This window comes from Cervus canadensis, chromosome 19 (assembly GCF_019320065.1).
Source record: "Cervus canadensis isolate Bull #8, Minnesota chromosome 19, ASM1932006v1, whole genome shotgun sequence".
NCBI classification, from domain to species: domain Eukaryota; kingdom Metazoa; phylum Chordata; class Mammalia; order Artiodactyla; family Cervidae; genus Cervus; species Cervus canadensis.
Genome location: NC_057404.1, coordinates 39,094,297 through 39,237,146, shown reverse-complemented (window position 1 = coordinate 39,237,146; position 142,850 = coordinate 39,094,297). Strand labels below are relative to the sequence as shown.

The window sequence follows — 142,850 nt, the reverse complement described above, 5'->3', positions numbered from 1 at the left end:
TGATCGCTAGCTGAGGTCATCAGGCGCCCAGAAAAGCAGACCATTGTCTTCGAAAGGGGGTAGGACAAAATATAAAAGATAAAAAGTGAGACAAAAGAGCTAAGGACGGAGACCCGTCCCGGGAAGGGAGTCTTAGGCGGCCTTGCTTGGGCTAGGGTCCGGCCTGAGTGCCCTGAGGACAATCGGGGGGAGCTTCTGTGAGGTGCCAACTTGAACTGTGGGAGACCAAAAGAGAGAAAATTAACCGGCCGGAACACACTGCCGGCCGTTCGCAGAATAAAGGGACGGAGAAAGTCCCAAGAAGAGGTCGCAGGCTGCGGACCCGCCCAGCCCCGCCGGAGGCAGGAGGCAAGGGGGAGGGGAAGGTCGCGGCGAGACACAGGCGCAGGCACCCGACCGGCGAGGGTGGGGACTGGGGCTGGGGACGCAGAGGGCGGAAGGCGCGCGCACCCGACTGGCGTCAGCGGAAACTGAGACTGGGTCCGCGGAAGGGAGTGAGTGTGCCACACCTGGGGATAGTGCACCCATCAAGCCCCTCGCTGCCTGGACCGCTCTGACGGGGAAGGCACAGAAAGCAGGCGCAGCTTTTCCTTCCGCGCTTTTGTGTAACACCCGAGGGCTGGAACCTGGCGCAGCGCGGGGCGCGCTCCATATAGAACAGCCGGGAGCCTGAGCAGCGCAGACGGAGAAAGCAGCGTCAGCCCCTCCCGGCCGCGCCAGTCCGCCCCCGCAGGGCCAGCCCCTCCTCGCAGCGTCAGCCCCGCCCCGCAGCGTCAGCCCCGCCCCGCAGCGTCAGCCCCGCCCCGCAGCGTCAGCCCCGCCCCGCAGCGCAACGGAACTAGCTAACTGAATAAGAGCCCACCTCCGCCCGCCTGTGTCAGGGCGGAAATGAGGCTCTGAAGAGACCGGCAAACAGAAGCCAAATAAACAAAGGGAACCGCTTCAGAAGGGACTGGTGCAACAGATTAAAATCCCTGTAGAAAACACCGACTTCACCGGAAGGGCCCTGTAGATATCGAGAAGTGTAAGCTGGAACGAGGAGCTATCTGAAACTGAGCCGAACCCACACTGACCGCAGCAGCTCCAGAGAAACTCCTAGATATATTTTCACTTTTTTTTTCCTAAGTAAGGAAAAAAAAAAAAAATTTTTTTTTCTTTTTATATTTTTTCTTTTTTATTTTTTCTCTTTTTTATTTTTTCTCTTTTATTTTCCTTTAAAATTCCCTATTACTCCCCCATTACTCCTTAACTTTCACTTACATAGATTTTTACGATTTTTTTAATTAGGGGGAAAAAAAATTTTTTTTTTTTTTTTTTTTTTTTTTTTTTTTTTTTTTTTTTTTTTTTTTTTTTTTTTTTTTTTGTTTTTTTGTTTTTGTTTTTTTTTCTTTTTCTTTTTTTTTTTCTTTTTTCTTCTTTTTTTTCCTTTCCGTTTTCTCTTTTATTTTCGATTTTTCTTTTTCTCTTATTTCTTTTAAAGCCTCTAGTACTCCCTACTACTCTTCATTTTCATTTCAGCTTACACTATAAACCTTACCAAAAAAAAAAAAAAAAGAAGCCCTATTCTTTAACCGAATGGATATCTCTCCCTAAGTCTTGACTCTCTGTTTTTCTACCTCAGCAACACCTCTATTCTCCCCTTCCCCTTCTCTTCCCCATCCAATTCTGTGAATCCTTGTAGGTGTCTGAGATACGAGAACACTCTGGGAACAGACAGCTGCGTAGATCTGACTCTCTCCTCTTGAGTCCCCCTTTTTCTCCTCCTACTCATCTCTATCTCCCTCCTCCCTTTTCTCCTGTTCATGTAACTCTGTGAACCTCTCTGGGTGTCCCTAACGGGGTAGAATCTTTTCGCCATTAACCTAGAAGTTTAATTATCAGAGCTGTATAGTTGGAGAAGTCCTGAGACTACAGGAAGAATAAAACTGAAATCCAGAGGCAGGAAACTTAAGCCCAAAACCTGAGAACACCAGAAAACTCCTGACTACATGGAACTTTAAGCAATAAGTGACCATCCAAAAGCTCCATACCTACACTGAAACCAACCACCACCCAAGAGCCAGTAAAAGTTTTAGAGCAAGACATACCACGCAAAATTCCTCCAGCAACACAGAACATAGCCCGAATGTCAACATACGGCTGCCCAAAGGTCACACCTAACACATGAGACCATTCTCAAACTCATTACTGGACACTTCCATTGCCTCTCCAAAAGAAGAGAAATCAAGTTCACGCACCAGTACACTGACGCAAGCTTCCCTAACCGGGAAACCTTGACAAGCCTAATCATCTAACCCACCCACTGGGTAAATCCTCCACAATAAAAAGGAACCACAGACCTCCAAATACAGAAAGCCCACTCCAGACACCAGCCAATCTAAACAAATGAAAAGGCAAAGAAATACCCCAGAAAGAACATGAAAAATGCCCCACCAGTCAACAAAGAGGAGGAATAGGGAATCTACCTGAAAAAGAAATTAGAATAATGATAATAAAAATGATCCAAAATCTTGAAAACAAAATGGAGTTACAGATAAATAGCCTGGAAACAAAGATTGAAAAGATTCAAGAACTGTTTAATAAAGACCTAGAAGAAATAAAAAAGAGTCAATTAAAAATGAATAATGCAATAAATGAGATCAAAAAACTCTGGAGGGAACCAACAGTAGAATAACAGAGACAGAAGATAGGATAAGTGAGGTAGAAGATAAAATGGTGGAAATATATGAAGCAGAGAGGAAAAAAGAAAAAAGGATCAAAAGAAATGAGGACAACCTCAGGGACCTCTGGGACAATGTGAAACGCCCCAACATTCGAATCATAGGAGTTCCAGAAGAAGAAGACAAAAGGAAAGGCCATGAGAAAATACTCGAGGAGATAATAGCTGAAAACTTCTCTAAATTGGGAAGGAAATAGCCACTCAGTCCAAGAAACCCAGAGAGTCCCAAACAGGATAAACCCAGGCGAAACACCCCAGACACATATTAATCAAAATAAACAAAGATCAACACAAAGAACAAATATTAAAAGCAGCAAGGGAAAAAACAACAAATTAACACACAAAGGGAACTCCCATAAGATAACAGCTGGACCTATCAATAGAAACCTCCAGCCAGAAGGAATGGCAGACGTTCCTGGAAAGTAATGAAAGAGAATAACTACACCTAGATTACTGTAACTCCAGCAAGGATCTCATTCAGATATGAGGGAGAATTTAAAAGCTTTACAGATAAGCAAAAGCTGAGAGAATTCAGCACCACCAAACCAGCTCTTCAACAAATGCTAAAGGATCTTCTCTAGATAGGAAATGCAGAAAGGTTGTATAAACGTGAACCCAAAACAACAAAGTAAATGGCAACGGGACTACACCTATCAATAATTACCTTAAATGTAAATGGGTTGAATGCCCCAACCAAAAGACAAAGATTGGCTGAATGGATACAAAAACAAGACCCCTATATATGCTGTCTACAAGAGACCCACCTCAAAACAAGAGACACATACAGACTAAAAGTGAAGGGCTGGAAAAAAATATTTTATGCAAACGGAGACCAAAAGAAAGCAGGAGTCGCAATACTCATATCAGATAAAATAGACTTTCAAATAAAGGATGTGAAAAGAGACAAAGAAGGACACTACATAATGATCAAAGGATCAATCCAAGAAGAAGATATAACAATTATAAATATATATGCACCCAACATAGGAGCACCGCAATATGTACGGCAAACACTAACGAGTATGAAAGAGGAAATTAATAGTAACACAATAATAGTGGGAGACTTTAATACCACACTCACAACTATGGATAGATCAACTAAACAGAAAATTAACAAGGAAACACAAACTTTAAATGACACAATAGACCAGCTAGACCTAATTGATATCTATAGGACATTTCACCCCAAAACAAGCAACTTCACCTTTTTCTCAAGTGCACACGGAACCTTCTCCAGAATAGATCACATCCTGGGCCATAAATCTAGTCTTGGAAAATTCAAAAAAATTGAAATCATTCCAGTCATCTTTTCTGACCACAGTGCAGTAAGATTAGATCTCAATTACAGGAAAAAAATTGTTAAAAATTCAAACACATGGAGGCTAAATAACACGCTTCTGAATAACCAACAAATCATAGAAGAAATCAAAAAAGAAATCAAAATATGTATAGAAATGAATGAAAATGGAAACACAACAACCCAAAACCTATGGGACACTGTAAAAGCAGTGGTAAGGGGAAGATTCATAGCATTACAGGCCTACATCAAGAAACAAGAAAAAAGCCCAAATAAATAACCTAACTCTACACCTAAAGCAATTAGAGAGGAAGAAATGAAGAACCCAGGTTAGCAGAAGGAAAGAAATCTAAAAATTAAGGCAGAAATAAATGCAATAGAAACTAAAGAGACTTAGCAAAATCAACCAAAGCTAAAAGCTGGTTTTTTGAAAAAATAAACAAAATTGACAAACCATTAGCAAGACTCATTAAGAAGCAAAGGGAGAAGAACCAAATCAACAAAATTAGAAATGAAAATGGAGAGATCACAACAGACAACACTGAAATACAAAGGATCATAAGAGACTACTACCAGCAGCTCTATGCCAATAAAATGGACAACTTGGATGAATGGACAAACTCTTAGAAAAGTATAACTTTCCAAAACTGAACCAGGAAGAAATAGAAGATCCTAACAGACCCATCACAAGCAAGGAAATCGAAACTGTAATCAAAAATCTTCCAGCAAACAAAAGCCCAGGACCAGATGGCTTCACAGCTGAATTCTACCAAAAATTTAGAGAAGAGCTAACACCTATCTTACTCAAACTCTTCCAGAAAATTGCAGAAGAAGGTAAACTTCCAAACTCATTCTATGAGGCCACCATCACCCTAATTCCAAAACCCGACAAAGATGCCACAAAAAAAAGAAAACTACAGGCCAATATCACTGATGAACATAGATGCAAAAATCCTTAACAAAATTCTAGCAAACAGAATCCAACAACATATTTAAAAAAATCATACACCATGACCAAGTGGGCTTTATCCCAGGAATGCAAGGATTCTTTAATATCCACAAATCAATCAATGTAATACACCACATTAACAAATTGAAAGATAAAAACCATATGATTGTCTCAATAGATGCAGAGAAAGCCTTTGACAAAATTCACACTCATTTAGATAAAACTCTCCAAAAACAGGAATTAGAAGGAACATACCTCAACATAAATAAAAGGCTTATATGACAAACCCAAGCAAGCATCACCCTCAATGGTGAAAATATGAAGCTTTTCCCCTGAAATCAGAAAACCAGGACAAGGTGCCCCTCTCACCACTACTGTTCAACATAGTGTTGGAAGTTTTGGCCACGCATTCAGAGCCAGAGAAAAAGAGTAAAAGGAATCCAGATAGGAAAAGAAGAAGTGAAACTCTCACTGTTTGCAGATGACATGATCCTCTACATAGAAAACCCTAAAGACTCTACCAGAAAATTACTAGAGCTAATCAACAAATATAGTAAAGTTTCAGGATATAAAATTAACACACAGAAATCCCTTGCATTCCTATACACTAACAATGAGAAAACAGAAAGGGAAATTAAGGAAACAATACCATTCACCATTGCAACAAAAAGAATAAAATACTTAGGAGTATATCTACCTAAAGAAACAAAAGACCTATACATAGAAAACTATAAAACACTGATGAAAGAAATCAAAGAGGACACAAACAAATGGAGAAACATACCGTGTTCATGGATTGGAAGAATCAATATTGTCAAAATGGCTATTCTACCCAAAGCAATCTATAGATTCAATGCAATCCCTATCAAGCTACCAACGGTATTTTTCACAGAACTAGAACAAATAATTTCACAATTTGTATGGAAATACAAAAACCTCGAATAGCCAAAGCAATCTTGAGAAAGAAGAATGGAACTGGAGGAATCAACCTGCCTGACTTCAGGCTCTACTACAAAGCCACAGTCATCAAGAAGTATGGTACTGCACATTAGAAGAAATATAGATTCAATGGAACAGAATAGAAAGCCCAGAGATAAATCCACGAACGCTATTGGAACACCTTAATCTTTGGACAAGGGAGGCAAGAATATACAATGGAAAAAGGACAACCTCTTTAACAAGTGTGCTGGGAAAACTGGTCAACCACTTGTAAAAGAATGAAACTAGAACACTTTCTAACACCATACACAAAAATAAACTCAAAATGGATTAAAGATCTAAATGTAAGACCAGAAACTAAAAAACTCCTAGAGGAGAACATAGGCAAAACACTCTCCGACATAAATCACAGCAAGATCCTCTATGACCCACCTCCCAGAATATTGGAAATAAAAGCAAAACTAAACAAATGGGACCTAATGAAACTTAAAAAGCTTTTGCACAGCAAAGGAAACTATACGCAAGATGAAAAGACAGCCTTCAGAATGGGAGAAAATAAAGCAAATTAAGTAGTGGAATAACAGACAAAGGATTAATCTCAAAATATACAAGCACTCCTGCAGCTCAATTCCAGGAAAAAATAAAATGACCCAATCAAAAAAATGGGCAAGAACTAAACAGACATTTCTCCAAAGAAGACATACAGATGGCTAACAAACACATGAAAAGATGCTCAACATCACTCATTTATCAGAGAAATGCAAATCAAAACCACAACGAGGTACCATTACACTCCAGTCAGGATGGCTGCTATCCAAAAGTCTACAAGCAATAAATGCTGGAGAGGGTGTGGAGAAAAGGGAACACTCTTACACTGTTGGTGGGAATGCAAACTAGTACAGCCACTATGGAGAACAGTGTGGAGATTCCTTAAAAAACTGGAAATAGAACTGCCATATGACCCAGCAATCCCACTTCTGGGCATACACACTGAGGAAACCAGATCTGAAAGAGACACGTGCACCCCAATGTTCATCGCAGCACTGTTTATAATAGCCAGGACATGGAAGCAACCTAGATGCCCATCAGCAGACGAATGGATAAGGAACCTGTGGTACATATACACCATGGAATATTACTCAGCCATTAAAAAGAATTCATTTGAATCAGTTCTAATGAGATGGATGAAACTGGAGCCCCTTATACAGAGTGAAGTAAGCCAGAAAGATAAAGAACATTACAGCATACTAACACATATATATGGAATTTAGAAAGAAGGTAACGATAACCCTATATGCAAAACAGAAAAAGAGACACAGAAATACAGAACAGACTTTTGAACTTTGTGGGAGAATGTGAGGGTGGGATATTTCAAAAGAACAGCATGTATACTATCTATGGTGAAACAGATCACCAGCCCAGGTGGGATGCATGAGACAAGTGCTCGGGCCTGGTGCACTGGGAAGACCCAGAGGAATCGGGTGGAGAGGGAGGTGGGAGGGGGGATCGGGATGGGGAATACAGTAATCCATGGCTGATTCATATCAATGTATGACAAAACCCACTGGAAAAAAAAAAAAAAAAAAAAAAAAAAAAAAAAACACTATAGTCCACCTAGAGGGATGGGATGGGGGAGGGGGAAGCTTCAGAGGCTTGGGATATATGTAGACATGTCTGATATATGTTGTACAGCCGAACTTAACATTGTAAAGCAATTATACTCCAATAAAAAAAATACTTTAAAGTAAAAAAAAAAAAAAAAAGAATCCGACCCCTCTCTTTTTAACTCAGGGGTTCTGTTGACCGTGCCTTAAGAATGCCAACTTGGCCTGCACTTGACAAGAACATTTCCCTTACATATTAAGTCTGTTTGATGGAGTGGAATCTGTAGGGCACATGAGGGCACCAGTTCAAGCTCAACAGCAGGCGCGGCTTTCAGACTTGGCCTCCACTCATCGCACCCAAGTCAGCGGGGCTTCCACCTGCCATGAGGTTCTTTACCAATTATCTGCTCAGAAGCAGCCCCTCCTCTGGAGTGTGGGTGAGGGGGCAGAGGTAAGCGAACACACAGTTCTCCCTTTTGGGGATGAGACAGGAGGAAGGCAGAGAATACAAGTGAATTGTACACAAAACTGAACATAGCCTCCTTACACTGATAGATTTTATGTGATACTAAAGCCAAATTAAACTTATAAATTCTATTTTAAACACTAAAAAGAAATATGTCCAAATTTATCACATTCACTTAATGTGACAATTAAAAGTGTTTTGCTGAATCTGCCATATCACACCTATCAGTACACTGAATTTGTGATATATATAATTCTGTCCTAGCTGAGGATTTAGTTTTGTCAGCACTATTCAGTATTCAAACTACAGTTTTGCAGACCTACTATTATTATTATTTGTAGAAGCACCACTTTGCAGTATGCAGGATCTTAGCATCCCTGACCAGGGATCAAACCCCTGCCCCTGCATTGGACCACCAGGTTAGTCCTGCAAAACAATTATTTCTGCAAGAATGCCCACTGGGCCTTCACTTGACTTCATTTACATATTAAGTCTAATTCTGTTTTTTCTCACCACCTTGTGATGATAAAAGTGATACTCTTTGGTGCCAACAAAATTATGAACATAAATACAAAAGGAGGCAAAGAAATTGAGTTAGACTTCAATTAGAAGATGATTTAAGGGATCTCAAATACTATTTTTTATACTAGCATCAAAATGAAAACATTTTTCAGTTTCTTATAGATAACAATGACTTTGCAGGGAAATACAGCTCTAAAATATTGCTGGGTGACTACCTTCCCTAATACTCACATAACCCTCTTTCAGTCTCCTCCATTATCACTTCCTCAGTGGTGAAAGTAACCAAGCCTTATCCAGTTGCAATAGCCAGCTCTTAGAGAGGTTTATCCTATAATATTCCTCCCAAAGTTCTAAAGCTCCAGGTGGTCTCTCCTTCCTCTCTCTTAGCTCAGAGTATTTATGGACTATAACAATTAGCAATTCACCATTGAAACTTCTGTTTATTATATTATCCTGTTGTGCAGTTGCTCAGTCGTGTAGGACTCTTAGCAACCCCATGGACCCAGGCCCGCCGAGGCCAAGTTGCAGCACGCCAGGCTTCCCTGTCCTTCACCATCTCACAGAGCTTTGCTCACTCATGTGCATTGAGTCAGTGATGCCATCCAACCATCTCAACCTCTGTCCTCCCCTTCACCTCTTGCCATCAATCTTTCCCAGCATCAGGGTCTTTTCTACTTCTTTTTATATTATCTACTTTTACAATTTAATAAGTTAATGCCTGGCTTATACTAGATTTGATCTCTGCTACCCCTTCCTGGAGTAGGAAATGACAACCCACTTCAGTATTGTTGCCTGGAGAATCCCATGGACAGAGTCTGGTGGGCTACAGTCCGTAGGTCACAGAGTCGGAAAGGACTGAGCAACTGAGTGTGTACACACGCACCCCTTCCAAACAGCAGTAACCAACATCTTGTTCTCAAATTTATTTGCATTCTTACAGTATCTACAGCCATGAAACCCATGCTGACTAATAGGAAAGTTTGTCCTTTTTGATCATTTTGTGCTCTTTATAAGGCACCCACACAGTCCTCCTCGGGTTCTTGTGTGATATTGTTCTTTAATTCCTCTTGACTCTGCCAATAAGAATTAGTCACTTACAACGTGTCAGTTTGGATCCTCTGAGAAGCAGATGCCGAATGAAACAAGAAAAGGTGCAAGGGATTTATTAGAGGAAATGTCTGCAATGAGAAAAAAGCAAGAGAAGGCAGAGAGACTTCATACCCTGATATATGTCTGATATTTGCATAGAGAAAGAGGTATTGGGCAGGAAGAGCCTCGGATAGAAGGGAAGTCTCAGCTAGCCAATTGGGTGTCCCCACACTGAATCTGAGCTGGCTCTGTGATCGGTGATTCATGGACAGCAACCCGAGGGAAGTGTGGCCTCACATCTAGCCACAGTGGATCCAAAGGTATAACAGCTGGACTATCAGTTCACTGTGTTCCCTGCTGCAGATCTCTTAAAGGGACATTGGAATGGTGCACTTCCACGGCCACCATATAGAGCTTAATGTAAATATGACAGTATGAATATAATTCAAAGTGTTTCTGCTTCCAAGAATGTTCGCATATAAACTCCTGCACACATCTGCATTTTGAGCTTAATGCAAATTATAAAATAAACATTGTATTTCAGGAATCACTGAACATGTAAGAAATTTGGACAGAGGAAATTAGAGGCTTTGATCAATTCCTAAGACTCTAAAGTCTTCCAAGGAAGAAAGAAAGCATTCTGCATATGCTTCCTTTCCCAGTCTTAAAGCATCTCTGGACTATGCCCAAGGCATCTGCTGTTTTCAAACTCCTTTTTACACAATAGGATCAAGTAAACCTCTTACCTAAACAGCACCTCTCCTGCAGAGGATGGGGTTTCGGAAGAGATTAGTTAACTTTCCTTTTTTTCATAACAATTAAATTTTATAGAATAAGGTCCATGCTTTAACTCCAATTTGCTGCATCTATCAGGTACAAGTGAAATATGTTCCCAATTGAGGTGATATTAAACAACAACTTCAGAAAACTCAGTCAAATCAACTCAGCCTCAAGTAAAAGCCAAATTTCTCTGGCACATTTATGTACATATGTGGTATGTATGTATGTATTTGTGCTAGAAATTTAAATAATAAGAATTTTTGAATGAATGCTTGACAGGAAATATATTAAAAGCACACATTTTGTTTGTTTTCTTTGGCTTGTTTGTTTTCTGAGAATATCCCAAGGGGAGAATGGGGACAGTGTGTTAACTATTTATGGCTGTGATAACAGAGTACCATAGACTGAATGGCTTAAACAATAAGCATTTATTTCTCACAATTCTAGAGGCTGGAAGCCTGAGACCAGGACAGAGCTCTTGGTGAGGACCTTCTTCCTGGCTTATTGACACAGCCACATTCTTGCTGTGTCTTCTTATGGAAAAAGAGAGGGAACAAGCTCTCTGGTCTCTTTTCCTAAGCACACTAATCCCATAAGAGGGCCCCACCTTCATCTATACCTAATTAGGTCCCTAAGATCCCTGTCTCCAAAAACCATCACAGTGGCAATTAGGGTTTCAACATATATGTTAGGAGGGACACGACATTCAGTCCACAGCAGGCAGGAACCACACAAGGGGCATGGAAACGTCTTAATGTTCTAGATCTCTTGGTGTGCAAGTGTGCTCACTCACTAAGTCGTGTCCGACTTTTTTGCGACCCCATGGGCTGTAGCCTGCCAGGCTCCTCTGTCCATGGGATTTCTCAGGCGAGAATACTGGAGGAGGTTGCCATTTCCTCTTCCAGGGCATCTTCTTGATGCAGGGATTGAACCTGAGACTCCTGTGTCTCCTGCATTGGCGGGGGAATTCTTTACTACTGCCCCACCTGGGAAGCCCCCAGATCTCTTGGAGATGAAGGCAATCCAAGGCCAAACATGAAGCAAATGCTTTGCTCTCAATCCCCAAATTGTCACAGTTATTGAGGCTGCTCTATTTTCTTTACCAACGGGAGGCAGGAATGTAAGTAAATGAGTGAGGAAGGCCTAAAGAATTATATCTGACTATAAATTGAGAGGAGTAGAGACTGACAAATTAGAGACAAATCTGGCTCCCTTAAATAGGACAACAGTGATCTGAGCCCAACCTTGTAAGGATTTCGTTTTGCCACATCTTCTGTTGTTTAGTAGTAATGGACATTTTTTTCTATGAAGTCTCTTATTTATGATTAAATGTTGGTTCAAAACACTATTAAAAAAAAAAAGACACTCTTTAGACCAAACAAATGTGGCTGCAACCAGTTTTATTTCACAGGCCACTAAATTTCAGCCTCTCTCTTACTGTGATGCCTTTCCCAGAAATGCTTATATTATAATGCTTGTAAACCTTTAAAGGAAAAAATTCTGGCAAGTTAGACTTGTAGACTAAAAGAAAAGGAGGAGATTGAACACTGTACCTTCCCCGAGCCCCCTAAATCTCAGGTGTACACAACTTCCCTTCTAACAAGGTCTAAGACTAATCTTGTTGGAAAACACAGTCTAACCAAATACATTGATTTTCTACAAGAATCACATCCATCTTCCATAATAGGTTTATTTCATCAGTAGTGAAAAAGCATACAGTCTTTATTTTGGTGAGTACTCTAATTTTATTTATAAAACAAAACCCTTAGCTTAAAGGAGTTTTTTTTTCCAGCTGATGTATTATATAAATGACAAGCCTCCCAGGTTTGCCCTAGACCTCACATTTGCCTGGACATGGACTATATGTGCTATTAGTCACCATCCCTAATTTAAAAGGTATCTAGTATAAACAGAAAAGTAATTATCAGTTCAAGGCCTGATTCTATAGCTTAAATGCTTGAACGGCTCCCCAAAATACCACTGGGAACCACAGGCCCAGAAGTGCTAGAGCATCTCATCTTTTTTGTTGAAAAGTTAAAATAGGGCATCTTATCACCATGGTTACAGAGTTCTGTGAGTAGTCTTGGTCTCTTACCAACCAAAAAGATCAGCTAAGTGACCAACAGGGAACCTGAACTGCAGCTGTGCTGACATGCTGATCACAGCAGAGGAACTCAGGCAACTTGTGGCATCTGGGAGCTGATATATGCCTTCAAAATAATAGGTTCACACAAGGAAAAAAATTTGAATGTTTCCCAATATTCATAATTGTACAAATAGTGTGAACTTGGGCTTTTTTTTTAAAAAATAGGGGCTTGTATTAATATTTGCATTAATATTCATTTCATATGTATAAGATCAACAAAATTAAATTGAACTGATAGGAGCAACATGCATTGTATTCCCTAAAATATATAAGTGTACATGAGTGTGTCCATGAATAACTAACTTGTATTGGGTATTTTCTATGTGATAGAAATTGGAATGGATGTTGTGAGTGATATACAAAAAAAGCAGGCAACCTACCCTCCTTCAACTAGCCCAGAAGCTAATTAGAGATTTGTAAATGGAAACACTATTACCCAGCATAATAAGTGCTATGTAAATGTTGTCTATGAATTGTTATGGGACCCAAGAGTAAAGAATAAGTGTTTGGGGAACTCCAATGAAGCTTCCTAGTGGAAAGGGCATTTGGACTGATTCTTTACAAGCTGGACGATACAGCCCTGTGCAGAGGCCCAGCTGGGCAAGAGCGCCACCTGTAGGCAGTGAGGGTAAGAAGGTCTTTGTGGCTGGAGCTCCGGGGGTGGGTGCAAGCTCCAGGGGCTGAAGCTGAGGCAGGGGAGATTATTTGGAGACAAAATAAGCATTCATCCTGGATTTAATATTGTAGGCAGTAGGGAGCCAGTGGGACTTTAATCAGAAAGCAAGATGATCAGATTTGATCTGAAATGTATCCTCAACTGTCATATGGAGAAAGAACTAGCATAGTTAGAGGCCCACTACAAATGTATAACGAGCATACTATTCTAATGCGCCAGTCTCTTTGTTGCTCAAAGAACTTTTATTCAATACGTATTCATAAGAAAAATTCTGAAAATATACATATCAGCTTTACAGTAAAATATATTCGTATCTCCAAGGATTTGGTGGATAGAAAAAGCATCTTATGTAACTTTGTATAGTCTCTGATAAGAGAATTGTTTTAATGAAACTCTTTCTCAGAATTCTGAGATGGAAAGATTTGTTTGTTTGATTCTCATGCATTTTGCATTTCAGAACCTTGAAAATTATGCCCCTGCATAGAGCTAAAAGAGGCTGGAGGTTATTTTAAAGGGAAGTTCCAAAAGGAAAAAAGCAAAAAACACAGCGCTTCCTTGGAATAAATTAACTCTGATATCTTTAATGTATTTTTAGGAAGAAACATGCAAAAAAGAGAAATAATGCTACAGAATGCAAAGAGGAGAAATAAAGAGAAACAACAAAAAGAAATCCAAAGAGAGTTTGAAACTGTGTTTTGCAGCAATCCCTGGGTAACAGTAAATATTTCCTACCTTCCTCCTGCACCACCACTGATGAGTCATGAAACCTAGACAATACTGAATCACAACTACATTCACCACAAATCATCAATAGACATAACTCCAGCAGCTTCTGTCAGCCCTGGAAGCCTGAGTCAAAAAGAATCGTCAAGAGTTACAGGAACATGACTTCACTCATAGCCCCGTAATATTTTCTTGCTGATTCCACAAAAGAAGATTGCTGAATCTAACTTGGCAAAAAAGATAGATTATGACAGTATCTCTGATGCTGCTGCTGCTGCTGCTAAGTCACTTCAGTTGTGTCCAACTCTGTGCGACCCCATAGGCGGCAGCCCACCAGGCTCCCCCGTCCCTGGGATTCTCCAGGCAAGAACACTGGAGTGGGTTGCCATTTCCTTCTCTAATGCATGAAAGTGAAAAGTGAAAGTGAAGTCACTCAGTCGTGTCCGACTCTTAGCAACCCCATGGACTGCAGCCTACCAGGCTACTCCATCCGTGGGATTTTCCAGGCAAGAGTACTGGAGTGGGGTGCCATTGCCTTCTCCATAATATGGGACTTGATTAATTTATATGTATTTTCTTGTTTAGTGGTCACAATAACCCCATAGATGAGTACTAGTGTAGTCTCCATTTTACAGAGAAGAAAATTGGGGCTTAGGGAAGCTAAGCTAATTTCCCAAAATCAGCTCACCAGTAAAGACTGGCCACCTCCAATCAAGCAAACTCCTTGCCTTCCTCAAGCCTAGGAATACAACCACTAAGTATATCTGAAACAAATTGTTCTTGTAAGTCCTAAAGAAAATAAACCAAGCAGTGAAGATCAGTCCATTTCAAACTTCAATGTGCATATAAAGCACCCAAGGATCTTAAAATACAGATTCAGATTCAGTAGATCTGAGGTGGGGCTTGAAATTCTGCATTTCTCCCTAGTTCCCAGGAAACATTAATGCTGCTGGCTCAAACCACAGTGTGGCTGCAAAGCTCTAGGGAACAACTACCAATAGAGTCGAGGGGTTCTATCTTACAAAATCCTTCTAAGGAAGGGGATGACCTAAAACAAAGTATTTCAGTAAAAGTTTCTTTCTTTTTTTAGTAATTTTTAAAATTTTGCTTTTGAAATTTATTAGAGATGATTTTTTTTTTCATCTTATGGTTGTGTGGCCTGTGGGATCTTAGGAATTAAAGCTATGCCCCCTGCCTTCACAGTGCAGAGCCTTAACCACTGGACCGCCAGAGAAGTCCCAAAGCATCGCTTTTTAAAAACATATCTATACAAGGTATGTAATACTGGAGTGATTTATCCTAACCCGAGAATTTAAAGTATATAGAGAAAAATAGCTATTCTATTAATAATACACATATCTTATGCTCATAGTAATCTACCTTTAGTTGCAACAAAATTATAACTGATCATTTCAACTAGAGACAGGTACTGATGACAAGATGTCAATGGTGCGGGGGAGGGGGGTGGTAAATGCTAATCACACACATAACTCTGAGTGAGTGGAAGGAAGTAAAAAAGGCCAAAGCAGAGGGAGATTAAGGGGGGAGGAAAATGGCCTCCTACTTTAATGGCTAGAACACAGATTTTTCTAAAATAAAGGCTGCATAACAGCATCTGAAATAAAGAACTTCTCTTTTCAATTAACAAAGGATGGGAAAGAGCTTCTGAGGCTGCTGCTTCAGAGCCCACAATTTTTTAACAAAAGTGCATATTTTCAATCACCGTTTTGCTTTTGACTTAGAATCGGTTGCCAAGGAAACATCTATATCAAAGTACATTCAAGGTAAATCTTTCCTCCTCTGGCTTTTGAAGTGAGTCGTTCAGCAAGGTAGCAAGGAATTTACACAGATTAGTTAATCCAACCGTTAGTTGGGTTTAATGCCAATCTCTGTGTCCTTGATAAGTCAGATGGACCTCCTTCAGCCTCAGTTTTTTCCTCCCAGAAAGTAATTCTCTCCAGTTTAATTCTGGGGCACGGTAGAGTTTGTTATCTCATTATGTATGGTCAGGAATCTCTAGCTTCAAAGAACTGAACCAATGGGAAGAGAGGAATGAAATGTTTAAAAAAATCTCATCCCAGGGGAAGGGTAGTCAGGGAGTTTGGGATGGACATGACACCCTGCTATATTTATAATGGATAACCAACAAGGGTCTACTGTATAGCACGGGGGACTCTGCTCAATGTTCTGTGGCAGCCTAGGGGAAGGGGAGTTTGGGGGAGAATGGATACATGTATATGTGTGGCTGACACCCTTCGCCGTTCACCTGAAACTATCACAACTTTGTTAGTTGGTTATACTCTCAGTTCAGTTCAGTCGCTCAGTCGGGTCTGACTCTTTGCGACCGCATGAACCGCAGCATGCCAGGCCTCCCTGTCCATCACCAACTCCTGGAGTTTACCCAAACTCATGTCCATTGAGTCGGTAATGCCATCTAACCATCTCATCCTCTGTTGTCCCCTTCTCCTCCTGCCCCCAATCCCTCCCAACATCAGAGTCTTTTCAAATGAGTCAGCTCTTCACATCAGGTGGCCAAAATACTGGAGTTTCAGCTTCAGCATCAGTCCTTCCAATGAACACCCAGGATTGATTTCCCTTAGGATGGACTGGTTGGATCTCCTTGCAGTCCAAGGGACTCTCATATAAAATAAAAAGCCTTTTCAAAAAATTCCATCACTATAAATACAGTCATCCCTCCAGTATCCACTGGGGTTGGTTCCAGGACTCCCATCCCCACAGACACTGCAGTCCACAGATGCTCGTCCCTTATATCATTTCAGTTAAATTGCTCAGTCGTGTCCGACTCTGGCAACCCCATGGACTGCAGCATGCCAAGCTTCCCTGCCAATCAGGTTTCCTTGTCAAGGGAGAATCCATGGATACAGAAGCAATGACAGAGTGCTGACTTATATTTAGATTCCTCAGTTTAGAACTCACAGACAAGGAAAGTAACAAACAGAGGTGTGTTTATCAAGGTCCTTTTGGGCCATTTGGCAGACGATCACAAAGGAAGTCAGATTCAAGTAGTGTGCCTCAGAAGCCTGTACAATCTGAGGGCTCCCTTTAGAAAAAGAATCGCAAACTTGTGAATCCAGAACTGAATACAGATGTATCAGGGAATAAAAATTAAAAAAAAAAAAAGAAATCACAACAAATAAACTAAAAACTGACACATACTGTGAGCATCCAGAAAGAAATAACAATGGTGTTAACGTCCTGACATACTCCTATGAGCCTTTTTCCCTATGTTTTAGACTTCATGCCTTTTGAATACTTTTTCATAGGAAAATTGTTTTATCATTTCTATAGAGAGAATAGAAGGACTTTGGTATCTCTGTAAGCATGGTTTGCAAATTTTATTTTATTGATAATTTAGGAAAACTTTCAGTTTCACAGCTCATTATTGGTAACTTCATATGAATTTTGGGGATTATGATCAACATTGGAAAGGCTTTTACCAAATTTATATAACATGAGCCCTAAGGTTTAAAGGAATTTTCTACTAGTTGCATCTAGTTTATATGGCTGCATATCAAGCTATGTCCTCCTCCACCACCCACGTATTTCTGAGACTGGATCCTGTACAAATATTCAACAGCTTGACCACACCTCTCGTTTTGCACCTGCACAAATCCCAGCGAGCAGTTGGAAGTTTTCCGGAAGTCATTGCAACCCCAAGACAGTTAGCAGTAAGTCAGCTACACGTGGGATTATGAGATATATCCCCAAACCCAAACTAAGTAAGGAAGGAATTGTTAGTCACTCAGTTGCATCCGGCTCTTTGTGACCCCATCTATTGTAGTCCACCAGGCTTCTCTGTCCATGGAATTCTCCAGGCAAGAATGCTGGAGTGGGTAGCCACTGCTTCTCAAGGGGATCTTCCCGACCCAGGATCGAACCGGAGTCACCTGCATTGCAGACAGATTCTTTACCATCTGAGCCAACAGGGAAGCACTAACCCAAACTAAACATATTTTCAACTCAAGTTCCCACAACTGAAATCCAGAAATGCCTGCAGTCCTCCAATGCTGGGTTATGCCAGGGCAAATGTGATAGAGAAGAAGTCAAAATGAGAAGCGAAAGTGATCTGAGTCAACTGGAGTTAAAATATCTTATTCTGAGTACATTTGTGAGAAGTTCCTGCAAGTGAGGACCTGAGGCTTCGTTTCATTTGCTTCACTCTGACAGAAAACGACTACTCTCTCATTTTCTCATACCAGACAACATTTATACCCATCTTCAATTCAGTTGCTTACTTTATGCAAAGCATTGTGCTTTATAAACATTAGCTCATTTAATCCTCACAGTGACTCTATGGGGTAGTTGACATTGCACAGCTGAGGCAACTTTGAAAGGTAAATCCACATATTCAAGACTGCAAAACTCATGCAATTGTTTCCAAAGCTGGTGCACACACGTTTGGTCTCCTGCCTCCTTGACAGAACAGCATGAATTTAGAGTGGAAAAAGAACAAGAGGAGGACTTAGCATGTTTACTTTGGCACAAAAAGAACATGCATAAATTTCAAAGTTATATTAAGAATTTAAAATGCATCAATAGTTTTTGCAGTAAGTTGGATCCTAGGTGAAAAAGTTTATTCAGATATTAGTACTGCCTTTGGGTTACCTGGGTGAGCAATTCACCAACAGTTTAATTCAGTTTTTTAAGATATGCCAAATACTACTTTTTAATAAACTTTAAAATACATTGTTTCCATTTCTAAATCCAGATTCAACGGACATAAACAAGTTCTCTCTCTGTTCCTCTTCCCCTCTCTCTCTTTATTTCTTACATTTCTCCCTTGACTCTCCAACTCCAGGAAGGAAAGGTAGAAGTACTGCTTTGGCTTCAGGGGATTCCTAATCCTTCTCACTCTCTGGTTTTGCATGAGGGATTTAGCTTCAACCCTGGAGGATTGGCAGGTCATGCTCTATTTAATACTCTAGTATAAAGGTCAAAAGTGAAGGGGTTTTAAAGTGAGTACATACATAGTCTTTCTAATTGTAGTTATGCCTTTTCAATTAGTTTATTACTTTATTTCACCAACAATGAACTATTAAAAGACATTATCTTCACCCTAATGCAAACAAAATCAGTATTAGCTGGAGATGCTTATAGAAGTCACCTGAAAGAATTTCTTAAAAAATAAATTTAATACCAGTTAGTGGTTATTTCTACAGTATATCCTCACAATGGCCGGTTTTGGTTGTCACTATAAGAAATACCTATATGTCTTTGAAATACGACTTTAAAATGAAATACACTGAAGTGGGTATCAGGGCTTTCCAGGTGGCTCAGTGGTAAAGAATCTGCCTACCAGTGCAGGAGACACAGGAGATGAGACTTGGATCCCTGGGTTAGGAAGATCCCATTGGAAAGGAAATGGCAACCCATCCCAGTATTTTTGCCTGAAAAATCCCATGGACAGAGGAGCCTGGAGGGCCACAGTCCATGGAGTAACAAAGAGTTGGATGCGATTTATCAACTGAGCATGCAGAAAGTGGGTATCATTGTGAAGGTAAAAAAAAAAATTGCACATTTACAAGATGGTTGAAATTATTGTCCTAGTATTATGCAAATGAAATTCATGGCTCAGGATAAAATTTTCAGAGTTATTAATATACCTGAAACAACATAGATTGAAGTGAAAACTGCGTCCTCTGGAAAAATGTAAAGAAAAGTTGAAGTGTTTCTAGGAATGACAGAAATACTTAACAGAGGTTCAAGTGAAGAACTTAGTTTATGAATTTTGGATTTTCTACATTGAAGAGTTTTCAAGTGCTTGTAAGATAAAGAAAAGCAGGGAAAAAGAAAATCTTTGACCATTTTTATCTTCATCCTTTAAATGCTTATATGTTCTAGTCTGGACAAAGAGACTGCCTGAGATTCAGTCATCTTGAACGTGCACATAGTGTAAACTTGACACTTGAACTTAAAGGTAAAACAAGTATCTTATACACAGCTTAATTATGTTATTGAATTCTATTTTAACACTTTTGTCATTCTTACATCATGTTTCTGAATTTAAATTCCCAGGAGAGAATCATGCTATAATCTAAATGCAATAAATGCAGCTAGCTATTGAAGATTAAAAATACTACTTTAAAAGATATGAATATGTGGCTTGTGCTCAAATAATACAGTTAGAAAACGTGACTGAGTCTTTGGCTAAGGTAAGTTCTCATTGTGTGCTAGTAATATAGTCATGTACCTGCTCTTAGAGCATCTTTGAATTTCTTAAGAATGAGATGTTAATAATTTAAGGGAGAAATGTTAGTCAAACTAGTTAAGAAATTCAAACCTATTTTACCAGTAATGCTATGACTCTGTACATATTAATTCTCTACACCTGTTTCTATATCTATAAAATGGGAATGATAATACTACCCATCTCATAAGGCTTTTATCCAAGTCAATACTAACATACTTGAAAACAGTTAGGAAAAACCATACACACGTCAGGAGCTCAATAACTGTGAATTCTTCTACTTTAGCCTTTTCCCTCCTAGTGACAATATTCACAGCTTTCTTATTTTTCCCCATAAAGGCCTTTTTGTAATACAAAAAGTGAATACAATAAAATACCATAGAAGCCTAATCGAGCAGAAAATTGAAATGTAGAGATGAAAACAAGTTTATTTTAAGCAGAACACCACATGTCATAGATTAGGCTAATGAAGAGTTTAGCTCCTTCACCGTGGATGTGTGGGTGCCAACTCACACATCCAAGAAGCCAAGTCTCTAGTGTGACAGGTTTCTTCCGTCCCTCCCACCACTGTGTACAATGCTCACTGACTTGAAACTTAACTGAGTGAGCAGTCATGCAAGCAAAAGAAAATACCTCTCCATCCAGACGAGGTCAAACTCCGACCCCAGGAAAACATATAGGCAACACCTTGCTTTAAAGCAGGAATACCCAGCCTTGAGATCTAATGTCTGGTGATCTAGGTGGAGCTGATGAAATAATGAAAGAAATAAAGCACACAATCAATGTAATGCGCTTGAATCTTCCCGAAACCATCCCCCGCCCATCCCCTGGTCTATGGAAAAAATTGTCTTCCATGAAACCAATTTCTGGTGCCAAAAAGGTTGGGTACTGTTGCTTTAAAGGACTTGGAACAGCAAATTGAAGATGCAGCAGCATATAAAACTAAGTAAAAGCCACTTCCACTGACAGTTCCACAAAACACTGCAAGGCCACAGTTGATGAGTGAGACACAGATCCTGCTTCAGAAAAAGCATGCGTGACATGTGTTAATGTTTATAAAAAACTCCCCACTCTTTTAGTTTGCAAGGGCTTGCTTTTAGTCCAAATAATATTCTCCAGAATTTCTTGGGCCTCTTGGATCCCCTGTCTTGCAGCAACATGAAGGAGCATCTCTATGTCCCTAGGAGAGAGAGTTACTTAGTAGAATCACAAAGAGTGAATTCAAAGAACCTGCATGTCCAAGTGTTTAGGCTAAGGGCCAGGTTAACACCTGTTTAGACTCATTCTAAGGTACTGAGTGAAACACTTGCTATTTCATCTGGGTTTCATCATGAGTGTCTTCATAATAAAATCAAAAACTACCCAAAGAAACAGTCTTACAACATCAGAGTCCAGCTGGATACTTTTGCCCTATTTAGAAAAATTTTTCCAGCCAAGACTCTTAGGTAATGTCTGAGACACCCCTTTCTTGCAAGCAAATTCTATATTTTGGTTTAGAGTAGTAACTGGAGAGGGGCTCCATTCAACCTGCTCATCAGTCAGTTGTAAAACTGCCCACCAGCAGTTGTGAAAGAGAACGCAGACTGCCCCGTATGATTTGGCTGCCTCCCATTGGTCATTTCAAGATTTCATCACCACGTAATGCGTGAAACCACTATCCCTGAGTGTTACACCAAGTCCCTAGACTCACCCCATCCTTCAGGCTCTCACTGAGACTCCCTCTTTCTGAACCTCATCTACTCATCAGCCTGAGCTGGATTAAGGTCTACAGTTGGGGGGTGGGGATTACACACAGAACATGGTAATGGAATACATGTCAGTTGCATTTCTTAAAACAAGCTGAAAATTGGACAGTTTATTTGGGGGGAGGCCTATGAAGATGTTCCTGACTCAGAATCTCTGCATGAAAATATCACAGATTATGAACTACTCAAAAACTTTAAGAAAAACTTCTCCAGAGAAGATAGTAGCATTTCTCTTGAGACTGTGAGTAATCAAAAGGGGATTCATCCCATAGACACAAACAGAATTTGTGTCCCAAAAGAGATTTCTACCTTATACTCTTCTATGTTCTATTCTGTTTATGAGAAAATGCTATACAGCTGTAAAGATGGGACTCCTAGGAACCTTAAAAATTCACAGGAGACTCTTAGGATCATGAAATAACCTGGCCTTTCATTTTGGACTCATCAGGTACCTTACAAATTTATTCCATGGGCTCTATGAATGTATATGAATCTTATATTCTTTTACTTTGTGACTTTTATCATAACTCATAGCACTGTAAGTAGATAAAAAGGCAAGAGTGGGAAGTGCACTATATATAAAACGCTTTCATCTGTCAATTGCAGGCAATGTATGGGGGCACGTTTAGAAGGAATGACATCTCAGCTGGAAGGGAAAAGACTGCTAATTTTCATTACCCTACTGCCATGGAGCCAGTCATGTTTTTCAGTTTTCCGACTGCAAGGTTAAAGGAACCATGAGGATGGTCCTGCTGGGAGGCTCGTCTGAAAAAGAGAGGAAAAGAAAACGGAAGTGGAAATCGGGTTGGAGAGGAATATGCAATAAAAAACAAGGAAACAATGCTGTGAAAATGGATTCCCTTAATACAACCAAAGGCACTGCTAATACAAATATGTAAGCATTACTGGAAATCATGGGGTTTCCCAGGTGGCACTAGTGGTAAAGAACCTGCCTCCCAATGCAGGTGACAGAAGAGAGGTAGGTTTGATCCCTGGGTCAGGAAGATTGCCTGGAGGAAGACATGGCAACTCACTCCAATAGTATTGCCTGGAGAATCCTATAGACAAAGGAGCCTGGAGGGCTACAGTCCATAGGGCCGCAGAGTTGGGCATGACTGAGGGACACACTGAAAAATCATTACTTCTGTCTTTACATTGGGACAAATGTTAATAAGCCTCTTTCACGAAAAAAAACAACAACAACAACAACTCTTATTTGAAACAAAGCACTTAAAAAACTGATGTTGTAAGAATATTTCAATCATTTATTTGTTCCAAACTCATTCATCAGCTTCTCCAAACATTAAAATCATTACAATCTTCTCTCCAAAATATATAGGAAATCAAAATATAGGAAGGAACCATCTGGGAATATTAGGAATTCAGTAGCATGTAACCTGATTCTCAAGCACTATTTTAGTTGCTGAAATATGTAATATGCCAACACTTTCCATCAGAAATTTCTACAAAGATGAAAATGTTTGGCGTCTGTGCTTTCCACTATAGTAACCATTAGCTGTGTGTGAGTATTGAATACTTGAAGTGTAGATAGTGCAACTGAGAAACCGAATTTTTTTAGTTTATTTAAGTTTAAATGACCACATGTGGTTAATGGCCATCATATTGGACAGTACAATTTATATAATTATTGCCTTGCTACTTTGCAGTTCTTTTCATTTATTTATGATTAGGGGGAAAAGTCCAAAATACAAGGAAATGTACAAAAGTTTTCTATCTCTAATGCATAAACATTTTGAAAAGTAAGCAGGAAAATAACAACATCCAGTGGGAAAGTGAGAAGACTGCATGAACAGACTTTTCACAGGAAAAAAAGTATTAAAATTACAACATGCTATGTGTGCTTAGTCACTCAGTCGTGTCCAACTCTTTGTGACCCCATGGACTGTAGCTCACCAGGCTTCTCCCTCCATAGAATTCTCCAGGCAAGAATACTGGAGTGGGTTGACATTCCCTTCTCCAGGGGATCTTTCCAATCCAGAGATTGAACCTAGGTCTTCTGCATTGTGAGTGGATTCTTTACCATCTGAGCCACCAGACATTTAGATAAGAAAGCTTCACAATTGACCAAAAGAAAAATTTAACAAGGCACTTATTTAATAAATAAATTTAATGACTCACGAACCATAAAAGATATTTTTAAAATATGCTGGGAGAAATCTTGCCTTTGTAATGCTTTTCCCATCCCATTCCTGATAGTGGACTCCATCACTGAAAAATGGAAATGTTTTTGAAATTGGCTTTTAACTGTATGTCCCATGTAAGGAAGATCTGGTTTATAAAATATTATTTAGGGCAACACTTCTAAAATTTTAATCCACAAGCTAGCCACCCCAGAATCTTGTTATAATGAAGATTATGAATCTTCATTCATTATAACAAATGAACCTTATTATAATGTTTCAGTAGGGCTGGCTTAAGGCCTCAATGGCTGCATTTCTAACAAGTACCTGCCTGGTGATACCAGTGCTGCTCGTGTGTGGCCTAGGTCTCAGTAGTAAGGGTCCCAGCTAAGCAGAGTTAAACACCAACCATGCTGAGCTATTCCAGACCCATGTCATTCCCTTCCTGATTCTCAAAGGTACTTCTGTTGGCAGGTGAATTTGATCAGAATATCCACTTTAAACTTCGTGTTGAAATGTGTTACTGAAATGGCTTCCTCTGCTGGTTCCTTTTTACTTTATAAATCAGTGTGGACTTCTAGAGCAGTGGTTTGACCTCCCTACACATTACAGCTACCCAGGATGCTTTTCAGCACAACTCAGTCAATCTGGAGTTGGGCATTAGTATGTTTCAAAAGCTCCCCAGGGGATGCTAATACGTAGCCAGACTCGTCACCCACTATTCTAGCAAGAAGACAAAAGGCATCTGAGAAGGATGATCTCATCAATACGAGGGCAATGGCAAAGCCATGGCCATGCTCCCTGCTCACTCGGATAACCGAACACTTCTCTGCATCATAGGAGACTCTGATCATCAGCATTACCCTATAGAAATAAAATGCATCCATGGTAATTTTAAATGTCCTGATAGCCACATCAAAAGTTTTAAAAGGAATAAGTAAAATTAAATAATATACTTTATTTAATCCTATATACCCAACATATTATCATTCGATGTATAATCCATACAAAGAATTGTTAGTGAGATATTTTATATTCCTTTCTTCACATGAAATCTTGGAAACCCCGTGTGTACCTTACATGTACAGCACATCTCCGTTCACACTAACCACACTTCAAGGGCTCAGTGGCCTATGTGGCTAGTCACTGTCATATTGGACAATATCACTTTAAAGAATACTATGGCAAAATTCCACTTTCAGGGGTTCCTACTTTTGAATACATTGAGACTTCATGAACCCTAAGCCAGTTCTCTATATCAAGCGACTTTGGCCTTAGTCTTAACTTGTCCTTGTTTTCTACCACAGTCTCCTTGTAGAATGGAGTTTCTAACATCTCAGAGCCTATTTATTCCCGTTGTCTAACCTTTAGAGTGTCAGGTAAAGCATTCAAGTCTTTGTTTCCAAAGTTATTATTACTTTCTCAAACTGCAAATAGAATATATATTTTTCTGTGAGGACTCATCACACCAGTGCCATACAATCAGAATTATAAAAGCTACCCATGGAAAAATTTGTATATTGAGTGGAATTTAGGCCCAAAATAGAATAAAAAATAGATAAATGTATTTCTACTTTTGAATTCAAATGAATGTGTCTCTAATTGTCAAGAGTTCAAAACTTTAGTAAACAAGGTAATGCTAATACAGTGCTGTTAATCACATTATTGATGTTCTGGATCTTGATCTAGAATGGTATATATTCTCCAGTTTAGCTCTTTTAAAGCTAATCTGTTGTTTGCTTACATTGTGTAGACTGTTTTTAAATGCATCAGACACATCACTTCTGTCACTACTCCTACCTCACCGCTGAGTGGAAAAAGAAGTTACCAACACTTTAAAAAAGTGTACCTTATTTTTGTTCTAGGGAAGAAGCACCAAAATCATAAGGTTTTCTATCTCAGCACTTCCTGAAATGACAGCTCTAGAGTTTTGCTTTTGGTAGGGGTTGTTTTTCTTACCTAAACCAGTGCATTGCCATCTCTTGATCCTTCACCACACCAGCTCCTGGGTGGAACCAAAAGGTATCACAGAAAAAAGGGACTCAGTCAATTATTAACTAAAATCGTCTATAAACCTAGAGATACATAAATAAATTCTAACCAGCAAACGCCTCCCCTTCCTTTTCCCCTAGTAAAATGAGCACAAGATGAGCAAAGGAGTTACCTTTCAGGTATCTCTGGCCAACAATATGCTGGGCACTGGGGTACCCCAAGTGAGCATAAAGATGTGCCACATGGAAATGGAAGCTCTGGGAACACAGCCAGATGTAAAGCAGAGAGACCATGCTTCCTGATATGACTAGGAGCTACAAAAATAAAAAGAACAGAAGAGAAGTGTGGGGATATACTTACGGTTCAGATGTGGGAGAAATGAGTATATTCTATAAGGAAGGCATTTCAGGATGAGATCCATATGATTTACAGATGAAGGATGTTCCACATAGGTCTCTGTTTATAGGGGAAATTTTTATTATCGCTAGTCTTTTATTTTTAATCATTCTGGTGATATATTTTTAACTTTTTGGGCGATGTAATATAACTGGCTTGGGTAACTACTTAGTATTGGATACTGACCAATAGGATCTTAACTGTTTATAAAAGGAAAAAAAAATGAAGGCAGAAACAAAAGAGGAAGCAGAAAAGAGAATTAACATGTTTACTGTTTGGGCAGAAACAGTGGGTGGTGAGGCTAAGATGGGAGGGAGGTTCCTGCCCTGTTCTGCCAATCCGGAGAACCCACAGCCCTGGTCTCCTTCTCTGACAGTTTTGGCTGCAACAACAGAAATAAAAGACCTTCAGATGGCACTTTCAGCTTCCTCCCTAAAGAGGTCCAGGTGAGCCAGTGGGTCTCCAGAAGATGAGAGAAGATGAGAAAACTCACAGCTTGCTAGGGCTGACATAACCAAATACGACAAACTGGGTGGCTTACACAACAGAAATGGATTTTCTCACAATCTATAACCAGATGTTCCAGATCAAGGTGTCAGCAGGATTGGCTTTTTCTAGGCTTTTCTCCTTGACTTATAAATGACTGTCTTCCTATAACTGCCTCATCTGTCCTCTGTAAACTTCTGTGACCAAATTTCCTCCTCTTATGAGGACACCAGTCCTATTGATTAAAGTCCATATTAATGACCTTATTTTAACATATTTACCTCTGTAAAGATCCTGTCTCCAGATACAGTCACATTCTTAGGTACAAGGGCAGTGTCGGGGTGGGGGAGGTTAGGACTTTAACATATGAAGTTGGTGGAGGACAAAATTCAGCCCATACCAGTAGCCTTGTCTGACGGTGGAGGATGCTTCCTAAAAGAGCTGGTGGATTAGCAGGAGCCTTGACATCAATTTTTTTTTTTTTTTTGTCATTTTTGACCGTGCTGCATTGCTTGCAGAATCTCAGTTCTCTGACCAGGGATCAAACCTGGGCCATGGCAGTAAAAGCCCAAATCCTATCCACTAGGCCACCAGGGAACTCCCAACATCAATTTTCTCTAGCAATGTGAACATGCCTCTAAGTTCCCTTCAGGAAGCTCTACGAAGTGAGGTTCTTTCCCATGAGAAGCTTGTACTTCAGCCATGGGTTGATGCCCAAACAAGTTTACATCATCCATCAACCGAATCAATGTGGCCATTATTGTTTTGAGAAATATGGCAAACACTTTCTGAGATGTTGATTCATGCAGACATCAGAGGCTAAGAGGCAACTCAGTCTTGTGGGGCAGCCTTGAAATGCAGCAAGACCATGAAGAGCTTCACCAGCAAGGACAGCTCAGGGCCCCATACCCTTCTCTTACCCTCACCTAGCTGGATTCTGAGGATGGCCTCAGATTCTGAGAAAAAACACAGTGTGATTGACATCTTCCCTCTCAGATACGATTTTTCTTCTAAGAGAAGAAAAAAACATAGCTTCAAACTTAAAAACTCAATTCTCTATAGCTGCCATGAAAGCTAAATATCTATTACTGATTCCAAGATCAAGAGCTTAAAAATAGACTTTTAAACTCAAGTCTTTTAACCAAACAAATCAATCAGGAATTGAAAATTTGGAGAACAAGAGATGGTGTTTTACAGACTTTCATTTAGAATCTTAATAAGCACAAAACAAAGATCATTAAATATATTTAATGGTCATATTGAAGATATACTAGAGAAAAAATAATTATCTTAGCATAGTCCAGTATGAACAAAATGATAAGTTATAATTCTAAATATTTATACTTACACAATAAGTTATATATTACTCTAATTTCTACAATGTAACTTCAACTTTGATAACATATCTCTTTCCTCTTTAGGGAGTTGTTGGTTATTCATAATAATGTATTGAAAAGTCTGTTTCCGTCTTTGTGTGACTGCATTTATGATAGTAGTGGTGTTCCTTACTGTTGAAAGTGGTTTTTTTTGTTTTTTTTTTTTTGGTCTCTGTGCATATGTGTGTGCATTGGAGGAGATTTTAATTTTTTAATCCTATTAGGGCATCCAAAGTCATCTCTATTGATCCTGCTTCCTGAACGAATGCTCTTTCACATATTTCTATATGTCACAAGGTTTCACAGAAGATGAATGTCTGTTTTGAAACTCTTCAAATCCTTTTTGAAATTATGTCATTTATTCAGTATTTATTTTGTATGTGTCAGACACTGTTCTAACCACTGTGAACAAAACAAGCAAAATTCACTGACCAATTGTAGCTTAAATTATAGTTGGGGTAGAAAGTGAGTGAACAGACAATAAATTTTTTAAAAAGTAAAATTTATATTGGATGATAATAAGTGCTATAGAGAAAGAACAGAAGGATAATAGGGAATAGTGTGAAGCAAGAGGTACAAATTTCAAAAGGATAGATGAAAACAATGGGCAAAGAAAACTAGAAAAGTAAGTGTGATGGTGGCTCTGTTTAACAGAGTGAACTCCAATGAGCATCACAGAATGTCCAGAAAGATTTGAGAGAATTATATCAGCAAAGACACTCATAGGGACAGAGATGGCACAAAATAAAAAGAGGTCATTGAACCCCTGATTTTCTACTTATAGGAAGCAAGCTAAGAAAACTCACCTGCAAAACATGCTTCCTGTGATGAAGAAAGGAAGGATGAATCAGAGAGTGAAGCCAAGGGCTCAGAGGATGGAGCCAAAAGTCATGGAGAAGGTCTGGAGTCATTCCAGATTTTGGAATCCAATCAAGGAACTTTCAGTCTTTGTCTGGGGGGACCCCAGAACTGCTCTAGACTGAGAACTCCTTTGTGACTCCCACTTCCCCCCCGTTTTTGAACTGAAATGTCTATGGCAGTTTTCCTATGCTGGTCCCAACATTATATGTTGGATGTGTGGAGTCAGATGACTTGTCTCTTTAGTCTCATGGGTCACAGGTAAACAGATATTGCATTCAAGGAGTTGTACTTGAGTTGTATGTGGAGAGCCTCACTCACACCAAGGATTTCTGGGGCCACTAGAAGCTGGGAGAAAAGTATGAAACAGAGCCTCCAGAAATAACCACACCTGCCAATAACTTGACCTCAGACTTCTGGCCTCCTGAACTGTGAGAGAATAAGTTTCTGTGGTTTTCAGCAGTTTGTGGTATTTTTGTTACCTAGGAAATAAACACACCCTCCAAAGCAAAGGTTAGTCAGGCTTACTGTCTGGTATAAAAGATTAGGATTCCCCCAAATCAGGGTTCCTGTGATGTAATTCAACCCGCTGTATGTGAATTGTCACCTGGCTCACCCGATTCCACCCTCTGGGCATTTGGTTTTGAAAGCCAATAGGGCTTGCTTTCGGGGCTTCCCAGGTGGCACTAGTGGTAAAAAACCCACCTGCCAATGCAGGAAGCGTAAGAGACATGGGTTCAGTCTCTGGGTGAGGAAGATCCTCTGGAGGAGGGCATGGCAACCCATTCCAGTTTTCTCACCTGGAGAACCCATGGACAGAGGATCCTGGAGGGCTAAGATCCTATAGGGTCACAAAGAGTCAGACATGACTGAAGCAACTTAGCTTGCACATATGTGTACACATCCACATAATACCATTTATTAATTTCATCTGCAAGCTTCTTCTATAATATAATTCACTTGGACCAAAAAACATATATAGGCTTAGTAAGAACATCTAGGCCATTTTCCATAATCTACATACCCAAATGGCAATACTGATAAAAAAGTAAAAGTCAAATTTGTTGCTGTCATCTATAATTTTATGCCATCAGCTTAAAGCAGTGAGTCTATGCCTTCCCCCAAATCTAAAACCCATTTTTATTCTTTTCCAATTTTAAGGAGCTTCCATTTTCTTCCTATAAGCTCATAAATATTACTTACTTATATTCCCCTTTATTGATTGATGCTTGAATTTTTTCACATATCCTTCTTTTATCTGGGTTCATAGGCAAATACATTATGTAAATATCAATCTTTTGAGAGAACGCTTTATCTTCTTTCTCTTTGGACCATTTGTTCATTAAAAAGAAATGAGCCAGGGACTATGCTAGATACTAGGTAGTGATCAAAACAAAAACAAGAATGAAAACACATATATCTTATGATATGGAAGATAAATACTAATAACAAAATATGCAAGTAAAATTACAACTGTGGTAAGTACTAGAATGAAACTGTATAATAAGGAAGTTCAACTTTTCATTTCTTTGTATCAAAGAGTATGGGTTAGTTTCGGGAGGGTGCAGCTGGAGGAGACAGTGGAAAAATTAAGAAAAGTTTTGATCAAAGGCTATGTTAGGATTTTGGTCTTATTTTAAGAGCAATAGGTAATCTCTGGAGTGTGTATGTATATGGGAGAGGGGGAGGGTGACATGAGTTAGGGAGGAACATGATCATTTTGAGTTTCAAAACTATCACTCTGATCACAATATAAAGCCACAGCTGTCAAAGTGAAGTATGCAAGATGTTCCACTGGGGAGCAAGGAAAATATTTGAACTTCTGTGAACATAATATATTAAAAAATTTAAGCTCTACTGGTATTTAGCCCAGGGATTCATTTAGTCTGTGTGTCAGATGATCATGTCACTTGGGGGAGTAGAGATAAACCCGGGCTAACAAGACTCTCCACAGCGTTACCTGGGAACCCTCATTCATTCACATGCTTTCACTCATTGGCTGTGTCTCAGTTTGTGTGTGTTTGAGTTCATGGACTGATAGTTTACTTACAACCTTGATAAAGTGGACACAATTTCAAAACGACTCCTGTAAAGGAGCCTGGCCTGAAGTGAATGCTAACATTGCAAGGCTTAATGACCAAAATAATTGCCCTGGGCTTCTGACTTGCAGTGACTCCAATCACTGAATTAAGAGGACCAGATTAGGATCCCCTGAGTAGGAGAGGGGGCAGAGGTGGCTGACTTTTGTTTGGATCTCATTGGGCTCAAGAAGGGTGGTACAGCAGGCTGCTGGCTGTGGGTGTTGGGAATTTTACAGATGTCTAGACGTCTGAGTCATCTGAATAAAGGTGATAATTTAGGTTTTATAGGCTTTAATGAAAAGTTAATTTTAAATATCAAAATTTCAATTTTTAAAATTCTCATATCATTTATGATCTATCTTCCCTTGTTGTGAATAATTGAAATTCTGTATTTACTCTGATGTTTTTAAAGTTATCATTTCTAAAGTTAAGGGCAGATGTTTTCAATCGGTATTTAGAAGAGAATTTCACAGTATTTTTTTTTATCATGAGTAAATGTGTTAACGACTTTTAAAAGGGTATTTGTTTTAAAAAGGCATTTGAAATCAGCCATTTAACTTTTTAAAGTATGAAATTATAAAACATACAGAAAATAAACTTGATTCCCATGTACACACCAGCCATATTTGGTAGGTTTTTATTTTGCCATATTCACTCCAGATTTTTTTTAAAGAACTAAAGCACTGTAAAGATAAAAACACACTCATTCTCATCTCTTACCCTCTCTTCTCACAGAAGTAACAGCTAAGCCAGCATTAAAAGTTCAACTATTGTGCTGAATTTTTAAGCAAGAACAAGCTAAAGTTAGCTACATCACCAAGCATTAATCCTAAAAATCAGCATGAAGGGAAAAAAGGAAATTCCAAGCTCTTTCAGTATTTCGTAGAGCAGGACTGAGTGGCTGAGCGCACAGACACACAATATTTAACTGCAGCAGCACTGCTAAAACTAACCACAACATCAAGTTGCTTTACTTTTGGTTGGAATTTTTTAAGGATTATGGTGTGTGTTTATATCAACAAGGATCATAAGCCAGAGATTATTTTTATATTGTAGTTTTCTTAGTAGAAATTTATTAAAACACAAAATTCATTAAGAAAAAAAAAAAGAGTCTTAAGTGTATCCTTTGTGATAGAAGACTGAAATCAGTATTTCAGCCCTGGCTATAGTCAGTTCTACAAATCTGAGGACATAGTGCTACGCTCTATGGTTACAAAGATAAACATATGACCTGGGCCTTGATTTCAAGCATTTCAAAGTTGTGGGCAGAGATATAAGCAAGTTGCAAAACAGAATGATAAGATCTTTTACAAAGATACAGAGTGTACATAGTTTCAACGGAGAGAAGAGGGTGGTACTTGTCCAGAATTAAATTCCCTATCTTCTTCCTCACAGCTCACCCCTTCCTCACTTCCCTGGCATGCATGCTCAGACTCTAGGTCCTGTCTGACTCTTTGTGACCCCCATGAACTGTAGCCCACCAGGCTTCTCTGTCCATGGGATTCTCTAGGCAAGAATACTGCAGTGGGTTGCCATTTTCTTCTCCAGGGGATCTTCTGGATCTTTCAACCCAGGGATTGAACACATGTCTCCTGCTTGGCGAGCAGATTCTTTACCACTGAGCCACCTGGGAAAACCACTTCTCTTACATTCAATCAGCTCCAAGTTCTGTGTAATCAGACTCCTAAGGTCTCTCACATGTTCACTCTTCTCCTTCCCCACTGTTGTAGACTCACTGTAACCACCACCATCTCACCTGAACTCTTCAGGACGGTCAGAGGATCCTCCTTTTCTTCCCTAGTGATGGGTACTCACCTCTGTTACAGTATCAGGGATACCACTCCCACCTGCACTCACTCATAAACCCACATTTTATAGGCTCCACAAAAGAAAGGTTGTTCTGCTTATTTTTGTTTTCCTTTGTATACCCAGCTACCTGCCTCATACACTGTAGCTCCTTTAATAGTTCAATGAATGAGTCTAAGTGAAGCAGAAATTGAACTTAATTTACAGCATTCACTGGTTATCTCTAGCTTGTCCTTAGCTTCAGTTAGGAAGCTAACTGAATTCATTGAATTCATTTATTGAGAAATAGGAAAACATAAAATACACTGGTAATTTACAAAATGAAAATAGCTTTAATTACAAAAAAAGAAAAAGAAAAGAACCTGAGACAACAGTTTTGAATTTGCTTTTACAGTACCTCAGTGGTTGTTACTAGTCCAACTTGATAGCCAGGCTCACAAGCCACAAATGGGCTTCAATCCAACAGTCTGTTTGCTCAGCTTTATGGAGGGAAATGGGAGAGGAAATACAGGTGGTATAATCTCTGCATTCATCCGGGGGCTTGGAAGCCACCCCTCAGCCACATTGGCAGGGTGGCCACAGAGCAGGTGTGTGTGGTCCCTGGGCCTCTGTGAGGCTGCCCTCAACTTTCCACCTGTCTTTCAAACCATTCCAGTCAGGTCAGCCTAAAGCCTGCATCACCACTCACTGCACCCCAGCTGCACAGACCAAGGGTAAATAAAGCATGATAGACACAACATTCCACATTTTATCTTCACTCTGCTGTGGCCAAGGAAACAGTGCCATGAGGAGACATTCCAAGGCAGGTCTGGATCAGCCCAAACCTGCTGTTAACCCTTTCCTCATGGCCTTCTACCCTTTCATGCCCTCAGTTTCAATAAATAACTGATCAACAGGTAAACTGCAGTGGGGGGAAAGGGGAGTTCCCCAATGGCTTAGTAAAATTCCAATGCAAGAGATGCAGGTTCGATCCCTGGGGTGGGAAGATCCCTTGGAACAGGGAAAGGCTACCCTCTCCAGTATTCTTGCCTGGGAAATCTCATGGACAGAGGAACCTGGTGAGCTACAGTCCATGAGGTCGCAAAGAGCCTGACATGACTTAGCAACTAAACAACAAGAAGATAAACTGGGAGGGAAAAGATACTCTCAAATAAATTACAAGAAAATAAAACCTGAGAGGAAAAAGAGGATAATAAAACTTATGGCTTCTCCAATTAAGTGCGTGACTCTTCTCTCATGGTTGCCACATGTCTCCTATGCCATCCTACGTATTCACCCTTCCTGTGAGTGTTTAGCCCAGGAATAATCTCTGCACCTATTTCCTGAATGACAGATCTGGTCCTCATGTTGGAGGGGAAGCCGGCAGCAGCGCCTGCAATCCACATGTATGTCCATGCTGCAGAAAAAAACTAGTCCTGGTTAACATTAGGGGAGTGAAAGCTTGGGGAACATATAAGGAATATCGAAAATCACTGTTAGATAAAAGAGAACCACAATAATCAGTTACAGGAGCATGCATTCTTGAATGTCCCTTGAATCATAATTATCTGTGTAGAAGGCTAAATATATAAGCTCAAACTAGGATAAAACTGGCATTTTCTTCTCCTATATATACATTAAGCAACTGTAGTATTTTTTATTAGTAGTAGTATTTAGTAGTAGTATACTACTACTATTTTTTGGTAGTAGTATTTCAGATTAGTAGTAAAAATGTGTATTTTGAGTGTTGGGTGTTTATATGGCCAAGAGAGTCCCACTGATGTTTGGGACCAGCTTAACGTTATAGACAAGATAAAGATTTCATTCGAGGGATTTTTTTTTCTCCTACTTGGGAATAATTTCCCTATTCTAAACTTTGTGGATGCATTTCCAGACTAGTTAATAGGTAATTAGTCAGGCATCCTCATAAAAGTTTTCATGTAAGGTGATTTCATATTTGAAAAATAAAAAGGATAATGCCATATCAACCACCGGTTTAATACAGGCCACTAGGGCTTAGCCTGGAGAAGGAAATGGCAACCCACTCCAATATGCTTGCCTGGTGAACCCCAAGGATAGAGAGCCTGGTGGGCTGCCACCTATGGGACTGCACAGAGTCAGACACGACTGAAGCGATTCAGCAGCTGCAGCAGCAGGGCTTAGCCACTAGCTCTTAGGGAACAGTTAGTTTACTGCAAAACTTCAGTTTTTTTTTTCACAATTGTCAGACTTGTGATTAAATATCATGCAATAAATATATATTCATGTATACTCCCTCCTGAAACCTCATTAAATTGAGAGGAAACCAATCAGAGAGGTGGGGTGGTGGGAGAGAGAGAGAGGGAGAACAGCAAAACAAAAAGATAAGAGAATTAGAGCATCTTCCCAGGAAATCTGATTTCCAAATATAAGAGTTCCATAAAGAAATGAGTAAAAACGAAGAGGAGAAAATTATCAATCAATTTAAGAAAATTTCCCAGAACTGAAGGACAAGAATTTCCAGACTGAAAGGTCACACCATAACTGAAGGTGATGTCCAGCACTACAGGAAAGAAACAAATCACATAAATGAATATTGCTGAGAGACTTTAGAGCACTGGCCAAAGAAAAGGGAGGGAGGTGGGAAGGGGGTTCGGGGTGGGGAACACATGTACACCCATGGCTGATTCATGTCAATGTATGGCAAAACCACTACAATATTGTAAAGTAATTAGCTTCCAATTAAAATAAATAAATTTAAAAAATATTTTTTTAAAGAAAGGGGATTCTAAAAGCTCCTGAGGGTGGGGGATGAAAAGAGAAGAGGGAAAAGGGAAGGGAAGTTACATACCAAGAAGGATGAATCAGAATACTCCAGATATCTCAGCCTCAAAGCTGCTACCTGGAGCATAGTAGAACCCTTCAAATTTTAAGATAAAAGCCCTTGAAATCTATAATTCTAGACACCCAGTCCAACTATCACATAAGTTAATGGTAGACTTAGGATATTTTCCTGTTCAGATACAGAAATGTCACCACATCCACCTCTCACGCAGTCTTGTAGGAAATTATTAGAGGATGCACTCCATCAGGAAAGGACAATAAACCAAGAAGAGGTAAATCTCAGGATCTCAGCATCCAAGGATGAGGGATCCAGTACAGGAAGAGAGCAAAGGGGATTTCTGGGATGCTGTGATGGACATATCAGGAAGACTCCTGAGAAGCAGGTGGTGAGAACAAATTTCCAGATTGGAGCATTAGGAGGCAAGGTGTGTCTTCAAGAGAAAAGGGAAATCTGAGATTATCCAAAGTGTTAGAATATATTAAGAGGAAGGTAACGCTTTATAAAGCAACACAGGATGAATTAGACATAAGCATAAGGAAAATTAAGCCAAAAAAAATAAAGATGAAAGTATAACTATCTAGGGAGGGATTGGGGGCAGGAGGAGAAGGGGACGACAGAGGATGAGATGGCTGGATGGCATCACCGACTCAATGGACATGAGTTTGAGTAAACTCTAGGAGTTGATGATGGACAGGGATGCCTGGCATGCTGCGATTCATGGGGTTGCAAAGAGTCAGACACGACTGAGTGACTGAACTGAACTGAACTGAGACAACAAAATTATAGAAGAAAGTAATTGTAATCATTGTGTTGATGGAACTCAGAATAGGAGACCCCTAAATATACCCCTTGGCATATTTAATATTTTAAGTTGAAAGAGTCTGAGAAAACTGAATAAGCAAGAGGGCCTCTTTGACCTTCTCCTGCCCCTCTCCCCTGAAGCAGGTCACGTGATCCTTGCTTGAGAGGTACCCTCCCTATACCTATAGGAAAGGAACATCCTTGTCTCTAGGACCCAGAATCCAGATGAACAGGTCTTGCTAAGTTTTCCTTATCACTTCACTGACTTCACATCCTTTGTCCTATCACATTTCTCCACAGCTGTCCATTCTTCATCAGACCTAGCAAAAACATTCAGATTTAACCACTTCTTCAGATCTTCGTTTCTTTATGAAGGTCCCCATGTCATGTAGCAGTGTTAGTCACTCAGTCGTGTCCAACTCTTTGCAACCTCAAGAACTGTAGCCTGCCAGGCTCCTCTGTCCATGGGATTCTCCAGGCAAGAATACTGGAGTGGATTGCCATTCCGTTCTCCAGAGGATCTTCCTGACCCAGGGATCGAACCCAGGTCTCCTGCATTGCAGGCAGATTCTATGCCATCTGAGCTACAGGGAAGATCCTATGCAAAAATGTGTTAAATAAATGTGTATGCTTTCCTCCTCCTATTAATCTGTCTTTGTCAGTTTAATTTTCAGACTCAATCAAAAGAGTCAAGGAAAACATTTTTCCTCCCCTATAGTATACTACATGGGTCAGCTGTAAATGATATTTAAATGGGCATAATAATAAACATTGAATAATGGTTTAGCAAAGAGGAAGCTGTAGCTATACTAGAACAAAAAAAGGGTAACCGTCTTTGAAGGACAGGAGTACCAAGGTTAGAAATAAGAATTTATCAATAGTAATAAATTGAACAAAATAGTACTACATGAATGTTATTTATAAATACCAGGAAAAAGATCTAAAAGTTGAAAGTAGTTTTTGAGGAAAAATAATCAGGAGAAGGAAGGTAGAGAAGACTGCTGTTTTGAAATGATAAGCCTTGTGAAATACTTGATTTTTTTTAAATATTGCATCTGTTTATAGCATTAAAATAAAATTTTAATTTAGAAGGTAGAAAAAAGACTTTTATCCTCAGAGACTCAAATTTAATTTGTAAATAATGACAAATGAACATTTTAATGATGGTTGACTTAGGAAAATAAGGATTGAACAGGTTTAGACTCTTGTGACTTCCTCCTGGCACATACTGAGGGCATAATGATTCTACACTTGATCTTAGCCAAAAGGCCGAGAAGCAATGGCATAATGATTCATAACTGGTAATACCATTAGGATACTTTCTGAGGTATGAGATTCTCATCTTGAATACCATCACCGTGTAACCATTCTGCCAAATTTGAATGGTCCTATTTGCACCCCGCAGTCTTTCTTCCCAGGTGGCTCAGTAGTCAAGAATCCGCCTGCTAATGCAAGAGACACAGGTTTGATCCCTGGGTAGAGAAGATCCCCTGGAGAAGGAAATGGCAACCCCCTCCAGTATTCTTGCCTCGAGAATTCCACAGGAGTCTGGCAGGCTAAAGTCCATGGGGTCATAAAAGCATCAGATAGGACTCAGTGACTTTTAAACAAAAACAACAATTTGCACCCAGCAACCCACCTGTCAGACTGCTATATGGACCAGTTTAGATGGCAACAGGGAATACAAGAGAGTGTTTCCATCATTAACTGTCATCATAGCTTGTTTGTCATTTCAATTTAATCTCACATTTATTGCAATGAGAACTAACACAGTGCTGGCATTTATCTGCTATAAATATCAAAACGAAACTTTGGCATTATAGGAAACATGGATATTTTGATAAGGACTTTCTGTCACACCATTTAAGTAAGTTTAAATGGTTGCAAATTATAGCTATTTTGGTAACATCATCAATTTTTTAAAGAGAAAGATCTATTGCTGAATTATTAATAATAGGTATTTTATACAGACAAGATAGTTGTATAAATTTATCAGCACTCTGCAAGGAGGAAGATGCATAGCTTCTTCCTGTTTTGTTTTCTCTTTTTTTTTTAATCAGTGTATTTTCAGGTGGCCGGTGATAATTCATCCAAAACAGATAAGAACGCTTGGTTATAACAATAAAAAACAAAGAGTAATCTGTCTCTTTTCACAGTACAGGTCACCCATATCATTCAAACTATACAAGTAAATCACATTCATTTTACATTTTCTTTTGGATTAGCTGTAATTTCTTGGCAATGAACTAATGAAATAGGGCCCATTAAGGGAGGACAGCTTCCTAGGAGTTGTCTCTTTATCTTGTTGAGAGAGAAAAGAACTCTCCCTAAGGCAGAATGGGGACCATGCCTGGCATAATCAGCAAACTCTCAGTTGTCTGGACTGATATGGAAGTCACTTCCTTGTCAGAACCAAAGACTAGAATTCCACTTTGCGGTTCAAAGTCAATGGAAAACTGAAGTTCTTAAGTTTCAACCAAGAGGTAAAAGAGGGCGTTTGAAATCTTCCATGTAACATCTCTGGACAATACACAAGATATCTTAACTGTAGTTGCCTCCAGAGGGGAGAATTTGGTGGGTAAAGGTTAGGAGTGATGAAGTAGGAGTTTGTGATAGGGGATAAGTGGTTCCTCTTACTATAGTTCTTGAATTTTGCACTGTATCCATATGTTGCAAAAGTTTTTTTTAAACTAATTTTTTTAAAAACCTATACATAAGGAAGTATCTATAGTCTTAAAATATTCATATAATTGCTGTTATTCAGACTCAGTATTGCCTGATAGCATAGCAGTTACAATAGTTTCTGTTCAAGAATATTCTGTAAAACTAAGTTCTACCTTAATATATTCCATAGCTTTTTTTCTTGATTTTCTTTTTTTTTTTTCTCTATGTTTATTAGTTGAAGGCTAATTACAATATTGTAGTGGGTTTTGTCATACATTGACATGAATCAGCCATGGTTTTACACGTATTCCCCATCCCGATCCCCCCTCCCACCTCGCTCTCTACCCGCTCCCTCCGGGTCTTCCCAGTGCACCAGCATTTACCTGCATGAACATAATCCAGTTTCTAATACCTTAGAGTAAGAGGATGTGAAAATATGAATGAGCTGACAACAGTAATAGCAAGCAAGTCTCATAGTAGATTTTTATTTTCCTCACACAAGTTTCAACTTTTTAAAAGCTGTTTGATACCAAACAAACTTTCAAAACATAAAAACATTAACTGAAATTGATATTAGTCCTCCAACTTTTCAGCTAAGTTTGTATAAATTACACTGTGTTTATGATTTCTATCAGCTGACTAAAAAAATGGGAAAATGCAAGGCTAGCTATCTGGTGTCAAATAATCAGCTAAATTTTAATGAGTGTTTTATGAGTTCTTTGTTTACAGGTTTTTAAATAAACTAACTGGTTAAGTCACGAAGTCCAAATTAGTGTGTACACATAAATTTTGAAAAACTTTTGATGCATATAATCTTGAATAAATCTGTCTTCAATATATTCTCCAAGAAAACAAACATTTCCTCTGTTAATTCTTAACTGCAGCATTGTGGAAAAATACAGTGTGGCTCCTATGTTATGTAACCATGGTTTACAATTAGCACATTTCTCCCTCTTTTCCTGTTGGTCTCGTGCCCGGGAATTGAGCCCTTACCTCCCATGTATTCCATGAATCACGGGCGTGCGCCTTGTACTTCCGGGGCAGAGTTGTTCCCAAGGCATATGTGTCACTCGCCTGGGATCTTCGTTTCTGGTTTTGAGGCATCAAAGGCGTCATCTTCTTCTTCCCCAGTCAGTGCCTCTGTTCCGTCTGTGCTCACCGGCTTGTGTTTGTTGTGTTTGGCCCAATGGACTCTCCAGGGGTCCTTTATTCTTCCTTTCTCCTTCTCTGGAGGCTTATTCCCTTTCATCCTCCCCCCAGGCCCAGTTTTGCTGGGTAACTGGCTTTTCTCTTCTGATTTATGCCTGGGGTAAAGCAGCTGTCTTTTAAAGATAAGAACCAGAGAACAGAGATATCAAAAAGACATGAAGAATAACCTAGGAAAGACAAAAAACCCTTGTCCCTAAAAATGTCTTTGTCGTTAGCTTTTTTAATGCTGAACACCCAGATTTATTTCCTCTTGTCCCTCAGTTTGAAGGAACCAAGTTAGTCAAACTGCCTCAATCTGAAGAGAAATAAAACAGGGAAAAGGCTGTTTTTGCCAAAGTAATACAATATAAAAAGGGACTAATTTGAATCTTCTTCATTTTTAGTAACTGTTAAAATTAGAGTAGTGTAATAAAAAGGAAGTGATTTTGCTCTGAAAGAAAGTATAGGATGAAAAGAGGAAGCAGAAGAAAATAAATGGCAGGAGCACCAAGGAAAATGAAAAGCTAAGTAAGGTAAGCTAAAAATCATGAAGCAAAAGTAATACTTGGTTATATTATATTGATGAAGTTAACCTGCACATCTGGACTCACAAAATGGAGGGTACCACAATGGCAGGCCAACATCACAAATCTAAACCTAAGCTACACTGCACTATGGAAAATCCCTGTCAAGAAAATTAACATACACCAGCCACTGTCTTCCATCTCCAACTCAGCTTGACTAGCTCATCTTAGAAAACAGGGCCTGCTGGCCTTACCAGGAAATCCTCGACCTCCTGTTTCCTAGTTCCTACTTCTAATCTACACATGCCTCACCTTCCTCATTTATCAAATGGGAATACAAGCACTTACTCCTACCGCTATGGGCAAATAATGAGGAATACACGCATAGGAATAGCAAATGTCCATTAACTATTCATAAAGACAAGTAATAAAATATGGTTCGGGATTCTGAAATTGAATTCTATGCTCTAGTGCGCACACAATTAAATGTAACTAAAGCTGGGTTTTAATTCTAAATGCTAACTAAATTTTACGATGATTTCCCCAAATGAGATAGTCATTTAAAAATGAGTAGTTTCAAAAGGACCATCCATACCAACTGCCTAGCTAAGCAAGTCACTTTAGTTTCCTGGAAATGGGTATCCTTATCTGAGCCTAAGAGCCATTGAGCTAATTTTCTTTCCAATTCTAAGTTTTTATTTTATGGTATTTGCTACAAGAACTGATACTCATTCACTGATTAATTTGGAATATCACAAATTAAATGACATGATGGCATAATTCTTAGTCTTTATAATTTATGAGTATTTTAATTTAGAGTGAAGAGAATAAAAAGGGAAAAATGACCAGACTAAGAGGAAAAACCTAAAGGAAAGACTGTGTGGAATCCTGCAGATCTCTGATTTCATTTCTATAACTATTAGATCACTAAGGCTATATGCAATTAAATGTGTTAAGTCAGAAATTCCTAAACATCATGGTGCATGAAACTCATGTGAGCCTCTGGCTTAAAAACATTAATTTCTAGGACCTCATCTCTAGAGGTTCTGATTCAGGAAGTCTGAAGGATGAAGCCCTTGAATTTGTATTTATAACAAACACTCAAGGAAATTACTCTGTAGGCAGACCACAATTTGAGAAAACATTGTGCTAGGTGGTATTTCTTATGTCAAACACAGCTTGATTATTGCATATTAGATCATATAATGTATGGGAGCTTCCCAGGTGGCACAGTGATAATCTGACTGCCAATGTAGGAAACCTATGTTCAGTCCCTGGGTTCCTGGCAACCTGCTCCGGTATTCTTGTCTGAAAGATTCCATTGACAGAAGAGCCTGGTGGGCTACAGTCCATGGGGTCACAACGGGGCACATGCAAACAGATCCTATAATGTGAACGTATTTTCTACTCACAAATAACTACCCACAATGGGTCTAGAAGATCCCCTGGAGGAGGGCATGGCAACCCACTCCAGGATTCTTACCTGGAGAATCTGCATGGACAGAGGAGACTGGCAGGCTACAGTCCACAGCATTGCAAAGAATTGGACACGACTGAGCAAGTAAGCACACACACACATAAGAGATGCCCTAGTGTTATACACAGGGAGAGCTACTGTCATCTGGGAAAATATAAATATGTTTCAATTTTGATGTAAGTTCTTCTATGTTGGACATGCTAAGCAGCAGTTAAATAATTTAATGTTTACATTTCTCTTTGTCCTTAATCACAAAACAGGACTGACCTGAAACACTTCTTTTAAGGATTACGAGAAATATGTATTTCCAAAACTCTAAAGCGACTTTAAACATAATGTTGATGATCTTACTTCTTCAGTTCATGATTCTTTTCAAGTGTGTAGGGTTCTTGAAAGCAGGGACTGCATCTTTTAAACTTCTTTCAGTGAACAGCTATTGTTTATCTTCCCCGGTGGCTCAGCAGTAAAGAATCCGCCTGCAAAGCAGGAGACTTGCAGGAGACTGGATCAGGAAAATCCTCTGGAGAAGAAAATGGCAAGCCACTCCAATGTTCTTGCCTGGAAAATCCCATGGACAGTGGAGCCTGGTGGGCTACAGTCCACGGAGTCGCAAAGAGTTGGACATGACTGAGCGACTAAACAACAATCTGCCTAATATCCCTTCCTGTTTATTTTGGTAACAGAATCCTGATTTTCCTTCGGGAAACCTCTGTTCTTGCATTTTCAGATCATGTTGTTAGTGCAGAGGTAAGTGGCTCCACTCTGGGTCCACTTGAGTGCCTATGACTGGACTAGCAATTCAGAGCATCCCATTCCTCCCTGCCACTGTGATTGGTTCAGGAATTTGTAAGTATCCAAGACCAGCCATGGGAGCCAGCCCCAGAGATTTTGCTGAAACTATGGGAAAGACACCTTTCTTTTTGAACTAGCTGAACCTCCAACTAAATGCAACCTGGAGTGATGTTCACCATCACAAAAGAAATCCTGGCTGAAAACAAAGCCAATGAAAAAGAAAAAAACCCAAGAGTTTGCAAGACTTGTCTGATGACATTGTTAATCACATCTGGACTTTTCCAGCACAAGAATCTGCCTCTGGCTCTCTCTCATTCCTAGGCAATTATCAAGCAGTTGGAGGTTTTCAAGTGCTGACTAATTTGTTTGCTAATGAAATAAAAATCCTTAGTCACAGATTACAAGGCAAAATTGTTGCTCAAATTCATCGTTGCAGTGTTTTGGCTATTCACTCAAAAGTAACGCATGCATGTATGTAACTGAGAGGTTTTTCAATTTAATCAGCAGAGCAACCCCAAATATCTTGTATAACTACTAGACAGTAAAATTAGATATGATACATAAATTATTCTTCTTTGTACAATTAGCCAAATAATTCCCTTACTTGTTACCCAAATCGTTCAGTTTGAAGGATGAGTCACAGGCTGATTGTCCGGTTTTAGTTTAAAATCTCGGAACTCAGAGCTCTCTTAATCCTTGCTGTTTTTTGAAGTCTGGAAACCGTCATTTACCCTCAGTTCCTGCATCTGTGAAAATCAACTAGGATAAAGGGTTCACTAAGTAGGCAGATTTGAGGTTTTTCTCTCTGATCACACAGATGCTTGTAAGTTAAAACGGTGGGTGAAGTGAAGGACTCTCTATTCCTTTAACACACTGCCATCATGTGGTCACTCTGCTCATTCACATTCAAGTGTTTCCAAGACAATGTTTACAGCGACGGCATTCTTCAGCAACTTGTAAAGCAGGAAGCCCTCAAAGAAAATGAAAATGAATAGAACACATCCTTCCCATGAACTTAGTGCCGAGTATGGCATAAAATAGGTATAACTTGCCAAAGATGTGAAATATGCATGCAGTTTGCCAAAGTCCAAGATGGAATATGGTAGGAACCTGAAAAACTTAGACTACACGCAAAGGAGACTCAGGTGAGTCAACTGTCTTAAACTACAATCTATTTTGAAACCTTAAGGCAATAATTTTAATAAAGCTATTTAATAAAATTTTACATTAATTGTTTATACTATTAATTCTTTGCAACATCTCAGCAACCATCTTCATTTTATTTCTGAGGTGCTTGAGACCCATAAAGTATTTGCCAGATGTCTCAGTAACCTAAAAGCAAAAGCGAGGCTTTAGTCATAATTTGGTTAAAAAACCTTGGACTTGTAGAGCTTTATGTAGTTTATACTATTGTTTTTGTGTCCTGTGAGATAGATAAGACAGAAGAATTAGAGAAGATTCCATCAAAATTTTCTGGCTTTAGTACATTTCTTTACTGCATTTTACTTTAAAATGCAGTAAAATGCAGTCTTTTAAATTTAGGTGCTCCAATAAGTTGGTTTCATTCGATTGGATGGATCCATATGAAAATACTGGTGAGTTTTGAGATTTTGTATTGATCTATAATTTCCTATAATCAAAGGAAAATTCAATAAAAATAGTGGGATTAAGTTCTATTGTAATATTGTCAAATTGTTTCCAGAATAAGTTTTAGCACCTAGAGCAAATTAGAGAAGTTGTGGTTTTTAAGTCTCTCTCACACACAAAATGTTTCTACTGCTGCATACACAGGACACATATGTACCAAATTCTATATATATGTAATTGTCTAGATCATGTTTGCAAATTATTCTTTTAAAATATCACTCCCATAGATTGCATACTGAGAGGTCTTCTCAGGCCTGCTCACATTTGGAAATGCCATTATCTCAGACTCCTGGCCCTTGGCACTATCTTCTCAAATTAGAAGCCTATACAGCCAAAAGAGTCTTTCACAGTCTGCTTTCCTCCTCTCTTAAAGACAAAATTTTGTTAAGATTAGCAACGGGATTAATGTTGATTGTGTCCCTCTCAAAATTCAAACGTTGCAGTCCGCATCCGTAAAACTCCAAAGGCAACCAACCGTATTTGGAGATATGATCTTTATAGAGATAAGTGAGCTAAATAAGGTCATTTGAATGGGGCCTAGTCCAGTACAACTGTTGTCCTTATAAAAATGATAAATGTGGATGCAGAGACACCAACAGAGGGAAGATGAAGTGTAGACACCAAGAGAAGACAGCCATCTATAAGCCAAGGAGAGAAGCCTGGAACAGAGCCTTCCCTCTCAGCCCACAGGAAGAACCAACCCCGCAGATGCCTTAACCTTGGACTTCTAGCGAACTTGGACTTCTAATCTCCTGGATTGCAAGAGGTTCAGATCCGTTGTTTAAGCCACCCAGTTTGTGGTACTTGCTTGTAGCAACTCTAACAAACTAGTGCAATTAGCCTGAGGAATATGAATTATATTCACTTTTTAGGCCATGTGTATCTTTATGGCTAGTCCTAACTTAGTTGTTGAAATTCCAGAAGATAGAAAAACAATAAATTGTTATTTTCATGGAGAATTGTAAATGTATTAAATCATTTTTGAGAAAAAGTAAGCAGATGGAAAGAGACTGTATAATTTTAATATCAGAGTATCATGAAGGAAGGATTAAAAATTGGTACCTTCAGGCATAAACTCTGGCTTTGCATAAATTTTGGCTTTGGCAGCTATTTCTTCACCTGTAACCTCCTCTTTCCTTTCTCAGCCAAACTCTGATCAAGCTATGCAAAGAAGGGACCAATTATTTTCTTCCTTAGCCCTCAATATTTCAGGCCAAGAGAAGAAATAGTATATCAGATTGATTTTCAAGTGGTCATCTTTTGAAGATCTCTGCCCAGAGGAGAAAAGCAAGTGAGAATTGCTGATGACTGTCAATCTTTTTGGCCCAGAATCTAAACACCCTTCCAATGAAGGAGCCTCCCTTATTTTATTATATGAGCCTGGCTTTGACTACAGAAGGTGAGCATGCCTGATACTGGCTTCCATAGCTTCTCTCTAGTTAGAACATAGACACCACAACCAGCTTACGGACCAAACAAAGGTTAGACAAACTAAATCAGATGCTACAGTTCCAAAGATGCAAGGAGTGCTCTAATTTAAGCTAGAGAAGCCAGTATCAGCCACATTCATCTTCTAGGATAAAGGAGGAGCAGTACCAGCAGCGGCCCCCAGGGTCTATTATCAGCAGTGATCAAGTCACGCTCAATGACTGTGACAGACTCACAGTTCTGTGACTTGACTCAAACCACTATTCACAGATCAGTAGCCTAGTGAAATGCCTGCCACAGATTCTAGAGCTGTTCCATTTGTGTTCAAATCATCCACTGTTTCTGTTTCTTCCAACTAAAACCTCTGACACACACACAAAAAATTGTATCTTTAATTTATCCTTTAATAAATGTAGAATCATGGTAATTGCAGCCATGAAATTAAAAGACGCTTACTCCTTGGAAGGAAAGTTATGACCAACCTAGACAGCATATTAAAAAGCAGAGACATTACTTTGCTAACAAAGGTCTGTCTAGTCAAGGCTATGGTTTTTCCAGTAGTCATGTATGGATGTGAGAGTTGGACTATAAAGAAAGCTGAGTGTCGAAGAATTGATGCTTTTGAACTGTGGTATTGGAGAAGACTCTTGAGAGTCCCTTGGACTGCAAGGAGATCCAACCAGTCCACCCTAAAGGAGATCAGTCCTGGGTGTTCACTGGAAGGACTGATGCTAAAGCTGAAACTCCAATACTTTGGCCACCTGATGGGAAGAGCTGACTCATTTGAAAAGACGCTGATGCTGGGAAAGATTGAGGGCAGGAGGAGAAGGGGACAACAGAGGATGAGACAGCTGGATGGTGTCACCGACTCAGTGGACATGGGTTTGGGTAAACTCCAGGAGTTGGTGAGGGACAGGGAGGCCTGGCGTGCTGCGGCTTATGGGGTCGCAAAGAGTCAGACACGACTGAACGACTGAACTGAACTGAACTGAAATGTAGAGTCACCTAATTATTTTTTCTTTTTACCCAATAAGGAAACAGATCACAAATCTGTGCTCTGTAAATAGATAGACTACATGGACTTAAAATCTTACAAACAGTTAAGGGAGAGAGGGAACAGAAGTGAATAGGAAAAAGAAGACAGAATGAAATGCCGAAGGGAAGACGATCAGTAGAAATTCTTTCAAATCTTTTCTCTTTAATTATTTTAATTTAAAAACCTTCTGTTTTGACTTTTGACCATTACTTGGCTTTTATGTTACAGAACTCAAAATAACCTGATCAAACTTGTCTTTACTATACCTATATAGAAATATTGGCTGGAGAAGGAAATGGCAACCCACTCCAGTACTCTTGCCTGGAAAATCCCATGGACCAAGGAGCCTAGTAGGCTACAGTCCATGGGGTCGCAAAGAGTCGGACATGACTGAGCAACTTCACTATACTTCATGGCAAAATGTCTTGTGTGAAACATGTTTTTCTTAATTTCCATGAAACAACATTCTGCAGTCTAATAAAACTTTTATCTACTGTACATAGAAAAAAAGAGAAATATTGGCAAATTATATTAACAGATACTTAATAAAAATGGAAAGACGAATAGTCCTTAAACGCATGAAAAGATAGCCAACTGCACTCACCGTAAGAGAATGCAATTTAAAACAACAATGAGATACTGTTTTTCATCTATCAAATTGGCAAAACCCAAAAGTTTGATAATTCACTGTGTTGGAATGAGTGTAGGGGAACAGGCACTTTCATATTGCCTGTGGGAATATAAATAAAAGCAACCATTATTTTGGGGGGTGAAATTTAGAAGCATCCATCAAGATCACATATACACCTGCCCTTTGACCCAGCAAGTCTATCTCCAGAAACCAGTCCTATGGATGGATATATATGTGCACAAATCAACAAAGATAAAAGAATATTACTTGCAGCTGCAATAGAAAACTAAATTAGCCAATTCTGATATGCCCAAACAATGAAATACTATAAAGCTGGTTAAATAAACCAGGAAGCTCTACAAAAGCTGCTATAGCAATCAGAGCCAAGCCTTATTGGTAGGTGGGTGAAAATGCTTTATTACATAATATGTTGCCCTAGGGGAAAAACAATTATAACAATTTCATAATTATAGCAATCTTTATATTTATGACTATATTCATGAATGCTTGAATTCATGTGTTATTGTGCATGGGTAAAAATATCTCTAGAACATCTCATTAAAAATAAAAAAACTGTGGCTCCTCCCTGATGGTCCAGCAGTTAAGACTCCTCTTTCCTAAAGTAGAGGGTCTTGGCTCAATCTCTGGTCAGGGAACTAGATCCCACATGCAGCAACTAAGACTCAGCATGCCAAATAAATAAATAATTTTTTAAAATGCTAATATAAGTAGTGATTCCTTCCTAGAAGGGAAAATAAACATCCAGAAAACAGTGAACTGTAGATGAAATGGTATGTATGCATTCTTGTATCTTCGGAATTTGATAATCTGTTTCTGTATTAATCTATTTTAAAATTATGTAAACATACTAAAGCATACACATGAATATGCATATAAAAGATAGTAAGTCATTTTTGCTTAACTATAAAGAAGTCTAAGTATAAAAAAATCAAAACCATAAAAATAAACAAAAAAATAAAAAACAAGTACTTTATCAAGAATTTTGTTGTTTAGTCACTAAATCCTGTCTGACTCTTTTGCAACCCCATGGACTGTAGCCCGCCAGGCTCCTCTGTCCATGGGATTTCCCAGGCAAGAGTACTGGAGTGGGTTGCCATTTCCTACTCCAGGGGTTCTTCCGGACCCAGAGATCGAACCTGCATCTCATGCCATTGGCAGGCAGATTCTTTACTGCTGAGCCACCAGTTAAGAATTGAAAATGAAGTGAAATGTTAGTCGCTCAGTTGTGTCTGATTCTTTGTGACCTCATGGACTGTAGTACACCAAGCTCCTGTTTCCATGGAATTCTCCAGGCAAGAATACTGGAGTGGCTACCATTCCCTTCTCCAGGGGATCTTCCCAACCCAGGGATCTCCTGCATTGGGTCTCCTGAATGTGGGTCTCCTGCATTGCAGGCAGATTCTTTGCCATCTGAGCCACCAGGGAAGCCCTAATCAATCATCAAGAATTGGATTCATGCCAAAAAATCTCCTTAAGCTTGTTTCTGATTGAATACCTCAAGTCTGTTGTTTTCTGCTGACAAGATGTTCCCTCCATACATCTTTCCCTCTGACCCTAGATTTCATTTTAGGCCTGGGAAGATTTGAGAAAGCAGAAATGAACTTGTCCAAAGTCAAAGAACAAAAAAGGCTTGCACATGTTCAGGCTTGTACCTGTACATGACACGGTTAGAGAAGGAGAGGAAAGGTCTTGAATCTAGGAACCACAGTCACACACTGTGACAGTCCTGGCTGTCTCCAGGACTTGGGGAGTAATATCTTGCAGATAAAGAAACAAAAGCAAGGATAAAGAGGGCTGCTATGGGCAATGGCAAAGTGGTGCAGAGCTATACCGAAAGCTGACATTTCAAGCTAAAAAGACATTAGATATCATATGTAATCCATGTAACTCTTTAAATTTTACATGTGAAAAAACCAAAGGCTGAGAAGGCTGTGACTAGCTCAGTGTCACACACTTTGAATGCAGCGGAATTAAGATAATAATCAACGTTTCCCCAACTCCAAGGCCAGTGGAGTGGCTTCCCTGCACCCCCACCTTCATTCATTCCCCACCTCCCCATACTTGATTCTTTTACACATAGCTGCTTCCATTTTCAGTACAAGAGAGAGAAAACTGCAGTACTTTCTTCTATTCCAGCAATTGTGTAGTCAAAGATTCCACAATTCTTGATCTTTCAGTTTGAGACAGCTCCTTATTCTGGCCTCCAGTCCTCAGACTGGGGATGAGTAAAGTCAGCCCGAGTCTGGTTAAGGCCGTGTTCTAGCAGCAGCTGTTTTGGGTGCAAAGACCAGAAACCCACTCGCGTTAGTTCAAGTACAAAGAAAACCAACACTGGTGATACAGGAGCACTGTTCTTGGTTTTTACATAGTCTAAGGACACGGAAGAAGTTAGGACAGATTTCACGTGAAATGAAAAGTTGGGAAACAAAAATGTTTTCTATACACTTTCACTTTTGCATCTGACAGGACAAAATCTACAAGGAATAGATTAAATTCCTACAGTTGAACCTTAAAAAGCCATTGGGGGAAACAGAACAGGGGAAGTATAGCTCAGCCACCAGCTATTGCAAAAAAAAAACAAAGAAAAGTCAAGATTTTAACTAAAACTTGAATATGAACTAAGGACATGTTAGGGCTTCCCAGGTGGTGCTAATGGTAAAGAACCCACCTGCTGATGCAGGAGATGTAAGGGATTCGAGTTCAATCCCTGGGTAAGGAAGATCCCCTGGAGAAGGGCACAGCAACCCACTCCAGTATTCTTGCCTAGAGAATCCCATGGACAGAGAAGCCTGGCAGGCTACAGTCCATGGGGTGGCAAAGAGTCAGACACGACTGAAGTGACTTAGGACACTCCATATGCACAAGGACACAATAATAGAAGTGCAGGACCTAGAATAAGGAAAGTGATTTTTTTTTCTTATAATTCATACCACATCTGGAATACTCTGCTCTATTCTAGACACCATGAGAAAAATAGAAAAACTGAAAATATCTAATGCACAGTGGTCAGATTGGGAAAAATTTGAAAACCTAGCAAGAGGAATTCACTGTTCTTGTCAGATATTTGAGGGGCAGTTAGTTAGGAAGATTCTGTGAGGCTTTGAGAAACTAGGATTGATTAGTGGAAGCTGTGAAAATGGAATAGTCTGTGGTGGGTGACTTTCAGTGTCAGAGGGGTCATGTGCAAGCTGGGATGGATACCCATATGCTTATCGAGTCTTTTTAGCACATGGCCCAGTATGGAGAGAAAAAACTCATAGGTTACATTTTTTTTATCTCAAAGTAGTTTTTTTGAATTCCAGTGGGGAAATTTTTTGCAACTTAGATGACATTCTTTAACAAACAGCAGAATGTTGGGAAATTTTGACACTTCTTTGTAGGCATTAAAATGTTAATACACAGACCTGTTTGCAAAATAGCAACTTTTTAACCCTGTACTCTGGTGTAGCCCTTGAGTTCACAAAATGCTCTTACATGAATTGTTTTATTTTGGAAACATCTTTACAAGGTAAATATTACTATCACCAGGAAACAGGCTTAGAGAGACAAAATGACTTGCCAAAGATCCTAGAAAATGAGGATAATGTTCAAGCAATACCTAGTTCTTTCCATTCAATGTAAACTTAAATGATCAAGATGGGTTATTAAATGAGACACAGGCTCACTAAAAGACTAAGACCCAACCATAGGGCTGTAGAACACATCCCTACCCCAATAGTTGGCCACCATATTGCTAACGGTCTATTTACAGCAAGTTCTTTTCCCTAACATATCTCGTCCAGCTAAAAAGAAAAGGAATACTAAATGAACCGCCAAAGAGATCTAGATGGAGAAAGAATTCACTTAACATTTAACATTGGGAATAATAAAGTTGGAGGATATTTACAAGAATATTGTAAGTCATGGTGGGCAGGTTATTAATAGCCTTGAAAGTCTGTTTGAAGAATTTGGACATTACAAGTTATAAAATTCTCATTATGCCTCAATTTTATTCTAAGCATTATCAAACAGGCTATAGTGTCTGTTGGACCAGTCTCACTGGACAACCTTTAATTCACTAATGTCTCTCAAGAATTTCAACAGCTTCAGAGATGGGAAGTAGTATATGGAAGTAGAAGCATGTGATAATTACATGCAACTGCTTTTGCATACATTTTTACAGCATCTTTGTAGGAATTGGACAATATGAAATCATGCATCATTGTCCCTTTATAAACTCTAAAACATAATAAGAATTAAAATATTTATGTACTATTAAAACAACCCTATGAAGTAGGGCAAAGCTTGTGTTTTAACTCCACTTTACTAACCTGGAAATGGAGACTCAGAGAGATTAACTGACTTTTCCAAAGTCACAAGGCCAATGGCCGAGCCAGTACTGTTAGAAGAGTGTAGTAAGAAGAGAACCAGTTTAGAGGTCAAAAAAGTGAGGTTCCAAAATAATTGTGGTAGTAATTAGTCATGTGACCTTTGGAAAGTCAGTCATTCCCCTTCTGAGTATTAGTCTTTTATTTTGTAAATTGCAGTTCATTGTAAAAATATGACATTACCTCACAGAAGCTGTGAAAGCTGTGTCTTTGCTCTTCCGTGCTCATTTCCTTTCTCCACTCTCAACCTTTTCAGTTTTCTGAACCCAATAATCTGAGCAGACACGTGGACTTTCACTTTCCAGCTCACCTCTTGGGATTGCCTGGTATGGTCTTTCTTTTTCAATTTCCCTTATATCTAAATCAGTATTAACATTCTCTAGTTCAACATCCCAAGTGAGGAAATATGGTTGGTCTAAGTTAGGGGGAAATACACCCAAAGACATTAAAGCTCTGCCTTGAGAAGTCAGACTAAGGACACGGACTTTAAGAAAGAAGGGGAAATGGGAGAAGCACTTACTGTGGAAGCTCCATACAAACCAAGTATTAGTCACTGTTTTGATTTGTCACCTAGGTGCCTTCCAATGGTCCATGTAACAGGAAAGACAAGCCATAGTGGGAAATTACCTTCTGGGAAATTCCAACAACTGATCTCTAATGTAAGTCATAAACAGTAAATTAGTTACTTATGGATTCCATATGCCATTATTTAACTTTTTCTACCAGTTGAGAGAAAACCAGATCTTATTCTTAGACTTATGTGGTATCTTGTGAGTGAAGATTTCATTTCTAATCAGTCTCTTTTGCCCCATTGGGTAAATTCCAACATAAAATACTTTATCCTTTAATGACTTGTACATACTTTAAGCATACACTTGAAGTAAACATACATACTTTAAGTATACACTTTGAAGCTCTTTCTAAGAAATAAAAAAAAAAACTTCATAATCTTCTTTAAGATATAGAATTTTAGAATTGGCACTTATCTTTGAGTTACTTTAGATCCCCTTCCTATTTTATAAAACTTCATAATCTTCTTTCTTTAAGATATAGAATTTTAGAGTTGGCAATTATCTTTGAGTTACTTAGATCACCTTCCTATTTTATAAGGGCTTCCCAGTTGGCCCTAGTGGTAAAGAATCCACCTGCCAATGCAGGAGAAGCAAGATCTCTGGATCGGGAAGATCCTCTGGGGTAGGAAATGGCAACCCACTCCCAGATTCTTGCCTGGAGAATTCCATGGACAGAAGAGCCTGGCTGACTACAGTCCATAGGATAGCAAAGAGTCAGACACAACTGAACAACTAACACTTTGACTTTCTTTTCTTTTTCCTATTTTATAGATGAGGAAGCAAAAGGTCCTAAGAGGTTCAGTGACTACTCTAAGATACAACAGCTGGCTGAAGGCAGTGAGTGTAGGACCCTGCATTAGGCTTGGCTCTGATACAAACACTAGCACTTTATTTTCTAATGATTCTAATAAATAAAATGGAGTTTTCGCCACACACAAGTTTTACAGACAACTAAAACTTAAGGACTAAATAACTGTCAGTCATTTTTCTGAAATCTGTCCTAATGTGTATTTTTCATATTTTCCTGCCTTGAAAGACAAAGTAAAGGGAACTTCACTTTGCCTTTCATGATGCCTCATTCAGCATTATGATCGTTAATTACTGGGTTATTGTAAATGGAAATCTTAAAAGACTATTGGAAGTATGAAAAGTTTGGTCAGTAGTGATTCTCTGTGTCTTAGAGGAAGCTCTAAAAATATTTGTTAGTGGATTGGTTCTGTACTTTGGCTATCATAGTCTTTGCTGTTTGTTGTTGTCATGGACTGTAGTCTGCCAGTTGCTTGTTTACTTTATAAACTGATGACTTTTTTGATCATCAAAAACCCCAGAAGGCATTTCATTCCAAATAAACTGGTTAAGTAAGGTAGGGGATTAAGGGTTCTTAGAACTCAATTTTCTCATCCCAATTTCTAAGTAAAAATACAATTCTAGAAAAGCAATTAAATAGATCTCACAAGCTTGTAATAAAATTCATTTCTCTGTTTCACATATTAACATGTGATTCATTTAAGATTATCCATATCTTGTACATGGGTGGATGAATGGATAAAGAAAATGTGATATATACATAGAATGGAATATTACTCAGCCTTAAAAAGGGAAAGAAATTCTGTTATTTGCAACAACATGCATGAACATGAAGGGTATTACACTGCGTGAAATAAACCAGTCACAGAAGGACAAATACTACACAATTCACTTACAGAGGGCATCGAACATAGTCACACTCATAGATGCAGAGATCAGAGCACTGGTTACCAGGGATAGGAGGCAGGGGGAGACAAGGAGTTGCTAATCAATAGGTATAGCGTTTCAGTTATTCAAGATAAATAAAGTTTAGAAATCTGGTGTACAATATTGTGTTTATAGTTAACAATATTGTGTTACACACTTAAACATACGTTAAGAAGACAGATTACATGTTACAAGTTCTTGCCATAATAAAATAAAACTAAAAATATTTTTTAAAATATATACCTGGCTTATATTTAAATTTTTGTCACACAGCTCTAAATATATACTACTTCCTGAATATTAATTATTTCTTAGTAGTCCACAGAACCACTCTTCATTAAATCAAAAATTTGCCTTTCTGATATTTATGGATTTCACTTGTATTGAAATGGCTGTTGAATAGTATATTGACTCAGAAATTTAGCAGCACTATGCATATTTAAGCTTACTTTGAGTAACATTCTAAAAATTGTCACTTAATTACAAATTAACATCAATAATTTACATCAACTTTAAACCTTGTTGGTTGGTAGATATGTATTTTTATTTCACTTTCTCAAATATCTGTGACAGTGCTCACTTCGGCAGCACATATACTCAAATATCAATGACATTTTTGAAACATCTGCATCTCCCCCCATCACCGCACAACTCTAACAAAATAGAGATTTGACTTTTTATGCCCTGAAATATGCATCTTTATTTAGAAATAGGGCTATTTATTGATAACATTGCACATCTATAATGCAATTCTAAATCCAGGGCAATAGAGTAGTTTCTTGGGTAAGGAAATATCATTTTCCAGTAGTGCTTAGTGTCCACTTTTTCATGCATGTTCTGTTTGTGGTTCTAAAACTGCTCATAAATTAACATGATAATCACCATAATTGCACATGGTAGCCGAGAATCAATCTTCAATATTGTCATTCATGTTATAATTGAGCATGTAAATCTAGATATGGCATCAGTCATGTGCTATCAATTCTTTACATTACCATACAGATTTAGATATTGCCTTAAGAGACAGCATAAATTCCAATAAAGATGATGCCAATGAAATTTTAAATATTTTGTAAAATCTTATAAGGTAACAATAATTTATGATATGCAAACCTACTACAACACTTGATATGTAAAATTCATGATTCATTACCAGATCTAAGTATTGCATTAAGAATTATATTAAAAATCTGATGGTATTGCCTCAGCAAAGTTTTGCCTGATTAAAATTAATTTTAAAAACTATCGGGACTTCCTTGGTGATCCAGTGGTTAAAACTCTGTGCTCCCAAGGCAGGGGACAAGGATTTGATCCCAGGTGGTGAAAGTGACATCCCACATGCTGCACTGCGTGGCAAGATTAAAAAATAAAATAAAATGGTCATTAAAGCATTTTTAAAAACTATCAAAAAGTTCTACTGAATCAAAATATATTGTCTGATTTGGCATACTGTCAACATATGTTGCATTAAAATATTAATCATAGCATAATTAATGACATTTCTAAAATGAAAGGAAGAGTAACAATTACTATGAAATAAATATATACTAATTTATTAATTCCATATTTCTTTATATTATCCAAATATCACTGGTTCATCAACAAAAGGCCAGACATGCCAACCATAATTAAAATCAGTCATCCTTTACATTTTCTGACTTTGAGTTATAAAACAGTAACATTGTTCCTCACATTTAAAATTTTTGTTATTATAAATGTAATTTTTTCAATGTAGGGAGATAAAAGATATTAGCAATGTTAGCTTAATTTTTAACATGTAAACATCCAGGAATATAGTGTATGAGCCCCCACAAATGCTACGGTTAATTTATTAAAAGTCATTACATAAATATATAAAGTATTGTTTCATTCCCAAGGGTTTATACGTTATTTACCAGCCTCATTTACAGTTTATTGGTTGTCACAGTTTGTGATGCTGAAAAAGGATACCACCCATACTAAACAATCCCACTGAAGATTACAAAACAAACAAAGGCAAAATGCAGTAAAAGGCTTTTTTTGTCTGCAGCGCTTTCTCTTCATCATTGGTTGTCTGTGCCTCATCTGACGTTGTCTTAACCCGGGAATCAAAGTTTACTACTCTTGACGTGATCAAAGGGTACAGAATGAATCTTGGAGGAGGAGTCCCTGCTGGGGCTCCAAGGGAACCACGTGTAGACACGCACAACCTTCAGTTTCCTGACCTCTGGAGCTCAGTGTGGGAAGTAAACAGACATCGAATGGACCATGACGGATCCAGGATTGGGAGAGAATTGGACCAGAGCCCTGTGTACATCAGGGCCTAGGTAGGTTGATTGCAGCCTGATTTCAGTTTGATTCAGTCCTATAACAGGAATTTAAGCTGTGGAGTCGGAATACAAGGCCTCTTGGGAAAGATGTACATTTACGGAGAAAGCATGAAGGTTTGGGCTGTTGTGTAACCTGGATGTCCAGAGTTGAAAAGCTTGTGGCCGCTTTGAAGAATGAATTATTATATTATATTTTGGTTATGAAACTTTGTAGCCTTCCTGTCTGAAGAAATAAAATACTTTAAATGAAAAAAAAAATGCTGTAATAGGATAATAATAGAAATTGGTTGCTCATTAAGACATTGACGGGCTTCCCTGATAGCTCAATTGGTAAAGAATCTGCCTGCAATGCAGGAGACTCTGTTCAATTCCTGGGTTGGGAAGATCCGCTGAAGAAGGGATAGGCTACCCACTTCTGTATTCTCAGGCTTCCCTTGCGGCTCAAATGATCAAGAATCTGCCTGCAATGAGAGAGGCCTGGGTTCAATCCCTGGGTTGGGAAGATACACTGGAGAAAGGAAAGGCTACACACTCCAGTATCCTGGCCTGGAGAAGTCCATGGACTATACAGTCCATGGGGTCACAAAGAGTCAGATACGACTGAGCAACTTTCACTTTCACTAAGACATTGACTTCTGTGTTATTTCCAGTCCTACAATGACAGTATATTTCATGTGCTTTATTGTGAACTAATAAATGTAACCTATAGATACTAATAGAATTGTTATATATATCATGTCAGAAATTATTATTATGAGTTTAAGAGATTCTAACAGAACTATTAGAAAAAAGATTTATTATAGGTATTCTATTAAAATCTTAGGGACGCAAATCTATTAATAATAATTAGATAGAGTTATATATTGATAATGCTCAGTCTCATTAAATATTTAAATAAATTGGTGATGAAGATGAGGGCCTTGATTTTGACCCAAGTGCTTTCGAGACTCCCTGTTTCTAAAGTATACCAACATTTCTAAATGTGAACAATTCTAGATGCTTAGATAATAAAAACATATTTGAGACAGATTTTATTATTGAAATATATGTATATATCATTTTATTGCTACATCTCTTCCTTCCCCAGAATATCTCTTCTACATCAAGCAACTTTTCTGTGGCTTCCTGGCAATGTATACATTTCCCATTTTAAAGATTTCTCTACTAGGTGAACCCTTCAGGCTTCCGTGGTGGCTCAGATGATAAAGAATCTGTCTGCAATGCAGGAAACGCAGGTTCGATCCCTTGGTCTGGAAGATTCCCTGGAGAAGGGAATGGCAACTGTCTCCACTATTCTTGCCTGGAGAATCCCATGGACAGAGAAACCTGACTCCATGGAGTGGCAAAGAGTCAGACATGACTGAGCGATTAACACATGCACTACACTACATTCTCCATTGTACAAGCAGTTTCAAATTAAAGAGTACATCAAGATGTTTCTGCTGGAGATGAGTGGGGAAGAATGGAAAGGATGCTTGAAGGGAAGGCTAAAGAAAAAGGGAAACCTAGCAGTTGATGGAGGCTTTTGGAAGGAACAAAGGTAGCTGTGGTCTGGAGAAATTTAAGGAAAGAACCAAGATATATAAAGGGTGTTTTAAGGAGTTTGTCACGTGCTTTGTTATTTAAACTTACCTCTTTCATTTTATAGCCTTAAAGTAGGTTCGATTTGTAGGCTGTATTCTTTTCTAATATCACTGAAAAGAGATTAAGGTAAAAAAATTTTCAAATCATTTGCTATCTGAAATCATCTCTATGGGCTAGTTGTTCATAGAAATGTGTGGAGAAAGCAGAGGACTTAGGATGAAGCCCTAGGAAACTGTCATCCTGCCGTCAGGTAGCAAAGAGTCAATAAAGACGAGACAGAGGGAGAGGAGAAGGAGCAACACACAGATTCAGCAAATCAAGAAAGACAGTGTTTGGGGCATAGAGTGGTCATGCTGCTAAGAGGTAAGGAGGAGGCAGAAAACTGGCCCTTGGGTTTGGCAACATGACAAGTGACATGGACAAGGACATTTTTGAGGCCTCATGGGAATGAGAGCCAGATATAAGTAGGTCGGAGAGAGACTTGGAGGAGAAAAAAAATGACAACCATCTACATAGGAAAACCTTACCAGAAGGTTTTCAGGGAAGGGGAACCAAGAAAATGTGACTGCTGCAAGAAGGTCTACAGGAGGAAGAGGAAGACTTTTTTACCTGCAACCAGAGAAAAGCAGGAACGATGGCTGTGAGTGCAGGGAGCGGGCTTGTCTGATACTGTTGGGAAGAGCATGGTTTCATGAAATGCGGTCAAGGACAGATGGAGGGCATGCAGGTGGGTTAAGCTACTAATTCTTAAACTTAGCTTCACATTGGAAGCTAAGTTTTGTGGCAAGTTTTAAATAGTCCTTATGTGTAGATCACACCCCCAGAGATTCTGATGTAATTGAAATGGGATGAAGGCAGGGGATTATGAGTTTCTACATCTTCCCAGCTTATTCTAATAGCAGCAAATTTTGAGAGTCACCAGGTTAAGATGTTTGAGGATAGAGAACATATTAGGCATCAAGTCCAGACTGCCTGTTACGTGAAAACAAAAGAGATAGGGGTCATTTCTTGCTTTCAAGGAACCTAAAAATTCATAAGCCATTCAGAAATCTTCTGTTCAGGAAATCTGAAAATAATTTAGGTATATTAGCATTTTAAATATATTAAAGAAAGCAAGGTATAAGTCGTATGAAATTATGCAGAATAAGGGGAATAAGGAATTGATTTTAGAGTGGATGGTTCAAGGAACGCTTGTTATAGGAGAATAATGAGCTACATTCTGAAGAAGTGAAGGGGAAAAAAATGAAAGATGTCTGAAGGACATTTCAGATAGACAGCAATGTGAATAAAAGCAGGTGATCAAAAAAATATGGGGGAACATATTTCTGGATAACTGGGGTACAGGGATGGGAGAGAGAATTTTCACTATGTACCTCTTTTTTTTTTTAGCCTTTCAAACTGTTGAAATGTGTAAGCATTTAACCCCTTCAAAAACAGGTAGACAGATATGTAGGTAATTTTTTATCTAAAAAGATCAGTCTGGATTGAAAGACAAGGATAGTAAAAAGTGAGGGTCATGAAATATGAAAGAGCCAGTTGATAAAGGTATTAGAAGTGCTAACAGTATCCATAGGAACATAGGCTGTTTTCTCTAGCCTATCACCCGAAGAAACAGAATAATAGTTTAAGAACACAAAGTCCAGCATCACTGTAGTGAAATGAGGCTCGGCAGGCACCAAGCAAGAAGTCAATGTGGAGCTCTGTATTTGATGAGCTGATCTAATCCTTCTACTGATAGAAAATGTAGAATCAGATGAAATGCATCTTATTGCTATTCTTTAGGAAAAAAAATCTTTTTTTTTCTTTGTTTGTTTGCTTGTTTCATAGTATTTGCAGCCCTTATGTCATTAATTACTTTAAAGAGATACTCATGTTCTTTCACGTGGTCTCTTCTGCCAAAGAGTGCTTGTCCTTAGTCAGTCGTGTCCTACTCTTTGTGATCCCACGGACTGTAGTCCACCAGGCCCCACCAGGCAAGAATACTGGAGTGGGTTGCCATTTCCTCCTCCAGAGGATCTTCCCTAGCCAAGGATCTTGCGTCTCCTGCATTGGCAGAGACGATAGGGCAAAAGGTTATATGTTTTCTCTTCAATTCTCTTTTCATGATTTACAACTATATTGTAAAACAATTTTTCATTAATGCAAGATTTTTAAGTGCTTTAAACAATTTAGAGAAAAGCTTAGTTCAAGGGCATAACAGTACTGAGTATTGGCTGCAAATTGAAATTATAAATTACTGAAAACAAGTTAAGCCATAGTCAATGTTTCCTGTTGCCCTTCAGTATGGTACTAAATTTACCTATAAGTTTTTGAATAGGTGGAACTGTATTAGGTGCTGAGGTAAAGCCAACACCAAGACTTGATATATTAAAAGCATAAAACAGTGAAACAGGTACATTATGAAATTATCATTTCTTTACTCTGGCATCTTTTAATGGAAAACTTTAGTGTGCTTATTTGCTTTACTTTTAAAAATTAATTTAGAAAACTTTTCACTTTTGGAAAGTAAAAACAGTCATATGAAATATTACCAGTATTCATTCTTCATACTAATAATATTATAAGGGTTTAGAGTTGAAAAAGTACCTCACATAGCTCATGCAGTCTTTACAATAACCATGTTACCCTTCCCATCTTGCTCAAGTGCAGTGTTCACCGAGATTGATGTGACCAATGTCTCGTAACTGGGCAGTATCTGTCAGATCCACATTGTCTGAATTTAATTTTCCTTTTATTCTACTCCTGTCTTATTGCTCCTTATCTTTTGTGGTTCACACTGGTACACTGTGAACTCTTGTACAAATTCCCTGCATGTTATTTTAGTATAGCCAAAACAAAACAAAATTAACAATAAAAACATTTAGAGAGATAAACTTGTCTGTTAAAGACAGCTAGCACAACATCACACAATATAAGATCCTTCACATGGTAAAACCAGAGGGGCTGAGGAGCCATCCTGGTTTGTACAAATAAGATATTTGGCTATTATAAACAGTGCTGCGATGAACATTGGGGTACACATGTCTCTTTCAGATCTGGTTTCCTCGGTGTGTATGCCCAGGAGTGGGATTGCTGGGTCATATGGCAGTTCTATTTCCAGTTTTTTAAAGAATCTCCACACTGTTCTCCATAGTGGCTATACTAGTTTGCATTCCCACCAACAGTGTAAGAGGGTTCCCTTTTCTTCACACCCTCTGTGGGAGAAGGCGAGGGTGGGATGATCTGAGAGAATAGCATTGAAACATGTATATTATCAAGTGTGAAACAGATCGCCAGCCCAGGCTGGATGCATGAGACAAGTGCTCAAGGCTGGTGCACTGGGAAGACCCAGAGGGAAGGGATGGGGAGGGAGGTGGGAGGGGGGATCGGGATGGGGAACACATGTAAATCCATGGCTGATTCATGTCAATGTATGGCAAAAACCACTACAATATTGTAAAGTAATTAGCCTCCAACTAATAAAAACAAATGAAAAAATAAAAAATAAAATAAAATTTAAAAAGATATTCAGGTTACTCTTTACAAAAAAAAAAATTAAAGGGCAAACCATGATGTAAAACAGTTTCAGACCCACAACAAGGGAGGGGTCAAGTGTGTTGAACTTAAGCTTTGCAAGACTACAGAGCAAAGTTTACAATTTTTTTCCTTCCCCACCATAAAGATATCGTTTGTAGCAGTTTCATCGCCTTCAAAAAAATTTTTTTTGAACTTTGCCTGAAATTTTCAAAATATAAATACCCAGTTTCAACAACCATCAACATTTTGCCAAGTTTATCTTTCCTGAATTTAAAAAAAAAATCTTATTTTGGTTGAAACATTTTAAAGCAAATTCCAAACATGTTTTCATAAATATTTTTGAGTATTTTTGAATAGAAACATGTTACCCTAAATATTTTAGTGTGCCTCTTTACAAATAATAAAATAAGGAACATTTCTTTACATAACTAAATGCTATTAATTTATCTAACAACATTAATAATAATTCATTAATATTATCTAATGCTGAGTTCATATCTAACTTTTCCCAATTATCTAAACATAAAAACAAAAGAAAAACAAAACTAGGGACAAAACATCAGCTTCCAAAGAAGATTCACATATATTATTGGGTTGTATGGTCTCTTAATTCTTTTACAAAATTTCTCAGTCTAGAACAGAGTTCTTCTCTCTCTCTCTCTCAATCTCATGCTCTCTCTCCCCCTTCTCTTCTCACTGCTATTTCCTTATTGGGAAAACCAGGTCAATTTTCCACTTTATATATGTGGCTGATAATGGTCCTTTGCATTGCCTGTCTGGTGTCCTTTGATATCCAATGGCCAAGAAATTAGTCCTAAAGACTCAAATAGATATGAAATAAACTACACAGCCCCATCTATAAATATTCTTTTAAAAAGATTATTCCATGTAATACCTAGAAATATTATTCTTTCGATCTTCAGTGGAATATACTGTAAAGAAAAAGTGGTTTTACCATAGATTTATGAACTTTAAGTGATTCATGTGAAGGTTGCAAAATGGGATTTTTTTTCTAATTTTATTATTTCTTCTATATTTATTAACTGGAATTCTTTTGTTTAGATGAAATTTTCCTCATTAATTAATTCAGTATAAACTGAAATATGGGCTTCCTTGGTGGCTCAGATGGTAAAGAAACCGCCTGCATTGTGGGAGACTGAGGTTCGATCCCTGGGTCAGCAAGATACTCCAGAGAAAGGAATGGCAACCCATTCCAGTATTTTTGCCTGGAGAATCCCATGGACAGAGGAGCCTCGTGGGCTACAGTCCATGGTAGGGGCAGAGTCATACATGAATGAGCAACTAACACATTCACTTTTCACTTCAAAATGAAATACAGTTCATTGCATAGAGATAAGATGTCCTGTTCACTTCTCCCCCTGTAACTGTCAGTTTTTAGAGTAATGAGTTGGACTGTGGACACTTCCAATGGCATTCTGTGGATTTTCTTTTCTGCTTCTCTTTCTCCTTCCCTCCTCCTATCCCTTCCTTCCTTACTCTCCCTTTCCTCTCCACTGTCCCATTTCCTCCCCTCTTCTCTGTCTAATTTGAACTCGTTGCTTTTTCTCATTTCAATATGTTGGACCTACCCTTACAGGTATTATTTCAATGTTCAAATTACCCCATTTTGGCCAGTGGGAGAACCTTCAAACTTTTTTCTATGTCCCTTTTGCAAGATTCCACAATCTTTGATAGTGTCCTTGCTTTATGGGACAATATAATATTATAATATCACAAACCCATCATGTACATTTTTTTTTGCCCCGGCCCTGGAGTCAGTCACTTCTCCAAAGACTGCTTTTAGTAGGAAATGGTATTTAGAGACAGGGATCTTGCCGTTATTTACTGCTAGTAGCTTGTCATTGGTTCTAAGGTTTTTCCTTAGAAAGATTTAAGATACAGAGCTTTGCTTTTTTGTTTTTTAAAGAGCCAAGGAAAATTTATATGTTTTCACTGATATTCCCACTCAAATATAAGATTAAAATGTCTTTTTGGTTTTATATTCATATCTCTTTTCCCCCTTATGCTAAATTACTGATATTTAAGAAAATTAACATACTTCTTTATCCTATTATATACTTGTAATAATTTTAAAAGTAACAATACTGATATTATTCCCAACATTGATTATTTAAAGAATTATAAGACTTCTTGGTATTTTTGTTTGTTTGTTTTTTTGTCTTTATAGTATATTCCAACTCATTGGAAAAGACCCTGATGCTAGGAAAGATTGAAGGCAAAAGGAGAAGGGGGCAGCAGAGGATAAGATGGTTAGACAGCATCACCAACTCAATGGACATGAATTTGAGCAAACTCCAGGAGATAGTGGAGGACAGAGGAGCCTGGTGTGCTGCAGTCCATGGGGTCACAAAGAGTCAGACACCACTTAGCGACTTAACAGTAACAATAATATATTCCACTGAAGATTAAGAGTAATACTACTTCTAAGTTTACTTGGATATACTTTCTTCTCTCTGTTAGAAAACGGCATTAACTTAATATCCAGGCAGATTTATTTAGTTCAGTTTGCTTTTAATGTTTACAGACTACTTATTAAGTTTGGTTTTTTAATTATGTAAAAAAAATTTAAAACACACCAAGGTGAAACCTGTGAAACAAGTTTTGCTTCCATCCCTGTTCTCTTTATCCTCCCTCTTACTAACATAACTTTTTATTAATTTTGGCTTATCAATCCACTACTGTTTCTTTTTGCAAATATTACCAAATATGCAACTTATACAAAATACACAACATGCTAGATAACCTATTACATACTATCTTTCTTTCATATAATTTCCCATTACAGCTCCATCTTATTTCATTACATTGATGACCCATAGTTTATTAATAAGTTCTCTATTAATGAAGCCTCCTTGTGGCTCAGATGGTAAAGAGTCTGCCTACAATGCAGGAGACCCAGGTTCAATCCCTGGGTTAGGAAGATCCCCTGGAGAAGGAAATGGCAACCCACTCCAGTAATCTTGCCTGGAAAATCCCGTGGATAGAGGAGCCTGGAAGGTCCATGGGGTCGCAAAGAGTGGCAAAGACAAGACTGATTGACTTCACTTTCACTTTTCACTTTTCTCTATTAATGATCTTCTTCTGATGGAAGGGGCCATGCTCAGTAAATCTTTAATCCAATTTTCTGTTGATGGGTGGGGCTGTGTTCCCTCCTTGTTGTTTCACCTGAGACCAAACTCTGATGGAGGTAATGAAGATAATGGTGATCTCCTTCAATAGAAAATTGGATCAAAGATTTACTGAACATGGCCCCACCCATCAGAACAAGACCCAGTTTCCCCCACAGACTTTCCCATCAGGAATCTTCCATAAGTCTCTTATCCACATCCATCAGAGGGCAGACAAAATGAAAACCACGGTCACAGAAAACTAATCAAACTGATCACATGGACCACAGCCTTGTCTAACTCAATGAAATTGAGCCATGCCATGTAGGGCCAGCCAAGACAGATGGGGTCATGGTGGAGAGTTCTAAAAAACGTGGTCCACTGGAGAAGGGAATGGCAAGCCTCTTCAGTACGTTTGCCTTGAGAACCCCATGAACAGTATGAAAAGGCAAAAAGATAAGACACTGAAATATTAACTCCCCAGGTCAGTAGGTGTCCAAGAGACTACTGGAGAAGAGTAGAGAAATAACTCCAGAAAGAATGAAGAGACAGAGCCAAGCAAAAACAACACTCAGTTGTGGATGTGACAGTAATGGAAGCAAAGTCTGATGCTGTAAAGAGCAATATTGCATAGGGACCTGGAATGTTAGGTCCATTAATCAAGGTAAATTGGAAGAGGTCAAACAGGAGCTGGCAAGACTGAACATTGACATTTTAGGAATCAGTGAACTAAAATGGACTGGAATGGGTGAATTTATCTCAGATGACCATTATATCTACTACTGTGGGCAAGAATCCCTTAGAAGAAATGGAGTAGCCATCATGGTCAACAAAAGAGTCTGAAATGCAGTATCTGGGTGCAATCTCAAAATGACAGGATGATCTTTGTTCATTTCCAAGGCAAACCATTCAATACCAGAGTAATCCAAGTCTATGCCCTGACCAGTAATGCTGAAGAAGCTGAAGTTGAAAGGTTCTATGAAAACCTACAAGACCTTTTAGAACTAATGCCCAAAAAAGATATCCTGTTCATTGTAGGGGTCTGGAATGCAAAATTAGGAGTCAAGAGATACTTGAAGTAACAGGCAAATTTGGCCTTGGAGTACAAAATGAAATAGGGTAAAGGCTAACAGAGTCTTGCCAAGAGAACACACTGGTCATAGCAAACACCCTCTTCCAACAACACAAGAGAAGATTCTACACATGGACATCACCAGATGGTCAATACTGAAATCAGATTGATTATATTCTTTGCAGCCAAAGATGAAGAAGCTCTGTACAGTCAGCAAAAACAAGACCAGGAGCTGACTGTGGCTCAGATTGTGAACTTCAGTTCAGTCACTCAGGCATGTCTGACTCTTTGCAACCCCATGGACTGCAGCACACCAGGCTTCCCTGTCCATCACCAATTCCCAGAGTTTACTTAAACTCATAACCATTGAGTCGGTGATGGCATCCAACCATCTCATCCTCTGTCGTCCCCTTCTCCTCCTGTCTTCAATCTTTCCCATCATTTAAGGTCTTTCCAAATGAGTCTGCTCTTTGCATCAGGTCGCCAAAGTACTGGAGTTTCAGCTTCAACATCAGTTCCTCCAATGAATGATCAGGAGTGATTTCCTTTAAGATGGACTGGTTGGATCTCCTTGCAGCCCAAGGAACTCTCGAGAGTCTTCCCCAACACCACAGTTTAAAAGCATCAGTTCTTCCCCTCTCACCTTTCTTTGTAGTCCAACTCTCACATCCATACATGACTACTGGAAAAACCATAGCCTTGACTAGATGGACCTTTATTGGTAAAGTAATGTCTCTGCTTTTTAATATGCTGTCTAGGTTGGTCATAACCTTCCTTTCAAGGAGCAAGCATCTTTTAATTTCATGGCTGCAATCACCATCTGCAGTGATTTTGGAGCCCCCAAAAATAGAGTCAGCCACTGTTTCTACTGCTTCCCCATCTATTTGCCATGAAGTGATGGGACCAGATGCCATGATCTTAGTTTTCTGAATGTTGAGCTTTAAGCCAACTTTTTCACTCTCCTCTTTCACTTTTATTTAGCTCTTTAGTTCTTCTTCACTTTCTGACATAAGGGTGGTGCCATTTGCATATCAGAGGTTATTGATATTTCTCCCAGAAATCTTGATTCCAGCTTGTGCTTCATCCAGCCCAGTGTTTCTCATGATGTACTCTGCATATAAGCTAAATAAGCAGGGTGATAACATACAGCCTTGACGTACTCCTTTCCCTATTTGGAAACAGTCTGTTGTTCCATGTCCAGTTCTAACTGTTGCTTCCTGACCTGCATACAGATTTCTCAAGAGGCAGGTTAGATGGTCTGGTATTCCCATCTCCTTCAGAATTTTCCACAGTTTATTGTGATCCACACAGTCAAAGGGTTTGGCATAGTCAATGAAGCAGAAATAGATGTTTTTCTGGAACTCTCTTGCTTTTTTGATGATCATGAAATCCTGATTGCCAAATTCAGGCTTAAATTGAAGAAAGTAGGGAAAGTCACTAGACCACTCAGGTATGACCTAAATCAAATCCCTTACAATTATACAGTGGAAGTTACAAATAGATTCAAGGGATTAGGTCTGATAGACAGAGTGCCTGAAGAACTATGGATGGATGTCCATGATATTTTCCAGTAGGCAGTGTTCAAGACCATCCCCAAGAAAAAGAAATGCAAAAAGACAAAATGGTTGTCTAAGGAGACCTTACAAATAGCTGAGAAAAGAAGAGAAGCTAAAGGCAAAGGATAAAAGGAAAGATATACCCATTTGAATGAAGAGTTTCACAGAATAGCAAGGAGAGATAAAAAAAAAAAAAAGCCTTCCTCAGTGATCAATGCAAAGAAATAAAGGGAAACAATGAGTGGGAAAGACTAGATATCACTTCAAGAAAATTAGACATACCAAGGGAGCATTTCATGCAAAGATGGGCACAATAAAGGACAGAAATGGTATAGACCTAACAGAAGCAGAAGATATTAAGAAGAGGTGATAAGACTACACAAAAGAACTATACAAAAAAAGATCTCACAACCCAGATAACTTTGATGGCGTGATCACTCACCTAGAGCCAGACATCCTGGAATGCAAACTCAAGTGGGCCTTAGGAAGCATTACCACGAACAAAGTTAGTGGAGGTGATGGAATTCCAGCTGAGCTATTTCAAATCCTGAAAGATGATGCTGTGAAAGTGCTGCACTCAATATGCCAGCAAATTTGGAAAACTCAGTAGTGGCCACAGGACTGGAAAAGGTCCATTTGCATTCCAATACCAAATAAAGGCAATGCCAAAGAATGTTCAAACTACCACACAATGGCACTCATCTCACATGTTAGCAAAGTAATGCTCAAAATTCTCCAAGCCAGGCTTCAATAGTATGTGAACTTCCAGATGTTCAAGCTGGATTTAGAAAAGGCAGAGGAACCAGAGATCAAATTGCCAACTTCTGTTGGATCATAGAAAAAGCAAGAGAGTTTCAGAAAAACATCTGCTTCATTGACTATGCCAAACCCTTCTGACTGCTGGATGACAACAAACCATGGAAACTTCTTAAAGAGATACTTGACCACTTTACTTGCCTCCTGAGAAAACTGTATGCAGGTCAAGATGCAGTAGTTAGAACTGGACATGGAACAACAGACTGTTTCCAAATAGGGAAGGAGTACATCAAGGCTGTATATTGTCACCCTGCTTATTTAACTTAAATGCAGAGTACAGCATGCAAAATGTCAGGCTGGATGAAACACAAGCTGGAATCAAGATTGCTGGGAGAAATATCAATAACCTCATATACACAGATGATGCCACCCTTATGGCAGAAAGCGAAGAGGAACTAAAGAGCCTCTTGATGAAAATGAAAGAGGAGAATGAATAAGTTGGCTTAAAACTCAACATTCAGAAAACTAAGATCATGGCATCTGGTCCCATCACTTCATGTCAAATAGATGGGGAAACAGTGCAAACTTTATTTTGGAGGGCTCTAAAATCACTGCAGATGGTGACTGCAGCCATGAAATTAAAAGCCACTCACTCCTTGGAAGAAAAGCTATGACCAACCTAGACAGCATATTAAAAAGCAGAGACATTACTTTGCCAACAAAAGTCTGTCTAGTTAAAGCTATGGTTTTTCCAGTAGTCATGTATGGATGTGAGAGTTGGACTATAAAGAAAGGTGAGAGGGGAAGAACTGATGTTTTTGAACCGTGGTGTTGGAGAAGACTCTTGAGAGTCCCTTGGACTGCAAGGAGATCCAACCAGTCCATCCTAAAGGAAATCAGTCCTGAATATTCATTGGAAAGACTGATGAAGCTGAAACTCCAGTACTTTGGCGACCTGATGCAAAGAGCAGACTCATTTGGAAAGACCTTAATGATGGGAAAGATTGAAGGCAGGAGGAGAAGGGGATGACAGAGGAGAGATGGCTGAATGGCATCACCCAGTGGATGGATATGAGTTTGAGCAAGCTCCACGAGTTGGTGATGGACAGGGAAGGCTGGCGTGTTGCAATCCATGGGATCTCAGAGTTGGACATGACTGAGCGACTGATCTGAACTGATCATTGATCATCTGGGTTATTTTCAGTCTTTTGCTCTTACAAATACTGCCATGGAAAGTAAACCTGTGCATAAGTTACTTAATATTTTAACGAAGAACATTTTTTTTTAAAGTACAGAATAATGGGGACTTCCCTGATGTCCAGTGGCTAAGACTCTGCACTCACAATGCCGGGGGCCTAGACTGGATCCCTGGAAACTAGATTTCACGTGCTGCAACTAAGAGTTCACATTCTCAACTAAAGAACCTGCATGCTGAAAATAAAGATCCTGCATTTTTCAACAAAGATCGAAGGTCTTACATGCGGCAATAAGACTCAATGCAGCCAAATTCATTAATTAATTTTTTAAAAGTAAGGTATAATGAAAACAAGGATTCTTTAGTAGGGAATGTTTGCCAAAACTTATCCTTCCATTTTACAGTATTGGCAAACGAAACCAGCATACTACTAATAATAGATTACACATACATAGGTCTCTCAAAAACACCTCTGCCTTCACTGTTTTCTGTCTGTAAGCTAGGTAAATAGTTAGGGAGGGCTAACTGCTGTAACAAACAACAAAATTGTGGGGACTAAACAATACAAGTATTTGTCTTCTGTTTCTTCTTGGCGGGTGGCTTTTGTGAGATTGATCTCATGGTTTTAATCTCCTATCTTACTTGGAAGTCTCCTGCTTTGCCCCCAACTCTCAATAGAGAACAGGCGGGTGGAGAAGGCACACTTACTTTTTGAAAGCCTCGATATGGAAATGACACATCTTGACAAGAAACAGTCACATGGCCACCCCTTCTGCATGGAACAGGAGTTCTGGTGGAAAGCTCAGGAAGAAAAAAAATGAGTTTGATGAACAGTGAGCCAGTCTTGGTCATTTAAGGCTCTGGTTATCTGCTTCATATTCTTCAATATATTTGTTCCAATGTTTCTATAGAAATCTGTAACCCATAAAAAGATCATGTCAGTGAAAAGGTGCTGTGCCCACTGCAAAGTAGCCTTTGGATGTGTGTGAAGCAAATGGAACAAAAGAGCCATGGCAGGTGCAGTTTTCTATGTGTCTGTATTTTTACATGTGCTATCATTCAACACAAAGTTTCAGCACCTAGGAGTGACTTGGGGAGATTTGACCTACCTCCAAAATAAACAGTCTGAATAAAAATGTGATGCTTTGTAAATGCAGTCTCAAGTCATTTGGGAGGCAATCAGATTGCCACAGACAACCAAGAGTAGAGCCTCAATATTTCGGATCCTATTCTTTGAGAATTTTAAATATGTCATTGGAAACGGACACTGAACTATGGTTTAAATCAGTCACAAAGAATGTTTGTAAACCTACTTAATAGAGAACACAAATACAGAAATTTCCAAATGTATATTACAAAAGTTCTTGATCTTTGATACATTTATAAATCATTAATGCTATTACAAATTCTTTTTTAAAGCAAATCTACTAGTATTGCTCTTGGCAAAACTATTTTCTGGTCACTTGAGTGTTATACATGATCTTCCTAGGTGGCGCTAATGGTAAAGAATCCACCTGCCAAAGCAGGAGATGTAAGAGACACGGGTTCGATTCCTGGGTCACAAAGATCCCCTGCAGAAGGAAATTGCAACCCACTCCAGTATTCTTCCATGGACAGAGGAGCCTGGCGGGCTACAGTGGAGAGTTGCAAAGAGTTGGAGATGACTGTATTTGCTCTTGGCAAAACTATTTACTGGTCACTTGGAGTTTTATATATATCCATATGTAAAAGTATTATACATTTGCTATATGTTTATTTTTATACATATCATATATATATTTATTTATCAAATGCTCTGTAATTTATAATATTCATTAATTTGAAACAGCACTTTCTGTAAAATTAGTAAAGTTTTATTACAAAATCAGTGAAACAAGTTTGTGAAACAGGTTCTACATTATAATAATATATAGTACCTCTTCTCTCTCTCCTTCAGATTTTTATAAAATTCCTGAATTGTCAGTGAAGTTTGGAGAAAAAGTGACTTGTTTCATTTTTGAGAATTAAAATGAGTACACTGTTTTACTTTAAAAACAGGAAATAAAAATCTAAACAAAGAGCCAGCATGTAAATTTCCATATCCTGTGGTGAAATATGATAAACGACCTGGCCAGCTCTTGCCTAGACTTGTTGGAATAATCTATTAATGGAGGAAGAGTTCATCTCAGGCTGCTTCCTGCTGAGGTTCTGAGCAGTAGAAAAGGCTTATCGAAGAAATTAATAACATTTCACAAAACATCAGGACACTAGAAGATAATGAAAATAGTATTCATCTAGAAATAATAACAGTGATGTCTTCAAAATTGATCAGTGAGAGATTGCATCTCTTTCATTTAAGACAGAGAAGATCACAGGTATATATGGTCATGGGCACTAATCAAATCCTCTTCCAAGGTTTTTAACTCAGAAGTATGAAACTATAAAAGAGCACAGAGAACGTATATCAGGTCTCTTTTATCCCTGGATGTCCCCTAAGTCTATTTCTTCATCTTTTAAAATGAAGATAAGCCATGATCATGTCTACCTCAGACATGTTTAGGTTGAAATTTGACCTCTAGGTCAAATTCCATAGAAAACTCATAAAATGCCTTGTAACTGTACAGAATTTACAAGGCTCAAAAAGTATTTTGAGCAATTGATCTTGCATAATATCATGCCTCAAATATCCTAAACCTAGTCTATGGGGTCGCACAGAGTCAGACACGACTGAGTCGACTTAGCAACAGCAGCAGCAGCGGCATTGACTCATTAATCATGATCTGATAGCCTTAAATGTTCCTATGAACAAAAGCATTGCTCTTTCATTCTCTGCCTGGGCCCAGACAGTGAGAAATCTCAATGAAAGTAATTCTATAGCAAACTGGGGAAAACTTAAAGCAGTTACAAAAGTAAACAAGATGATTCTCAGATAGATTGTTGGTTGGATTAGTTAGCTTTCACTAGGTTACTCTATGCTGACAAATAATTCCACTCCCATTCCTACACACACACACACACACATATACATAGCACCTACACAAAATAAAGCTGAGAAAGTCTTAGAGTATGCAAAAACCTTCAGCTTCTTCTCTGAGCCCTGTCTATCCTATTGAGAGGCCTAGGGAGTCACACTTATCTGTGCAAGGCTTTAACAATAGGTGTTATGGTCACACGTTTTATATGATTTTCCCCTGGGGCTGAGTCTGTAGCTGCTGCTACTAAGTCACTTCAGTTGTGTCCGACTCTGTGTGACCCCATAGACAGCAGCCCACCAGGCTCCCCCGTCCCTAGGATTCTCCAGGCAAGAACACTGGAGTGGGTTGCCATGTCCTTCTCCAATGCATAAAAGTGAAAAGTGAAAGTGAAGTCACTCAGTCGTGTCCAACTCGTAGCAATCCCATGGACTGCAGCCTAGCAGGCTCCTCCGTCCATGGGATTTGCCAGGCAAGAGTACTGGAGTGGGGTGCCATTGCCTTCTCCAATCAAAACCTAGAGATGACCAATTGCTTTCAGTTAATCAAATCTTTTTAAGCCAATCAAATAATTTCCTTTCTTTGCTTCCAGATGGTCCCTAAAGAAGTCTTCTCCCCCAGCTCCTGTTGGTGGAGTGCCTCTAACTACTTCCCGTTTGGCACTGCCAATTCCAATTGATTGCCTTTTTTACACATTTAATCAATGATTTTTTTTACATGTTTAATAACAAGAAACTTTAAGTAAATGTTAGTTACTCAGTCATGTCCAACTCTTTGTGACCCCATGGACACAGGTTCCTTTGTCCACAGGATTCTCCAGGCAAGAATACTGGAGTGGGTTGCCATTTTCCTACTCCAGGGCATCTTCCTGACCCAGGGATCAAACCTGGGTCTCCTGCATTGCAGGCAGATTCTTTGCCATTTGAGCCACCACTTTATTGAATTACAAATTTTAAAATGGCTCACTTAATTTAAAAGTGGATCCAACTAATTTTTGCTCACATAAACTGCTAAATATGCCTCACGCTATCTTGTGACAGTGCTGACATCATCACCTAAAGTTTTTTTATTAGGGATGCTTCTTAGGATATATCTTTGAAAGTTTTTCTTTCACAAACTCTTGCCCTCAATGCCAACATACTTACTAGAAAATTTCACTTGAATTCCCCGAATGTCAGCTTGAACTTTTCATAACGTTCCTGACTTTCCTTTCTTCTCTCCTCTGTTCATCCATGTCTACCCTTTTGGCATTTTCATTTCTATAGATGCTACTTCACATCCTAAACTATCAATCTAAAAAACCTGAGTATCTTCTTGTATGCCCTCTCTCATTTATCCATATCCTTCCTACACTTTCTTAAATGCCACACCCAGTTACTAAATATTACTGAGTCTTCCTTCAAGATTTTACATCCTTGTCTTGGTTTCAGTGTTAATGGTTTTAGGGTTTATACCTAAATGACATACATCAGCTTTACCAGCCTTCTCACAAAAATTTTCTCTTTTATGATTTAGCTTTTACCCCATGCTAGATTAGTACCTTAAAATTGAGGAACACTGTATTCTCCCTTCTCAGAAATACTGATGGGTTTCTCAGTGCTTCAGGGTAAAGTGTGCTTTCTTTCCCCAAGATTTAGGGTGTTGACTTACTATAACAGTTAAGATCCATTTCAGCAAGTGATAGGCGATCTAAAATTAAAGTGGGGACTTCCCTGGCAGTACAGTGGCTAAGACTGTGCTCTCCCAATGCAGGGGGCCTAGGCAGGTTTCAGGCTTGCATTGCGGCTTTTTACTTTCACGTCAAAGGAAGACAGTATGCTAGACCAGGGAAAAGATTTAGGAATCAAAGATACTTTATTTCATCCTTCTCCAGCATCCAACGTAGAGGACACCATCATTATCATCTGTTATGTGATAAACACATGATGGAGCATACATTGCATACCTTCTCCTTTAATCTTTCAACAGCTACCTGAGAATAGGTGTTACTGTATTCTTTTCATAGAAGAGAAACTTGAAGCTCCAAAAAGTAACTAAGATGACACATTGAGAAGAAAGCAGAGCAGAGTTCTTGTCTACTTGCTCCAGAGCACATTCTCTTAACTGCTGTTTAGGGAGGCAACAGTGAATTCTTTTAGCAGGACCTCATAGCAAAGAGTACATATTGTCCAAACTGGAAAAGGTATTAATGTTGGCTTCTAGTTACCTATCAGGAAGCCTCAGCAGAGCCCAGATTAACTATTACATCAGGTTTCACAGTTTTAAAATGTCATTGTAACAATTCAGTGGGAGAACTGATTAACTCTTCCTACTGATTACAGTGTAAAAATTCTTCATTTTTAAGGGGAAGAAAATAACAAAACTTTCTGTCAGATTGTTGGGAACTTCTTCTCTGGAACGTATCTATCAGATATGGAAGGGTCCTCTAATTTGATAAAATCTTTCAAACTGAAACTCAAACTACAGTACTTAAGAATACATATATTAAAACTTTTTGACGTCAGAAATACCGAATTATATTTAAAATGTAATACATTAAATGCTATAAATATAAAAGATTTAGATCATTACTGTCTTCAAGCAGCTGGACATTTACACAAGTGTTATTAATCTGATAGTTGGAAGACTAAGTAGCTGGCATTATGATAGTACTGTGTGTACAGTACTATTTTTTAAGCCCACCATTTGCAATTGATTACATGTACCATGTGTCTTTGAATCACGTTATAAGTTACCCCACTGACATTTACCGAACACTTGTCATGTAGCAAACTGTTTAGCATAGAAAAGTTGACAGAGTAGCTTTGAGGTTTCACTAAATCAACTTTAGTCACCAGGTTATAGGTACAGCCCATTGATGTGTAATCTCCAGAAAGATACGGCTTATGATTTGATTAAAGAATACCGTCTCACTCCAAGCCCTCTAGGGGTAGTCCAAAGTGTCTTTTCTGACCAGCAAGGGGGCTTTCAACACCGTTTTTTCCGTGAAAGTATCCCACTGGGGTGGGGGGGGGGGGAGGTTGGGCATTCAAAAATGGTGAGGAAAGAAGGGGGAGTTAGAACTGAAGATGACGTGGGAGCAGTGGATCAGGATCAGTCGGTGGCTCGAGACTCGCCCAGCGAGGTTAGAAGACTGGAATCACTATCAAGGCTGTGGTTAGGGAAGGAGTTGGGGCTCCTCTCACTGGACGCGTTCGCGCCACCTGTCAGACTGAAAAAGCTGGGGGATGCTGACGGTACCAGAGAAAAGAGTACCCTGGGCCTCGGAAAAAGGCTGTGGACTGGTGGGTCTCTGCTTTCGAGGTGCTCATTTGGAAGGGGAGGGCGGGAAGTGGGGCGCGCTAGACCCCGCGGAGACTTCACGTGGTCTCCGGAATCAGGCTAGGAGACGAAGGCGAACGGGTGATGGTGGGGTGCGCGATACTGCGTGCCCCTCCCCTGAGCCTCTCAGCTCCGCCTCTCGGACACGTGACCACAGCCGGGGCGGGGGGTCCCCTAGCTCCCGCTGCAGCGCTCGCTCTGTTTCTCCCCTCCCGCCGCCGTGCCCTTCTTCTCCCCAGTTCCAATCCCTCCGCCCTCCCCCACCTCCTTCCGCACGCTCCAATAGGGATTCGAGCTGCGAAGTGCCCGCCCCTCCGCCCTTTTCTTCGCTTTCTCATTGGCTGAAGCTTCAAGGACGCGTCCCGAGGGCGGGTGGCAGCCATTGGTGGGATGAGCAATCCGAGTTCCCGGATGAGGGAACATTCTGCAGTATAAAGGGAGCGGGGAAGGCGGGAGACAGCGCAGTTTGAATCGCGGTGCGCTGGAGGAGTAGGCGGCGGGTTCTCGCTGGGTGTCTGACTAGTCCTTTCTCTGCCTTGCTTGTTAGAGCTTCCGCAGAATTCGAAATGGTAAACTTGGTGGAGACGCTCGAAGACTCCGCGGGTTTTTGCCGGCGGGAGAAAAACCCGTTACACACGGAGATGGGGGTGAAGCGGCGACGGTTGGGAACGCGCGGAGACAGGATTTGGAAGAGCAGGGGGAGGTGTTTTGTCGGCGGCGAGCGGAGCAGCCTCGGATCTCGCGGCGGGCGGTGACGGTTGGGTGGCGCGCGCAGCGCCGCTGGGGGCCGGCGGGCGGCGAGCGGGCGGACCGAGGCGCGCGGCCGCGGCGGGCGCGCGGCGGGGGGCGGGCGGGCGGGCGGGGTCGCCCTTGCGGTGCGCGGCGGGCCGGAGACCCCGGCTGGGCTCGGGGCCGCGCTCGCGCCGGAGCCGCGGCGCGGTGGGGGAAGGGCGCGCTGCTCTGGTAATCCTATATTCTGCGTTGCTCCTTCGCTCGCGGGCGTGTGCGCGCCGCAGGCTGGCGGTAAGGCTGGGAAGGACTCCGGAAAGGCCAAGACAAAGGCGGTTTCCCGCTCGCAGAGAGCCGGTTTGCAGGTCAGTGGTGGTTCGTGCATTCTGGAAATCGTGGCGTTTTTCTTTCCTTTTCCTCTCTTGTTTATCATCGCTCTGGATGAGCGTTTCGTCTTTGCGTGGGCGATAGTGTCGCGACTTGGTTTACCGATGCAATAAATATGGGGGGGGGGCGATCACGTGTGTCTGTGCTGGGGCGCGTTGCTGCACCAGCGTCCGTGCCCCTGCCTTTGGCGCGCGTATAATTTTACCATCTTTGACTCGTCTATCTTTGTGCATTTATGTTTGTGTATGCTAAAAACGAAGTTCCCGGTGGGCCGTATTCATCGACACCTGAAATCTAGGACGACCAGCCATGGACGTGTGGGCGCGACTGCCGCTGTGTACAGCGCAGCCATCCTGGAGTACCTCACCGCAGAGGTAAATGGGTGTACGCCTATAATCTGGAAAAGGTTGGGAGGGGGTGGGGGGAGGCGGCGAGAGGGAAGGAGGAAAGTGATGCAAGAAAACTCCCAGGCTCTGAACGCGGCGAGAAGCTTCCGACAACGCTAGGGGGGGCTGGTGATCATGATGGGGATCCTCCTGAGCTTGCGGCCTTAGGAAATAAAATTGCGTGCCCTCTTTATGGCTTTTGCTTATCTTGCCATTCAGGTAGTGGGAGAGATGACAGTTGGTAGATATGCGTTCATCATGAAGATTTGATTCTTGTCTGGATCTTGACATTAATGAAAGTTGGAAGGAGATTGATTTCATTCTGCCTTCTAGGTACTTGAATTGGCAGGAAACGCATCGAAAGACTTGAAGGTAAAGCGTATTACCCCTCGTCACTTGCAACTTGCTATTCGTGGAGATGAAGAATTGGACTCTCTCATCAAGGCTACCATTGCTGGTGGTGGTATGTAAATATTAACTTATAAATTTCTCTAGAGAAAAGAATTTGCTTTTAAATTTCCCTCTAGTAATTTTCAGTCTGGAAGAGGACACAGTATATTTTCACTGATCTGTAGTATGGTTGCATCATGAAATTTGATTTCTCTATGTATTTCTGAATTTTTACTCTGCACTTAAGCCTCACATTGAAAGACATCTTCCAAGTTGAACATTAAACTCTTGGTTTTAAAGTACTGTGTTATTTTATCCTTCTTCTAGGTGTCATTCCACACATCCACAAATCTCTGATTGGGAAGAAAGGACAACAGAAGACTGTCTAAAGGATGCCTGGATTCCTTATTATCTCAGGACTCTAAACACTCTTAACAGCTGTCCAGTGTTGGTGATTCCAGTGGACTGTATCTCTGTGAAAAACACAATTTTGCCTTTTTGTAATTCTATTTGAGCAAGTTGGAAGTTTAATTAGCTTTCCAACCAACCAAATTTCTGCATTTGAGTCTTAACCATATTTAAGTGTTACTGTGGCTTCAAAGAAGCTATTGATTCTGAAGTAGTGGGTTTTGATTGAGTTGACTGTTTTTAAAAAACTGTTTGGATTTTAATTGTGATGCAGAAGTTATAGTAACAAACATTTGGTTTTGTACAGACATTATTTCCACTCTGGTGGATAAGCTCAATAAAGGTCATATCCCAAACTAGTTGTGTATAAAATTTGCTTGATTATAGTAGGAACAGCTTTGTTTTGAATAGTTATCTTACCTAGCAATAACTTAAGCACATTTCTTCCCTTGAAATCACTTTTAATTCTGTCTGTAGATCAACAAAGTTAAAAGGCCCAAGTATTTTTTTTTAAATGCTGTGTAATGAACTATTAAAAGATTTTAAAACTTCAGCACAAGTTGATGTTTTTTAGGCTAAGTTTAACCATATCAGTTCTTTAGCTTTGCTGTTTGTGTTAGCAGCACTACACCAGAATACTGTGGGGACTTGGGTGGGGGTGGGGAGCAGAGGCCAGGTAGGAAAGTCCTGTATGTAGCTACCTACACGGAAGGCACTTTTCAGTTTAGACTGATAATGTTTTCAGTGTGCTACACGCTGTTTTGAAGGTTACTTGTATTAAATTGTTCAGTATGTGGTAACATCTTTGGGGAACATACTATTCACATTTAACAGAGAAGAATCAAGATTTCTTTGAAAGTCCTGAGTTACATATTTGCTGCTATGGCAGACAATATCTTTACCGAAGAACGTGTGAAAATAGTTACTTTGTAATTAGGTTAAGTGGATCATTTTGACACTTAGTTTCTGGCACGTTCTTAATACCAAGCAAAAGGTGGGCCCTTTGCCTTCACTGAGGATACCAACATGGCGAGTATTTCACAAGGGTGATGATTAAAATGGGAGAAGGGAGAAAACCAAGTTCACCTAAAGAGGTAATACATTGCCAAGGAGCTGATTACTGCCCTGTTCTGGTCATGGTTACTAGCGTTTTGGTTTTCACCAGAATAAGTGCGAACTACACATTATCTTAAGTGTTCGCTTTGTACCTCTTGGGATGTACTAAGCGTTTAATGGCACTGAGTCAGAAAAATGGAGTATGAATGAAATAAGGCAATGAAACAGGAATTAGGGTCAAAGGACGCCCTACTAGGTTCCTGAACAGCTGTGCCGGAAGCGGTGTCCCGGGGACTGGCAGCTGGGTCCACACCTGACCGAATTCTCCCTAGGCTGAGAGGGGCCGGGGGGCGGGGCCTTTGATGCCTGGGAATTTTCTTGAAAACGAATGTCCCCCCTTACTCGTTGCCCGGTCGTTAGGAAGTGGGGCTGCCGCCTTCGCGGGCCGCGCTGGGGGTTGGAGGGCACCGCGTTGTTGAGGCTGGCGCCTGGGTCCACGCCGCGACGAAACCCCTTCAGGGGAGCCCCTCCGGCGGCCAGCCGGCCTGATACCGCCCGCACACCCCCCTCACCCTCCAGGTCGGTCGACCCGGAGCCTGTCCGCGCCGGCAAGGACCAATGAGCGGGTTCTGACGGCCCGGTTGTGGAGCCCAGTCCGGGGACCAGAGAGACGCGGCTCGTGCCGTAGCGACCCGCGGGGGGCGGGGAAGCCGCCGTGAGGAGGCGGAGCTGCGAGCCCGCCAGTGCGCTCCGGCCCCGCCGCCGCGGTCGCCTGCGCTCCTCCCCGCTCGCCTTCGCACGCCCCCAGCCCCGGCCGGCCTTGCCTCCTCAGCGGCGGCGGCGGCTTCCGCCCCTCGTTGCTGAGCTCCCGCAGGAAACGGAAGAAGGCGCAAGCCATGGAGGGGAACCGGGATGAGGCGGAGAAATGTGTGGAGATCGCCCGGGAGGCCCTGAACGCCGGCAACCGCGAGAAGGCCCAGCGCTTCCTTCAGAAGGCCGAGAAGCTCTACCCACTGCCCTCGGCCCGCGGTGAGGCCCTCGGTCCCTTTCCTCCCCGCCCTGTCCCCGGGCCGCCGCGCAGCCCGCCCCGCCCCCACCCTCGCCCCTCAGGGAGCCGCGGAGCCCCCCACCCGCCCGACCCTTCCGGTCGGACCCCCAGAACGCTCCTCGCCGACACACCCCCGCTCGGGCCCTGAACATCCCGGCCGAGCCGGCCGTGGGCTCCGCGAGACTCCCTCCTCACCGGCCTACCTGCGAGATGCCGGCTCTGAGGCACCCGGCTGGAGTTGCCGGTTCCCCTATCGGTTTTCATGAATATCCAGCTGTCATTCTCCCAGGAGATTCATCTGGTCCTGTCTTACCAGATGGGGCTTTATATCTGGATGTGTGGTTGTGTGACCCCCTCCCTCCTCATCCTTATCCGCGATTAAGGCCTAGGTCCCTAGTGAAGTGAGAGGAACAGGGAACTCAGTGGTTAATGTACAGGTCCCTGGTTCCACCGCCTCTGGGGTAGAAAACGTTGTTCCCAAAGCAAACATTTTCGAACACCTGAGATGACATTGCTTTTCCCTGGGAAAGAATTCTTTAGAAGAGAGGACCACAAGAATGATAAGAGTCAGTGAGGGTTTGCTAAATAGTATCCGATTTGATAGCACCATAATTATCGACAAATGAGGCACATCTTTAGGAACAGAGCATTGGATTTCCTTTAGTCGAAATCCTGCTCTTCTCTTGCTCTTTAGGCTCTAAAGTAATTATAGCCAGCACTTAGTGAGTGCTTGTGAAATACCTACTGTTTTATATGACTTATTTCATTTATTCCTCAAATCGATCCTAGGATTCATTTGACCAGGCTCACTCATATGGAAACAGACCTTTTGATGAGTGAATGAATGAATGAGTGAATCAATGAAAATATCTTACCCAAGGTCACACAGTAATTTGTAGCAAAGTCAGAATAGTATTTGAGCTCTCCAGCTCCAAAAGGCCTTTAACCACGACATTCCATTATCTGGTCCATAGGATACAGTTTCACTTGAGGTTCAGGATATTTCCATGTTAAGAAAATTATCAATAAGTCAGTAAGAGTGTGGGGTTACCTGTTTCATTTTATTGTTTTCTTAGTTTTTTTCTACTTACTGAAGTCCTTGAATTTCTTTACTTTTCTTTGTCCTTTTTATTTCCCTGCTGTTGAGGGAAATGAAAGAAAATAAGTGAATGATTTTTTTTCTTAATGTGGCAAAAACAGAGCTTACCAACTTAACCATTTTTAAGTGTACAACTCCATAACGCTAAACATTTTCACACTGTGGTACAACAGATCTACAGAATTTTTTGTCTTAACAAAACTAAAACTTTATGCCAATTAAACAATTCCCTTCCCTGTTTTCCCTTTCCACCCAGCCCCTGGTAACCACCACTGTACTCTCTTTTAAAAAAAACCACCACTGTACTCTCTTTTTAAAAAAACTGCCACTGTACTCTCTTTTAAAAAAGAGTTCTCCTCTTTTAAGTAGTACTCTGGCTACTTTGGATGCTTATTATATAGTAAGTGGAATTATTTAGTATTTGCCTTTTTTCACTGGCTTATTTAATTTAGCATAATGTCCCTGAAGTTTATTCATGTTATAGCATAAATATGATATTTCCTTTTTGAAGGCTTCATAGTATTTCATTGTGTACATATACCACATTTTCAATATCCATTCACCATCTATGACTAGACTGTATTGATAGTTTCTATATCTTGGAAACCATCACAGTCTATATTGTAAATAAGGCTACTAAGAACATGGGTGTACAAATACCTCTTTGTGATCCTGCTTTAATTGTTTTTGATATATACCCAGAAATGGGATTACCAGATCATATTGGTAATTTTATTTTCACATTTTTTGAGGAATTGCCATACTGTTTTCTGTAAGAGTTATACAATTTTACATTCCTACTAACAGTGGGCAAGAGTTCTTGTTTCTCCACATCCTCATCAACACTTGTTATTTTCTGTTTGATTCTTTGTTGGTTTTTGACTTACCCATCCTGGCAAGTGTGAGGTGATATCTTATTGTGGTTTTGATTTGCATTTCTCTCAAGATTAGTGATGTTGAGGATCTTTTTATTTGCTCGTTGGCCATTTCTGAGAAATATTCAAGTCCTTTACCCATTTTTAAATTAGGTTATTTTTAGTTGTTGAGTTATTCCTGTGTGCTAAATTGCTTCAGTCTTATCTGACTCTTTGTGACCCTATGGACCATAGCCTGCCAGGCTCCTCTGTCCATGAGATTCTGCAGGTAAGATTACTGGAGTGGGTTGCCATGCCCTCCACCAGGGACTCTTCCCAACCCAGAGATTGAACCCACATCTCTTACATCTGCATTATTAGCGGGCAGGTTTTTTTTTTTTTTTTTACCACTCATGCCACTCATGCTAGGAAACTCTTACAAGATGTCTGATTTGAAGATTTTTTTTCTCCCATTCTGTAGGTTGTTTTTTATTCTGTTGTTTCTTTTGATACACGGGAGTTTTTTCCTTTTGATACAGGCCCATTTGTCAATTTTTGCTTTTATTGCCTATGCTTTTGGTTTCTTTAGAGCTTCCCTGGTGGCTCAGATGGTAAAGCGTCTGCCTGCAATGCTGTAGACCCGGGTTTGATCTCTGGGTCGGGAAAATCCCCCTGGAGAAGGAAATGGCAACCCACTCCAGTACTCTTGCCTGGAAAACTCCATGGATGGAGGAGCCTGGCAAGCTACAGTCCATGGGGTTGCAAAAAGTCGGACACGACTGAGCAACTTCACTTCACTTTGGTTTCATATTCAAGAAATCATTGCCAAGAGTTAAAACTTTTTGAATTTTTCTGCTGTATGAATGCATGATTTCATTTTGTCATGATGTAGTCTTAGGGGGTGCTTCCCAGGTGGCACTAGTGGTAAAGAACCCACCTGCCAATGCTGGAAATGAAAGAGATACAGGTTCAGTCCCTGGGTTGGGAAGATTCTGTGGAGGAGGGCAAGGCAACCCATTCCAGTCTTCCTGCCTGGAGAATCTCGTGGACAGAGGCCTGTCAGGCTACTATTTATAGGGTTGCAAAGAATTGGACATGACTGAAGTGTCTTAGCACACATGCACGCACAGACTTGAGGGACAGTTTTAACTTTAAACATGTAACCACTCCAGATGGAATACCTTGGCTTTTGAAGCCTCACCCGTAACTAGCTTGTAACCTTAATCTTGGGCAAGTTAGATAACCTATCTAGCTTGTAGCTTTTCTGTCTGCAAAATAGGACAACAATGTACCGATTTCATAGGGGTGGCATGAGGATTAAATGAGTAAATACATGGGAAGCATTTAATAGCACTTGATTATTTTGGTGTCATTTCCATTTAACAAGTGTGAGACAGAGTTTTTAAACCTATAGTCTGTAATTCTTCTATGAAACAAGCAACTTGAATCAATCTACTAAAGATACTGTAAAATATCAAAGCACAATATAGCTGTTGCTTTTAAAGACATGAACATAGGGAAAATTAAGACAGTAACAGTGAAAGTTAATAGTACAATGTATTGTAAGGCAACACGTGATTGTAAGGCAACACGTGATTACAACATAAAGTGATTAGCTACAGTTGTGGTGTAGTCTGAAGACCTTATTCAGATATGGACTTTGCCTCTGACAGATTTGAGTTACTCTGACAAGGATGAGTTACTTATTGCCAAACCTTGTTTAGTTATGTATAACATGAGGATTTCATTACAGGGTTGATGTTAGGTGAAATAGATCATGTGCAAATACTTAACAAAGTGTATTTTACATAGAATGTTCTCAGATGCATACTGGAATAATTTAAGAATCCAGAGGAGGAGGAAAAGATCTAGAACATTTGTATAAGCTCCTGATAAAATATTTAGTGTAGAAGGGAATTGAAGCTATTGTTTAAAATGAAATTTAAAACTTTTATCCCTGAATTTCATGTATTCTAGACCACTTTTACATCTTTATAACTTAGAGCTTTGGTTAAAAATATTCCTCTTGGATGTATTTTCATGCTAAGGTAGGCAAAATAAAACATTGCATTTTGATTTCTCTTATTTTTATATAGTGAATGCAAAAATGTGAGACTAAATTCTAGCTAAATTCCAGAGTTTTTGTCCCCTTTACATTTTATTCTTGCTAGGTAAGGAATCTGATTGATAAACCACTTTAAAAAATTGGCAAGAGTTTTCCTTAGGGAAAAACTGCATCCTCAGAAGAATCTAGGACATTGTTGCTTTCTAAGTATTTAGTTGAGGATATTATTTTACAGTTTATTTAAATGGACTTGTAAGCAAATTGGATTTATAACTTTCAAATATTTTCATATTATGAGTTTGGTTTATGTTTGAAAGGATTAATATATGTATATGATGCTACATAGGAAATATAAACTGGGAAAATATCAGCGAGAGGAAGTAAATTGCATTTTGATTTCTTAAACTTTATGTTTACTGGATTATTGATATGTTTTATATTTTTACAGAGAGATTCAGCCTCACAGTTTTAATGCTTTATATTACTATTTTAATATGTTAGTGTTTAATTCTAATTGTCAGGCAGTTTGAAGTATAGATTTTTTTCAGATAAAAACATTTTAATTATTTTCAAGAGTTTCATAGTAATTTGAACCAAATGGCAGTCTACAGCTTCAAAAAAGGCCATCCTGTGTCTACTCTAATGAATAGATAACTCATATAATTTGCAGCCTCTATCTGTACAATAGCAAATTAAAATAGTCCTCTTTTTATTATTTCCCCTCAGGTGAGAGCTATATGTATAGATTTTTCTTCCCTTTTTTTGCTACTTTATTTTAAAATTTAAACCTAATAAAAAGTTCAAAGTTCTGTTCCCTTTAGTCTCACTTAAAATGATAAAATAAAACATTTAAAACTGTCATTTCACATCTGCAGTATTATCCAGCCTATTCCTATGAAGACAATACCATTTTCTTTCTGTTTCTGACTTAATCAAAATTTAGTGATGAGTGTAAATAATACATTCAAAACAGTTATTTTGGTAGCACTAGGTAAATATTATAAAATGATTTCCACATTTCAGCTAATAACCAAACTGTCTCAAACATTATAGTTGAAGAAAGAATACTAAACTTAGTTTTGAACTTCAATTTAATGGTTTTATGTGTTTATATCCATAACTGTCTTTCTGAGCCTCGATTTTTACATCTGTAGGATGGGGATATATTTATTCAGCAATATTTACTGAATCCATGCTTCTTTGTGGCAGGCACTGTTCTCAGAACTAGCGAGTCAGTGATCAATAAGACAGTTCTTGTCCTCTTGGAGCTTACATTTTAGAGGAATGGAATAGGAAATCTCTGCTAGACACAAAAATGGCTCAGTTCCTATCATTCGCTTTTCCTTTCCTGAGCTACAGTTTTCTCATCTGTAGTCTTCACAGGATTATTATGAGGTTATTTTATTAAGTGCTATAAGAATTTCATGTATTAGTACAATGGCAAAAGTATTTGGATGATTCCTTGGAGTTACTTATATAATATTTGTCTCTTTTCCATCATTTTTTATCATTAAAAAAATGCCTTAAGTTAGGATTAATCTCCATGTGAATTCAGGTACTCATTCCATTCTTAGTTAATATGTAGTTCTCCCTGCTTTGCATTTATTCCTTGTATTATTTATGTATATAGCTCTTCCTTTCCTAGATTAAAAATTCCTCTGCTGTCAGGAACTATTTTAATGTTACCGTCTTTTCTACTCATGTGGTGTCTACCAGTCTTTTGCATGTATTGTGGCATCTGTAAATCCTGGTTTTCTGGAATGATACCTGTTTAGGTAGTTTTATCTCTTATCAGTGAAGACAATTTGTTCATAAATATATGAAAAAGTTACAGCTGTAAGGCTTTTCATGATAATATATTCACAAATGAAATTTTCCCACAATAGACAAGTATGGAAAAAGGTATATAAGGGTTGTCATCATAGCAGAAATTTGGAAAGAGTCCATCACTGGGAACTGATCAAATAAATTGAATTGCCTACATATACTGTGCACTTAAAAACTATGATGTGCCTCAGTAATTTTCTATTCAGTGACCCACCTTACCCTGCTCATTGACTATAAGTTTCCAGTTGTCTTTACTGAATTCAGAGTTCAGCCTGTAGTCACTCCCCTGTTGCAATAGTCCTAAATAAGATCTTAAAAAATAAAGATGATATGCACCTAGATTTATTGCTATAAAATGATATATACATTGAATTATAAACCTATTAAGGGCAGGCTACCAACATATGTAGATTATTCTAGTTTTGTTTCAAAATATTTAAAAAGCTAAACAGCTAGCCAACTAGAGCAACTAGAGTTAAATATACCACAATGGTTGAGTGATTTTTTTGTGTGTGATTTATAGGAGATCTTTACTTTGTTATATCTTTTTTTAATGAACTGAACAACATTACTTTTATAATCACACAAATAAAAGCTATTTTCTGTTTGCCTGGAGTGAAAAAATCTGTTTTCCAAATTATATATTCTTAGGTTTTGTTAGTGATGGGTATTATATATAATAGGTGTGCAGCAGAACCTAATGAAATAAAAGTAGATCTTGGTTATTCACTTTTGGATTATCCACATAAACATTTTTAATACTATGTTTACCTTTTCACTGGTCCTTAATATGGGATATGTGTAAATTAAGTACAGATTACATTAAAACCATACAGATTACATTAAGACATACAAGCAAAGCTGTATGTCTGGAAAGTGAACATACAAAATAAGGTTGGATAGTTTTAAAACCAAAAGTAATCCGGTTTATAAACAGATCTTATATCTGTCGAACGAATGTTTGTAATACTGCGCATTATTGTAAATGTGATCTCATTTAATAGCTAAGACATTTAATAAATCAGAAAAAGCTTGTGAGTTCCAAATTCTGGCAGTACTTGAACTGAACCACATTACCTACTCAGGCATTGGTTCCAGTGATTGTGGAAGAAATCAGCAAGAAAACCTTGCTGATTCCATTTGTAAGATGATAAAACTGGATATTGAGACACAGAGGTAATAGAGCTTGTTCACATTTTCACTGTTTGGAGCCAAAGTGCTTGATGTGAGTGCACAAAAATACATAGCCATTGTTAAGCAGAACCCCTAGGCACTGTAGAAAGGTTTTCAGTATCATCGTAACTTGAAAATTTAAAACAACTATATGATCTTGCTTTAGCAATATCCAGCATCTAGCTGTTAGCGTGGAAAATGTCCAGAAAAACTGAGAAAATGTGTTTGTGCAAAGAATGAAAGGGAATGTACAGATAACGTCTAACTAGCATGCATAGGGACTTTGTGGCCACCTGTAAATATAAATACATATAACCACTTTCCCATCTGGTTTACCAATTTTTTCAAAAGAATTTCTTCTTTTATTGGCTGAAATACTTCTATAAAGAGACACTTTCCCCTCACCTATCTTAGGGTTACACAGTGGTACAATTCATATAGGAAAGGCAAGATATGGTAAGTGCTTGATTGCTTTTATCAGTTTTCAATAAAAGGAATTGACTCCTGTTTTCCAAAAGCAGATAATATTATTTTTTAGACGTGGCCAGTGGAACCTCTTCAGGTTACCTCCTGAGTCTCATAGACACATTCCTAATAGTCTTTAATAATTTTCTTTCTCTTTGGTATAACAGAAAGTTTCAGGTTTCTCTTATACATTCCCTGTACTAGATGTTGAATCAACCGTATCTCCAATAAGCCATGGTTTCTTTTAGTGGAAAATTGTGTTTTAGTATCATAGTCTGGTAATAATGATGCTGTGGTTAATAGATTGTTCATTGTTTCTGGGCCTTTTCGGTGTACAGACTAGGGAATTTTTTTTTTTTTTAAGTTAAAACAGCTTATACATTTATACTAGTAAGTGAAATTTGAGTTAAGCACTTTGGGGTCTTTAAACTTTTCTTGCATGTATTTCTATCTTTTTCCTTCTACAGTAGTAATCCTGGTTTTCAAGGCCATGGCAAATGGTAGAATATGTCATGATTATTTATTTGCTTTATGCCACATGATATATGTAATAGTTTCAGTGTAACATTACCAGTACTACCTCACTGATAAAATTACTGAAAACAGTTAAATTTTCTTTGCATATACTTTCTCCATTTTCCCTTTTCATTTTAGCTTTTTAAAAATTCTGAAATACTTTGAAGCTTATAGAAAAGTCTTAAAAACAGTGTACACTTCTTATATACATTTCACTCAGTGCTTCCTATTTGATAAAATTTTACTGCATTTGCTTTATCATGCCCTTTCTTTCTTCCTGCTATCTCTCTTCCACCCCCACAGGTATACAGTTTGTTCTTATATTTTTTCCAGAACCAATCAAGAGTAAGTTGTAGACATAATATCCTATTACACCTAAGTAATTCAGTATATGTTTTTTAAGATAAGGACACTCATACATAACTCAGTATAGCTGTCAGAGTCATGAAATTAATGCAAGTACCTCATTCAGATTCTGCCAGTTCTCCCTGTTACATTGCATTTTTTGGCATATTTTGTTATCTAGATACCATCTTTTCTCTTTTCCTTTTTTTAATTTTTATTTTATATTGGAGTATAGTTGATTAACAATATTGTGTTGGTTTTAGGTGTACAGTAAGGCGATTCAGTTATACATGTATCTGTTTATTAAATTCTTTTCCCATTTGCCCAGAGAGATCCCTGTTGATTATCTCTTTTAAATACAGCAGTTTGTCAGTCTCAAACTCCCAGTTTATCCCTCTCCCCTATACTTCCCCCCACCTCGTTCCTTCTCTAAGTCTGCAAGTCTTTTTGTTTTGTAAATAAGTATATTTGTATCATTTTTTTAAGATTCCACTTATAAGTGATATCATAAGATATTTGCCTTTGTCTGACTTTCTTCACTTAGTATAATCTCAAGGTCCATTCATGTTGCTGCAAATGGCATTATTTCATTCTTTTTAATGGCTTAGTAATATTCCATTGTGTATATGTGCCACATCTTCTTTATCCACTCATCTGTTGATGGACTAGGTTGTTTTCATGTCTTGGCTATTGTAAACCGTGTTTCAGGGAACACTGGGGTGTACATATCATTTTGAACCATTTTTTCTTTGGATATATGCTCAAGAGTGGAATTGCTGGTAGCTCTTTTTAGTTTCTTAAGGAACCTCCATACAATTTGTCATAGTGGTTGTACCAATTTGCATTCAGTCTCTTTTCTTTCTTGATCTTTGTGTTTTTGATGAGTGCAGGCCAGCTATTTTATAGATTTTCCCTCAATTTAGGTTTGGCTGACATTTCCTTAGGAATTTTTGGCACGCATACCATAGAAGTGATGTTGCATTCTTAGTGTAACATATCAGGGAACATGTTGACTTGGTCCTTACTGGTGAGGTTAACTTTGATCACTTGGTGAAGTTGGTATTACCGGGTTTGTCTACTCTAAACTTACTTTTTTTCCCCTCTTGTAATTAATAAGTATTTTGTGGGAAAATACTTTTAAACTCTGAATTCCTATTCTGCAACAAATTTCCACCAGCTCCTTTTAGCATCCATTGATGATTCTTTCCATTATAAATTTCTAATGGTTGCCAAATGTTGGTTTTCTTATTCCATTATTCCTTCTACAGTTTATTAGTTGACATTCAACCTTATTTATTAATATGGATTCATGGATTCCTATTTAATCCATTATTACCGTTCATTTTGATGCTCAGATTGCCTCAGATTTAATCAGTAGGAGCCCCTTCAAGCCCCTTCAAGCTCCTATGTCTTATGACATGTCCTCATCATTCTTTGAATTTCTTTACTTTCAAACACAAAAAAGTTTTCAAGCTCATATTCTCTGCCCTGGGAATCAATTCTTTCCCCAAGAGTTCTGATTCTTTTTAGTGGATAATGATACTTGGAAACTAAGATATAGACACTTGATAAACTCATTGCTACAAGTGTGTCATTGCCTCTAGACCCTCTTAGTAGCAGAGCTAAGAGATGTATGTATGCATGATGCATGAATGTATGTTATGTGTATCTGTGTGTTATATGCGTTTGTGGATATACACATACCTATAGTAATTTACTCTATATTAATTTCGCAGTCTGTGCAAAGATTCACACACCTCCCTCGGAAGTCCATAGGGTTCTTTCTTGCCTTCTGCATTTTCATATTTGTAATTCCATTCTCTGACAGCCAAGAAATGTGACTCTTGTTACCATCAGTTTACTTATTTGTTCATTTTCCCCTATATGTAATGAGTTGCCTTTTTTGACCTCAGTGGTACATTCCCTATCAAGCTCAGTCATGCTTTAGGCTTTGAGTATTACGTTGGTCCCAATAAGTTGTCTTGGTCCAGGCCTCAGCTGCCAAGTTTAAAAGGAAGAGAAGACAGTTTCTGGCCTCCCGCTCCCCCCGCCCCCGACCACAGAAGGAAAGTCAGAGGAAGCCTGCCATTTAAAAATTATTGAACCTATCTACAGTGTCAGAGCACATTATCACTACATACTATGTACTCTCTTTTAGTTGTCATTCAGTCTTAATTCAATAGGTCACTGTACATTTAATGCTTACCATTGGTCCTTTTGTCATTGTATATCTATTTATTTTGGATTCCTAAAGCCTATAGTAGATTTCTAGGAAGGCCTTGTGGGAACTGTGTTCCCTAAGTTCTGGGGAATGTTGAAAACAGTTCATCTGTGGGTCTTAATACTTGAAGTTTTTGATGGATACAAAATCTTTGGCTCAAATTTTCTTTCTCTGGATACATATTATTCTATTGTTTTATACAAGTACTACTGATGAGCAAAGACTGACAATCTAATACTCTTTCCTTTATAAGCCATTTAATCTTTTTGACTAGATGCCCAATTAATTTTACTAGAATATATCTTGATGTTGGTTTTTCTGGGTCTGTATTCTTAGATATGTAATTTGCCCTTTCATTATTTGGTTTCAGATATTTTTATTTTTATATCAGAAAAGTTTTCTCCAGTTATTGTTGGTTTTATTTTCTTTAATTTTCTTTTTCAGGACTCCTGTGTATGTTGGATCTTCTCTGACTTCAGTATTTGCCATTTCTTTCTAATTTTTTGTCTTTTTCATTTAATTAAAAAGTTTTCCTTCCTTTTTATGTTCTCTTTTACCTAGACAACATTATCTGTTGTGTTTATTAACTCTTTGTTTCTTCTAGTTTAGTTCTTTTTTGGATTGATTCTTCCTTTTATTACCACCCCCCACCCCGAGTTTTATCACTTAAGCAATGGGTAGATAATTTGGGGGGTTGTTTTTGTTCAAATTTATGTTGTTCTTTTGTATAATGTATAATTTTAAAAAGTCTTTTCAGCTTGTTTTGAAATAGTAGGTTGTAGTGTTTACCTATTTTGTTTGCAAGTCTTTGTGTTGTGCTTTCATTGTGTTTGGAGATCTGTCCTGTTTTCTTTTATCTTTTGTAACTTTGTATCAGATTTAACTTTTATCATTTTATTTATTTTTATATGAAGTTAGTCTGTCAAAATACACAGAGATCTCCAGTTTCTATGTAGTGTTTGAAAATATGTCACCTTGATATATAAGATCTCTTCATGCTCTCCTTCCTCACGTGACCTGAATTTTCTGTTTTCTTTTCTCCATTCCCCTGTCCTCTTCAGTTTGGATCCTGTTCCTAGAAATTTCTTCTTTATGTGGCTTTGCTCTAGAGAAGAGCTTTGACTGATTCGTTTTAAGAGTTCTAGTGACTGGAGTACTGTATGCCCTTAAGACTTTATTATAGATCCTTTCAATCACATGCTATTGTAGTGAGCAAAACCCATTTCTTTTTATTCCCTTTTCTCATTTTTGCCTGCTGTGTTTCATAGAGAGTCCTTGCTGGCTCTTTTGGAGTTATTTTGTTCTATGGGCTGATAAAATGCCCTGTTACTACTATCCTCTGTATTTCCCCTCACAAATACTAATAGCCACATAGATCTTGCGACTGTTGGTGGTTTGTCCCAGCTTCTTGTATTTTGGGATTTTGTACATGATGTTTTGATTTTGTTACCTAACTGCTCTGGTTTTATGAGATTTAAAATTTAAGCTTCTGCCTTCCCAGAATTTCCACAGAACTTTTCATAGTAGTAAGTTGTGAACCACTACCCCCTAGACTATGATGGCTTCTACTCTCAAGGTCAATGTGATCGCATTAAAAGTGAACTATAATTAAAAATAAACTATATGTTATTATCTTGTTAAACTACTAGATAGCTAGCTAATTAAGAGCCTTTCTGTACCATCTACAACTAAATTGTTATAAAAACTAAATCTCTTATGTATTTGGTGACCTCTTGAATGCATGAGCTATGAAAAAGATTTGGAAGAAATTTCTCTTATATGTTCAGTTCAGTTCAGTCACTCAGTTGTGTCCAACTCTTTGCAACCTCATGAACTGCAGCATGCCAGGCTTTCCTGTCCTTCACCAACTCGGGGAGCTTGCTCAAACTCATGTCCATCGAGTCAGTGATGCCATCCAACCATCTCATCCTCTGTTGTCCCCTTCTCTCCTGCCTTCAATCTTTCCCAGCATCAGAATCTTTTCCAATGAGTCAGTTCTTCTCATCAGGTGGCCAAAGTATTGGAGTTTCAGCTTCAGCAACAGTCCTTCCAGTGAATATTCAGGACTGATTTCCTTGAGGATTGCCTGGTTGGACTCTTTGCAGTCCAAGGGACTCTCATGAGTCTTCCAGTGCCACCAATTCTTCTGCGCTCAGCTTTCTTTATAGTCCAACTCTCACATCCCTACATGACTACTGGAAAAACCATAGCTTTGACTAGACAGACCTTTGTTGGTAAAGTAATGTCTCTGCTTTTTAATATGCTGTCTAGTTTGGTCATAGCTTTTCTTCCAAGGAGCAAGCGTCTTTTAATTTCATGGCTGCAGTCACCATCTGCAGTGATTTTGGAGCCCAAAAAAATAAAAGTCTGTCCCTGGTTCCATTGTTTCCCCATCTATTTGCCATGAAGTGATGGGACCAGATGCCATGATCTTAGTTTTCTGAATGTTGAGTTTTAAGCCAACGTTTTCACTCTCCCCTTTCACTTTCATCAAGAGGCTCTTTAGTTCTTCTTCACTTTCTGCCATAAAGGTGGTGTCATTTGTGTATATGAGGTTATTGATATTTCTTCGAGCAATCTTGATTCCAGCTTCTGCTTCATCCAGCGTGGCATTTCACATGATGTACTCTGCATATAAGTTAAATAAGCAGGGTGACAGTATACAGCCTTGACATACTCCTTTCCTGATTTGGAACCAGTCTGTTGTTCCATGTCTAGTTCTAACTGTTGCTTCTTGTCCTGCATACAGATTTCTCAGAAGACAGGTAAGGTGGTTTAGTATTCCCATCTGTTTAAGAATTCTCTGAAGTTTGCTGTGATCCACACAGTCAAAGCCTTTAGTGTATTCAATGAAGCAGATGTTTTTCTGGAATATTAAAAATAATTACTGACAGTTCTCTGGTGATCTACTGGTTAGGATTCAGCACTTTCATTACCATGACCTGGGTTCAGTACCTGGTCAGGGAACTGAGATCCCACAGGCTATGTGGCAATGACTGCTGGATTTTTTAAATATCTATATAGCAGCTTTGGTGGTGGTGGTTTAGTCGCCAAGTCGTGTCCAACTCTTGCAACCCCACGGACTGTAGCCTGCCAGGGTCCTCTGTCTATGGGATTCTCCAGGCAAGAATACTGGAGTGGGTTGCCATTTCCTCCTCCAGGGGCTCTTCCCGACCCAGGGATTGAACCCGGGTCTCCAGCATTGCAGGCAGACTCTTTATCAACTGAGCTACAAGGGAAGATATATAGCAGCTTTATTGAGATATAATTCACATATCTCACAGCTCATTCAGAGTATACCATTCAGTGGGTTCACAGAGTTGTGCAGCCATTGCAACCATTAATTCTAGAACATTTTCTTCATCACAGAAAGAAACCTCATACTCACTAGCAATCACTTCTTACTTCTCCCAAATTTCATCCTTTCCTCCCCAGTAGCCCTTGGCAACAACTGATCTTTCTATCTCTAGATTTGCCTATTCTGTTCATTTTGTATAAATGGTATCATACAGTGTATTGTCTCTTGTGACTGACTTTTCACTTAGTGTGTTTTCAGGGTTCAGCCACATTGCAGCATATAATACTTCATTTTTTTTTATTGTCATAGTACTCCATTGTATGGACATTTCACATTTTATTCATCTACTCATCAGTTGATGGACATTTCAGTTGTTTCCACTTTTTTCCTATTATGAACAATACTGTTATGAACATATGTGAACCAGTTTTTGTATACATGTATGTTTTCATTTCTCATGGATATACACCGAGAGATAGGATTATTGGGTCAGATAATAACTATATGTTTAATCTTTTAAAGAACTACCAGATCTTTTTTCAAAGCAAGCACCCCATTTCCTGTTACCACTAGCAATATATGAGTGTTCCTAGTAATTTTCCTAGTAATACATCCTTGCCAACACGTTATTGTCCACCTTGTTGATTATAGTCATCCTAGTGGATGTACAGTGGTATCTCAAGGTAGTAAGTATCTTCTAGTGAAATCTTAGTGATAATTTTCTCAGTCTTTGTTTGTTTGAAAATGTTTTTAATCTTATATAATTTCCAGAAAATTAGTGCAGAACTCCGGAGAAGGCAGTGGCAACCCACTCCAGTACTCTTGCCTGGAAAATCCCATGGACGGAGGAGGCTGGTAGGCTGCAGTCCATGGGGTTGTGAAGAGTCGGACATGACTCAGTGACTTCACTTTCACTTTTCACTTTCATGCATTGGAGAAGGAAGTGGCAACCTACTCCAGTGTTCTTGCCTGGAGAATCCCAGGGATGGTGGAGCCTGGTGGGCTGTGGTCTATGGGATCGCACAGAGTCGGACATGACTGAAGCGACTTAGCAGCAGCAGCAGCAGCAGTGCGAAACTCAAATTGACAGTTATTCTCCCTGAGCATTTTGAAGCTGTTACTCAATTTAGCTGCCATTGTTGCTGTTGGGAAATAAGTAGGAAGTCTAACTTCTGTTTCTTTGTAGATATCTCATCGACTACTTTAAGGATTATTGTTTTCCTTGGTATTTGGCAGTTTCACCATTTTATTACAAATAAAGTATGTCATAAGAAATTAGGTGATAGTAATTTTGAGTTATTAACATTAAACTTACTATTCTACTTCTAAATAGTGGTTAGTGATCTGTGAACAGCTAAGTACATAAGAGAGTGCTTACTATCTATTTAAAAAGGCCCTGTGGTATATCTTTCTGGAGTACACATTTTGTCAGCTTTATAACTTTCTTCTTAAGACTATGTGTATGTACCTTGATGTAAACAGATGGAGTATGCTTTCCATATCTTTCTACAGCACTGTTGGAAATAATCATGAAAAATGGAAGCACTGCTGGAAATAGCCCTCGTTGCCGAAAACCATCAGGTAGTGGTGATCAAAGCAAACCTAATTGCACAAAGGACAGCTCATCTGGTAGTGGTGAAAGTGGAAAAGGCTACACCAAAGACCAAGTAGATGGAGTTCTCAGGTAGGAATGAATATGATTTATATGTGTCAGCTGTAGTTGATACTAATGTAAGTTTAATGTTGTAACACCTAAAAAATGGGTTTTAATTACAATTCAATAGAAGAACAGACATTGAGGAGTTAAACTCTTGGTGTCTTATGCTTTATATTGTTTATAAAGTAGTGTAAATTACCAATTCTATTGAAATTTCCATCTTTTAAATATAAGGCACAAAACCAATTACAAAAAAAAATTTTTTTAGGAAAATTGCTTCAGTTTTTTGACACAGTACAATGAAACCTTTCCTGATGGCTCAGTGGTAAAGAATCCCCTTGCCAATGCAGGATACATGGGTTTTATCCCTGGGTCTGGAAGAGCCCCTGGAGAAGGGAATGGCAACTCAACTCCAGTATACTTGCCTGGGAAATCCCATGGACAGAGGAGCCTGGTGGGCTATAGTCCAGGGGGTCGCAAAAGAGACAGACATGACTTAGCAACTAAGCAAAAAACAAAACAAACAACAACAGCAAATGTGTATGTATGTATGTATGAAGGATAATTTCATATGAGGAGCATATTGTGGGTAATTGCAAAGCATTTTCAATTTTCTACTTATATAAATGAAGGATAATTTTTTTTTCTATTTATATTCTTTCTTTAACGCTGTCTTTATATATAGCAAGTACTACAATGTCTTCTCCTTTTAGTATTTTTTCTTATTCTCATTATTCTGCTTCAGTGTTTTATTTTTACTTCATGATACACCTCTACTTAAAGCAAAAAAATTAGGTAGAATTGGTAAATTATGAACTGGGTTTTGGAGATTTAACTTTATTAATTTTGTAATTAAGAAAATATCTTCTGGAAAGAAAATGAACTGACTATGAAACACTAGAAAAAATACTGTTATTCCCTTGTACAGCTTACGGAGGCTGTATTGATGTTGTACTGAAATTGCTCTCTAGGAAGTCTAAAGTATAAGGGTGAAGGACTCTGAACAGTGATTAATCAGATAATTCAACTTGGAGAGTGAATAGCAGTGAACCAGCTTAAGTGAAGAGTAGGCAAAGCTAGTTTTCTTTCTCTTTTGCCCTTTCTTATCCTCTTTTAACCTGACTTCCTTTTTTTTTTTTTTTTCCTTTTTTACTCCATTCTTATTTTTAGTTAGTTCTTTTTAACTCAGCATTATTTGGAATTGAAGTTATTTTAAAATTAAGTATCAATGTATTTATATTTTACTTTTTTTCATACCTATGCTAAAGTTTAAATGTAACATTTTATCTGTATGTGACCACAATAAGAACAAAGACTCCCTAATTATGATAAAGTCATGATATAAAGGTATTCAATTGGCCTGAATGGTAGTGAAGTCCTTTAAGAATTATAAATAATGCTGGTGACCACTTTTATAACTGTGGTGTTGCGTCAGAGGCTGAATAGGTGAGATAAGTGAATAAATGAGAGACTTGCTTTTGAATTCCTTTAAGAAAAAGCTTCTACTAAACAGTGTGCTAAAATGTGTTCCAGGAAGCCATATCTCTCCAAAAACCAAATTGTATTTTCTGGTAGAAATTACTTTTTACCAGGAGAACATATTCTCAGTAAAAGACCTAGAGTGAATTTTGTTATATGTGATTTTCATGTAGAATTATTTTATAATTTGTTTTTAAAGAAAGACTATAGAATCACCTATATATTGGAAAATATACCCCCTCCCCCAAATAATTGAAATTTTGGAGAATAGGAATCTCCTAAATCTGATATTATTTTTTTAAAATCTCTTTTCTTCATTTCTTCTACTCCAGCCTTGAAAGGAAAAGAGGAGTAGCTCAAGGTATGGTAGAAATAAAGAAAGAAGAGCAATGTTTTGTTTTCCTCTCTTTTTTAGTAGCTAGGCAGGGGGACATTTTGAGAATGGAAGAATGAAAGATGATGATGGGTGCAGATCCACTTTTGTATGTGGCCAGAATTGGGCAGATGGAAATAAAATGTTGAGAGAGATCCTGTCTGTTGGGTCTGTATTCTCTTTGAAATTGGAGATGAAGTTATCCTCTGAGGTTAGAAGAAAGATATGAGTTTGAAAGCTTGAGAAGAATGGTGAAAGTATGGAATACTTGCAGACAGAAAGGCAGACAGGAAGGGAGGATTGCTGGCTAGCACTGAGGAGACAGCCAAGTTTCAGATTGAATTCTTAGTGAGTTACAAGAATTAGCTTAGTTTTATGCCTGTGTTTAGAGATTGTTTCTCTGGTCAATTTTAGCATACCTTTTTATTGTATTACATAAATGTAGTTTTTGGGGGGATTAATATGATCAGAACATTCTTTAATAGAATCCCTGAGTTATTCAGAGTATTTCATTTGCTGCCTTATATAAGAGTTGCTTAGCTTTAGCTAATCATGTAACACTTATTCATCATATTAGCCTTCATAAGTGTTGCTTTAGTGAGGTAACAGATCACCAGCAAACACATGCTGTGTGTTTTTGTTTTACCTATACACAGGGGATTTTTCTGAAGAAAGCCATGTTATCTTGTTGGTTAGCATGATTATGCAAACAAGTTGCTCAGTGACATTATGGCTCAAAGGGAGAAGCCATGCAATAATACTGTATCCATTGCATAAGTAAGAGCTAGCATACAGTAAGACTGAACAAAAAGTGTGTAACTTTGTAAAATTCATATTCTGTGAAACTAAGCACTGTTTATTGTCTCTGAGTGTTGAAATGTGTTGAAAAATCACAGTGCAAAAGGTGTCATAGATCTTATTTGAAGAGATTTTTAATATCTCATTGGGAAAAAAGCCCATCTTTTTGTTTTAAAAATATAAGATCAGTGTGAAATCATTAACTGGCCATCATTTTATCAGTTAGGAACACTTTCGTATAACTGTTAAAATTATCTGAATTATGGGGATTTCATTAGGATTGATTTTAAGCTATAGTTCTTTGAATGGAAACGAGTCATTTTGCTAAATTTATAAAATCAATAATCTTTTGTCTCAGGAATAAAGAATTATTTTCCTAAATACCAATTAAATTTGGAGTATATTTAAAAATCATCTATAATAATAATAACAAAAAGTCATCTAAAACATATGAAAAAAGAATAGAACAAGGCCTCCCTGCCCCAGCCAATATGCTTTCTAGCACGTAAAGGAAGACATAAAAGTTGAGCCATTCATACTTCTCCCTTGTTGAGCTCCTAGACAAATCTTTCTGGCCTTTGTCCACAATATTTCCTTCCAGCGCAGGTAACAGTTTACCTCTTTTTAATTTATTTTCTTTTCCATCCTTCCTTTCCTTCTTTTTTAATTCTTCGATGAGGATGGCGAAGAAGGAGCAAACTATAAAAAGTGTGATAAATGCATTTAGCTGGTGAAAAGGAGTATGATAATATGTGGATTAAAAGTGATACGTGAATGGTAATTTCTTATTTAGGTGTGAAAATTTAAGTAAATGAGTGTATTTTTAGCATTACTTGAAATATGTAGTCTACAGTTTGTCCATTGGTGACATTGGCTTTATACCTCTCTACTGGCTTCTCAAAGAATTTCTCCTCTTCTGGACACACAGTAGGTGTTCTGTACATGTTCTTCTTCCCTTTATTTCTGTCACATACTTTCTTAACTTATCTAGGAAAATGAGTCTCTACAAAGGTAGAGTAATCATCTTCTGTTTTGTTCACTAACTGATCTCAAAAGCCCTGGGATATAAATATTATTGACTCAATAATGAATTGATAAATATTAATTATTTATTGCTCAATAAATATTATTTCCTAAATAAAGGAAATGCCATGCTTATGAAATAAAATTGACTTGTGTCAGTATTTATTATCAAAAGTAGAAAAGTCTAATTTTAATTGTTACTGTTATGAAGAAGACTGCCTGACAGATTTTTGTTGATGTGATTAGAAAAGAATTCTATAATCTTTTCAGTGTGTTCTCTTTTTACCCTTGTTCATATGACAAATGATGAATGCTTTCATTATGAAAGGAAAGCTGAAGTTCATTTATTCCATAAATATTTACCAAGCACAGTGATGATTGATAGGTTTAGTAGTGAAAGAAGGTCAATCTTTTCTCTTTTCTTTGAACACTTAGAGTCAGTCTTTGCAGTCCTCTAGCTGTCAGTGAACAATTGTGCCTCAGATCCATTAACCTCTTACTACCCTGTCATCAAGCCACTCATACATGGAACACATTTAAAGTCATAAAGTACACACCAAAAAATATGTAAAATATATCTGTGTTTTAGTGAAGGAAAATTATTAGGTCATGAGAAAATGTAAGCATCCAAAAGGATTAATGTTCTTTGCTCCATTCGCAGTACTTCCTTTCTAACCTACTTCAGAGACTCTGGGCTTAAATTTTGCATATTTAGGGTTATAAACTATGTAAGTAGTCTTTTAAGAGTGTGTTCATCAAAATGAAAACCAGGTGTAACAAATGTTTTTGAGTCCCATAATGTATTTTATTATGAGATTTTATCTTTCATAGAGAGTGATACACGTGAACTCTCTTTAACATTGCCTAGCTGAATTCACTTGCTTTGACATGTAAGCCATAGGATACAGTAGTTGTTTTACGTGCACCAAACTGTTGCTTTGATATTTGGTTAGGTTTGCATTATGCAACAACAAAACTCTTGAAATGCAATGTCTGTTAATCCTTAGCTGTGACATCCTGAGAGGAGTTTTGGGATTTCTTAGGTATTTAAGAGTGCTATGAAATTGTTCTTACTCTCTCGTTTTTAGTATGTGCTCTGTCCTCCATCCATATTTGTTATGAGCTCTGCTTTACTTCTCTGTGGTTGTGATAAATTGTACAAGGACATTCTCACGGCCAATTCTTCTTAGAGTTAGAGAGAGGCTGGAAAGATGGTCTGTGCTTGAAGAGAATGGAGCAGTGACCCTTGATGGATAAACGATCATTTGATATTGAGGAAAGAATCCACAAATAGTTCTTTATACTATTCTAACCAATAAAAAATTAGTATTACTCAAAGTTCTTCCTTGAAATTTACTTATAACACACTCTCTTGTTCACAGCATAAACAAATGTAAAAATTACTATGAAGTACTTGGAGTAACCAAAGATGCTGGTGATGAAGATTTGAAAAAAGCTTATAGAAAGCTTGCTTTGAAGTTTCATCCAGACAAAAACCATGCACCTGGAGCAACAGATGCTTTTAAAAGTAAAGTAAACCTTTTAAAGCAATTTTCTCAGCTCTTTTTAGAATTTACTTTACAGTATTTCACATACTAAGTCCTACCTTTAGACTGGTGCATTTAAGACCAGCATAAGCATGGGTCCTCAAAAGCCTTTAAAACTTAACTTGTTACACCAAGAGCCAAACAGATAATGTTTGGCTTCACAAAAGCATCATGTCAGTTTTGGCAAATTTCAAAGTAACTTTTCTAGATACACAAGCATGCTTTCTTGTTTACCATACAAGTAGTATGATGACTATGCATGAGCTTCTAGCATATTACCAGCTGGTTCTAAAGGAATTAAAAGCAAAATATATTTTCTGTGAGTTTTTAAAATATTACAGACTATCTAGAATTGGAAAATTACTTAGGATCACTGTTTGTCCAGTGTTCTTCTATTTCTGTTAACTCCAGACAATTTTTTGCATTTTTCATATGTAGTTCTAACATGACTTTTTTTTTCTCCAAGAATGTTTCTTTCCTCTTGACTACTATTCATTTTTCTTTGTTATTTCAGTTTTTTTGTCAATTTAGTAAACAAGCGTGAGAGAACTGATTTTATAATTTCATGTTTATTATAATTTATTCATAAGAGTTATTTTCTGGTTAATAAGAAAATCCTTAAATTTGCAATTATTTGTTTTTGCAAATTTGGCATTCATAGAGCCAATGTATGATCTTTACGGTGAAGTGCTGGGGTCTTGGAATAACAGAAAGGAGATACTAATTTTTTAAATTTTCCTAAAAAAAATAGATGACTCAATTGGTGATTCAATAAAATCCCATTAAAATTGTTTCCAGAACGGTTTTATTTCTTAAAGGAAGTTGCCAATCAACATACATTTGAGGATTATTAATATAGTTCAATAAAAGCAGCTGCCAAAGTGGTACTGGTGAAATTAAAATATCACTGTGACAGTAAGAACCTTCTCTGATTGTTTCCTTAAATTAAAAGTAGCATATTGAAAGTATAGAAAAGGCTTATTTACTCAAAAACACTAACTTTTACCACATATTCCCCCCACAAAGTTAAAAAACTTTTTTTCACATTCTGAATTAAAATCATTTAATTTAAATTTTGTTGTGTTTTTAAGATGTTTAAAGTGTTTGGCAGTGAATTATTTGCATGTCTGTGATCTGTTAGATGATTTCAGTATTAATTCTTCATTAATGCTAAGAACATGCTTCTTTCTCCCATTTCTGTATTGAAGTTGTGTTATTAATAGCATTATTGGTCTTAGAATAACAGTGAGTGGATCTACCAATATTTTTACAGCTTGTGTTGTGTTTTGAAGAGATGAGCAACATAAATGTCACCCCACACAGACACTCAGAGAAGTTTTACAAAGGTGATACTACTTTGATGTGTAGAGTCTAATGCTCTGATTTGCAAAACTAGAAGCAATATTTATCAACATGCTGGGTGGTGACTCATCTGTAGAGGAAAGGTGCACATTATTCAATACACAGAAGGTTATTTGTAAATCAGAATGCTGATTTATTAATCCCAAAGAGGATCATAATAGGGTGGGGGTTGATGAGCCCATTTTTCATTGAGTAAAACTACACAGAAAACCCAGATTGTTGGAACTTCCCTGGTGATCCAGTGGTTATGACTCTCTGCTTCCATTTCAAGGGGCATAGGTTCAATCCCTGGATGGGGAATCCTGCATGCCTCATGGTACAGCTATAAAGAAATAAAAAAAAACCCAGACTGTAAGCCGCAGAAGATTGGTGAACAAAGGTAGTTAATTAGACAGTATCATTGCTAGTATTTCATCACAGAGAAGTGGCAAGTTTCCTTCATTCAGCACATAGGATCTTTTCATGACCTTCTGAATCATCTTATTTTCTCTTTAATCAATTGATCTTAACTTCTGTGTCTGGGATACCAAGCTATTCAGTCTAATAGTTTTTTGTTTGTATAAGAGATAAGTATAGATTTATTGCTCTGTGATTGCTAAAATACTTTTTTACAGAAGATGGAAACCATTTTTTTTTTTAATTTCCTTCTAGAATAGAAAAAGACAATTAGTTAAGGAATGAGATTAGATAGAAGAGATATTTTCATTGTGTGTTTTGTAAAACTTTAAAAACAAAAGCTTACCATCAAAGAGGGTAGATTAAATGAACTCTTAAGTTCATGTAACTCTTTGTCCTTTAACTAGGTTTGTGAATTTCTCAAGGCAGGGAATATTTTATTTACATCTAGACAATAACTTGCATAATACATATAAAGACACCTTTAAAAATATTTGAAATGGATCCCTTTCCTTCTCTCTGATGTGGATATTTTCAAAACATGCCCTGTCTGCATTATCTTCAAAGACTCCAAGTATTTCATAGACTGTTTGAATAATACAGGTGCCTGTTGACATACACGTGAATCTGATTACAAAGGGCATTGATTAGCTGTTTGTATGTTTGCTTGTTAAATAACAATGGATCAGATGCTACTGTCTATGTCAGGTTTGGTAGTTCAGTATTCTTTTTTTTCTTTCTTTCTTTTTGACTGTGCTAGGTCTTCATTGTTGCATGGGCTTTTCTCTAGTTGTGGCAAGCAAGGGCTACTCTCTAGTAATGTTGAGTAGGCTTCTCATTGCGGTGGCTTCTCCCGTTGCAGAGCCAGGCTCTAGGGCACATGAGCTTCAGTAGTTGTGGTTCCCAGGCTCTCGAGCACAGGCTCAATAGCTGTGGCTCATGGGCTTAGTTGATACGAGGCATGTGGTGGGATCTTCCTGGACCAGGGATTGAACCTGTGTCGTCTGCATTGGCAGGCGGATTCTTTACCACTGAGCCACAAAGGAAGCCCCTCAGTATTCTTAACATTTAGAGTGAATTTCTAAGAGTAGAGAAGTCAGTCTACCTTATGGGCTAGTTCTTCTAGAGAAATACAAGAAGAAAATATGAGATATCCTCTTATTAAATGAATTTGTAATTTATGAAGAGGAGACAAATCTCACACAGAACATTTGGAATAATAGCCATATGACCCAGCAATCCCACTTCTGGTCATTCCCATTTTTAAAACTTTAATGCTATTAAAAATCTTCTGAAGTAAACAGGGACCAGTGTCATCCCTTTGCAAGTAAGAAAATTTGAGTCTCAAAGAGATTAACTGATTTACCCAGGATCTCCCAGAAGACTGAATGTAATTAAAATTCAAAACATAGAATAAAAATATCCAAAGAAAAGTCAGAAAGATACAGTAGAGTTATAATCAGAGTAATTGAAGCAGCCTTCATATTATAGGTGAGAATGAAGTATTTTCAAGATGAGTATGATTTCTTTGGTTAGAGAAGATGGCAGAAACTTGGGTATGAGAATGAGGGAAGTGATTTAAAAGTCAATGAGGACTTCCACTTTCAGGAAGACTTTTCCCTGTTATTCACACTAAAGTACAACTGAAAATTAGTTATAAAACAAATCAAATATAAGTTGTTCAACATAGTGTTGAAAATTCTACATTTAGGTGAGAGAAAGAAATGAAAGGCACATGAACTGTCCCTATTTGCAAATAATATGATCATGTATAAAATACCTAAGGAATGTATCGAAAAGAAAAAAAATCCTAGAACCAATAAGTGAATCCTGCAAGATTTCAGGGTATAAGATAAACATAAAAAGATCAATTACTATTTAGTATATTTCTGCATACTAATATATACTATTTAGTATATTTCTGCACACTAGCATGTAGACACTGAAATTTAAAAATGCATTATCATTTATAATCACACACAAGAAATACTTCGGTGTAAATTTAACAAAACTTGTATAAGATTTGTATTGCTGAAAACTATATAATATTAATGAAAGAAATCAGAGAGGATCTAAATAAATGGAATGATATATCATGTTCATAGATTGAAAGACATAATAGTAAAGATGTCAAGACTCCCCAAGTTGATACACACATTTAATACAGTTCCTGTCAAAATCTTAACAGACTTCTTTGTAGACAAAAGGAAATTTATTCTAAAAGTCATATGGAAAATACAAAGAACCTGAATAAATGATTCATTAAAGGAGTAGGAGTAATAAGTGTACCTGATTTCAGGACTTACTTTATAGCTGTGGTTAGCAAAATAGTATAGAATTGGCAGAAGGAGAGACACACAGATCAGTGGAACAGGATGGGAACCCATAGAGATGGGTTCCTGTGATGACAGATGACAGAGATGCAAAATCAATTCAGTGGAGGAAAGATAGCCTTTTCAACAAAATAGTTTTAGAGCAGCTGGAGATTCATAGGCAAAACAAACAACAAAATTTAACCTTGAAATAAGTCCCATGCTTTATATGAGTTCAACATGAATCTTATAAAGTCTAAAACAACACTTCAACTTTTAGCAAAAAATCATGGGAGCAAATTTTTAGGATCTTAGGCTATGCAATGACTTCTTAAGACTTAACACTAGATAGTTTATAACACAAAAAGTAGATAAGTTGAACTTGATCAAAAATTTTTTTTGTTTGCTTTGCAAAGATGCTATGAAGTAGAAGAAAAGCAACAAGGAAGGAGAAAATATTTGCCAAGCACATACCTATCTGACAAAGGACTAATGTCCAGAATATATAAAGAACTCCCCCAAACTCCCAATTTAAAAAAATAGACAACCCTATTAGAAAATGGATATGCGACAGGAAGAGACATCCTGCTAAAGATTTTATACACATGGCAAGTATGCATGTGAAAAAGTTTTTAACATCATTCATTAGCCATTAGAGATATTGCAAAGTAAGACCAAAATGAGATTCTACTGCACACCTATCAGAATGGTTAAAATTTTAAAAAGTAGGAACACCAAATACTGGTACAAATGCAGAGTACCTGGATCACTTACACATTGCTGATGGGTTATGAGATGACACAGTCACTCTGTAAAACAGTTTGGCAGTTTCTCACAAAACTAAGTATTTAACTAATAGACAACCCAGCAATTGCATTTCTAGGAATTTATCCTAGAAATAAAAATATATATTTATACACAAACCTGGTCATGAATGTACATAGCAGTTTTATTTGTAATAACCGAAACCTAGAAACAACTCAGATGTTGTTCATTGGGTGATTAGTGAAACAGTGATACATCCATACCATGGAGAACTAATCAGCAATAAAAGGAATGAATGACTTACATAACAGCTTGGTTCAATCTCCAAAGAATTAAGCTGATTGAAACAAGTCAGTCCAGGAGATTTCATTCCATTTACATACTGTGTTATTTCATTGATTTAACATTCTTGTAATGTCAAAATTATAGAGAAGACAAGTCAGTAGTTGTGGGGAGTTAAAGGGGGAAGGAGGAGAAGGAAGTAGGTGTGCGTATAAAAGGGCAGCCTGAGATGGTGCTGCAAATGTTTTATATCCTGATTGTTATCAATGTCAGTATCCTTGATATAATAATTTTGTAAGGTATTACCATGGGGGAAATTAGGTAATGGGTAGAAGAGTCTACCTATATTATTCTTTACAACTTCATATGAATCTAAAGTTAACCTCAAAATAAACAGTGTAACTAAAGGAAAATGAATAAAGTAGAATGTATCTTTTTGTGAAGTAAACAACACTGAGTTGGAAATGTATTTTGTGAGGCTTTGAATACCAAAATGAATTTTGATTTTAATTATTAAGATAATAAAGATCTGAAAAAAGTCTTGATTATAGGTATAGCACAAGGTAAATAAATAGAAAATTAGTCACAGTAGATAGACTAAATTGTCTTACATACACAATTATGAATTATGACAATTGTTCACAAATATCTTTTGAAATATCATAGCATTTGGAAGTTATTTTTATAGCAAAGCCTTAGAAGTAGAATTGAGTTGCCAATATATAGTTTAAAAAGTAATAGCATTATGAACCTGAAATAGGTTCAGTGTATAGAGGTTAAGAATCCTAAAACTGTTTGCTAATACTGGAAGTACAACTTTGGCAGATATTGATAGATATGCTTCTTTTTGGGGTATGTACCTTGGTGGTGTTTATAAGTACATTACTTGGATCTCTGATTATGGTTTCCCATTGGATCAACATTATAAATGATTGCTATATTTCTGAGTCATAGATCTGTTTGGAAATCTAAGGAAAGTTTTGGGCCATCTCCTCAAGATAAATGGACTATTCACCTAAATTTTCATTCCATAGTGTTCACAGATGACTGGAAAGCTATCTCTGAATCAGAAAAAAGTTCCAGAGTATCTGCATATAATTAATTTCAATGTGATATGTAGTCATCCAGAAACAACTACCTAATGAGCATCTATTTGCTTGCTCAGTACCTATGACAACCACCACATGGGATCCATAAAGTATTTAAAAATAATCCCATATGTAAGAGGCTTATGATCTAGTTTGAGAAGCAAGTTGTATTTATAAAATGATTAGTTATTAGAAGTTTCAGAATAAGAATAGGGTAATTCCTGCTGTTAGATTAAAGCAGTACAATTTTTGTGAATTACCTCAAGAAGACATTTTGGTAATTAATGTGCTCTTTTGGACATGGAAATGCGATATAGGAAATCAAACTTTTTATGAATATCACAAAAGTAGCAAAGTAAGATAGGAAAACTAGAGACTATATGGATTCATTTTTTTAAAAATTCAGACTTTGTGCTAAACTATGGGGATATTGCAATGAAACACACAATTCCTACCTTCATGGAGTTGACAGTTTAAGAGAAATAAATTGTTCAGGATTAGAATGGAGAATAGCTCACTCTGGGCTGGCATGTGCAAGAAAAATTTTATGGTGTAGGTTGCAGAGAGTTAGCTTACTATGCTAAAATAAATTTGATCTTAAACAAGTTTCGTAACCTTTTTGAAACTTGGGAACTTCATCTGTAAAGTGGGTATAATAATGGATAATGTAATAAGATATTTGGGTTCAGAGCCTGGCAGTTGGTAGCTATTGCTGTTATTATTGGTTTGAAGGGCACTAGTGAGTGACTAGATTAGGATACTCAAACAGGAAATAACAGCAGGCTATTAGGGGATAGAGCACAATAGTAAGAAAGCAAGATGGGCATTCCTTTATGTTCAAGGCAGTAGGGAGACTACTGTATAAAAAATTGTATTGGAAGGTAATACATATAATTACAAGCAATGTATATAATACCTTTAAAAGAAATTGTTACTGTTGTGTTTTGTTTTCTGATTAGCCTCAAGTATTTTTTGTTGTTGTTTGACAAGTAGCTTTTATATGGTACAGTCTTTTTTAACGTAAAAACTTTGCTTATCAACTTCTCATTACTTTTTCAGAGATTGGAAATGCTTATGCTGTTTTAAGCAATCCAGAAAAACGAAAGCAGTATGACCTCACAGGCAATGAAGAACAAGCATGTAATCAGCAGAACAATGGTAGATTTAATTTCCATAGAGGTTGTGAAGCTGATATAACTCCAGAAGATTTGTTTAATATATTCTTTGGTGGAGGATTTCCTTCAGGTATTTTAGTATTAATTATAAATATTATATTTTATGAAGCTAGAGATCCTCACCACCAATTAGGCTGTTTAGAGATTTATGTACCTCTCTCTGACATTTCTTATAGTATTATGATCCTGTGATAGTTCTTCATAAAATAGGAGAAAAATGTAGACTTATTAACTTTATTGTAAGTCTGTCTTTTTCCCATAATATATTTTAATTTTAAAAAGATGTTCTGTATTTTACATAAAGCTGAAGAAAGGATCTATAAGTTGGAAATCCAGTGGCAACGTCTTAGTTAAATGCTGTTACAACTATAGGAAGTAATCTGTCTGTTGGAGGACTATTTGACATGGGTTCTTTGAAGATCTTCATAGATATTTCATTAATAGCATTATAGATATATTATGAATACATGTGGAGATACTTTCCATTGAAATATTAAAATGTCTGAAACATTGGTTCTATATAAAGTAAGTGGGTTTTAACAACTTACATTACATTAAGATAGAAATAATTACTTGAACTAGGCTATCAAAGTAAAGTACTGTAGAAGTATTACTAAATAAATAGACAGCATATGTAGTATTGAGTTTTACTTACATTTACTGTGAGTTGCTTGTGTGGAAATTAATTTTTTCTAAGAGTAGCTTCTCTAAAGTGTTTAAAATTGTAGCTCTAGTCTTGTTTACCACAGTTTAAAAAGGTGCTGAGTTAAACATCCCATTCAAAATTAGGAGAGTCTTTATGAATGTAGCAGTATAATTTGGCATGGTAGCACTGTCTGATATTATTGAGAAACATTGTGGTCATTGATAAGGTATTTTGTAAAACATCCTTGAAAGAAAGAGGATATGTAAAACAAATTAATGACTGAAAATACAACCTTGACATATTATGATATATAATTCCCTCTCATAGAAAAATTATTCAGGCTGATAATTTTGACTAAAAATATGCTAGGAACAATTAGAAATCTTTTAGGAAATAGTGACTTTCTGATAGTTGATCTGCAGTTTTTTTGCTTGTCTTAACATAGTTTACTTTATCAGTGATAGCCATTGCTCATTGGTCACCTTTTTTTGTAAACAACTTGAATGTCATCAACAAGAAAATGTTGGAAAGTTGTAGTCCACCTGTACCATAGTATATTATACAGCTGTTTTTTTTTTAATGAATGAAAGTAGTATCATTTGATTTCTAGAGGTACTTGTGTTTCATTGATAAATGCAGAAGGCAGAGTTTCAGATTAATGATCCCAGGTTTGTAAAATCAACCAACCACAACAAAAGTCCTGTTTGTATGCAGTATTAGAGAGGAATTCTTACTCAAGTTTTCATCAAAGAAGAGTTTCTCCTTTACTTTAAGGGAAACAAAGAAGAATCATTCCAGGTTTTGTCCACTCTTCATACACAGGAGGGCAATAAAAGTTCATTAGTCAAATGTGCATTATTTTAGTAATTAAAAAAAAATAAAGGAAAATATAATTTTTCTGATCATAACTTTTCTCCCTAATTTAACCTTGCTTTTAATTTTCTAGGTAGTGTACATTCATTTTCAAATGGACGAGCTGGTTATAGCAATCAACATCAGCATCGACATAGTGGACATGAAAGAGAAGAAGAAAGAGGAGATGTATGTTTATGATATGATTAGAAATCAGAAAATGGCAAATTTCAGCTCAGGGAAAGGATAGAGTTGTCTGAAAATAGATTACGTTGTTTTAAAAGGAAGTAATGAGTTTTCTTTTGCCAGAGGTGTTCAGTATAGACCAGAGAACCCCCTAGGGATATTGGGGGCCAGGAGAAGAAGTCAGGGTGGCAGGCTGTTGGGCAATATGACACCTTCACATTTGATATTCTATGGTCTGAATGAAGATAAACCTCAAATGTCCATGTCCCTAAGGCAAATTCTTATTGTTGGGTCAAAGAATTTAGGATTAATACTGAACAACTTAAATTAGAAGTAACTTTCCTTGTTCTAATGCAGTTATACTTCATTGCGTATAGCAGTTAAATTACATGGAGAAAGGTAAATGGAAAGAGCTCTAGACTAGAAATTAAAAGGTCTGGGCCCCAGCTCTGCCATTTTCATCAGTGTCCACGTTCCACCCTCAAATCCAAGGTAAAAATAGTTTTGCAACCTGCTGCGTATTGATAGAGTCTATGTATGGAAAAAAAAAAAAAAAAGAGGGAGACAGAGAACTTCCTCATCTGTAAAATGAGATCAGGTTATATCAGTTCAGTTCAGTTCAGTCGCTCATTTGTGTCCGACTCTGTGACCCCATGGACTGCAGCACGCCAGGCTTCCCTGTCCATCACCAGCTCCCAGAGCATAGTCAAAGTCATGTCCATCGAGTCAGTGATGCCATCCAACCATCTCATCCTCTGTTGTCCCCTTCTCCTCCCACCTTCAATCTTTCCCAGCATCAGGGTCTTTTCAAATGAGCTAGTTCTTCACGTCAGGTGGCCAAAGTACTGGAGTTTCAGCTTCAGCATCAGTCCTTCTAATGAATATTCAGGGTTGATTTCCTTTAGGATTGACTGGTTGGATCTCCTTGCAGTCCAAGGGACTCTTAAGAGTCTTCTCCAATACCACAGTTCAAAAGCATCAGTTCTTTGGCGCTCAGCTTTCTTTATAGCCCAACTCTCACATACATGACTACTGGAAAAACCATAGCTTTGACTAGACAGACCTTTGTTGGCAAAGTAATGTCTCTGCTTTTTAATATGCTGTCTAGGTTGGTCATAGCTTTTCTTCCAAGGTAGAAAAAGCAATGAAAACCACAATTATGGAAAACTAACCGAACTGATCACATGGACCACACCTTTGTCTAATTCATTGAAACTATGAGCCATGCCATGTACGGCCCCCCAAGATGGACGGGTCATGTGGAGAGTTCTGATAAAACGTGGTCCACTGGAGAAGGGAATGGCAAACCACTTTAGTACTCTTGCCTTGAGAACCCCATGAACAGGTTATATCAGTGTTTTCCAGATCAGTGTCAGGATCTCTAGGTGAAGCACCTAAAAAGTTGTATTTTTAAGAATCATCCCAGGAAGTTGGTTTGATCAGGCAGATTTGGAAGCACTGAATCAGATGATCTCAAATGTCATTTCTGCCTCTAAAAATATTTGACAACTGTTGGATTATTGACAACTACAGTTATATTGAAATTTGTTATTTTTTGATGATTTTTTACAGGGAGGTTTTTCTGTGTTTATCCAGCTGATGCCCATTATCGTATTGATCCTCGTTTCATTATTAAGCCAGTTGATGGTCTCTAATCCTCCTTATTCCTTATATCCCAGATCGTAAGTAGCTAAGTGAAGTTTTACCTCCCCCCCAAAAATTGTTTTTTAACTTGGATAACTTTAAAGGGCCCTGTGCACTTTTAAACTTTTAAGTGACAAATCTTCTGTTATTTTATGTGTACCATTTAAAAATCTTTAATTTTAAAGAATTTACCTAAGCAGTAAGTTTGTATTATGTTAGTTTACATTTCTGTTCTATTGTGGATAAGGACAGAAGTGCTATATTCAAACTTGATAGCAATTTAATATAATAGGTAATGGGTTGACATCAAAGACAAAAACCTTCAGAAGACAAAAATAGTTTAAAGACAAAAGTAGAATTGTGATTGATGCTATATAGATTTGTGTCATTAAAGTGGAAATGATGTTACTCTTCTCTTTATAAAATATTGATTAAATACAAGCAAATATTACTTTTTATGTATTTTTCCACAATATATTGTACTCTATAAGCGATCAGGACAAAGCAAATTTAATGCAGTATACATTCTAAAAAACTTTAGTGTAATACAATGAAGATAAAGGAAACCTTGTAAAACCATATTACTAGTTCTTTTATAGTATTACAATGATTGGTCTACAAATAATTTATTTCTTCCAAATAAGATTTTTGCTAACTAAAAATTGAGAGAACTTATAAGAACATAATGTATTAAAATATGATTACTTTTTTATGACATTAAAAAGTAGCTTTAGGCAATTTGAAATTATATAACTACTTGATTACCAATAGTAATTTTTAAATTATTTTTAATTGTTTTTGTTAGCTTGGTTTGTAGAAGCAGATCAGAATGTACACTTTTAATTAAAAAATAATGATCAAACATTTCTTTTACAGTGGATCAGGACAAACAATTAAAATGCAGACAGAAAACTTGGGTGTTGTTTATTATGTCAACAAGGACTTTAAAAATGAATACAAAGGAATGTTACTACAAAAGGTAGAAAAGAGTGTGGAAGAAGATTATGTGACTAATATTCGAAATAATTGCTGGAAAGAAAGACAACAAAGTAAGTTTACATTTTAAATGTTTAACATTTAAAAACTTATTCAGAGTCTTGGAATTGATTACTGAAGATTTCCTTACTCAAGAGATGTTCTAAAATTGCCTGGCACCTACCCGGAGCCCGGTACTTAAGTGAGACAATGTGTTTTAATGTACTTGCAGCCTTATAACAATATTTGGCACATGGCAAAGACAATGGTATTTGTGTTATTGTTGTTCTTAGTAACTATAGGTGGAATAAGTAGATAGTGTCAAATTTCATTGTATTTAAGATGTTGATGGTTGTAATATGCATCATTATTTTATGACCACTAAGAAAGAAGGTCCTGGCATAAACAATGTAATGTCATCAGTTTTAATATGCATCCTGTTTCAGAATTAACTTTGAAACTCATTAATTTAGCTTCAACACGTAGCAGTGTCAGTGTACAATGAGTTTTGTTGACAATTCATTTTCCGTTACTTATTTTCTATGTAGAGAAGTTCTTGTGAACACTTAATTGTTTAGCATCTTCCAGCCTCAGCTTCCTTAATTTAAGTAGTTGTATCTATAAAAAGATTGACCATAAGAATATGCTGAGATGTTCCTTGTGAACTGTTTATTATAGTTTTTTATTTTTCTTGCTGTTCCAAGTCATAACATAGATTATATAGTATAGACTTTGGGATTAAATAGACTGAAATTGAATCCTAGCTCTGAAATTTTTAGCTGAGTGATTAGTACCAGATATTCTAACCTCATGTATAAGATGGATGATAATGATGAGTGGGAAGAGAAATAACTATAGTTTATATAATACCTATTTTCTCAGTCATTGTCCCAAACACTTTATATATATTAACTTATTTAAAATCTACAACAACACTGTGAGGTTATTATACCCAATTTGCATATGAGGAAACTGTGCCAAAGAGAGATTAATTAATAACTTGCCAAGGTCATTAAGGTAATCTGTGATTCAAAACCTATTTCCTTTCAGAATCTAGGCAGTGTGCTCTACAGTCTTCTCATTAATACCTAACTTTATGGATTTGTTATGAAAATTAAATCAGGGAATAGCTGAAGTGTTTCACATGCAGTAAATACTCAGAAAATGGTAGCAGTTAACATTATCTCTTATCTACTGGGGAAAATTTGATAAAACATTACCTTTATATACTTCTCAGAGAGTTCTTCTCTCTAGCCTTGATTTCTTCATCTATATACTGATAGTTAGAGTAGAAACCTCCCTGGTTTCTGAGTCTGTGAATCAGTATGTTCTCAATGTGGAGAAGGTTACCTTAGACTAGTGGTTTTCAACTGGGAATGATTTGCTCCCACTTCCCAGTGGACATTTGATGATATGTGGAAACTTGATGTGCATCAGCATGGGGTTGGAGTAGAAGAGATCGCTTCTAGCATCTGAATGGGTTAAGGCCAGGGGTGCTGCTGAAACATGCTGCAGTGCACACGACAGCCTCCACAACAAAAATTATCTGGCCCTAAACGCCAGTATTGTTGAGGCTGAGAAACTGCTTTAGCCAAATGTCTTAAGAGAAGTATTTATCAAACTTTATTTAATTTTATTTTACTTAATTTTTTTATCTGTAGTACCAGGCACAATTATTGAATGAATGAGTAATGGATTCGTATGAATGAATGACAGGGCTCTGGTGTCTCAGATGGTGAAGAATCTCCCTGCAATGTGGGAGACCCAGGTTCACTCTCTGGGTTAGAATGATCCCCTGGAGAAGGGAATGGCAACCCACTCCAGTATTCTTGCCCTGAGAATTCCATGGACAGAGGAGCCTGATGAGCTACAGTCCACAGGGTTGCAAAGAGTCAGACACAACTGAGCAACTAATACTCACACACACATGATGAATGAATGAATGAATGAGTGAAAGGCCTACGTATTTTGTTGCTAAAAGAAAAATGAGCACATTAGATATATCACTTTCAAATACAAGTTCTAGTCCCCAGCTAAAAACGGGTGATTTTTGAGTTTTGCATGCTTATATTCTATTACCTTAAATAATAGGGAAGTGACTGCAAAAATAGAAAGAAGGAAAGATACTCACATTTATGGATGAAAGTGTAATGTTATGTTTTAAGTGTTGGCTCTGGGAATCCCTTGTGAGATCCTGGCTTCAGCAACACAGTTACCTAGGCCAAGTTACGTAACCTCTCTAAATCTCAGTTATCCCATCATTAAAATATGGACCAGAACAGATAATATTTGTTAACACTTAGCATAATGCCTTGTATCCATATGTATTCTATATTATTATTTATTATCATTTTGTTTTACTCCTTCCCTAGCATGAGCCATGTGGTTTTTCTTGGCATAATTTAATCTCTTAACAGTTCAACAAGATTGCTATCAATTGGTTTCATGGACCCTTCAGTCCATCTCCTGCCCACTATATCACATTGTCTATAGCTATATTGTACACATTTACATGTGTCTTTTAAAGTTACTATCAGAAGTTTTAGCTAAATCTGTTTTATTTTATTTATTTATTTATTTTTTGGTAAATCAGTTTTAATATCATTATTTGTAAAACAACTTGCTTGTGTTAAAAAATATCAATGAAACAAGACAAAGCTCTTAAAGACAAAGAGACATGACAATTGAATATAGTATGTGATCCTAAATTGAATCCTGGGTGAGAGGAAACAATTATAAATTGGGACATCATTGGGACAATTGGTGAAATTTGAATATGGACTATGTATTAGATAATAGTATTATGTCTAATAGTATTATGTCATTGTTAAATTTATGGATTTGAAAATTGTAATGTGGTTATATAAGAGAATGCCCTTGTTCTTAGGAGAAACTTGCTGAAGTATTAGGAATGAAAGGTCATGATGCCTGTAACTTACTCTCAAAAAGTTCTTCCAAATAATCGCCACCACAACAGTAACAGCAGCTTTTATTGTAGAATGCTAAAGCAGATTTGACAGAATGTGAAAAATTAGTCAGTCAAGGTAAAGGGCTTTAGAGTGTTTATTGTGGTACTCTTTAACTTGTATATGTTTGAAATTTTTAAAATTCAGCATATCTATAGGTTAAAGGCTTGGATACTCTTTTACTAGCATTTTTCTGTTTTGAAGTCACTTCTAATACTGTCAGAGGTCTAGATTGGTAAAATGGGTGTTTTATAAAATACAAGCAGTAATTTGAGGTAATGGAAAGAATATTAGGCTAGGAGGTAAAGATTTGAATTGGCATCTAGATTCTGCCATTTACTAGCTCTGTGAACTTTGGTTTATCTACCTCACTTGAAAAGAATCATCTGCAGATGGATTTTACAAGTGCCTCACTTATAAATAAAAGCAGTGGAATGATTTCGATTGATTGGTTAAATCCTAACCTAACTGATCATTTCTGTTTCTGAAGATTTTTACAAATAGATTATACTCTTATCTATGAGTTTATTTTGAATATGGTCCTGATTGATGTCTTCTAATTTAGTCACTGTTTTTGGTTACATCTTATCTAAACTGCTCCCACCCTTTAGAAGTGCTAATAGTAAAATGGCTGAGACTACCAAGAAAATGACAAGGAATATGTTCCCTGAAGAATGTTTGACTTCTAGTCTATATTTCTTTACTAATGTTACCTACATATTGAAGGAAGGCTCAAAAGTACTTATTTGCTAAATACCACTACTCCGATTGTATAGCAATGTTTTTTTCTTTTTTGTGTTCCTTCAATAAATTTAGTATATATGGTTTTTAAAAATTACTGGTTTATTTGGCTGTGCCAGATCTTAGTTGTAGCACTTGGATCTTTAGCTGTGGCATGAAAGGATGGAACCTGGGCCCCTGCATTAATTCAAATAAACTCAGAACAAGATTGTAAATTTTTCTTCTCAGATCTCAGCATAATTAATTAATCTGGAACTTCAATAAAGGTCACAGCAAAAACAACCACTGACAGTATTGAATAGCATATGATATCTTTGGGGAAAGAGATCAAGAGGATGCTTTAGGGCAGTTGTTTTTAAACCTTTGGGGACAGGAGTGGAGGAGGGAAAGGGTTGATATGATACTATCCTTATTTCTTTTCTAGAGCAACTTGTATTTATTTTTACATGGTAGGACTCCACATGGCTTTTAGGTCTAGTACTTGGGTTTTTTAAAAAAAAAAAAAAAAACATAATAAGAGACTTCCCTGGTGGTCCAGTGGCTGGGACTCTGAGGTCCTAAGGCAGGCGTCCCCAGTTCGATCCTTGGTCAGGAAATTAGATCCTACATGCAGCAACTAAGAGTTCACATGCCAAAATTAAAGATTCCACATGCTACAGTGAAGGTTGAAGATCCTGTGTGCTGCAACTAAGACCTGGCCTAGCCAAATAAATTTTAAAATAAAAAACAATTAATAGAAATATATTGAAGGGCTTCTATGAAGCATCATGAGTTTAAACAACTGGTTGATCTAAATTATTTACTTAGCAAAATATTTTTGTTTGTTAACAGAAACAGATATGCAGTATGCAGCAAAAGTTTACCATGATGAACGACTCCGAAGGAAGGCAGAAGCCTTAAGCATGGACAACTGTAAAGAGTTGGAGCGACTGACCAGTATTTATAAAGGAGGATGAATGGGAATTTTATTTATACCTTTTAGAGTACTTTCTATTTTTTCTGTAAGTTTAGTTTCATCATGAGAGCTAAAGAAAAAGATTTGATATTGAAAACTAAACTGAATAGTTGATCCTGAAATCTTGGACTGTTTATGGTCTACTGGCTCCTTTAAATAGTAAGAAACTGAAAACTAAAATTATTATTTTAGTTATGCTTCTGTAATTATTTTTACTTTAAAAGCTTCTATGATTCCTAACTAAAAATGTCTTGAGAAAGGATTATCATACCTGTAGCAATTTCTGGTTTTTAGATCCTCCATTTTTTCCTCTTGTCATGTAAATATTTATGGAATGATCATTTTGTGTATATACAGTTTATTGCCTTTTTATTTAAATTCTTTTGGGTTTAACTCCATGAGACACTTTAGTTTAAATTGATGGAATAAATGTTTTATGACAAAATTACATTTTTCTTGTCAGATGTCAAATGTGTGGAGTTTACAATGAAACTTTATCAAAAAGAGAAGAAAAAAACAAAAGCTGTTTAACTTGTGTAAAATCTTATAGCGTTATCAGCTTAGAGAAAACTGATATTTTTAATATTGCCATTATATTCTAAAGTATATTGAGATAAATGAACTGGTGTAAAGTATCAGTTTGCTATTTATTTAGTTTTATGAATTGCTAAGCCATGCATAGACATGAAATGCTATACCGATAGATTTTAAAGAAAATATGAGGAAATGGCTATATAAATATTAACCAAAAAGGGTCTTCAACAGTAAATTGCAGTTACGTCATTTGCAATTCCAATAACTAAAAGGCCCCCAAATGTTCATACGTACATCTTTGAAGGCTGTTAAAATTTATGAAGAAAAGGACCTACCTGTTTTACCCCTTGCCCCATGGAAATCTGCAGTAGTGATCATTTAAGCAGGATCCAAAAGTAAATGGGTTTTTACTATTGTCTAAGTAATAAGAAAAATTACTACTAAAATGAAGCTTGTGCCTTTTAACCTGATTGCCAACTCTTAAACATTTACGTAGATTACAGCACACTTACTTGATCAGAGCATGATCTGTTTGGCCATACGCAACAGTGAGCAGAAATATAGCAGCAGGTAGAATAGTGATTTATAGCAGGTTATCTTTACAAAAATTTGAGCTCAAATTTATTCACCATTAGTAATTCAATTAATCCTATAGGAATAAGCTCCTTACAGTTACATCCAAAAATGTAAATTAGAAAAATCAGCTGGAAATTGAAGTTTTTGATGCCTATATATTGGATATGAAGCTATTTGATTTCTAGTCTTCTATGTTTTAACAAGTTGTAGTATTCTAATGATTTTGCTTTCATACTCATTTAACAGAACATAAACACATCTTTGGTTTTTTCTGTGTGTGGGAGAATGCTAGTTACAGTGTGGTGTTCTTTTAAAGTTTTTTTCCTGAGTATAATTTATATAGCGTCTGTTGAATAGAGCTTCTGAAAAGACCATTCTTTTTTAAATGTTCTCTTATCAGTAGAAATGCCTTGATTGAATTAGTCATTTAACTAAACAAGATACTGTCCTAGAAAAACTGGACAGCTTAACCAACTCTCTTTAGAAATGTAACCTTAAATTAGCGTGCCTAAAAGAAAATATAATCTAAAATGTTTTCTTCAGCCTATAGAATTAGTTTCTAAAAAAATAAAATAATAGCATTCTAAGTAACTGAAAGTTTATATTCACCAAAAAACTTATAAAAATTTAAATGAAAAAATTCCATCCATTAATTTTCTGGCTTTAATGGGAAATTTACACTATTGTGATTGATGTTTATGTGAATTGAACTCTTGTTGACCGATTGTTTTTCCCTTAATCCTGATTTTAAAGGAACAGGTGAAGTTATCATGTTAAGTGAAGTTACATATTATGAAGTCATACATGACTTTTGGACAGTATTATATTTCAGTTGCATTACATTAAATTTCATAAAATGTGTTTGATAAAATGTTCAAATGACTTTGGTAAAGGACTGATCGAGTGCCTAACAATTTAAGCTACATGTAAAGTATGCAAGTAAAGAGTAAGTCCTTAATGTCACCTATGTCATGATGTAACGGTCCAAGTAAGTGTCTTAGAATTTTGGGTTAATTCTACGAAGTAAAATGACCTAATCTATGTTTGTTTGTTTCTGTAATCAAAGTATAGTTGATTTTCAGTGTCAGCTATCTTGAAATGTAAGACTTTTTTTCTGCTCTTCTAACAAAAATCCCAATGTTTTACCATCATATTTTTAGCTACCTGAGCTCTCCAGTAATGTGATAACTTCTCCTCTTCATTTTAATCATTGCATAAATGCTGTCAGTCTTTGAATATTGCTTTACTAGCTTCTCTGACTGGTATTTTAGAAGTTTGGAAGCAATTATATTTATTAATGCTTTACATTTTTATCCCTCTTAAACACACACAGACATCAGTGTTCTTGCAGGAATTTAGGGGAAAGAAAATAGTACCTTTTCTGCTCCTCTTTTGATTTTTTTGTTTCCCAATAGGTGCTAGTCCTTTGTAAGTTTTGGGATTTATTGTGAGCAAATCTGAGAATTTAATTCTCAACAATGAGAAATAATAAGTGAAACTATGTTTTGGGAACAGACTGCATTTGAATGGTTAAATAAGTATTTCTTTCATAATCATTCCATTCTTATTTATGATCTACAAAGATTTGGTAGAGAAAAGTGAATCTTTAAGGTACACGTGTGCCAGTGCATTAGGCCTCTCTGCTTCTATGTCACCTCAGGTTTTATTGTTAAGAACAGGAAGATAGAATTCCAGCCCTTTATTTTAATTGCACTTTCATGCTTAAGTGTTCTTCCTGTTGCATCTTTAGTTACACTAGTATGTAAAATAGATACTGAGAGAAATGATTAACCTCTTGACTTCCCTTTGTTGATCTGTAATAGTTTTAAATGCCAGTGTTATTTAACAGATGTGACATGTTAATATTACTTAATAATGCATTCAACAGATTTCATTTAAAAAAAATCTCCCACCTGTGTGAAGGCAGTGAAATATTCCATGATGTTGGCCTGAGGACCAATAAGTCGTCTTTTTAGTTAAGTAAGAATTATGTCAAAAGACCAAAAGATTCAAAAGGAGAATTTGTGCACTTACTTAGCTTACCCATAGCTTGTGTTCAGTATTACTATACTGTTGTAATATATTACTGTTGTTGAAGGCTATACTCTGTCCTCGTACTGAGTGAACCAACTGAAAGGGCATTTATAATCTTTTTTTTTTTAAACAGAAAACCTTCTGAAAATGAACAATAGATCTTAATTTTAATCTGTACTAAATAGCTGAAAGACCTTTTCTCTTGGCCACATTGGACTACTGCTTAAAGTTCATAAAATTCTCTATATAGTCTCATAATAACTTCAAAGGTTTTTGGTTTGTTTGGTTTTTTCATTTAATTTTTAAAGAAAAAGTGCATAGAATGAGCATCTTCAAGAACTCTTGTACAGCCCTTTAATAATCTGGCAGGCAATACAGTCCTTGAATTCAGGCTTCCTTTTTGGTTTTATTACTATTAAATAGACAGTTTCATATAAATGGAAACATTTTCCCTCAAAACACTAGTTCAGATCATATTCCTTATATTAAGGATTATGTAACCGCATCTTTTGTAAATTCCTTGTGTGTAACTTTCCTGTTGGTATGTCATTTCTTTTCATTTAATTTTATTATCTGCTGGTTTGGGGGCCAATAGATTTGTGGATATTCTGTGGATGTGTCCATGTATAGGTGTATATATATAGATAAATACATATATATTTTCCAGCTAATACCTCAAATGTGTGATTGTTTAATATATACCACACTATATTTGCACAGTGCAGGGCTTCCATTAGCAGTGGATTTTCTTATTTCTAACTTTGAAAATCAGTCCATAGAATTTCATTGGTGTGGGTTCTTTTTGTTGATCTTTTCCATATTTTAACAGAGATTCCTACTATAAGGCCCATACTTCAAATATAATTGTATTTTCTATAGCAGTCTGGAAATATGTAGGGGTAAGAAGTGTTTCTTGCAATGTTTTAGTAAGTTTTCATTAAAAATTGGGATTATTAAAAAAAAAAAATTGGGATTATTGATTGCCAAACTGTCTGGTAATGCATAACAGATGACATCTGGCATGAATGTGAATGTCTCATTCACTTCAGTACAGGAGTTGGGACATTCTAATCTGATATTCGACTTGCCATTTAATTGTACCACTAAAATAATAGATTTTTCAGTGACATTGGAGTATTTTAAGCATTGACTTTAAAGTGAATTGTTTTGGACTCTGGGTGGATGACTGTATCAGTGAAAAGAAAGAAACTCACACATAAATGGTACTTTTGTAATTTATTTGTATTAAGAAATGCTTCTTACCTTTTTTGTTTTTTTTTTTTCAGTTTTTGGATTGCTACATAAGACTTTTCTTTCCATATAAAGTTTAGATCATGTGTTTTTTAAAAGCTGCAGGTAATTTTCAAGGCGTGATGAAATTTTAATGGAATGGAAGCCTTGTATAAGTTAAATGAAGTGAAATTGGTAAAGATCTTATTTTATTTGTCTATAGTGCATTCAAGATTATACAGTTAGATTTAAAAACAAAATGTCTGATTTGTAAAATATTTAATGTTGTATCAGACTTACATAAAATGAAATTTTCTGTGTGAGAACTCCACTAAAGAAAATGCATTTGATTTTTAATCAATGTTCTGCTGAATGATTTATGATGAATTTTTGTCTTTCAGTCTTTGCAGTTTATCTCAATATATGAATAAAAGAAGATCTGTTCTCACTGTAAAGGATTTGTTCTTAGCATGTTTTATATTCTTACTATTTCTTTTCTTTCATTCATTCAACTAGTCAACAAACAAACGGTATTATTTGCTATGACCCAGGAAGTAATGTGGGAAATAATCACTGAACAATACAAAAATCCTCATGAAGTTTACATCTAGCAAGGGAAATAAATGTCAAGTAAACAACTGCTTATGATAAATGCTACAAAGAAAATTACAAGGTACAATGAAAGCATTTATCTAGAAAACTTTACTCTGGGAGGTTAGGGAAGTTTTCTCTGAGAAAGTGAGTTTAAGCTGAAACCCATAAGATGAGATAAGTCAGAGTGAGGTGAATGCTAGATAAGTATTTCAGGCAGAGTGTGCTAAGTCGATAAGGTCATAGAAACTTTACAGAAGTGAAAACAAACTTGTAAGATTATGACATGGGGAGTAAGACTAAGTTAGAGAATTCAGGGCCAAATCCCATGAGGCTATATACATATAAGAAAGTGAAGAAAGTGAAGTCGCTCAGTTGTGTCCATCTCTTTGCGACCCCATGGACTGTAGCCTACCAGGCTCTTCTGTCCATGGGATTTTCCAGGCAAGAGTACTGGAATGGATTGCCATTTCCTTCTCCAGGGGATCTTCCCGACCCACGGATCGAACCTGGTTCTCCTGCATTGCAGGCAGATGCTTTACCGTCTGAGCTACCAGAGCAACTATATATATATGAGGATGTGTGTTCAAAGAAAATCTTTGAGACTTTTAATGAAGGAGTTAATCTGATGAGATTTGCGTTTTTAAAATAACATTTTAGTTGCTGTGCAAAGAAGACTGGAGGGCAAAAATTAATGTAGGAATGATAGGAAGTATTGTCCGGGAGAGATGACAATGGCTTGCACCAGAGTAGAAATAGATATAGTGATTGATTTTGAGATAGGATGTAGAATCAAGAGAATTATTTGATTGATTAGATTTGGGATAAATGGAGGCAGCAATTAAAAAACTTTGTAAAAATCTGGCTGTGAACAGAAGTAGAGAAAAAGGGTGGTAGCTGGAAGAAGATGTGGTTTCTAAGAAGGCTTTTATTTTTTCAATTACTATTTATTACATGAAGACTTACTATTACATGAGCGACCTTACTAATTCTTTGTATTCTGATGGAAAGGGGCAAGTATAAAGTGAAAGAATAAAGATAGAGAAAAAGAAGAAGAATAGCATTAAGTACCTGATACTCCAGAGGATGTTGGAGCCATTGCAAAGATGGAATAATTACTTTAGCTATGTGACACCACCAGCATTCTTTCAGAAAGGAATATACAGAGGATGAGTACAAAAGCAGATTTGTAGCATTAGTGGTTCAGTATTATGGCTTGTATTTTCTTAATGAAATAAGCAATTTATGTAAAATTGGGGAATGGAAAGGATGATAAGCAGATGCTTAGAATGAAGACAGTTTGAAGGAATCATTCTCACTGAGTCAGCTGACTAGTGAAAAGGAGGATTTCTGTGGCTACCACACTAGTGACAGAATTTACAGTCCGTTAAATGTTGTATATTTTTTCCAGCTTAACTCAGCAGCCTTGGCATAGACATGGAGAATACACTTATTTAGTTCATCCAAATTTGAGGTTATGTCAGGCAGGAAAGATGGCAGGGGTGTCTAAGATGTTGACAAGTGAGTAATTTCACTATTAGATGGAAGCTAGAGATCAAGGGAATTAGTGATTTCTGAAGTGACTGGTGTGTGACAACAATGGATGATAGTACAGAAGAAGAGAAAGTTTTGTATAGATCTTAAACTGTATTTTCCACGGACCAAATTCCAGACCACAGGCAGAATCAAAATTTATAAGACATTTAACAACTCGGCCAGTGTAAGTTATAAAATTTTCATTTTTGTATGTTGGAGAATCGGCAAGCCTCTCCTTCCTATTTGAGTTTGCATACCAGCTAGAATTTTTACACAGACAGTGGAACCAGCCTAAATTCAGATGACTGTTTATCTTCTGATAGGAAACCAGAATTTTTTTTTAAATTGAGAATTAAAAAAAAAAATTTTTTTTAAGACTGTATTCAACAGCTGAGAGAAATTTACGCTAAAGAGAAGCAGAAACAAAGGCTCTGATATAACAAAGTCAGAGCATGTGTATGTTAACTATATAATGTACTATTATGCAAAACAGCAAATTTGTATAATGAGAAAAATTTTATGTGCATAGGCATGCATACAATGTCTGTTTCTTTCTGAACCTCAGCAATCATCTGTTACATCCCACTTTGGAGAATTGGCACATCGTGCTGATAATCCTTTAGGTCAGTAAATATTTCCCTTAGTCCTGGACCAACAGCAGTGTTACTGGTGGGTAAATGCAAACAGATCAGTCTGAGTACATAAGGAACTCTACTGACGTGCCATAATTTAGAAACCACCATGCTTGGAAATTAAAAATCTTCCTAGATTTTTCAATTTGCAGACATTAGTGGTGGTATTTGGTATCTGAAGATCTTGGAAAGCTGTGCTCTCCCTTTTTGCCACTCAAGAGGAAGAAAGAAATCAGCAATGTTTTCCAGGTCAACTACTATGTAATAATGTCATTAAGATGGATGATTTTGTTAAAATGAAAAGTAATGCTTCCAGAAATTAGAAGTCTTGCTAGAGTTCATATTTTTATTTGCCTCCAAACTTAGGGGCAAATGGAGGGGAGAAACGGGGGGGAAATGAGAAATGAGTTTTAGTCAGGGTCAAGACTCATGACTTCTCATAATCACTTTCATTCTACAAATGTTGAATGCCTACCTACAGAGTACAAGAAACAGGCATTGTAAGAAACTGAAAAAAAAATTGAAACCATGACCCCTCCTATGGTCTCATTGGGTAAGCAAATTAAAGCTATGACACATAATTATGCACAAATAAATGTCAGTTATTCTTGGTAATATATAGGAGCATTCAAGAGAATGTGATAGAAGGTGTTATAAGGAAACAAGATTTAAATAGCTAAGGTAGAAAATGAAGGGGTTTAGAACATGCCACCCTGAAATATGCCACAGCAAATACATGAAAGGCTCCCTGACCTCCCACCTTCACTTAAAGGTTTGTTGTAAAACTTCCCGTGAGAAATGTGCCCTCCTTCTACCAGAAAGAGAAGAACATTCTTATTACCAGAGATGGGACTGACACAAATGGACCTCTATAGACAAACCCACTAAAATAACCCTTATTTTCCATTAGTTTATTCCATATGTTTAATAGTCACCGTCATACAATTTACTGCTCTTAGCCTAAGCCCCTTGTTTTGTCTCATCCTCACAGTTTATTGTTCTTTGTGTAAAATGACATATAAATTTTCGGGCCTAATGAAGTTTTGGATCTTCATTTTTCTTCTGAAGACTCTCATGTACATGTAAAAATAGTAAATGAATTTGTATGTTTTGCTCCTGTCAATCTGTCTGTTAATTTCATTGTTAGCCCCAGCCACAAAATCTAATAAGGTATAAGGAAGTTTTTCCTCTCCTACAGGAGAAATAAACATTTCAAATTCAGAAACCTCCACAACTGCCTGGGATAGTGAGTCATTTTGATGGAAGGGTGAGATAATCAATTTGGCTGAAAAACAGGATTCACATTAGATTGCATTTACAAGTAAAATAAAATTATTAAAGACTATGTCAACTATTGTCTGCAGTAGTATGTCACTAAAGATTTGTTTGGTCGGCAGTAATGTACAGTGTTTTAGAAAGGTTTAACTGGGCTTCCTTAAGTGTCTATTGATATAGTCTTTCTGAATACACTAAGGGTTGAATGAAGAGCTGAAAAAAATATAGATGTAAAAAATCTTTGTTAAGTGAGAAAAGGACATGAGAAAGGAAAGAGCAAACATGATACCTGACAGAATCATGGAACCAACAAGGACATAGATCAGGAAACAGGATTACTGGAGTTTTTAGTACCTTTGGGTTAGAACTGACAGAGGTATGTACAGATATCCAATATCCAACAAGCAGCTGAAAATGTGAACCTCGAACTCACAGGAAAGGTGCAGATTTAGGAATAACATTCTCAGGATACTGTGGAAAGAAAAACAGCAAAAGAATCAAAGACAACCTGTAAGAGTGAGGAGACTGGGTGAGTAAAATAAGTGCAGTGTTCTAGAGGCTAAGAAATCAAAGGAAGCAAAAGGAAGTGGTATTCAATGTCAGTTGCTATGGAACTGTCAAGTTCTCTTATAATGACAAAGATCATTTGTAATATCTAGGTGCTTTGCAACTTACCATTTCATCCTCCTAAGGGTAACTAGCAAATTAGTATCTTTCCACACCTTGGTCTGTAGCTGGTTCCTTTTGCACTTCTATTTTCAAGGATCCCTTGGGTTTCAAGGAGCTCAAACCAGTCAATCCTAAAGGAAATCAACCCTGAATTTTCATTGGAAAGGTTGACGCTGTTGCTGAAGCTCCAATATTTGGCCACCTGATGCGAAGGTGACTTATTAGAAAAGACTCTGATGCTGGGAAAGACTGAAGGCAGGAGGAGAAGGGGACGACAGAGGATGAGATGGACAGGAGTTTGAGTAAGTTCTGGGAACTGGTGAAGGACAGGGAAGCCTGGCGAGCTGCAGTCCATGGGGTCGCAAAAAAGGACAGGACTGAGCAATTGAACTGAACTTGGTCATCTGTGGAAAAGAAGTTCCCCGAGACCTCATTCTCCTACCACTTACTGTAGGTTTTCCTTCAATGTGCAAACAAGCAATGCACCAAATAAAAAATTATAGACAGTCCTTAAAAGTACGGTCTTCTGAATCAAGAGCCAATGACAGAAGGTTGCTCCATGTCTGCATATGTAGAAGCTTGATGTACACACATAAATGAGATCTCCAGAAAGCTCAAGGATCCTTGATTCAATCCAGACAAGTCACAGTCCGAGGGTAGCTCGCATGGGAAAGCCGAAAGATGATTAAATTACGATCAGAGACCGACGGACCTGGGCTTCTAACCACGGGCAATCTGGAGCTTGCTGTTCAGTATGTAACACCACCCCCTTTAAATTTATTCATCTACAAGAAGAGGTTTTAAGATAACGGGCCCTTAAAAAAAAATAATGAAATTTATGCACCCTCCCCAAACAAATACGTTTTCTTGCTTGCGTATTCTGGGAATCTTCAGGGTTCCGCGATCTCAAAGCAATCTCTATTCAAGTGCAGAGGTCCAGGACAGCTGGAACTCCGCACAGACGCAAAAAGCACCCGCGGGGAGTGGGCCGGGGATTATAGCGCAAATGCGCGCTCCCTTGTCGAAGTACCTCCCCGGAAATCTCGCGTCACCTAGCGTCGGAGCCTTGGGAAGTGCTTCCGGGAGCACAGAAGAGGTCACAAATCATGTGACTGCGGCTTTTAGAGGAACCTGTCCCAGAAGTTGTCCCTGAACAACTGTCCCTGACAGTTCAGAGAACCAGGCAGCCCAGAAACCCAGGTAACTGCAGCCACTTTGCCCGGTGGCTTAGGCCGCAAGTGGTGAGGGCGGTGAGACGTAAGAAAAGACGCCGCTTTCGCCTCCTGGTTGAGCTTGGATTTGAGGGGTTAGAGGGTGGAGTGGGCTGTCAGGCATCTCGATTACCCGCCTGAGTATTTGGGAACTCTGACTCTAATCAGCCTCCCTGGCTGGAGCCCTGGAGCCGTGGATCCTTGCCTGACCCAGCGGAGAGCTGACATTGTTTATTAGGTTGGGGGTGGGGTGGGAGAGGAAGTCTTGAGGGGAGAGTCACCTGGAGTTTCTCTTTCAGGCGTGGAGATTGATCCTGCGGGAGAAAGGGGTTCATCATGGCGGATGTGAGTTAACACCCCCACATAATAGGAAGGGGAGAGTGGAGAGTAGGTTGAGACTACTGGGTGGGGAGAGGTAGCGCTTCCCAAATAGAAATTTGTTTCATTTTACCGCTCCCTCCAATTACTTTGTCTAGGATCTGAAGTCAGAGACTAAAGGAGTAATTCTCGGGGCCCTGAGTTTCTGCCTGGAATGGGGGTAGAAGACACTAAAGGTGCCTGAGGTTGAGACAGTTTTATTTTTCCCACGCCCCAGTTCTGCGGGCATAAGACAGGTTCTGCATATTTACCATTTCAGTTTCTAAATGATGGTTTGCTGCTCTGAATCTTTTTCCAGTTATGTCTGTTTGGTTCACTGTAGCAATTTCAGATGATTTATAACCATTGCCTTTTTAACACAGCAATACAACTAAAATTCTACATTTAGGAAACTTAATTGTACTAGTTTCTGAAAACAGGGAATTAATGTTATTAATATTTATATTTGTTTGTATTTTACATGCTGTTATATTTTTACATACTGTTATTTTGCTTATATTGGAGAAGGAAATGGCAACCCGCTCCAGTATTCTTGCCTGGAAAATTCCATGGGTGGGGGAGCCTGATAGGCTACAGTCCATGGGGTCACAAAGAGTCAGACAGGACTGAGCGACTTCACTTTCTTTCTATAGTTCCTTTTGGAGAAGGAAATGGCAACCCACTCGAGTGTTCTTGCCTGGAGAACCCCATGAACAGAGGAACCTGGTGGGCTGCGGTCTGTGGGGTTGCAAAGAGTCAGACACGACTAAGCAACTAACACACAAACATTTTGCTTACATACATGCTAAATATTCTTTGGAACATTGAACATATGCTCATTTAATTATTACAATAACTTTCATGAGATATACACTGTTGTTATTATCACTGTGTTAATAGATGATGCTAAGTCACAGAAGGATCAAGTAACTTCCTCAGATTACACAGCTAGTTTGTTGCTGAGTCAGGATACCAACCGAGGCAGACTCCAGAATCCATGCTCTTAACTACACTAAATGATTATTCAACAGTATGAATCTGATTTTTCTTTTAGGTTGCAGGATTATGTATTTCAACATTTAGCAATTTTTTATGTCTTTATCCCTCCATTTTTGGATGTCTTCCAGTATATTTTTGAGGCCTTATTCTCCAGGCATAATCAAATCACTAAATTCTTTTGAGCATCTCGCTTGAAAAGATTGTTCTAATAAGGGCTGTGGTAGAAATAAAGATAACTAAGGTATAATTTCTCCCCTTAAGGATTTTTAAAGGTTAAAAAAAAAGTACAGTAGGCAAGTGATCATAGATATGCATACATTATTGCATGAAAACTCAGAGAAGAGAAGGATTACATCAGTTTGTCTTTATCAGGGAAGCCTGTTTGGAGTGTTTGGTGGTTGAGATTAGCTCTAATTGATGAATAGCAATTTTTTTTAAGTAAGATCCAGAGGGTATTACTATTAATAGTTGGAATGAAAGCACTAGCAAAGTTAAAGATAGGAAACAGAAAGATGTGTGTCACAGAGCTGTGAATAGTCCATTTCATCTGGGGCTGAGGAAATGTATGAGGGAGTGGTAGGAAGCAGGACTATAAAATGAGTTGTAGACTATCCATATTGTAGAGAGCCTCAGATATCTACAGGATTTGTACATAATTCGGTAAACAGTGGAGAGCCATTCAAACATTGGTTCTTGATCTTGGCTGCATGGGGAATCCTCTGGGGAGCATTTCCAATACAGGCGTCAGAGTTCTTTTTATACTCTGCTGGTGTTTTCCATAGCCAGGGTTGAGAGTCACTGCAACTGTCCATTTAGAGAAGGAGAATTATATGATTATTAGCATTGTGTAGAAATGTGTGAGATAGAAGTGGTAGACTGTCATACCAACTGGGAGGCTGGTGTAAGTCATAAGTATTAAAATGAACCTAAATTGTAATGTCATCCGAAAAGGAGAGAAGAACTTCAGTTTAAAAATACTTGACTTCACAAGTGGTTTTTAAAGTGACACATATGAGTTTAGGGTTATTATATTGCCTTAAGTTTCAAAGCTAAGTAACAGGGAATAGTGGTGCCATTAGTGGACACAGGAAGAGATTGGGGAAATCTAGATTTTGGATGAAAAATGATGAGCTGAGTTTTGTGATTTTGTGTTTAAGATGAGAGCAAAGGTAAGCTGGTGGTGATACCATGAAATAAAATGAACATTCAGGTTTGGAGAGTAGTAGGAATTAGAGGGTCAAAACAACGTGTATCTGATTTGTCTATGTAGAGCTCATGATTGCTACCTGGATTGTCAGTGAAATTCCCCAGATGAGAGAGTGTAATGAGACAAAGTAGTCTTCTATTTTTTTTTTAAGTCATAATTATGTTCCATGCTGAATACTTGACACACATTGTCATTTGTCTTTAGTCATGTAAGAAAACTGAGTTTCACGAAGTTAGTCAACTTAGCTCAGATCTAAAAAGTCTGTGCATGTGGAAAAATATAATATATTCTCAAGTGAACTCAAAGTTAGCAACAAGATGTACAGTAGTATGAGACGTATGATCTAATATCATAGCTAATATGTATTTGTGTTTCTGCTGCTGGATATGCTAATCACTTGACATGAGTGTTCTCAATAAACTTTAGTAACAGTCTTATAATGTAGGTTCTTTAATTATGCTTACTCAACACATAATGAAACTGAGGCTTAGAGAAAAAAATTAGTCGTTGCAAGTTACACCACTCCTTAAAGCATCAAAAGCAGAATGAGAAAGCATAAGCAAGAATGGTTGTGAATGAATACTTAAGGTATCTGAGATGTGGATAGGACAGTGTCTAGAGAACCAGTTCCAGGCATATTATTATAATATAATTTTTATACTCTCTTTCAGGATCTAAAACGATTCCTGTATAAAAAATTACCAAGGTAAAAAATTACTCATTTGTTATTAAATAAATTCTGCTTAACGTGTTGATTTTGTTTAGTATTTTGTTTCTGTTTATCTTAGACTAATATTATGTTATGCTGTTATTTAGCACTTTCAAATACCAAACATAATCTTAGGTAGCACAAGTGATACAGTTTGAGTTTACAGATAACAACATGAACCCCAGAGAAATTATATGACTTGTCTCAAATTAAACAGCTAGTGAACGTGAAGTGCTAGAACCCAGTTTCTTGCCACTTTAGAGTTCTTTCATAGCAGTTTACTGGATTAAAAAACCTAAGAACTTGCCTTTATTTTTAATACTGTTTTTAAGCCTAATTGCTGTGTCTGCATGGGGATATACAGTATAGTGATTCACAATTTTTTGCAATGCAGGAGACCCAAGTTCAATCCCTGGGTCAGAAAGTTCCTTTGGAGAAGGAAATGCCTACCCACTCCATGGCTACAGTCCATGGAGTCACAGAAAGTTGGATACACTACCACGTTTTGAGTAGGCAATATATTTATAAAGTTCAAGATTCAAACGTTAATTGAAGGACACGGAGTGAGAGCTTCTTATCCCTGTCCTCCAGCCACACAATCCCTGTCTGAGACACCCATTGTTACCTTCAGAAATATTTTATGCACCTGCACATTAAGTTAATAGTAATACTCCTCATTCCTAAGCTAAAATATTAAAGTTAATACTTCTCTTTCTTAAGCTAGTAACAATCATCCGTTTATTCGGGGATATAGTAGGAACAGCAAACGTTGCAGTTTGCAGATATTTTAAGATACAGGCATGCCTCAGAGAGATTGTGGGTTTGCTTCCAGACCACTGCAGTAAAGTGAATATTGAGATAAAGCGAGGCACAATTTTTTTTGTTTCCTGTTGCATATAAAAGTTATGTTTACACTCTACTGTAGTTTGTTAAGTGTGTAATAACATGATGTCTTAAAAAACAATGTACATTGTTAGGTAAAAAATACTTTATTGCTAAAAAGTGCTAACCATCATCTGAGCCTTTAATGAGTCTTAATGTTTTGGCTGGTGGAGGATCTTGCCTCAGTATTGATGGCTGCTGACCAGTCTGGGAAGTGGTTGCTAAAGACTGGGGTGACTGTGGCAATGTCTCTTGCAATAGCAGGTGGATTCTTCCACCATGTGGAAACCCGGTGTAAATGATGACGATTTGAATGTTTCCGCATTATAATTTTTAACATTTTGGGGCTCTAGGAATTCTAATAACTTCATATTTAAATTGCAGGGACAAATTATGTTATTCTCAATGTTTATGGATGACAACATTGATTAATTCATATTTTTGAATATTAATTGTGTACCAGCCACCCTCCACTTTGCATGCATCATTGTATTAAATTTCACAGCAGCCAAAGGCTCAGCAGTAAAGAATCTGCCTGCAATGCAGGAGACCCTGGGTCAGGAAGATCCCCTGGAGGAGGGCATGGCAACCCACTCCAGTATTCCTGCCAGGAGAATCCCATGGACAGAGGAGCCTGGCGGGCTACAATCCATGGGATCACAGAGAGTTGAACACGACTGAAACAACTTACACACACAAATGAGTATAAGTATCCCCATTTTCATATTAACTGAGGCTTAGCGAGGTTTTGTAACTGATGCAAGGTAGCATAAACAGTAAGCAGCAGAGCCTGAACAGGACCTCAGGTCTGTCTTACTTCAGAGCTGTGGTCTTGACCATTCTGTTTACTTCTTGTGCAGGCGCGGTTGAAAGGATTGCCCTGTGACCTCCATTCTTTCTGTCCTGTTCTCTCAGCTTACAGTGATCTCCTCACTCCACTTTTTTTATTACCATAACGTCTCAGCTGAGGTACCACTTCCTCCGGGAAGCTTTCCCTGACCCACCAACTGAATCTACCCCTCCTTTTATAAGCTCTCTTGTAGCCTCACACATCTCTTAATGGCAGTTCTCACAGTTGTAGTTTTACATTTGTGTGAGGTAATCTGAATGATAGCCACTCTCCTTTTAGATTGTAAGTTGTGTGAAGGCAGCAACTGGGTCTCTTTTTGCTTCCTATGGTCGAAGAGTTTGGCAAACATGTTTTAGGAGCTTATGTCAGTGATTGAGTTCTCATGGTTTTTCAGAAATATGCATGAGAATTATCATTATGATTTTGAAGGTACATATTTTGAGACAATGTTTTATAATATATTAACTTTTTCTTTCTAGTGTTGAGGGGCTCCATGCTATTGTTGTGTCAGATAGAGATGGAGTGCCTGTCATTAAAGGTAAAATGCCGCAATTACATGTCAGTGCCATGTTTGCTTTTGAATAAAAATGTATTTATATCTGAGTAATACAAAAAGCAAGCAAAAAATAACCGATTTCAATACATTAAGGACATAGTCTTAGTTTGGAAGAAAATGTTTGATTTTGTGTGTTGAAGGTTAGGTTGGAATCTTAACTTATTATATATCAACTATATCATGGTAGCATGCAGAGTGTAAGCAAGGATTTATGGAAGGCCCAGTTTCCCATTAAAGACATTTTATGTATAATATAAATGATTAGTAAATCTGAGTGATGAGAATGAGCATATATGCAGCTAGACATATTATACCCACGGACTCCCCCAGCATATATTTTTCATCAGTATTGCTGGTGGTTTTAGGATAGCCAGCCATACATTTGAATTAACATAAATTTATTGTTTTGTTTACTATTTCTTGTTCTTCCTTATTGGAAATAGGATTTTGAAAAACTTTTAACCTCACAGTTACTTTAGTTAACCAGAATCTAGCAAGAATTTTTGCCTAAAGAAAAGTTGGCTGACCTAAAAAAAAAAGGAAAGAAAAGGTTTCCTTTTGCCTAAGGTTTAGCTCTTTTTTTTAAAAGTATGTGTGATATGACAGAAAGGTTAAATAATGTTCTGCATATTTTGTTTACAATATATTCTCCACCTGGGGTTATCATATATGTGAGATAATTTCAGACTTTAGAATTCAACCAAAGTTTAGAAATGAGCTAATGTAGTTCTTTTCATTTTATTAATGAAAATGGTCAGATGCAAAGAGTACATTGTCAGCTCCAAGTTGCTCATGAGTCAGGGACAAGATAGTCATAGAACCCATCATCTTCTGATATGTGATCCAGTGTGCTTCCTAACCCAGCACAGAACATATGTAGCCATGGGCAAATCACTTCCTTTTCTCAGTCCCATAATGAGGACTTAGAACAAAATAATCTCAGATTTTCCAGCTCCAGTGTTCTTTTTGAGGATCTCAGTGTTTAAAACCTTAAGCTCAGCACATATGGTACAACCAGCTCCATCTAGACCTTTCAGTGAGTGTAAAAAACTTAAATCAGTGGCCAGGTGTAGAATTATCATCATCTACAAATGATGCTTCTGTGGGTTTTGTAAGAGCAAAGGTTTTTGAAGCTTTTTTTCAGTATTCTCACTTTGCTCCTAGTTAACCAGAATATTTAATTTATTAATTGTGCTGATAATCATGACCTGTTTTAAGTTAGATATTAAGAAAATAGAAACATTTAGTATTCATTTGAAATTTTTTGAAAAATTGTGAGAAGCAGCATTTATTCCCTTAGTTGTGATTACTCAACTTCTGATTGAATGGTTTTTCTCACCTAAATTGACAAGACCCAATTAGTGTTATGAACTTCAGTGCTGTGAAGCGTAACTCTTGTGCTGGTTTTTTTCCCTACAAGTTTATGTTTTGTTTTTTTTTTTTAAATCTCTTCCCATTGTATATCCTGCATAATTTTTACTTAAATCACTTGTATTTCCAGTGGCCAATGATAACGCTCCAGAGCATGCTTTGAGACCTGGTTTCTTATCAACTTTTGCCCTTGCAACAGACCAAGGGAGCAAACTCGGACTTTCAAAAAATAAAAGTATCATCTGTTACTATAACACCTACCAGGTAAGTTCATAATTATCAAATGGCTGATGATTTCAACTATTATTATCTCTTCTGTGTAGAATAGTTTGTTTTTATAATTCTAAATTTTGGTTTCCAAAGTGATGGAATTTTAACACCTTAACCTTCAGATTGGTTATGTTAAACTGTAGTGATTTTTTTTCACATTTTACTTCAGGAATTAATTAATATGAGTAATTAGATTAAAAGATTAAATAGTAAAATATATGTTATCCTGAAAAGGGTAAGTCAGGTCACTGTTATTAATACCTCCAGTAGATGGTGCCCTTAGCTTATTTAACAGCTGTGATTTCTCAAATGACGCACTGTTGTTGTGACAGATACAGGATTTTCCTTAAAGTCAAATGATAGTTATTTGTTATTGCTACTAATCCCATCATTTGGCTTGAAATATATAAATATATAAAATAAATGAGGTTATTATTTGTGGGAAAGAAATTAGTTGCTACAGATCTCTTGATCTCCAGCTGTATTTTCTTTAGAATAAATCAGTAACTTGTTCGCAGTAGTAAAGAATCTGCCTGCCAATGCAGGAGACACAAGAGACACTGTTTCGATCCCTGGGTCGGGAAGATCCCCTGGAGTAGGACATGACAACCCACTCCAGTACTGAGCGACTGAGCACGCACTGCTTTAGAGCGGTGTTTCCCAGGGTGTAAGTCATCCACCACAAGTGATACATGTTGATATTTTTTTATATTAAAAGTTATATATACTTAATATGTATTTATAAAATATATAAATATATACACATGTATACTTTCATTTTAAAAGTTATATATTTATAAAATATAAAATTTAAAAGTTACATATTTTAAATGTTATATAGTGTCTGTTAGGCAGAAGATAACTAGCTCATCTAACCTTTAATTTAGTCAGTAAAGGTTAGGTTTAGGCTAAATTTTTTAAAAAGATAGCTGATTTAAAGTTAACTTAAATGTAAATTAAATGATAGTGGCACAGAGGAGGCAAAAGATCATAATGTTATAACCACTTGAATGACTGAAAAATAATGCCTTTAGCTCCTTAATTATCAAATATTTATTGAGCCCTACTATGTAATTGACACTCTGCAGGGCTTTAGAAGATAAAAAAGATGAGGAAGACACAGCCCCACCTTAGAAACTTTCCAGGCTAAGTGGTATTAATGTCTCTAAGAGATAATTAGTATGTCTGTTTTACGGAAATAATTATTTTCAGCTCTTTGATGACATAATACCATGATGTCAAGCTAGTATCTTACACATTTAAAGTTTTTAGAAAGATTAAGATATTTTATTTGAATTCTACCGCCTTTTCACTATACAACAGTATACTTTAGATCTTTTTCTCTTTTTAGGTGGTTCAATTCAATCGTTTACCTTTGGTAGTGAGTTTCATAGCCAGCAGCAGTGCTAATACAGGTATGTTTTAATTACCTTAAATACAGCTTTTAATCTTTATAATACCAGATCTGAACAGTCTAATATGATAAAAATACAGATTCAGAGTAAGAAAACCTTAATGCATGGCCCAGCTCTGCCATCTATTCCTTTTTTTCTGGAAATATAACTTCTCTGAATTGTTTATATATATTTATCTGTATAATGGAGCTAAGAACTGCTTTCTTGATCTTGATCTTGTGCTATTATTTTTTAGTTCAGATGAGATGATGTATAGGTAAGTGATCATTTAAGCTAGAAAGGAAAATTAAATGTTATTTTCACCTCTTTAATACAGTATCTTGCTCACATTACAACAGTTTCAGAAAGCAAAAAGAAAAAAACAGTAGAGAATATAACCAAACAGAACATAAAAATGATCACGGATGAATTCATTTCCATAAGGACCAATCTATAAAATCTTAAACAATAGTGGGCAAGGTAAATGTGTTTGGGAATATAAAGAGTGTGACTAGGATGAATATACTCAATTCTTTTTCAAAGTGGAAGAATTTGAGGACAAACACTTGGAAGCGGTACTTTCTAGAGAGCATTGTAAGATCTCATTATATCCAGTGGTCTTCACTGGATATTTTTGTGTAAAATCATAACAGTATTCAGTATTCAGTTGAATTACAATTTTTTTACTCTGTTTTAGTTTAAGTGGAATTTTTTAAAGGTCTATCTCCAGATTTCACCACTGTTAAAACTGCTTTTCTCTCCTTTTCTGTTTTCTTCTTCCCAAGATATTTGAGCCAGTTTTGTTTCCAGCTGTGTCACTGAGACCTATATTTAGATTGCTCATCTTTAAAATGTGGGGTTTAGATTTAATGAACTGTTGGGTGTTTTTCATTTCTGAATGTTTTCAAGCTGTAAAATATTGTATGTGAAAACTCTTTGTAAATAGGATAGTAGTGGTGTCGGTATTTTAAATATGTTAAACCTCAGTTGTGGTAAATCACTATCATACTATAAAATCATCAGTTGTTATAAATTATGATAATCTCCAGAATTGTATTCTAGTAGTAGAACATTCCTTGTGAATCCCAGGTGCTTTGAATGCTGTGTGAGACAGGAAGATCTTTAGTTGAGCAACAAACAAGCAGTATTGAAGATATACAGCCTTCTACCCTAGGAAACTAACAAGCTGGATGTGCTGATTACCAGATTAGCTTGCTTCTTTCACTGTGTGTTTTATACTCCTATGAGGCATCTTTAAAAATTTTTGCCTTTGAAATATCCATTTGTGCCTTAGCTTTACTGAATTTATATAATAAGTATCATGATTATTTCTTTGCTATCTATCTTTGATAAAGTTCATTAAAATTGTCTCAGGAAAAAAGTCTTTTTGCTTTTTTAGTAAAAATCATGTGTATTATTCCTGAATTGGTGCAAATTTTGAAATGAGGTTTAAATGAATTAAAGTTTTTCATAAAACTCCAGCAAAATTATAGCACATATATAATTCATTTTACATCTTCTAATACATATAAATAGTTTTATTTATTTACATTAATAATAGATGATGAAAGTAAACTTCATAATAAGTGTGGGTTTTCAATTGTTTTGTTCAGAATTACAGTATTTTAAGTGTAGGTATAGAGAATGAACTATGTCTCATTTACTTTTTAGTATACAAATTTTGATAAGCATTTTTCTGATGTTCAAATTTCTTAATCTCTTTGCTTTAGGACTAATTGTCAGCCTGGAAAAGGAACTTGCTCCGTTATTTGAAGAATTGAGACAAGTTGTGGAAGTTTCTTAATCTGGAATTTTCTTCATCATATCAGACACAGTATCAATCCAGCAATCTTTAGGCCACAGTGACACTTGTATCCATGTACTCAAGGACCCCTTTTTCCACCTTACTCTAGAAAAAGAGCCTTACAGATAGAATTTATGGACAGGTTGATGGTTATCTTTTTTTTGTGTAGGGCTGTTTCTTATTTAGTGAGATTTGGGGATACCACAGAAATGGTTCAGTCTATCACAGCTCCTGTGGAGTTAGTCCAGTCACCAAATATGCATGAGATCCTGTTTGGTGGCTCAGAATCACAATGATGCTTTGATCCCCTTGAGCCATGAAGTGCTCCCTTTTATACCATATGCCAGGCCTGCAGAATGAGGCAGACTCTTTTTATTGTGAATAATGAGGACATATTTTTCTTCATATTATTTTCTTTGCATTGAGCGTGAGGAAGATAAAGTGGCTTAGGAAAAGTGAATAAAACCAGTACAATCACTAACTTGGGTTTGTATATATTATTGTGCACTGTAGGTGAGTCTTACTAATTTGTTTCTTCTCAGAGGGTGCTGCTCTTTAATGGAAATGAAGATGACAGCTAATGGTTTTTTCTTCCACTCTGCTTTCTATAACCAATCAGTGTTTTTTTAATGTTTGTTTATTCTTTGTAAAATTTATGTGTGATTCATTATTGAATTCTGTTTCCAATATTGGTATGTATGTACACATGGTAGTATACCCCTTTTTTCATACATGAGGATAAATAAAATAGTATTTTTAAAGGTACAGTTTGAGCACTATATAGGTTTTTCCCCCCAGACTGTTTTCAAATGTTTAAACTCTGTAATTTAATTCACTCCTTCAACCACATACATAAGTGTTTCTTGTCTAGTTTGGAGACTGTTTTACCTAATATAAGTTGTCAGTTGGAAAATAAACCTCATCCAGGAGCTTAATTTAATCTCTGTGTAATTGGTATCACAGTTCTAGCGTGTGCTTTTCATTTTTAGGAATGCAGTCCATCATTCAAGGCTTTAATTTCCTCCTGGGTTCTTTGACAGAGTTCATCACTGGTACCTGGCATTGAGCAGCAAATGTGTACTGATCACTAGACGTACCACACTGCAGAATTCTAAGGAGCACAGGTGTACATTATATTTCTTGCTCCAAGGATGCATTTTACATGGCATATGAGTGAATGCAGTCCCTCAAGTTGTGCAATGAGATTGGCTGGGCGCTGGGCCTGCCTCCTTCCTTCTTCCTCCCTCCTTCCCTTCTTTCCTCCACTCTCCTCCCATCCTCTACAAATAAGAGACTAAATTGTGGTACCTGTCGTTAAAGAATGTACAGCTCAGTAAACAAAACAGGCATAGGAAGTGTTGCGATGAAGCTGTGTACAGGATGCTATAGAAAACACAGTATGAGGCATTAAAATTTAACAAGGACAACAGTCTTTACAAAGGAATAAGGACAAGAGAAATGTTTTACCTGCAGCAGGCTATAAACAGTTGTTACAACCTAATGATGCATTAGACATACCAATAAAATTCTAGAATTCCCATTATCCCGATTTGTATTTAATAGTGTCCAGGAAGTTTTTGCCAGTGCAGTGATGCATGAGACAAGAAAGTCTTTTATAAATGAGGTGACCAAAACTGTGATTTTATCTATATATTATATATTTTGTACACACACACACACACACACACAATGTGCATACATACATACCCCCCAGGAGAGAGAACTAATAAATGGAGATACTTAACCTTTGCATAGTGAATAGTACTACTATTAAAATTTCCATTTTAAGAGGTATAATAGCTAAATTATTCTATAGTTCATCTGGAAGGTAAAACACTTAAGGAATTTTTGAAAAGGTAATATAAAACTAGATTATTTTTAAAGATAGTATAAACCTACATCAGATGTATGACTAGACAGATCAGTAGAACAGAATAACCCAGAAACAGACTTTAGTACATACATATAAGACGTAAAAAATTGTAAAGATGACATAAGTCAATGGGGAAAGATTCAAAAAGCACAGACATTTTTTATTCCCCACTGATGGAAATGTGAATTATTATGCCCTTTTAAATCGGACAATTTGGCAATCTATACCAAGCTCAAATGCACATTGTATTAAGATTCTCCAGAGAAACAGAACCCACAGGCACAAAATGTTTAATTTGGGCACCCCATGACTGGTGAAGTTGACACAAAAGCCCCCAATTCCACTTCTAGATATTTGTGTTGCCACTCCATATGGACGTGTGAGAAGTACATAGTTACAAGTATATTCATTGCAATTTAGTAATATTAAAGGTTAGAAACAGCTGAAGTATCTATCAGATAAGGTGACTTTTTTTTTTTTAAACACTGTCGGTTTATACCTGCTGTTCTTGGTGTAATCATTCGTGCTCCTTTCACCTCTCAAGTGTCCCACTTTAGATAAATTATATGTTCACCCTAACATAGAGGATTGGTTAGAGAAATTTCGGCATTGGCTCAATGGAAAAAAAGAATGAAGACATTAGTTACTGAGATGGAATGACCTCCAAAACATAATATTCAATGAAAAATAGTGTTCAGTGAAACTGTTCAATGCTGCAGTTTATGTATAGGAAGAAAAAATACATGTGCATGTTGATACTTGCTTGTATTGATATGATGGTGTCCGTGGAGATACACAGAGTGGGGTGTCATTGATAACCTCCCTGGAGTGGAACTGGGTACTTGGGGAACAGAGATCCCAGAAATGACCCTTTTCACTGTAAACTTTATTGCACTTCTTAAATTTTTATTCAAAAATAATAAAATACTTTAGCAAATAATAACAATATATAATAAAATAATGATGAGGTACTTGGGAAAGGAAGTTGTATCACTCGGGGTTCACCAAAGAAACAACCAGTAGGATATATATGAACTAGATTAATTTCAAGGAGCTGGTTACCTTAGTTTGGAAATTGGCAAACCTCAAATCTGTAGGGCAGGCCAGAAAGCTGGAAAATCTCAGGCAGGAGCTGAGCCCGCCATCTAAAGGGGGAATTTCTTCTGTGTGGAAACCCCAGTTTTGCTCTTAAGGTCTTTCAACTGCTTGAATGAGGCCCACCCATGTTATGGAGAGTAACCTCTTTTATATAAAGTCAGGGGACTGTAGATGTTATTAAGCACATTAATAGCAACATCGAGATGAATTCTTCCTCAAGAAGGCCCTGGTGTCTTTTCCTTGGCAGTCCACTGCTGTTCTGTTAGTACATGACAAGTTACAGAAGTTGAGAGTCAAGGGTATAAAAAACAGGTATACTATGTCTATTGAATTTTTAAAAATATTTTATCTATTTTTTTGGCTGCACTGGGTCTTAAGTGCAACCCACGGAATCGTCCATCTTAGTTGCGGCATGTAGGATCTAGTTCCCTGATCAGAGATTGAACCTGGGCCGCCTGCACTGGGAGCTCAGAGTCAGCCACTGAACCATCAGGGAAGTCCCAAGTCTATTGAATTGAGTTTTAGAAATAGGATTGTGATAGTTGTTATTTTTTTTCTTCAGTTTTCGACTAACTTAACTAGATTTTACAAAATCCCAGTAATCATTAAAAAAAAAAAAAATCTGGCCCTTTTCCACAGCTAATTTAAGAAACTCCTGAATCCGTGGTAAGCAGTGTGTAAGGCTGAATGTGGCTGGAAAGACGGGCAGAAATACAGGTTTGCTGCAGTTGACCTGAAGTAGCAGTAGAGGAAGGGAGCAGAATTTATATTCACCCTGTAATACTCTTGCTCTTTCCTGAAATCGACAGTGTAACTCCCTAAGCTGCACTCCCAGCGTGAGTGAGGGGAGAGGATCAAAGAGCCCAGTCGTGGGTGCCACCTGGGGATGGATGAGAGGACTCAGCACTAAGTGTTCTGCCCAGCGGCCCTGGAATAAGGGCAGGTTTCCCTGGAGGCAGTTACAGCCATTCCCATCGTTGAGGGGGGCTCCCTCATCCAGAGGCAACAGTGCTGCGTGGGGCAAGATTTTCCCCGGAGGAATTCTGAGAACAACTGCTGATCCTTCGGCCGGGTCTTGAGGTACTTCCTTCACAACGAGCTCGTACTGTTAGTGACAGAGCTTGACACAGACAGCTATAATCTCAAACAACCCCACTTGTCTGCCATTGGCACGAAACATCCTCCCTTGTTTGAGGCCCTTTTCCTGATGTCTCTCAGGAGGTGGAATCACGACCACTTTCCTGGGTTGTTGAGAGCAGGTAAAGCATCTGGGGTAGGACTAATTATATAGCATGTGTTAGACTGCCCTTTTCATGTCAAAAGCTTCGCAAAGAATGATTTCCCCCATGCTGAATCCTAAAGGAAATCAATCCTGAATATTCACTGGAAGGACTGATGCTAAAGCTAAAGCTCTAATACTTTGAACACCTGATGCAAAGAGCTGACTCATTGGAAAAGACCCTGATGCTGGGAAAGATTGAAGGCAGGAGGAGAAGGGGACCACAGAGGATGAGATGGTTGGATGGCATCACCGACTCAGTGGACAGGAGTTTGAGCAAGCTCCTGAAGATGGTGAGGTACAGGGAAGCCTGACGTGCTGCAGTCCATGGGGTCTCAAACAATCAGACAAG

At 37.7% G+C, this 142,850-nt stretch overlaps 4 protein-coding genes and 1 pseudogene across 7 annotated transcripts; 3 read left to right on the top strand and 2 right to left on the bottom strand.

Moving 5' to 3' along the window:
- Positions 1-20,528: 20,528 nt before the first annotated feature.
- LOC122422345 lies at positions 20,529-40,448 on the bottom strand. The gene is made up of 5 exons (XM_043438816.1): positions 40,261-40,448; positions 26,169-26,310; positions 25,964-26,009; positions 22,542-22,628; positions 20,529-21,298 (listed from the first exon to the last, which is right to left on the bottom strand). The coding sequence occupies exons 1-5, from the start codon at positions 40,381-40,383 to the stop codon at positions 21,172-21,174; spliced, it is 525 nt and encodes a 174-aa protein (XP_043294751.1). The 5' UTR covers positions 40,384-40,448; the 3' UTR covers positions 20,529-21,171.
- Positions 37,719-37,884, bottom strand: LOC122422426 (annotated as a pseudogene).
- Positions 40,449-76,426: 35,978 nt separating the features above from the next.
- Positions 76,427-78,731, top strand: LOC122422040 (histone H2A.Z). Its single transcript, XM_043438224.1, has 5 exons — positions 76,427-76,641; positions 77,089-77,166; positions 77,449-77,562; positions 77,908-78,037; positions 78,292-78,731. The coding sequence occupies exons 1-5, from the start codon at positions 76,639-76,641 to the stop codon at positions 78,351-78,353; spliced, it is 387 nt and encodes a 128-aa protein (XP_043294159.1). The 5' UTR covers positions 76,427-76,638; the 3' UTR covers positions 78,354-78,731.
- A 1,342-nt stretch (positions 78,732-80,073) lies between these two features.
- On the top strand, positions 80,074-122,390 carry DNAJB14 (DnaJ heat shock protein family (Hsp40) member B14). Of its 4 annotated transcripts, none has more exons than XM_043438221.1 (8): positions 80,106-80,457; positions 95,852-96,023; positions 101,052-101,197; positions 108,481-108,666; positions 110,189-110,283; positions 111,853-111,962; positions 112,801-112,977; positions 117,438-122,390. In XM_043438221.1, exons 1-8 carry the CDS (start codon positions 80,325-80,327, stop codon positions 117,472-117,474), a joined length of 1,056 nt encoding a protein of 351 aa, XP_043294156.1. In that variant the 5' UTR covers positions 80,106-80,324; the 3' UTR covers positions 117,475-122,390. The 4 variants fall into 4 exon arrangements, with proteins under 4 accessions (XP_043294157.1, XP_043294156.1, XP_043294155.1 ...); XM_043438220.1 differs by having other exon boundaries at positions 80,121-80,457; positions 112,801-112,973; XM_043438223.1 differs by lacking the exon at positions 95,852-96,023 and having other exon boundaries at positions 80,354-80,457; positions 112,801-112,973.
- Positions 122,391-127,696: 5,306 nt separating this feature from the next.
- On the top strand, positions 127,697-139,183 carry LAMTOR3 (late endosomal/lysosomal adaptor, MAPK and MTOR activator 3). The gene is made up of 7 exons (XM_043438225.1): positions 127,697-127,838; positions 128,149-128,194; positions 131,084-131,118; positions 133,333-133,391; positions 134,911-135,044; positions 136,402-136,465; positions 138,175-139,183. The coding sequence occupies exons 2-7, from the start codon at positions 128,186-128,188 to the stop codon at positions 138,246-138,248; spliced, it is 375 nt and encodes a 124-aa protein (XP_043294160.1). The 5' UTR covers positions 127,697-127,838; positions 128,149-128,185; the 3' UTR covers positions 138,249-139,183.
- The last annotated feature ends 3,667 nt before the right edge of the window (positions 139,184-142,850 follow it).

Excerpts from the sequence above, each read along its gene's own strand:
- LOC122422345 (XM_043438816.1), bottom strand. The coding sequence starts at position 40,383 with ATGACGCCTTTGATGCCTCAAAACCAGAAACGAAGATCCCAGGCGAGT. Across the intron at positions 26,311-40,260 it reads ATTCATGGAATACATGGGAG|CTCCTAGTCATATCAGGAAG; the intron begins GTAAGGGCTCAA and ends TTATTTTTGTAG. Across the intron at positions 21,299-22,541 it reads ACTGGCTCCATGGCAGTAGG|GGACATAGAGATGCTCCTTC; the intron begins GTAATGAAAATT and ends TCTCTCTCCTAG.
- LAMTOR3 (XM_043438225.1), top strand. Across the intron at positions 131,119-133,332 it reads CTGTATAAAAAATTACCAAG|TGTTGAGGGGCTCCATGCTA; the intron begins GTAAAAAATTAC and ends TTTTCTTTCTAG. Across the intron at positions 135,045-136,401 it reads GTTACTATAACACCTACCAG|GTGGTTCAATTCAATCGTTT; the intron begins GTAAGTTCATAA and ends TTCTCTTTTTAG.
- DNAJB14 (XM_043438220.1), top strand. The coding sequence starts at position 80,325 with ATGGAGGGGAACCGGGATGAGGCGGAGAAATGTGTGGAGATCGCCCGG. Across the intron at positions 80,458-95,851 it reads CCCACTGCCCTCGGCCCGCG|CACTGTTGGAAATAATCATG; the intron begins GTGAGGCCCTCG and ends ATCTTTCTACAG. Across the intron at positions 108,667-110,188 it reads TGGTGGAGGATTTCCTTCAG|GTAGTGTACATTCATTTTCA; the intron begins GTATTTTAGTAT and ends TTAATTTTCTAG.
- LOC122422040 (XM_043438224.1), top strand. Across the intron at positions 77,167-77,448 it reads CGCAGAGAGCCGGTTTGCAG|TTCCCGGTGGGCCGTATTCA; the intron begins GTCAGTGGTGGT and ends CTAAAAACGAAG. Across the intron at positions 78,038-78,291 it reads GGCTACCATTGCTGGTGGTG|GTGTCATTCCACACATCCAC; the intron begins GTATGTAAATAT and ends TCCTTCTTCTAG.